At 46.7% G+C, this 144,179-nt stretch overlaps 1 protein-coding gene, 1 long non-coding RNA gene and 1 pseudogene across 10 annotated transcripts; 2 read left to right on the top strand and 1 right to left on the bottom strand.

The window, feature by feature from the left end:
- Positions 1-24,346: 24,346 nt before the first annotated feature.
- On the bottom strand, positions 24,347-111,190 carry TACC1 (transforming acidic coiled-coil containing protein 1). Of its 8 annotated transcripts, none has more exons than XM_084760293.1 (14): positions 111,135-111,190; positions 79,694-79,809; positions 55,529-56,639; positions 52,245-52,280; positions 50,871-50,931; positions 47,697-47,817; positions 43,637-43,689; positions 41,889-42,014; positions 40,482-40,558; positions 38,210-38,253; positions 35,901-36,061; positions 35,089-35,195; positions 31,077-31,197; positions 24,347-29,502 (listed from the first exon to the last, which is right to left on the bottom strand). In XM_084760293.1, the coding sequence occupies exons 1-14, from the start codon at positions 111,173-111,175 to the stop codon at positions 29,434-29,436; spliced, it is 2,244 nt and encodes a 747-aa protein (XP_084616419.1). In that variant the 5' UTR covers positions 111,176-111,190; the 3' UTR covers positions 24,347-29,433. The 8 variants fall into 8 exon arrangements, with proteins under 8 accessions (XP_084616419.1, XP_084616418.1, XP_084616416.1 ...); XM_084760292.1 differs by lacking the exon at positions 111,135-111,190 and adding an exon at positions 110,463-110,570; XM_084760290.1 differs by lacking the exon at positions 111,135-111,190 and adding an exon at positions 80,710-81,021.
- A 7,755-nt stretch (positions 111,191-118,945) lies between these two features.
- LOC311584462 (histone H3.3-like) lies at positions 118,946-119,540 on the top strand (annotated as a pseudogene). The gene has a single exon. The product of its transcript is annotated as a histone H3.3-like (transcript).
- Positions 119,541-128,118: 8,578 nt separating this feature from the next.
- Positions 128,119-135,636, top strand: LOC311585279. Its single transcript, XR_014775169.1, has 3 exons — positions 128,119-128,206; positions 134,355-134,557; positions 135,435-135,636. It is a non-coding gene; the product is annotated as an uncharacterized lncRNA (long non-coding RNA).
- The last annotated feature ends 8,543 nt before the right edge of the window (positions 135,637-144,179 follow it).

Raw genomic sequence — 144,179 nt, forward strand, 5'->3', positions numbered from 1 at the left:
CTCTTGGTCTCTGTCTCTGTGTTTGTCTCTCTGTCTTTCTGTGTGTCTCTTTCTGTGTCTGTCTCTGTCTTTTCTCTGTCTCTTTGTCGCTGTCTTTCTCTCTCTCTCCCACTTTTAAGAAAGACTAAGTCCAAATGGGCCTCCCATTCCTTCCTTCTTCATAGTTTACCCGAGATTACACAGAAAACAAGTGGCAAAGGCTGAGGGATTGAACCCGAACCATTCCTTGGCCCCTTCCCACCTCCATTCCGAAGCAAAAGTGTTGCTGCCCTAAGAATCAGCCCAGCAGCGCGTAGATAACAACCCCTGGTATCTGTGTTGAACGTGGGCTAATGACGTTTCTGAAGCAGGGATCTCAGACGCTCACACAGCCAAGTACAGCAATTCCAAGTTCCTTTCTGAAACTGCCGGGGGGGGGGGAGGGGGAGGGGGTGGGGGGACTAAAGTGTGCGTTTGTTCTTCCATCATATTTTTTCAATTCCTCACTAATCCTTGGCCTGGCGTCCTAAGATTCCCTTAAAAGGCAATGGTTTCTCTATACAGGATATGTTAAGGTTGTTTTCGTTGTATGGGTTTGTAGGTAACAGTGTGATGACCTTACATGTTTGTAGAGTTTGTAATGATCAGACAGGATAGCTCACGTTTAAAACTGTGGTTATGAATATGTAGTAAGTAGACAGGTGATGTTTTACCACGCATGTGCAACGTGTACTCATCACATCAGGGCACTTATCCCATTTCTCTATCTTTAGTTGGAAGCCCTGAGGGTCTCTTTTCCAGTTACTCATAAAATATGTAATAGGTGATTGTGAACTATAGTTTCAGAACATAATATGCGGACGCTAGAGTAAGAGGGCATGTCTGAATATACTGGAACATCCGTATGAAGTCCCTCTACAAGGACACATGTTGTGGTTAATTTAAAAGTATGGCCTAATACATGTTTATTATTAGGGTATAGCTACGATGGCAGTAATTTCTAACCCACAATTAATAATAGACACAGACACCCGATGTTCACCTGGAGCAGGGTAGATATTAACCCCCTAAACTACCTTCCATATCTCCCAGCCCCCATCCCATGCCATCTACTTCTAATAATTTCCATTTGGGCTACCTCCCATCCGTAATCCATAAATACTTGCGAATGTCTTCCATCTCCTCCATCCCCGCCAGTCTGGTCATGTGCTCTCTCCACCTTACCCATGGCGTACCTGTCCTTCCTCCTCCCAAGAGCCTCTCTGTCTATCTAGCGAGCCTCCGGACTTTGGCTCCGCCTCTTTCTCCGGCCCTGCCTAGGTATGGGGTTTCTTTATTAGTCAAACAAGGAGGCAACAGCAATACTTGGGTTGCCTGACAGTCTCCAATAAGAATCTGGGGGGTTGGCGGGAAGGGGGCAATTAATAAATACAAAGCACCAGACCATACTCCAACACACACACAAGGAGCTCACAGGAGGAAAAATATCGGGCCTACCCGTTGTCATGAAACCTAGGTATGCTTTCAAACGTTGTTATAGGTTACTCAAAATAGCTTAAAACTCATGATCCTCCTGCCTCAGCTTCCTGAGTGTTGGGTTACAGGTGTGCACAACCACTCCTGGCAAGAACCGAACTCTTGACGTTGCTATATTGTCCTATTTGAGAAAGACTTGTTTCCCCGTGTGAAATGCTATATGGACTGTGTCTTGCAGCGCCCTTCCCTGGTGAGGCTGGCCCACCTCTCTCAGGGCCTGCACAGTTTCACAAGGCCTTTCTGCTGCAACCTGGCGGGTGAGCTTGGTGCTGACTGGGCCTCCACTTGGTCTTCCTTACTTAAGACCTTCCTTCCCAAGACCCTGTGTAGCTCATGGCATACCTGCGTACCTCAGCGTGACCGCTGTGGCTCACTCCGTGCCCCCACACGGCCCTCGGTGTAACTGCCTTGGCTCACCCCAAGCCTGCACAGGGCATTCAGCGTGACTGCTACCTCCTGTGCTGAGCTCTTGCCCTCAGACAGCTTATCTTTTACCCATTGATGGATGGATTTGCAGTGCAGGGAATTGAACCTAGGTCCTCGCCCATGCTAGCTGAGTGCTCTACCATAGACTCTATTTCTAGCCCTCCCGTTACATTTCATTTTGACACAGGGTCCCCTTAGGTTACTCAGGCTGGCTCATGCTTGCTTTGTAGTAAATGAAGAGCTTTACTGTTCAGTTCACTTACTCAAGCCTTCAAATAGCTGGGCTTACAGGCATGTACTGCAACTCCTGATTGCCCCGTATATGTTATTTATTGATTGATTGATTGTTTTCAAGACAGTGTTTCTTGCCAGGTGTGGTGGCGCACGCCTTTAATCCCAGCACTCGGGAGGCAGAGGCAGGCAGATCGCTGTGAGTTCAAGGCTAGCCTGGTCTACATAGTAAAACCCTGTCTCGAAAAAATTTAAAGCAAGCAAGCAAGCAAACAAACAAGACAGTGTTTCTCTGTATAACCACCCTGGCTGCTTGGAATTCAATTTGTAGACCAGGCTGGGCTCGAACTCACGGGGATCTGCTTACCTCTCATATTTTATTTCATTAAAGAAATTCTGACAAGGATATATTGTACTTTGGGCACATTGGACCTTGCCCTGCTCAGCTCTACCCTTTTTTTGAGCTGGCCTTTCTCCTATTTAAAAAAAAAAAAAAAAGACACTTTTTGTTTCCATATGTGTATGAGTGTTTGCCAGTGTGTATGTGTGTGCACCATGTTTGGCCCAGTGCCATGGAGGCCATAAGAGCCCATCAGAGTCCTTGACGCTGCAGTGACAGGTAACTATCAGCTGATATGTAGGTTCTGGGAACTGAACCAGTGTTCTGGGAGAGCAGCAAGTGTTCTTAACCACTGAGTCATAATGTCAGCCCCCATCTTTCCTACTATTAATTCCTTTTGCTCCCCCAGCAAATTTTGCTACTACTTTTATTTAATATGCTTGATTTTATGTGACTACATAAAATCTAGGAACCATAAATGAGAGAAAACAGACACAGCCTTTTTTTTTTTTAATGCACCACCCTCTGTTTCTTTCTCTTCTTGCTCTATCTTAATTCATGTTGCTTCATCAATGCTGCTCTTTAGTTTCCTTGTCTATGTGAGCTTCAGGAGCCGGGGTGGGTACTGTCTTCCTCTGTGCTCATCTGAACACCTGCAGCAAGGCTTGCCCAGGAAAGCACTTGGCAAATATTTTCTGAGTGAACGAAGAGACACATGAATGAATTTTTTTTTTCCCAGCAAATGCTAAGAGGCTGGACTGAACCCACCTGGCTCAGGAAGGGCAAGTGGGTTCCACAAAGGAACAGCTCTAAGTTGGTGCTGAGGGCTGGTGGGCATGTCCTAGGCTGAGAACCCTGGGGTAAGAGGGCAAGGTGGATTGTACACACGGAAGGCCAGTAGTGTGGCACATACCGCAGATCTGCTACCCCAGGTTACCGGCTGGGCAGCTATAGCAAAAGCAGTCAAACCATCAACACTAGAGCCATTCTCAGCATGACCGTTTTAAAGGGCGGGAGGGCCCTTCCGCCTCACACGTCATTCATTTGCCTGCCTGTATGAACTTACCACCAACAGGGTCATTACTTAAAGATTGGCTAAATGTTCTCAAGGCATCAAACATCTGTTTATTATTTTTTAAAGATTTATTTATGTATTATTTATACATACTCTTCCCACATGTATGCCTGCATGCCAGAAGAGGGCACCAGATCACATTATAGATGGTTGTGAGCCACCATGTGGTTGCTGGGAATTGGACTCAGGACCTCTGGAAGAGCAGACAGTGCTCTTAACCTCTGAGCCATCTCTCCAGCCATCATCATCATCATCATCATCATCATCATTATTTAAAAACTTTTTTTTTCTGACACAGGGTTTCTCTGTGTACCCATGGCTGTCCTGGAACTTGTTCTGTAGACCAGGCTGACCTCAAACTTAGAGATCCATTTGCATTTGCCTCTTGAGTGCTGGGATTAGAGGTGTGTGCCACCACTGCCCAGTGCATGCTCCCTCCCTCCCTCTCTCTCTCTCTCTCTCTCTCTGTCTGTCTGTCTCTCTCTCTCTCTCTCTCTCTCTCTCTCTCTCTGTGTGTGTGTGTGTGTGTGTGTGTGTGTGTGTGTGTATGCGTGCATGTGTGTGTATAGTGTTAGACATTGAACCCGGGGCCTTATACATGCCAGTCAAGTGTGCTGCTTGAGCCCCAGACCTGGGAGAGAGAGGAGGGAATTTTACTTTCTCCCCCTCAGGTGCTCAAGGTTGGAGTGCCCAATACTCAAGGGCATGCAGGGCCTAACTGTCATTCTCACACAGCACTGGAGAGGTAGAGGCAGGTGGATCTCTGAGTTCAAGGCCAGCCTGATCTACAAAGTGAGTTCAGGACAGCCAGGGCTACACAGAGAGAGACCCTGTCTCGAAAAACAAAAACAAAACCAAAAGTCCCCAGGAGCCAGATACATGCCTTTAACCCCAGCACTAGGGAGGCAGAGGCAGGCAGATCTCTGTGAGTTTGAGGCCAGCCTGGTCTACAAAGAGAGTTCCAGGAGAGCCAAAACTACACAGAAAAACCTGTCTTGAAAAACAAAATAAAGAGCTGGGCATGATGGCACATGTCTTTAATCCCAGCACTTGGGAGGGGATTAAAGCAGAGGCAGAGGCAGGCAGATTTCTGTGCATTCAACACTGGCCTGCTCTACAAGGAGAGTCCAGGACAGTGAAGCCTACACAGAGAAACCCTGTCTCAAAAGCAAACAAACAAAAAATAAAGAACGAACAAAACAAAACAAAAAGTTCCCAGGAGGGCTGGAGAGATGGCTCAGCCATTATTAAAGGGTAGGCTCACACCAACAATATAAAAGTTTCCCAGGAGGGGCCAGAGAGATGACTCAGTAGTTAAGAGCACCAGGTGCTCTTCCAGAGTATAGGCATAAGGTTACTGTAATTCAAATGCTTATTTCTGTACCCCCTGGCTCCCCCCCCCCTTGTTTGGTTGCAATCCTTGTTCTCAGAATCTCCAGTCTCAATGTTGTATAAAATATGATCCCCAATTGTCCTCAGATGTTGTGGCCATCCTTTGTAGGTGCTGTGGCCATCCTCAGTAGGTGCTGTGGCCATCTCTGTAGATGCTGCAGCCGTCCACTGTATTGTTTTTTGTTTGTTTGTTTTTGTTTGTGTTTGTGTTTGTGTATTGTTTTTTGGATTTTCAAGACAGAGTTTCTCTGTGTAGCATTGGCTGTCCTGGGACTGTCTTTTTAGACCAGGCTGGCCTTGAACTCACAGAGATCCACCTGCCTCTGCCTCCCGAGTGCTGGGATTACAGGCATGTGCCACCACAGCCCTGCTTGCAGCCATCCACTGTAGATGATGCAGCGATAGTCAGCTGATGTTGCCATCCTCTATAGATGGGGTGTACACACCCAGTTGATGCAGCCATCCTGTATAGATGTTATATCCATCTTCAGATGCTGTGGTCATCAATAGATATTGTGGCCATCCTCTGTAGATGCTGTAGCTATCTTCCATAGCCACAGAATATTGTGGCTTTCTGTGTCGCAAGGTGAAGCATTAGCCTGGCTAATTGTGTCTCAGTTTTCCTTTCCTGGGCAATCCTGGATATCATCAGAATCCCTCAGGCTCATCAGAATTTCTCTTAGGGGAAATGAGGATATGGACTTGATGCTCAAATTTGCCTTATTTGTATGTATTTGGGAGTAAATAAGTAGTCAGGGTCTCACTATGTAGCCCAGGCTCCCCCAGAACCCTCCCTCTGCCTCTCAAATATTGGGAATGACAGACATGTGCCGTTCAGACCAGCTTAAGTCTGACTGTTCTTGCCATGAGGAATACCAACGGGCAAATACTGCAAGTCTTGGCATACATGCGTGCATGTAACTATAAATGCTTGTATCTAGAGCATCTTATTAGGAGACTAACAATTTCCAGTACTGTTTTGCTGTTATGTATATAATAACCAACAAATATATATTGGACTGTGATGTAGCTCTACAGAGAGGTCCTCCTAACAAGAGTAAAGTCTAGGGTATGATTCAGTGCATGGTAACTGATCAATTAGTCAATCAACTGCCCTAATTGTAATGATGGGTTAATTAAAAAAAAAAGTCCACCACTTAAAGCCTTACGGACACAGGATATTTTTAAATTTTTTAAGTAAAGTCAACTTACATATACATTTTTTTAATTTCAGAAAATATGATACGGCAATCAATAACAGAGTTCAAACATAAAAATACCTGACATTTGGATAAGCTATTTCGGGCAAGTGGGATGAAAGTGTAGTGCTGCTGGAAAGCGAATGATGTTACATTCGTGACTGTCAGAGAACTGCTTGCTCATGCTTGAAAAATGAATGATGGTGTCAAATTGCCCCGTGCTCAGAAGCTAATGGATACACTTGTCTTTATTCACAATCTGTAGGGCGCAACCTCTGCACACACTTAAGTTCTCCATTTCTAACAAAGATGCCAACTGAAGAAGTGCGAAGGGCCGCACACTGTGTTGGCACTGGGGCGGGGTGGGGGAGGTGGGACGCTGTACCGTTTTAATCCAGCCTCTTGACTGGCACCTCCGCTTACAACACCGGTCCCTCTCTCTGCTCTGGCCTTGGCAACCCTGAGCATTAGTGGTGGGCAGCAGTGCACCTGCGATTTGGGAAGGTTCTTAGTCTTCGTCATGAAGCCTGCCCACTCTAAGCTCCTTGGCGTTTGCAGAATCCTGGTAGTAACTTAGGCCGGAGAATCTAAAATTAAAATCCACACCTAGACACTCCCCGCTCGCTGTGGGAGTACTTCAAGACTGTGCCCTTAAATTCCAGCAGCCACTATTCGATTCAGAGCTCACTCAGCATCATGTAATCACTAGGTTTTTGTTTTGCTTTGTTTTGTTTTGTTCCAATAATTTTCTGCCATACTTCCTTGTCATTCCTGAGTACAGGGAGAGCCGCGGCACTGCTCTGTAATAATTGAAAAAGCTATAGAGCCAACTCTGCGATGTATCCTATATCAGAGTGACTTTAAGGTGGTGTGGGGGCGGGGCAGGGCGGGGCGGGCACAGGGGCGGGGACCAGTCAGGGGTTAGGAGCACAAGCTGCTCTTTTAAGAACCTGAGTTCCGTACTCACCGCCCACATTAGACAGCTCACAAGCAACCGCTGATGCCGCCCGCAGGCCTCCAAAGGCACTCACTGCCCCCACCTACATACCTACTAGCCTGACCTTATAGATGATGGCATGGTGCCAGCAGAGACACAGAACGCAGAGCAAATCTATCAGCACCTACAAGGCCTATGCTAACTGCTACTTGTTCTTTATTTCTATGTTTTTATCCTTTTGAAATGTTGTGTAAATGGAACCACAGCGCACGGGAACATCTGATAGTTTTTCCTACTTAGCATCGTTAACTGAATGTTCATTGCATATTTGTAGACAGATAACTTGCTCCTTGAAAAAAAATTAATTCAGCTGTAATATTCTGTGGTGTGCATGTGCCACCTTCTGTTGTTTCTATTATTATGAACAAAACTGCCACAAATATTCATGTGTAACCCTAAGCCTTAGCTTCTCTGTGATAATGCCCATAGTGTGACTGCTAGGTCATATGATATACATGTTTAATTGTTTTTTAAAAATAGCTCAGACCATCTTCAGACACACAATCTTTCCAGCCCCACCCCACTATCACCACACCTGGTCTCCATGTTTGTCTCCTTATTTGTTAATAGTGGAAAACAGAAAAAGGAAATTTATTCAATGCAGCTATATTGGGAAGAGGGCCAAAGAGACCCAGCCGACCCCTCACCCCTAGGAGTCTTCTGGTCCTGAATTGAGATTTTAAAAAGGAGAAAAGGGCATGGAGGTGAGAGGAGCTCTACAAGAAGACCAACAGAACCAACCAGCCAGGGCCCAGAGGGGCTCGCTGAGACTGAAGCACCAACCAAGGACCATGCACGGACTGGACCTCGGCCCCCTACACAGATGTAGCCGACGGGCAGCTCAGGCTTCATGTGGGTCCTCTAGTGAGGGGAACAGGGGCTGTCTCTGATAAGGACTCTGATGCCAGTTTTTTTTATCGCTTCCCAGGGGTGGGACTGCCTTGCCAGGCCACAGGGCAATAGGACACTCGCAGTCCTGATGTGACTTGATGAGCTGGGGTGGATGGGAAGGGGGCTCCCCTTTTCTGAGGAATATGGGAAGGGAGAGGGTAAAGGGGGGCGCGGGAGTGGGAGGGGAGAAGGGATGGGGCTTTGACCAGGATGTAAAGTGAATTTTAAAAAAGTTTAAACAAAGGGTCAAGGTGTGGCTCCGCCCACCGCTGACCTGTCATCTCTGCTGCGGCTCCGCCCACCGCCGACCGGTCTTCTGTGGGCTCTATTCTAGACCTGAATTGTGGCCTGACGATTTTTTAGATCTTTAGGTCTCTTTCTGGGAGACAAGTTTCCACTCTAGCTTGTACTTTTCCTTCTCCAGCGTAAGATTCTTGAAGAAATCCCGCGTTTCCTTGGGGTTCGTTGGTTCAGTGTCTGACAGTCTTGACTGAGAGACTGAAAAAAATATCTCTGGAATATCTACACTGCCACCAGGCCGGTTACAATTCCTTTTTTTCTTTCTTTTAATTTTTTAAAAAGACATTTCCCCCTTCCTTCCTTCCTTCCTCCCACATGTATACAGTGCTCAAGGAGGCTAGAGTATGGATGGCATCAAATTTTCTGAAACTGGAATTACAGGTAGATGTCAGGCCTCATGTGGGTTCTGGGAACCAAACCGGTCTGTGTTCTTAACCACTGAGCCATCTCTCCATACTTTCTTCCCATTTTAATATCTCAGTTTTGAGTGGGGAATTTGACTGTATCTGAAACAAAAATGATTCAAAAAAGAATGCAAGTGGAAACCACAGTTAGAATATATTTAGGGGCCGGGCATGGTGGTGCACGCCTTTAATCCCAGCACTCAGGAGGCAGAGGCAGGTGGATTGCTGTGAGTTCAAGGCCAGCCTGGTCTACAAAGGGAGTTCAGGACAGCCAAGGATACACAGAGAAACCCTGTCTCGAAAAACCAAAAAAAGAATATATTTAGGGCATAGAACACTTTTCCATAGCCTCTTGGCTCTTTGTTATTTTGGAAGGGCTGGCACAATTAACTCCATCTTGTTTAAGCCGGGATATAGACAGGAAGCATGGATTGGTCTCAAAGTTGCGATCTTTTTGCTTCAGGTTCCCAAATGCTGGAATTAGAGGCACTTGCTATTGTGCCCAGGGTGTGCCAAATTGTTTCCTACAAGTGTGTGTGGAACATTTATAGTTCCACTAACAGTGCACCCTGTATCTCTGCACTCTAACCAGCACTTGATGTGGCTGCCATTTTTCACTTTAGTCATTCTAACACATGTGACATTTCAATGTAGTACATTATTTCTAATTTAATCATTTTCCCTTACACAGAGTTGTGTTTATATCTTCTCTATAGATGCCAATAAAAGTATTTTATTAAGGTAACAAATTGCAGGTACATAATAAGAAATCAACGTACACCGTAGCACAAAACAATGTTTAAAAGAAATAAAATAAATGGTATGAGTGAATTGAGAGGTCGTCTGGGGGGGGGTGATTCTGCCACTCAGGGGAGCCCCTTTCTCACCAGAAAAACCACATGCGACTTTGAGCTGAAACAATTGCACCACCACCCACACAATCCGGCCAGTCTCCTGTCCAAGGTCGGCCCCAGGAGGTGCAGACCGCTGTCTGGAGCACATACAAGGTAGCCTTTCTCTCTCCTGTACCGCTGTCAGCAGTTCCATTTATGGGCAGAGGGATGAGCCTGATACGGTCATTGCCTCCCTCCCCCACCCCGCCTTTGCCACGCTCCCCTCCCCCACCCCGCCTTTGCCACGCTCCCCTCCCCCACCCCGCCTTTGCCACGCTCCCATCTCTGTTCAGTGATTTCTCTTTCCTCTCACTATAGCTTCCATCTGGAATGGGGAGCCCTGTAGTCTGATGACCTGGAGGCCCTTTTCTTACCTGTGCCCAGCGCTCTGGTGTCCTGTGTTATCTCTGGAAACCAGGATGATGACAAAGTCAAAGGAGGAAGGTACACGTGGCTGGGTACCTGATTCCAGTGCTCTCAGAATTGAGCCTTCGGCATCAGCATAAATCTCGTTTTCCTAGTGCTGAATTGCTGGAGGAAGGAGTTAGGTTGGTTTGGCCTTAGCTCTCCAGCCACACCACACTTGATTTTAACACAGTGTCCTGTGGAGCCATTACACAAATTATGATGAAATTGGAAGAAAAACTCCCAGTCCCTAACAATTCACCTCAGTTCCCTTAAGAATCAGAATTCAGGCTGAGATTTGGGTTTTATGTATTGTTTGCAGTGGAATTTTAATAATAATTGCTTGGTTTTTGTTTTTTTTTTTTTTAATGTGTATGCCATATTTGGGGAGTGAACTCTGGATCTCATGTGCTAGGGAAACACCCTACAATTGAACTACAGCCCCTGTCAAATTCAAGGGGCGCTTGTGTAGTGCAGCTGTATTTTGGCAAGTATTTTAAAGTTGAGAACACAGCTATTTATATGTTATTCTCATCTTAACCGCAAAGCAATTGTGAGACCTTTAATGTACGTTCATAGTAAGAATTACTTTAAACTTTCACATTTCCTGAGCATGCCTTTAATCCCAGCACTTGGGAGGCAGAGGCAGGTGGATCTCTGTGAGTTGGAGGCCAGCCTGGACAGCCAAGGCTACACAGGGAAACTCTGTTTCGAAAAACCAAACCAAACCAAAAAGAGTGCCCTGAAATTACAGCACCTATAAGAGGTGTTCCCCACGAGTTCCCTGACTACAGGCTCCCCCAAGGCCCTTGCTGTCCTGGCTGAGTGGAGGGGGGTTGCACCATCTTTCTGGGTCTTTTGCATTTGGTAGTCTGGACCAGTGACAGTGTTTTGAGGCTTAGAGCTCATGGGCTGCCTGGGGAATTTGGTCTTTCTGTGCTCAGTATATCACACACACACACACACACACACACACACACACACACACACACACATACACAGAGTGCTAGGGTGAACCCTAAAACTAGAGCCTCATATATGCTGTCAAATGTCCTATCATGGAGGTACACCCACCCTTTCTTGTCTTTGTCCTCCTCTTTTTCTTTTCTTCTCCTCTTGAGTCTGGGTCTTACCATGTGGTCCAGGCTAGCCTCAAACTCGCCATCCTCCCTTTTGAATCCCCAGAGTGCTGATACTATAGGCATGGGCCACCACCTGGCCCAACTCTGTTTTTGAAGCTACTTTTATGCTTGCAAGTTGACTTATGATATGAATTTACAATAAAAATGTCACACTGGGGGCTGGAGAGATGGCTCAGAGGTTAAGAACACATGGTCTGCTCTTCCAAAGGTCCTGAGTTCAATTCCCAGCAACCACATGGTGGCTTACAAACATCTATAATGAGATCTGATGCCCTCTTCTGGCTGGCAGGTGTACATGCAGACAGAGCACTGTATATAATAAATAAATAAATAAATTTTTTTTGGTTTTTCGAGACAGGGTTTCTCTGTGTAGACTTGGCTGTCCTGGACTCGCTTTGTAGTCCAGGCTGGCCTCGAACTCACAGCGATCCACCTGCCTCTGCCTCCTGAGTGCTGGGATTAAAGGCGTGCACCACCACGCCCAGCTATAAATAAATTTTTAAAAGCTTAAAAAAAAAAAAGCTACCCTGGGTCTCAGGAAGCTGGTCCCCTTCCCATGGAGTACCTAGCCTGCTGTTTGTGGTGGGCAATGTCTTAAACTGCTTAGGCAACAGGCTTTATTATGGCTCAAACCCACATGCCATGCTGGGTTTGGTTCCCAAGGTTGCCAGTCAAAAAAAAACTCAGGCATGTTTTGTGAGCTCTGTAGGTGACATCACTCATGAGGACTTAGTGTCTGGGAAAGCGCGAGAACTGGGGGCCTGGAGGGAGTTTCTCAAATTCCAAAGATTTGATCTCAGCATTTGGCAGAATTTGTCACTGAAGCTGCCATGAACAGAACCTTTCTGGTTAGCCCCTTACCCTCTGCACCTGGAACCCCACCGGACACAGAGAACTTCTAGGTTCTTCTATTCACATTTACAAAGATGCCTCTCCTGGGAGAAGGGCCTGGCTTCTTCCTGGAGCCAACTTAAACCCAAAGGAGCCTTTAAAAAAAAGCATTTAAGAGTTGGAAAGCATCTTGCCCCCCTTTAAAACTTGTGAGCTCATTCCTGCTGGGAACCCAGTGGCATTTCCATTCCTGTGCATGAGTTAGTTTTTCTTTAGATTGTTTTTCTATAAACATTCCCTTGCAAAATTATTCTCACATTTTAAGGAAACTTCTCACAAGGTTCCAGTCACACTGATCCCTGCCTGTTCCCTTTGCTAACATCCCCAATTGGCTGCTGCTCATCCACTTCCCCTTTTCTCAGCAACTCAACGCGAAGTGACTCTTCTGTCTGTCGGTACCCCTCACCATGCTGTGGACCGAACCCCAGCCCTTGCTCATGCTAGGCACGTCCTGTCTGTCCCAGTGAGCTGCCCAGGGCGCTATTATGCATTAAAAATATTTCCCCTAAGTTCTGAAATCCCCTGTTCTTAAGGTTACTTTCTCTATGTTACAGCCAAAGCCAAGTTTTCTAAGATGGAGGAGGCCAGTCAGAAAGGAACATCCATTCTGCAAGCAGAGGCTTAGAGTTGGACGAGAGCCTGGACCCAATGCTAATCACAGAGGTCAGGGAAACCTAATGATTGCGGAGGAGAAGGTAGGAAAATTAGTACAGTGGACCTCCAACCTCTCAACGTTATCCCCATAGCGTTTCTATTGAAAGTGATTTTTCCTACTTCACCCTCCAAATTGCCATTACTAGAGTCATGCATCAGTGTGCCCAGGGGAATTTGCTACAGAGACTTTGCATGAATTTTCTTGTGCAGACTGCTATTCAATTTTAAAATGCATCTGTGTGGCCAGGCTTGGTGGCTCACCCCTTTAATCCCAACACTTGGGGGGTAGAGGCAGGCAGTGAGTTTGAGGCCAGCCTGGTCTACAAAGAAAATCTAGTACAGCCAAGACTATACAGAGAAACCCTGTCTCAAAAACCCAAATCAAAACCACATCTGTGTGTTTGGGCTACCACAAACAGCCACTGTGGTAGGCACAGAACAACTTCAAGGGGCACCATTCATGGACCTCAATGTACCTCTCAAAATAATGATACACTTCTCACTCTATTTTCCCTCTTTGTGCCGGGTATTGGGTCCCAGGCAGATGCTCTATGTCTCAGCTACAGCTACAGCTCACTTACTTTTAAAGTTCAAAGACACCCTTAGGAGGAAGCTGGAGCGATGGCTCAGAGGTTAAGAGCACTGGCTGTTCTTCCAATGGTTCTGAGTTCAATTTCCAGCAACCACATGGTGGCTCACAACTATCTATAATGAGATCTGGTGCCCTCTTCTGGCGTGTAGGCATATATGCAGGCAAAACATTGTATACATAATAAATACATAAATATTTTTAAAAAAAGACAAAGACATCCTTAGGTTCCTTCTGTGCATTCAGAAAGTGAAAGTGAATCCATGAAAAGAGGGCTGGAGTAATTATCCTGTTGCTGCCACAGTGAATACGGGAGCTCTGCCAGCACCTGTGCTGTTAATGTCCTTCATCTATGAAATAAAAGTGTGAGGCTTGGAGACCTCGCAGGGTCAGGTCTCAGAGGCTCTGGTTTCTCAGGATCTGCCCTCCCAAGTTTTACATCCCTGAGTTTCATCTATGGGGTCTGGTCTGTCCTTGCAGGATCTGAATTCCCAGAGTCTGGTCTCTTCTCCTATGGCCTCATCTCTCAGTATGTGACCTCTCAAGTCTGTCTCCCCTGGCTCTAGTGTCTCGGGGTCTGCCATCCCCGAATCTGGAATATCAGGGTTTGTCTTTCCTGGATTTGTTCTCTCAGCATCAGGTCTCTCGGGTCTGGGACCTCAGGGTCTATCATTTGGCATTAATATTTTGTGATCAGGATAGAGATTTGTTTCTTTTATAACAAATTACAAAATAGGGGGAGTTGATTGGTTGTTTTCTTCTGTTGATAGTGTTGGCTATTTTAACATGAAGAATCAGTACCTGAGGAGCTGCAGGTGTGTTTAACCTGATTTAAACCTTGCACTGTGTCTATGTGGCTCAAAATATCAAAGTACTCTGTTAATATGTGCATTTTCCTTTTTATTATTTGGTGTGTGTTCAAGAGAGGGGAGAATGGAGAGAGAGAAGGAGAAGGGGGCCCATAAAATGTTTGTGGAGGGCAGAGGACAATTTGAGGTGGGTCCGAGGAATTTAATTCTGGTCACCAGGCTTGGCAGCAAGAGTCTTTTGCCCACTGAGCCATCTTGTTGCCAGCCCTCCCCGTCCTCTTTTTCTTTCTTTTTTAATTTTTGTTTGTTTGTTTGTTTGTTTTTTAGAGTGTCTTGTTACATAACCTTGACCTGTCTTGGACTTAAGCCTCCCAAATACTGGGATTCTAGGCATATGCTACCAAATTGGGGGGTTTGTTTTTACATATTCATCTAAAATAATTTTATGGGTGTGTGCTACATGCCTAGAATCCCAAAACAGAGGCACTGTTCATCATCATCATCACCACCACCATCATCACCACTACCATCATCATCATCATCATCATCATCACCACCACTATCATCATCAGAATCATCACCACCACCTCCACCACCACTACCATCATCATCATCATCACCACCATCATCACCATCAGTACCACCACCATCATCATCATCACCATCATCATGTGTGATGTGTGTAGACTCATGTGCTGCGGCCTAAGTGTGGTTGTCAGAGGATGACTATGGAGCTGGGTCTCTCCTACCACTTTTATGTGGGTGCCCAGGATTCCACAAGGCTTATGTGGCACATGCTGAGCTGTCTCTCTGGCCCACAGAAGTTGTTTTTAGTATGGAAAGACAGGACCGAAAACAGAGGCAGGAGGATCACAAGTTTGAGGCCAGCACACAGAATAAATATTTGAGGAACTGTAGGTATGTTTAACCCGATTTAAACATTGCATGATGCCTACATTGCCCAGAACATCAAATTTACTGTGTAAGTGACTACACAGTAAAGCCTTGCCTCAAAATAAACAAATAAATACACATATCTTAGTTTGCATTCTGATGCTGTCATAAAAATACTTACCAAAACCAACTAGCCAATTCAGGGGGCAGGGGAGGTTGATTTGCCTTATACTTTCATGTCATCCATAGCTCATCACTGACAGAAGTCAAGGCAGGAATTGAAGCAGAGACCACAGGGAAGGCTGCTTACTGGCTTGCTCTCCAGGCTCTTGGTCAGCAGCTAACTTTCTTATATCTCCCAGGACCAGCTGCCCAGGGGATGGTACCACCCATAGTGGGCTGGACCCTCCCACATAAACCATTGATCAAGAAAATGCCTCCCAGACTTGCCTATAGGCCAATCTGATGGAGGCGTTTCCTCAGCTGAAGTTCTTTTTTCCAGATTATCCTAACTTGTTGATGAAAATCTAACCAGCACAACACAAATTTGCTTAGCCCATTTTTATTTCTTTTTAATATGGCTTTATTTACTTAAAGTATACAGTGTTTTGCCTGCATGTACACCTGCACACCAGAAGAGAACACCAGATCTCATTATAGATGGTTGTGAGCCACCATATGGTTGCTGGGAATTGAACTCAGGACCTTTGGAAGAACAGGCAGTGTTCTTAACCTCTGAGCCATCTCTCCAGCCCCCCCTTTGTTTGTATGTTTTGGTGGGGTTTTTTGTTTTTGTTTTTTGGTTTTTTGGTTTTTCAAGACAGGGTTTCTCTGTGTAGCCTTGACTATCCGGGACTCGCTTTGTAGACCAGGTTAGCCTCGAACTCACAGCAATCCGCCTGCCTCTGCATCCCAAGTGCTGGGATTAAAAGCATGCACCACCACCTTAACCCATTTTTAAATAAGAATAAAAAAAATCGGGCTGGAGAGATGGCTCAGTGGTTAAGAGCACTGTCTGCTCTTTCAAAGAACCTTGGTTCAATTCCCAGCATCCACATGGCAGCTCACAACTGTCTGTAACTCCAAGACCTGACACCCTCACACCAATGCACATAAAATAAAATAAAATATTTAAAAAAATAAAAGAATAAAAAAGTCCTGCAGAGGAGGCAAATGGAAATTCTTCCATTCTCCTACAGCTTCCAGCTGGAACTGATGTAAAACAGATTAACAAAGAAAAGGCACACAGGCTTTATTTACATGTACATAAGAGCCTTCACAAGGAAAATGAAGATCCTACAACAGCAGTTCTCAACCCTTTGGGGGTCTAACAATCCTTCCACAGGGGTTGCCTATCAGATGATTCATAACAATTACAGTTATGAAGTAGCAACGAAAATAAATTTATGGTTGGGAGTCACCACAGCATGAGAAACTGAATTAGAGGGTCACAGCATTAGGAGGGTTGAGGACCACAGGACGAGGAGAAGACACTGAGAGGCAGGCATTTATATGGTAAGTGGAACAGAGGAGGAGTAAGATGAGGGAAGGGGACTCAGAAGATGCCGGCCAGCTTACAAAGGTGAGTTTGCACAGACATCTCGGCTTCAGCAACAATATTCTTTCCTCCCAGTGAGGTTCATCTCTGAGTTTCAGGAAGAAAAAGACCAGGCTGGCCTCGAACTCACAGAGATCTGCCTGCCTCTGCCTCCCAAGTGCTGGGATGAAAGGCATGTGCTGCCACGCCCAGCTTTTTAGGTTCTTTCTATGCCTGATAGCATGTGTCAATCACTTTTCATATGGAAATAAAAAATAGCATTTGCAAGTTAGGGTTATGAAAACACAGCCTACTACTTGGCCTAGAGAAAGCAACATCATGGACTAGAGCAGTGGTCCTCAACCGTCCTAATGCTGTGACCCTTTAATACAGCTCCTCGTGTTGTGGTGACCCCCAACCATATGGTTTTTTTTCTTTACTGCTACCTCATAACTGTAATTTTGCTACTGCTATGAATTGTAATGCAACTATCTGATAAGTAATCCCCCAGCCTGGTCTACAAAGCCAGTCCAGGACAGCCAAGGCTACACAGAGAAACTCTGTCTTGAAAAAACAAAACAAAACAAAAAACATTTTTTGGCGGTTTGTGGTGGCAGACATGTTTAATCCTAGCACTTAGGAGACAGAGATAGGCAGACCGCTTTGACTTCAAGGCCAATCTGATCTACATAGTTAGTTCCAAGCCAGCCATACCTTGTCTCAATTTTTTTTATTTTATATTTATGTGTCTAAGTGTTTTGGTTGCATTATGTATGTGTACTGCATATGTGCCAGGCACCCACAGAGTTCCGAAGAGGGTGTCAAATCCCCTGAAACTGGAGTTATAGATAATTATGAGCCACCTTATGGGTGCTGACAATCAACAGGTGCTTAGGCGCTGACGCCTTGTGTCGTGCCCCCCAACATGAACATGTGCGCATGGGAGGTCAGAGGACAATCCGTGGGAGGGAAATAGGTTGGCTCCTTCCATACGCATCCTTGGGATTGAACTCCGGTTGTCAGGCACAGGGTCATCTTGCAATCTAGAATCTCACTTTTAGAAATAAAACAAAAGAAGCAGGAAGAGTGACCAAAAAGATGCAGGAAGTAAAGAGTTCCACAGTAACCTGTTAGACATGTGGTCCAGTAACGGCTCCCTGGGGGTTAGCTCTTTGTCAAACCACAGGCTGGTCTGTATCTTCCGGCAGAGGTCATTTACAGATGCTATGGAAGACAGTAGAGAAAGACACTAATGTCTCCCTTTATCTGACTTCCAAGTCCCAGAATGCTCCTGGTCCATCTAACAAGGGATCGTTGTCAGTGTTCCAGTGGTGAGATGAGAGCACAGGGACAAGCTCACAGTTCCTGCTTTTGCCTGGCTTTTTACATGGGTTCCAGGAGGATAGTTTTATGTCAACTTGGTGCATGATGACCAAAGTCGCCGGACATGGTGGCACACGCCTTTAATCCACATACACACAGATTCTAAGATAGCAATTTCACACACACAGATTCGAACACATATCATTCTATACACAAATAGGTTTTAACATGTAGTTCCACATACATGTTTTTTTTTTTTTTTGAGACAGGGTTTCTCTGTTATCTTGGCTGTCCTGGACTCACTTTGTAGACTCGCTGGCCTCAAACTCACAGTAATCCCCCTGCCTCTGCCTCCCGAGTGCTGGGATTAAAGGCCTGCACCACCACCAGCTACACATGGATTCTAACATTTGTAGTTTCACACACATATAGATTCTAACATATGTAGTTTCGCACACATAGATTCTAACATAAGTAGTTTCACACACACACACACAGATTCTAACATTTGTAGTTCCACACTTATACAGATTCTAACATATATAGTTTCACACACATGTAGATTCTAATGTAGTTTTACACACGCAGATTCTAACATAAGTAGTTTCACACACACACACACACACACACACACACACACACACACAGATTCTAACATTTGTAGTTCCACACATATATAGATTCTAACATATATAGTTTCACACACACATAGATTCTAATGTAGTTTTACATACGCAGATTCTAACATAGACAGTTCCACACACATAGATTCTAACAAGTAGTTCCACTCAGAACACAAGATTCTGGAGCTAGACTAATTTCAGGTATCAAGGTGAGGAGAGGAACGGGCAGAATTGAGGGGACACCAAGCCTTAACCCCAGTTCTGCTCTGAACCCTGCCCAAGGCTGCACAGGAGCAACATGGAGAGAAGCAACAGAAAAAGACCTTCCTTCCTTTAGATGCAGATCTTCGCACACTGCTTTGTCCTTTTCTAGCTTCTACAAAGTTATTAGGCATATATATTGGGAAAGAGATTGCTTATGATACCACGCACGAATGCACGCACACACTTTGCTCTAACTGCAGCAATTCCGGTCACTAAAATGGCACAGAAGGATTCATGGTCCTTGTACCCTACCTATCAGGACAAGGTCTGAGAAAAGGAGCCTGGTTTTAGGGGTGTCAGGAAGAGAAAGACTTGTAGGTACAGAGCCAGCCCTACCAGGGCAAAAATAAGAAAGGGGGAAATGTGGGGGGGGGGGCAGGGGGCATGGAGAAGAGGGAAGCAAGGGGAGGAAGGGAAGAGGGAAGAGGCAAATACAGGAAAGGGGAGAGAGGAAAAGAAAAAAGCAAAGAGAGAAAGTCAGGACTGCTGGCTCTGGAGGCCAGCAACAAGGACAACAGTGCGGGACCTCCTCACAGCAGCACCGGCAGGAAGGGGCAGAAGGCCAGATGATCACAGACGCCTGGAGAACCCTACAGCTCCTCTCTTAAGTATAAAACGGCCCCAGGGTTAAGGCAGTCGGAGAAGTTAGTGGTTATTTCAACAGTAATCCACTGGATCCACTTTCTTGCCAGCCTCTGTTTTCTACATGTGCGATGGGTGCTGCACGGGCCTGCTCTGTCCTGAGCTTGCTTCCTCTTGGGACTCCAACTTTCAACTTTCTCACACTCTGTATTTATAGGGCCAGCTCATGACTTGGCCGTTTAGTTGTCTAACTAAGATATATGCCTGTGAAGAACGGTGTTGGCAGGAAGAGAAAAATTACTCAGATTGAGTTAAGATTTAAATAAAAGATGGCTTAATTGCTTATACGGATACTTACAGAGTTAAATTGTGCCAAGAAAGCTGTTGTGAGAATGTGGAGTTAAGGTGAACTCTTACTTCTAAGAAGGGTTTCGTTTTTAATTTCCCTGAAGTGCTGTGCATAGAACCCAGGCCTCACTCTTGCCAGTCACACACTCTCTCCTTAGCTGCACTCCAGCCCAGAGCTCGCATTCTTTCAGCCTTGAGTCAGGTTCCTCTTAGCCAAGGCCCCTGAAACAGGGCTCTGAGCCTAAACGCAGGCAGGCTGCCCTCTGCCGCCACAGGAAGGGAAGGGCTTAGTGTGTGCTGGCATAAGGGATGAAAGAATTTTGCTTTTCTTTTTTGTGGGCTTTTAAAGTATAAATGTAGGCTTAAGTTTCTCAGGCTTCCCACTTTCCCACTAAGGTCACTAAAGGTCACAATCTGGCGTCTTGAGAGTTGGTTGTGTGGTTAAGAGCACTTGCTACTCTTGCAGAAGACATGGTTGGTTCCCAGCTCCCACATGGTGACTTGTAACCATCAATAACTCCAGCTCCAGAGGATGCCCTCCTCTGCCCTCCATGGGCAGCAGGCATGCACATGGTACATACACACACACACACACACACACACACACACACACACACGCAAAACAACACAACAACAACAACAACAACAAAAAAACCCTGAACTGCAGCAACATACAAATTCACACATAATGTGTTACAAGTTGTAGACACACTTGCCCTCCCTATATACCTACACACCAAATATTCACTGCTGCTATTAAATAGGTTTTGAGCTGCATTTTTTAAAAAAACAACAGTTCTGGGGGCTGGAGAGATGACTCAGTGGTTAAGAGCACTGTTTGCTCTTCCAGAGGTCCTGAGTTCAATACCCAGGAACCACATGGTGGCTCATGACCATCTATAATGTGACCTGATGCCCTCTTCTGGCCTACAGGTGTACATGCAGGCAGAGCACTGTATAAATAATAAATAAAAAAATAAAAACAACAGTTCTGAAGCCTTTGGGAGTGCGGCTACCCTGTGGCCATCATATATGTCTGTCTTGAAGCTGATGCTACATGCGAAATATCTAGACATCTTTAGTTGAAAATTGGTTACTTTCCAGGCGTGGTGGCAGCACTTGGGAGGCAGAGGCAGGTAATCTCTGTGAGTTCAAGGCCAGACTGGTCCACAAAGTGAGTACAGGACAGCCAAGGCTACACAGAGAAACTCTGTCTTGAAAAACCATAGAGAGAGAGAGAAGAGAGAGAGAGAGAGAGAGAGAGAGAGACAGACAGACAGACAGACAGACAGACAACTGAGTGTGGTGGCTCACTCCTGTAATCCCAGCAATCAAGAGGCAATTACTGTGGGTTCGAGGCCAGCCTAGTCTACAAAGCGAGTCTAGGACAGCCAAGGCTAAACAGAGAAACCCTGTCTCAAAAAGCAAAAAAATTTTAAAAAACAGAAAGAAAGAAAATTGGTTACTTTAAGGCTTGGCATAGTGGCACACACCTTTAATTCATCACAGCATAGGCAGAGGCAGGTGGATCTCTGAGTTCAAGGCCAACCAGGTCTATAAATAAAATTCTGGGATATTCATGGCTTAAACAGAGAAAACCTGTATTTAAAAACAAAGCAAAACAAAACGAAAGAAAATTGGTTACTTTTTTAAAAAATTAACATAAAGTTTAAAAGGTGAGCAGAAGGCTCACTCTGCAGGTCCTTGCTCCCAAGCCTGAGGACTTCAGTTCGAGCCTCAGAACGCACACGGTGGAAGACTCTTCAAGGTGTCCTTTAACCTCCAAGCATGCACAATGTCATACTCCTGCCTCGTTCATGCAAAGTAGAAAAAAAATGCATAGTCCCTGTGGAATTTTAAATCTCATCCAAGACAAATGATATGCCAGCCCTTCAGCCAAATAGAAAAATCATTCTGTATCAACCATCAGAGCAGGAGGCTGTCTGGATGTTAATTTTTTCAGCAAAATATTATGCTCTGCTTGAATGCATCACACTAGCTAATTGCACCTACAGGAACCCAATTACCTGTCATTTCTAACATCTAAAACAAAAGTGCCTAATTCCATACAAAGTCTGGCAGCTGAGTATTTGTGATGCGTTTTGTCTTAACTCAATGCAAGCTGGGCATAGTGCCACACACCTTTAATCCCAGAATTTGGGAGGCAGAGCCAGGTGGACTTTTGTGAATTCGTGGCCAGCCTGGTCTATAAGAATAATAACCAAAAATAAAGAAAGAAAAATAGTGCAGCTGAGATGTGGGACATGTAGCTTTCACCCTCTCAGGGAGATGGTCAGCATCTGCTGGAGTCGTAGCAGTGTTGGTACAGCTGGGGGCATCTCTCAGGAAGATGGTCAGCATCTACTGGAGTCATAGCAGTGTTTGTACAGCTGGGGGCATCTCTCAGGAAGATGGTGAGCATCTGCTGGAGTCATAGCACTGTTGGTACAGCTGGGGGCATCTCTCAGGAAGATGGTCAGCATCTGCTGGAGTCATAGCAGTGTTGGTACAGCTGGGGGCATCTCTCAGGAAGATGGTCAGCATCTGCTGGAGTCATAGCAGTGTTGGTACAGCTGGGGGCATCTCTCAGGAAAATGGTCAGCATCTGCTGGAATCATAGCATGTTTGTACAGCTGGGGGCATCTCTCAGGAAGATGGTCAGCATCTGCTGGAGTCATAGCAGTGTTGGTACAGCTGGGGGCATCTCTCAGGAAGATGGTCAGCATCTGCTGGAGTCATAGCAGTGTTTGTACAGCTGGTTGGAATGACACTGGCTCCTTGAGAGAGAACTTAGGGAGAATATAACCCTAGCTTGTTCATCATTTGGGTACAAAGCCAAGCAAGGACCAAAGCAAAGCAGACTGGGGCTGGAGAAATGTTCACTGGCTGAGACCACTGGCTGCTCTTCCAGGGGACCTGAGTTCAATTCCCAGCACCTATACAGTGGATCATAACCACCTGTAATTCCAACCTGAGGTGATCCAACACTCCCTTCTGGCTTCCAGGAGCACCAGCCACACATATGATACACAGACATATGTGGAGACAAAATACCCTATCTTAGCCACTGTTCAATTGCTGAGGCCCCATAACCAAGACAGCTATTATAAAGGAAGGCATTTAATTGGAGGCTCGCTTACAATTTCAGAGGTTCAGCCCATTATCATAGAGGGCAGTGTGGTAGCAGGTGCTGAAGCAGGAGCTGAGAGCTTTACACTCTGATCTTCAGGCAGAGACTCTGGGCTTGGCAGGGTCTTTTGAACCTGAAAGTCCAGCTCCAGTGACACATTTTTCCAGCAAGGCCACACCTCTTAATCCTTCTAATCCCTGCAAATAGTACCACTCCCTGGTGACTAAGCATTCAAATATATGAGCTTTTGGGGGTCGCTCTAATTGAAACCACCACATATTTATAAAATAAGTTAAAAAAGAAAGTAGAGCATGGTATCTAGCTTAGACTTGGATGTGGATTTGGGATCAAAGGCCAGACTTTCTATCTTTGTGACATGGGCTAGCAATGTCACCCTTCTGAACTGTGTAAGCCAAAGGCAATATGGCCTCTCTGGCTTCCAGGTACCTGCTTTAGGACACACTTCTCAAGCAGGCTTCGTGACAACTTCAAAAGAGAAACTGGAGCCTGTAGTCCAACACACAGGAGGCAGAGGTAGAAGGGTCACAGGTTCCAGGACAGCGTCAAGATAAAGGGAGGGAAACTTGTCAACTCAAGAACCTCAGCTCCCTGCTAGTATTTTCCACCTAAGTGAAGCTATTCTGGGTGTCACTCCATAGGCCAGACCCTTTACCTCAACCTTCCACGCCAAAGCTTTCCATCAGGCAGAAGTGCCTTTGAGACAGGGTCTCTGCAGCCCTGACTGTCCTGGAACTTTGTTTGTAGACCATGTAGACAAGGGATCCACATACCCCCAACTCCCCATTGCTGGGATTAAAGGCGCAGGTCACCATGCCTGGTGGTCCTATTTTGGTTGTAAAAAAAAAAAAAAAAAAGGAATAGTCTTATCTAAGAAGGTAAATTCTCATCCTATTTTCCCAATCATGCTAAGAAAATGAGATGTGTTGTAACTTGTCCTCTGTGATCTGAACACACTGGTGAGAGGTACCACCCCCACCCCCCACCCAGGACCACCACAAGCTGCAGGGTCTCACAACAAGCAGACAAGCAAGTGGCCTGATTTCCTCAACTGTGCCTCTCTTTAAGCTTTACCCTGGCCCAACCAGAGTTTCTCCTGGTACTAATTTAGAGGGCATATGAAGCATACACAGGTTTAGCTCATCTTGGGCCCTTTAGCAAGTTGGAGAGCTGGCAGGAACTTGGCTTCCGTGGACCTGCAAACCACCAGGGTGGATTAGTCTCTGAGCGAGACTACTCAGCAAAAATTCTGTTTGCACAGACACCGTCATGGTGGTTTCTACAGCGAGGCCTGAATTCCAGTTTGTTTTGTTTTCAATTACATGCCCAATGAAATGCATGAAGCCCCAGAAAATGGGTGTAGGAGAAAGTCATGTTTTCTATTTTCAGATAGAAATATGGAACTCATAAGAGAGGTTTCCATAAATACTCAAGGATAAAACAACTGACAACCAGGAAAGCAGCACACCCCAGATTTAACAGTGGTAAACAGTTTTTATTCAGGCAATGAAACATGGAAAAAAATATATTAGTAATTATCATAATAATTTCTTTTGTGTGAGTATAACTTTTACAAATATTTACCTGACATATAAAAAGGGAAATTACTATGTGTATAAAATCTATGAGGATGATTATTTCACACAACACAGTCCTGACAACAGGAGTCAATGCAGTGTGCACCCCACCCACCCACCCAGTGAGGGGCTCTTCACACACTCCCGGGACACCGGGGGGGGGGGGGGGGGGGATGGGGGGTAGGGGAGACAGTGGAAGCAGGAGTGCAATAATAAACACTTGGCACGTTAGCACGGTGGGCATCTACTGGCAAACACAGACTCGCTAACAGCAATACTGGAAAGCCAACTGCTGCCTTAGAGAGTTAACAGAGTGCCTGCGACCTGTGAGGCCTGCAAAGGACGAAGCTGAGGCTCAGGTGTGACCTACACGCTGCCCTGTAACTGGATCAGATGAGGTTGCAGAGTTCAAATTTGCGTCCCTTTGAAAATTACGCATGAATATAGAATAAGTCACTAATGAGAAGAGGAAGCACTTTTTGTTGAGCATATTCAGATGCCACCAGAGGCAATGGGACAGGGTGGCATCCTGACGGTTGGTGCTGAAGGCTCCATACAGGGAAGGCTCAGGTCATACCTCAGCCGGCTTGGCCTCTCTGAGCAGTGAAAAGCATCACACAGACTACCTGAGGCCAGCACTGCAGCAGCATCTTCATATTAGAACTATAACCAGAATATATGTGTTTACATAAAGCTGAAACCATAGTATAGCTAAGAAAATCATTCCCCGGGAATCCTATTTGTCCAAATCTAACTGCATGCTGAAGGCACAGACAGAGGGCTGCATTTGGATGGAAACTGCTATGAGGACAATCTTCAGTCTCTGCAGCGCCAAGCGCTTGCCTGTGCTCTGTGCTCTGCTGCAGAAGAGAACCCAGGAAGAAAAGCTGCTACTACTAGTAAACGTAGCACTAGCTGTACACTTACTCTATACGTATACTCTTTACTCTCCACATGAACCCTTAAGAAGTAAATGTTTTGTTTTTTCCCCAGCACTGGGGACTTGGAACATGCTGAGCAAGTGTGTCACCAACTGAGCTACATCCCCAGCCCTAGTAAATTGTTGTTTTTAATAACTGGAATAGGGAGGCCAGTCAAACCTTTTTGGACATTAATCTCCTTGAAATAACTTTTTACTACTAAAACTTTTTGAAAGATGATTTCTTTGACCTTTGGCTTGGTGTTCTGGGATTCCCAGACTTTGTTCCTTAGTAAGTAAATGTTATCTGTTACCCTTAAAATTCTTCATAATATATACATCTTTAAGTTCCTTGCTTGAATTATTTACTCTCTCAACACCTACATTCTCTTCCCAAGAAGAAGATAAGATACCCTGAGCTCGAGCTCAGAGTCACGGGCCTACAAAGACAGCAGTGGAGCTAAGGCAACCAGGAACGGGGCTCGGAAGGTCCACACCACTTTCAACAGCATGCCCTGACCGCGGCCACAGTCCCTGGAGCCCATGACCTGCAGAGGGGCCTTTCTAGCCTGGACTATCTTTGCTGAAGGTGAGCATTTCAGTCTACAGTGGTCAGCCTAGTGAATGAGCCTTTGTGCGCAGGCAGTGCTGAGTGTGCGCAGGCAGTGCTGAGTGTGCACACGGAGAAACTGGCTGGAAAGAAAGTTAGTTGAGTTTAAACTCTTAATCGTGCATGAGAAGGATCCCCTTTCATCCCGTGCACTCTAGGCCGCCAGACCAGAGCTCCCAAGCATGTGCTTCTGCACTTCCTAATTTGGTCTGCTTCTGCAGATGCCTGAATCCCCTGAGCACCAAGTTTCAGGGCATACAAAGTTTAGGAAGGCACCAGTCTCCAAACAGTAAAAGCACCGTCTTCCAAGCCAGGGCCAACTGGTCAGCCTGTAACACTGACAGGTAAAAGCTGTCTACGCTTTGGCAACGTAGGACTAGGGAGATGGTGCCTGTCTCAGTGAGACTATCTAACATCCCCAAACCACTTTCTGAGCCACTGGCTTCCATTTCCCTTATGGTTTAAAATTTTTTGTTATTCATTTTTACAATGCTGGGGATCGACAATGCCTGATGCATGGTAGGCAAACACTACCACTGAGTCACAGCCTCAGCTCTCAAGTCCCTGCCTCTGCCTCAAGAGGGCTAGGATTATATAGGTGCGTGCCACCATGCCATGCCCCCTTTTTATTGCCTAACAAACAAGTATTTGGCCCCCATCGTGTATTGAGGAAAACTCTATTTTTACTCTCCAGAATCCTAAATGTTTTTTTTTTAGGGCTTATTTAATTAAAAGAAAGACAAATATATTTTACCTAGTATATTTTCTTAACTTGCCAGCTGTGCAAGCTACATTTTTACTCTTATTGGAGAGCATCCATAGGCTACAAGTTGTGAGTATTTCCTGGTAATGGTGCTGACTTAGAGGCCACTGGCAAATATTGCCTAAAAGGCCAGTGCACATGCTCTGTACAGCAACTTCATTTATCAGGCCCTGTTTTTCAAGGGGTCTCTTCCACCAGAGTGGCAGGGAAGGATGGTCGCCACTCCTCTCCTGTGCTCTGTAACAGCACAGGCTGCTTTGAAAGTAGACAAGCTGAAAAAGATGCCTGGGGCGGAAGATGTAGCTCCACAGGACAGCAGCACTTGCCTAGTGGGTTCAAGACCCTTGGTACCATCCCAGTACCAGGAGACACAAACTATCAGGAAATAAGGGGACCATAGATTTACAATGGAGACCACACTAAGCCATTCATACTGAAAATAAGTCAATACAAAACTAATGAATAGGGATGCCACCACAACACTGTAGCAAATGCTTTTGCGGTGTTTCTCAAAATGCACAATGAACTCCCCTTGTGGAGGAGGGCTAAGCTGACCCCAAATGGTCATATATCCCTTGGAGACACCGAACCTGACACTATGTCTACTGCTACAGCCTTCACATTAAGCCACCGTGACTGAACTCAGAGCCCAGATGATTGTCAAGCCGTCTCTCCAACCATGGATAACTTCTGTCTGTTTGGGTTTTTGTACAAAATGTTAAGACAGTAGGCCTCAGGATGCAGCCTAACCTAAGCACCAATTATAATAAATGCATATTGACAAAATGTGATTTCTAGCTTGAGAAGACATCACCTCGCGCCCCTGGAGCTAAAGGCCGCACCACATGGCAACACACTGCTAAGGAATACTGTTTTTTAAGATCTATGGAGGTTCTCCACGAGGCACAATTCACTGCTGGGGTTGGCTCATGCAACAGTTTACAAGGAGGAAAATGTATGTGTACTGAGTAGTGCGTATTTACCATGAAGATTAAGGCAAAAAAGAAAAAAAGCATTCAAACTGGACTAGGTTTGGCTATGCCTATCAATGTGAAGGAACTCACTGGCACCCACGGGAGGCAGTGTCCTCCATTAAGTACTGTATGAGCTTACGGGGCTTGTGTTCTGTGTGGACGTCTCCCTGCTGCTGCCCTCCCCAGCACCCGAGCTGTCTCTGCTTAAAATATCCCCAGCGTGCTGATTTGGGAGGTGAGTCACGTGACTTTTTACTGCCTACTTTGTTTAAAAGCCCACCTCATTTTATAAATGAGTATGAAAACATCTGTTGTTTTTAGGTCTGTGAAGTGTGCCACCAAGGGTCTTCACAGGCTTCCTCTGTCTTCTAATGAGATTAGCTAAACCTTTCCCCAAGTCCCTTCTGTGTGTGTGTTTCAAATAGACAACAAAAGTTGACTTTGCTTTCGAGTCTAACTGGCCCTCGGTGGACACGTGCATTAAATGCCGACTCTGAGGGAGACCCACGCTGCTGTTCACGCAGACATCACGTGCTACTCTCAGTGTGAGCACACGCTCCTGCTGGGTTCTAGGGGTATCCAAATACGAGGGCAACACACAGCGCAGCAAATCTTCCTTGGACGTGAAGCCCACATCCTCTGGCCTTCATCTCCTCAACCTCTCCATCCTGACTCAGGACAGTGCTGTCCTGTCCGTAAATTCTGGGTAAATGGTCTTCCTGCCCCAGCCTCCCGCTAGCTAAGATGTCACTATCATTCCACTAACTTTTTTTTTTTTTAAAGCAAGGCCTCACATAGTGCAGGCTTGGCCTCTAAGTGGCTTTGTAGTTAAGGATGACCTTGAACTTCTGAACATCTTGTGTCCACTTCTGGACTGTTGGGTTATAGACTTGCACTACAGTACCTAGTCTTTGTAGTTGTGGGGACCAAACCCTAGGGCCTTGTACACAGGAAGCACCCTATCAACAGAGCTATGTTGCCACCCCCCATGAAGTCAGAAGCTGGCTTTTAGACCTTGAGTTCTGTTTCAAAATAAGGGCCTATATTTATTTTCTAACTATGTTCCTTCCTAGAAGTTCTTATCTGAATATGCCTCAGGGAAAAGCAGCAGCATGAATAAATGGACATGTCTGAGTAAAAGTTTGTAAATAGAAAGGAAATTGGAGGCAAATGGGCAAAATTTTCTCCTCCAATACGGATACTGAAATTTAAAAGATTAACCAGGTCATAGAAATATCAAATGGGACGGATGTGGTGGTGCACAGCTGTAATGCCAGCACTCAGGGAGGCCAGCCTGGTCTACAGAGTTAGGCCAGGACAGCCAAGGCTACACAGAGAAACCCTGTCGCAGCCCCCTCCCTGAAAAAAAAAAATTATCAAATGCGTGCTAGGAAGATAACCCCATACAGTTGTCACAAGATTAGAAATGTCACAAACTTGGGGAAAGCGAAGATGACAGCAAAAATGAACTCAAGACGGAGAACCACAGCCGGACCCAGCAGCCCAGCCCAGGGCTCTGCTGTCACGTGACTCCTCCCACCAGCCAGGCTCCAGCTGCAGCAGGCGTGACAGGATGCGGGACGGGGTGGGCGGAAGCAGGCATGTGCTTTGGAGACCGTTGTTACTTTCTCTGCAAAGGAGGGATAACTTCTGGATAAGGCAAGATAGGTCACGACAGAAGCAGCCGGGCTGGGTCGGTGCAGCTCACGGGAGGAATCTCAGTCGGTCTTCCCGAGCTTTGCGATCAGCTCGTCGCAGATTTTTGTAAGTTCTTCAATTTCTTGATTCTGAAAGACGGAAGATAATGACTCTGGAGGCTGCTTTGTGTTCTGGGAGGAAAGCCAGTGGCTAGACCCTCCCTAGACATCCTAGTGGCTGTCCAAAGGCCTCCTACCCATCAAAAGGTGCGCGTGCTCCCAATGTTGCACTAAAATGGAGCTGGGGGTGGGATGGGAGAGCCATCAGCCCTCTGGAAGCCTGCCCATAAACCTTAGTTCCTAGGTTTTCTTGTTGAGTGGGTCACTGGCTAAAACGCCAAGGGCGTGGACTTCACTCAAGCCACCAGCAGCTTCAGGGACTGGGATTCCAGTGAATGAATGAGTCAAGGCCACCAGACCCAAGCGGTAAGTCAGGCTGTCGCTGAGCTAGTGCACACAGGCAACACAGCAAGTCAAACCCTGAAGAAGAAAGAGAGGAGGAGCTAAAAACTGCTGGGCAGTGAGGAAATACACCTGGTGTCTCGGAGGCTGCGCATTAAGGTCTTCTCCCATGACAGTGAGGGGTCAGTGAGAGGACCAACTCACCCAGGGTGCGTACGAGGGCAAATGTTGACGCAAATACCCTGAGGAAGTGATAAGTAGAGCTGAAAAGCAGCCGGAGATGGGGGTTAGGATCAAATACGCACTATTAAGCCCACGCACCATGAGAGGCAGGCCTCAGCCTGGAACATTGCCACGTGCCTCCATTAAAGCACTCCCACCTCGGCCTGGGCAAGAGCCCTCTGCCTTCCGAACGCAGCCGCCTCAGTAGCCTTGACACCTTGCCCCTCTGCTTCACTGACATGTGTAACCGCAAGCGGCCCATCTTGAGCTTGGTGATGTCATCTTGAGCTTGGTGACATTATCTCTGCTGTCAACGTCTCAGCATCAGTTCGGTTAGGCTGGGATTTGATTTGGGCTGACCTACCCATTATAAGATGCTCGGGAAAGCATTTCTGGCCTTTACCACCCACTCCCAGGCTTCTACAGCTCCAAGTCACAACAGCCATGTACAAATCTGCTCTGAGAGCTGATGATCTATATAGCAAGGAAAGAAAAGCCGCTTTACATATTACGAAACAGCTCACGGTGGCAACGGAAACGCAGCCTCCTTGTAGCCCTGACTAAGTGTCCAAGTGTCCAACATTTACATTTAACATCGTTAACAATGTCCAGTGCTGGACAGAGGACTCAGAGGTTAAGAGCACTGGCTGCTCACCCAGAGGTCCTGAGTTCAATTCCCAGCAACCATATGGTGGCTCTCAACCATCTGTAATGGAGTCTAAGTCCCTTTTCTGGTGTGAATGAAAACAGAGCACTCGTATACAGAATTTTTAAAAATCTTAAAAACAAAAACCAATGTCCAGGGGACATTTAACACTGTTAAAAACACACCGTTCTGCCTGTGACCCCCACCTGTGGCTGACGGCTCCCCTTACCCTGGGTTCATAATGCGATGTGTATCCCCTGAATCAGTTCATAATGGAGCTGGCTGGAGTGTCTGAGTGAAAAGGGCAGGACCACTTTCTCCCAGGTCAGGGATAACATGCTGAGCACACCAAGGCCGCAGAGGAGGACCCGCCCACGACAGACCCTGTGCATACCTTCTGCTGAAGGGCCCTTTCCAGGGACTCCACCTTCATCTGCTCTTTCCGGAGCCCAGCATGGAGAGCTGCGCTCTCAGCCTTTGCCTTTGCGCGAACCTGAGCAATCTCTTCATTGGCTCTGTGATGGTATTTTGGGTTTGTTTGCAGAAAAGATACAAAGCGCATGGTTAGTTAGCCGCTAGGAATGGACAGAGAGACAAGGATACTAACTGCTGACTTCCACAAAAACACGGATTCAAAAGGACAGCCTCTGGTCTGGGGAAAAGCAAGAATTGGTGACTTACAAAATGCAATTTAGATGAAGCTGTTAAGCACACTTCCATAGCATGTCCAGGGGGAAGAGTCAATACCCTTCAAATTTTGTATTTTGTAAGAAAATGGAATTACCTCATCTTTGTACAATCCTAATTTTTAAAGGCTCTTGTACAATGGAGGACCCGAGTACTCTGGACATGACCACATAATCCTGGAGTCATTTAACAAAATTCCTTTTCCATTTAAGTGGTATATAAAGGCCACTCTGTATCAAAGCATCCATGCCTCTAACTTATATTCTTTTTCAGATTTATTTATTATGTGTATAGTATTCTACCTGCATGTATACCTGCAGGCCAGAAGAGGGCACCAGATCTCATTACAGATGGTTGTGAGCTACCATGTAGTTGCTGAACTCATGACCTTTGGAAGGGTAGTCAGTGCTCTTAACCTCTGAGCCATCTCTCCAGTCCCTCTAACTTTCTTATTAGACTGTAGGCTAAGCATTTCCTTGCTGACAGGCTCTCATATGCAGTAATTCCAGGTTTGTTTGTTTTTTTTCCCCATTGTCAACAACTGTTGCCCTAAACACAGACTAGAGAAACCTATGTCTGTGAGTTACAGCCCTCTCAAATGATATTTGAGAGAAAACATCACTACATCCAATTGATAAAAAGATGCTAAAACCTCACCAGCAATAAGAGATATACAAATTAAAGTGATAAGCTTTTTCTGTGGCTGAGGGGAGGGAGTCAGGGTCAGGGTCTGAAGCAAAACAAAACGAAACAAACAAAAAACCCAAACCTTATTCTAAGCACTACTATTTGGCTTTCAGACTTCACTTATTCATAGAGAGAAACTGAGTGGGGACTTCCCAGTAGCTGAACAGCTTCTGTTGATAAGGAGACAGTTGTCTGAGTGCAGACGTCTCAGGGCAACTTGTAAGGAGACAGTTGTCTGAGTCCAGCCATCTCAAGGGCAACTTCTCCATCTTGCTGGCAGGGTCAACTGAGGTCATGTTCCCGGGCCCAGGAGCCTACGCCTATCTTGAATGATGGAAACTCCCTTAGTCAGCCCATTATGTCAAAATATGACTGGACAGGGCTCTAGCCCTGTCCAGGTTTCATTCTTTAAATATGCTGTACAGTGTCCCTTCAGGGTTGCAGTTCAGCTCTAGAGTCTGTTCTGTTGCCCTGACTGAGTAGCAGCAGCTTGATTTTTGTGATCTGCATTGACCTGGTGTTTGAGTTATGTTGGATATAGTCAAACCCCACAACACTATTGCTGAGCTTTCTGTGGTCAAACAGTGCAGTTTATGGTCTTGTCCTAAGAATGCAAAGAAAAACAGAATCATATGCTATGGGAAGGATGGGGGCATGGTGTGGAAATGAAGAAAAATTAAAATACATTTTAATTTATTTTTAGGTAATTCTTCACAGAAATACTCTGCAAACATCTGTTTTCAACAGGGAAAATTTGAACCAATCAAAACTTTCATCAGTAGAGAACACTACAGTGAAGCTGGGCAGTGGTGGCGCACACCTTTAATCCCAGCACTCGGAAGGCAGAGGATCTCTGTGAGTTCGAGGCCAGTACGGTATACAAAGCGAGTCCAGGACAGTCAGGGCTACACAGAGAGACTCTATCTCAAAAACAAACAAACAACAACAAAAAGAACACTACGGTGGCTGGAGAATTGGCTCAGTGGTCAAGAGCACTGGCTGCTCTGGCCTAGGACCCAGATTCCACCTTAAGCACCCACCTGGAACAGTCACCCCAGTTCCAGGGGACCCAATACCCTTTTCTGGCCTCCATAGGGATCAGGCATGCAAGTAATGCAGACATACACGCAGGCAAAACATATGCATAAAATAACAAATGAAACTTTTACAAGAGATCCTACCTTCTAATAAGGGAATTAGACTGAGCTGGGTATTTCAATGTGGAAATGGCTCTAATGTGCTATTACAAGAAAAGGGCGTAGGCTGTTTTGATTGACATCTCAAAGCAGCAACAGCAAAACATTTGGGGTAGTTTGTGAAAGCACAAAGACAATAAAAGGGCACACAAAGACCCCTGAGTGAGAGGTCAGACAAAGGTGGAGCGCAGAGACATTTTCACAGATAGGAACACAGGCCACAGAATGACAAACTCTGCTACTTGGCAGTTAGAAGCTAGGATGGAAGCTGACTGGCAGCCCGTGTCGCTTAGCCCCAGCCAGAGGATCTCCGTGAGTATCAGACAAGTCCCAGGCCGGTCAGGGGGACACATCGGGACTTCATCTTTTTAAAAAGGGGAAGGGGATAGGGCCTTCCCTGGGGTGATTTCCAAAATGTGTTGTTGAACTTCAGGACTGAAAATCTAAAGTCATAAAAGCACCAGAAGGAAAAACTAGAAAAATACTCTCTCCCCCTAAAATAGGGAAGTCTTAATCACCATGACAGGCATTCAAGGAACTGCAAACGTAATGACTCTTGCCACATTTGAGTATGTTTTTCTGAGCTGGATATGATGGCACATGCCATTAAGTTTAGCACTGGGGGGGAGGGGAGAGATGGTGGGGTGGGGTGGGGCCAAGGCAAGTTCAAGGTCAGCCTGAACTATACCAGAAGACTTCCGACTCAGAAAAATGGAAACAAAGCCTATTTCTGCACATCAGAGCACACTGCCTGCTGGGGAAAAAGCTCCACAGTGTAGCTTTCTCTAGCGCACACCTCAACCCCAGCACATTAAAGACAAAACAGCAACAACCTAAAACACACACACACACTCACTCTCTCCTTCATAAACAGGGTCAGCACACACAAAAAACTAGTAAGTTGGGAAAATGAATTACAATTCACAAAAAAATGGTGCCCTAACATATGAAACTCATTAGGTTCCAACAGCAAGGACAAAGAACAGTCACTTGTAGTAAGTAGGTGCTTTAAAAGCTGCTGATATACACTTAATCTTACTAAGTGTAAATCAATACTACGCTGAACAAAATAAATGCATGTTGCTTGCCAAACCCCACAAAAAGCTATTCACCTATTACATCTGAAGCTCACCTAAAAGCGGACCGGTTGGCGGGGCTTTAGTGAAAACAGACACTCCCGTACACTGCAGAAAGATGTGCTGCTGTATGTCTAATGAGGCCAAGTGGCAAGTATTTATGACTATTATAACCCCACCTGCCCGCTGGTCCCCAGCTCCTCACTACAGCACTTCCACACCAGGAGAAGTTTAATAACCACATGTACAGCAGGAGGGGCCGCCTAGAAGGAGACCTTCCAACAAAGACACGCCAGGGAGAAGGTCCTCACAGACACGGAAAGAGAAACGGAGCTGACTAGAATGTATGCATGAGGAGACACACAGAATCCCAAGCCTGACGTGCTAAGGGTTAAGAAGGGAGGCTGTGTGTGCACATACACATCTTTTTTTGGGGGGTAGGGGTGGGGTGTTGATACACAATTTTTTGTTTTGTTCTGTGTGTCCTGGAACTCTCTTTGTTGGTCCCCAACTCAGCGATCCGCCTGCCTCTGCCTCCCCAGTGCTGGGATTAAAGGCGCATGCCACCACGCCCGGCTCATACACACCTTTTTATAGACTTTGTGATGTTTTAACCGCGGGGATAAATGGAGTCACACATAAACAAAGTCGTAAACAGAAAGACAGAAAGCAAATGTGTGAGTGTACGGCTTTGCAGAAACAAAGGCGTCTACTTCCACCTGCAACAGAGAACAGATGCATCGCATTTATAAGCGCTCACCTGTCCAGCTTTTCCTCTGCGTGAATCTTCAGGGCCTGGTACCGCTGTTCTTCTTGCTTAACTCTGGCCAAGTAATCCTGAGCACACTTCTTCAAGGCGTCTTCATTCTAGTCCAAGGGGAAAATTCAAAACAAGAGTGTATGTCTTTCTGTTTCTCCTCCCCCACAATGTATCACAAGGTTGTTGGTTGGTCTTGGTTTTGGTTTTTTCTGTTTTCTTCTTTTTTTTTTTTTTTTCCCCAAGGAAAGCCTGCTTATTGGGATGCCCTTTTTTGTTTTGTTTTGTTTTTGGAGACAGGGTTTCTCAGTGTAGCCTTGGCGGTCCTGGACTCACTTTGCAGACCAGGCTGGCCTCGAACTCAGTGATCCACCTGCCTCTGCTTCCCAGAGTGCTGGGATTAAAGGCGAGTGCCACCACACTCGGCTAACTGGGATGCATTTAATTCATAGTTCATGGCAATTTTTTGTTTTGTTTTTGTTTTTGTTTTTCGAGACAGGGTCTCTCTGTGTAGCCTTGGCTGTCCTGGACTCGCTTAGCCTTTCGTGTACACGGCCCTGTGTCAGACCTACCAGGACTGGAATTCAGCAATACTTCTGAATGATGGTGCACAACTGAACGACCCCACTTCATTTCTTCTGTAGTGCACGACTTAGGCTTTTTTTCAGTGAACTAAGGACTCTTCAGCTTTTACTAATACCAAAAAGGAACAAGCCCAATGGCACTTGGTCCCACAGAAAAGGCCACCTGCCATTCTGACGTACGGCAAGGAACCATACCACCACCCAGAGACAAGGCCAGGATGGACACACTACCTTTTTGAATCCTTCTAGCACGCCTTTTAGGTTTTCGTATCTTCTAAAGAGATCAGAAAGAGACCTTTCCACAGAGTTGAGGTCGGCCAGCGCCTGCTCCTTCTCCATAGTCAGCTGCTGGAAACTCTTCTGTGACGTCATGCTTGTCCTCTGCTCATCTTCTGGCGTCAAGTCAAAGGGAACGATGTTAACACCAACTCGGGTGAGCCAAACAGCGTTCTTGGAAAGGGGGGCATGGCCGATGGGCCCCCACTCTCAAGAACTCATATTCTAGTAGGAGGATACACACAGTGACAAGCGATGGGGAAGCAAGCAGGGTGGGAGAGGTGGAGACACAGCTGGTGTTCACAGGCAGAGTGCTGTAGGCATAGTGTTACTGCGCACTGTGTAAAGATGACACGCTCCTTTCTGTGTCCCCCTCCCCGCATACCTGACTGCAATCCTTGTTCTGAGAATCTCCTGTCTAAACTTTGCTCCCCAATTATTCCCTGATATGTCTATAAAGAGGCTTGATAATGACTGAGCAGGGAAGAGAATAGGGTTGGACTTCCTGCCAGCAGTAGGGGAGGGGAATGGGAGGGATGTGGGGTTGAGGGAGGTGGAGGGGGGGGGGGATTCAGCCACAGGAGGGGTCCAGAAGAGATCAGCTGGAGCAGAGAAAGCCATACCAGCAAGTAGCTCCAGGATTTACAATGGGAGGAAACAAGATTAGCTTCGAGGGTTAAAAATAGATTAGTGCTGCTCAGTTCTTGTGCTGTAAAGCTTATTAAATAAATATAATAGTCCAGTCTCAATTACTTGTGTGCTAGCTGGGTTAAGAGAGGAACTACAACACATTTTTAAAACAACCACTAACAGAGAGAGTGGCTTCTCGGGAGGAGAGCCTGGAACCGATAGCCAGGGCCAAGGCTAGGCTGGGAAGGCAGCTGGTGCTGTGGATAGCGGGGAAATAAATCTTCTTTGTACCCAAACGCTACAAGGTTAGAGAAGAGTCATGAAAGAGTCTGGCAACTAAACAAGGCGTTAAAGTCAATACAGACAATCCGGTCACTGTTACCTAGGTGTACTGGGTCTGGTGGAGGGACATAAGAACTTACAATCATGGCAGTCGAAGGACTCACTAAGTGCTAGCTAGTACTTGGGATATGGAGCTAAGAACACTGAATTCAGAGCCAGCCTGGGCTACACAGAGTTCAAGGCTATCCTCCAGTGCGTCATCGATGGGTGTTAGCTTGCCTTCGTTCATTCCTGCTTGGCCACACCGTCCCACCATCACCGTGCTCTGTGTAAGCACATGCGGCCTAGTGACTACACACTGAACTCCCTGAGTCAGAATGAGTCCTCTCTCTTTTGTTTAGCATTGTATTTGGGTCAATGGTAAGAAACCTAACGCAGGAAACAAGTCACAAGGACAGAATCCCTTTGAGAAGAGACCCCAGCTGAGAGAATACTGTGTTAAATGAAACGAGCCAGATACAGTAAGACAAATACACAATCCAGATATAGTAAGACAAATACACAATGTTCTTTACCATATGTGGAAGCTAAGTGAGCTGACTCAAAACAAGCACCAGAAATTTGATCGTTTCCAAACAAACGACAGATGTGTTGTTGTTTTTTTTTTTAAAGATAGGTTTCTCTCTGTAGCCCCGGCTGGCCAGGAACTTCCTGCTAGCCTTGAACTCACAGAGATCTGCCTGCTCTGCCTCCTGAGTGTGTGTGTGTGTGTGTGTGTTGGGGGGGCGGTTGCTATGCATTTGCCTCCAAGTGTTTAAGGAAATGAGAATGCTAGCTTTAATAGCATAATCACTAGCTACTGTACACGTGTTCAAATCACCACACCACAATCTTACAATTATGGCACATCACTTGTAAAAAGCTTGAGAGGGTCTGGAGAGATGCCTGAGCAGCTCAGAGCACGCACTACTTCTGTGGAACAGCCAGGCTCAGATCCTAGGCAGCTCACAACCACCTCAGCTGACGGGCTGATGTCCTCTCGTGGTTCATAAAAACTCACACAGACACATAAATTAAAAATAAATCAATATATCTTTAAAAATAAATCAGGAAAATTAAGACTCCAGGAAGCTAGCTATCTCCTTCAGGAACGATGTGATAAAGTGGGAAGGCACCAAGAGGGATGGGCCCGTCCAGATACAGCATCTGCCAGAGCCTTGGCTTTGGGCTCCACAGATTCCAAAACTGTAAGAAACCAGTGCCTGTTGTTATGGCAACCTGAGCAGACTCTGACAGGTTGTATGGCCCATGCTCAACAAACAAACAAAAAAACAAACAACCCTTTCTCTTACCAATCATTTGGGCAATGGTCTTCTCATATTCAGCCACAATTTTCCTGAACAAGAAAATGAAGTAATTATAATTTATTATAGTTATTATAATAAAACTTGGTTTTTAAAAAAATGGAAATCAGAGAAGTGCTGTCTGAAGTTCATTAAAATATAAAACACATATATAAACTACCGCCTTCACTCTGCCTCTCTTCTTTGCTTTTTCTTCTCTGCGTAGCCTTGGCTGTCTTGGACTTGCTTGGTAGACCAGGCTGGCCTCGAACTCACAGTATTTCACCTTCCTCTGCCTCCCTGAGTGCTGGGATTAAAGGCATGTGCCACCATATCTGGCTACTTTCTTTTATATGCACAAAGTTTACTAAATTCTGGAAGATTAAATGTTCTTAGCACAAGATAAAAAGGAAGAAAAGAAAGCTGGACGTGGAAGCTCTTGCCTTTAATCCTAACACTCAGGAGGCCGAGGCAGGTGGTTCACTGTCTGGTCTACAAAGCGAGTCCAGGACAGCCAAAACTACACAGAGAGACCTTCTGAAAAAACCAAAAAAAAAAAAAAAAAAAAAAAAAGAAAGAAAAAGAAAAAGAAAAAGAAAAAAGATGAGAAAGAACTACGTCTTTGGTGCTAGAAATAGAGCTGTCTTGTAGTCTCTCTCAAGCTAAGTGGCCTTTTAGTCTTTCACTTTTTTCTATGCACCATTTAAGACAATCTTTTCAAATTCTTCCGGGCTCCCCTGTGAGATCCACTCCCACTTCAGCCTTTACCGGCCCCACCTACCTTTCTAAGTGCTATTTCCCCCTCTGGTTCAGTTACAAGTTTTAGTTCGTATACTTCCCCCCAAAAAATTCCACTTATTGAGAGATTTTAAAGATGGCGCCCTTGAGTTGGCCTTGCACTCAGTGAAGTGTTGTCATTCTGACCCTCGCCGCCCCCCCTCCCCAGGTGCTGGGCGATCTTCCCGAAGCCCTCCCTCACTAGTGTGTCCACCAAGCTGGACTCTGAGCCCAGGTTCCTTATGGTGGCTACCGCAAGCTCACTAAAGGTAGGGCTGTCCTACGCCCAGCCCTGGGCCTCCAACCAGGAAGTCCTCCAAAACCACGTAACGGGAATCTACAAATTACAGTGGTCATGTTTAATATATCCCTTCAGCACTCCAGCACTCCCTGGGGAGGCTCACACTTTCTCCTCTTTCTTGAGCTGTTCTTTAGTAAGGTAATGACTCATACATTTCTAGACTGGACAGGAAGAAGAAAAAAGATGGCCTTTAAAAAAAAAAATCTCTGAGCCAAAGGTGTAGTCTTGACTGGTCTCAAACTTGCTTTGCAGCCCAGGCTGGCCTCAAACTCTGGACAACCCTCTTGCTTCCAGAGTGCAGGGATACAGGATGGAGTCTCCTCCATCATCGTCACCATGGCTAAAAGATTTTGATTGAAAGCCCATTAATTTTGCTTCCACTAATTTCAATACCTACATCATAGAATGTTTTAGTATGTTTTTAGTACTCTTTATTCCAAATGGATATTTTTAAATAGACTTCGGTTATTCTTTCTGTGTTACAGCCCTGGCTGTCGTGGAACTCACTTTGTAGCCCAACCTGGCCTCAAACTCAAAGATCCGCCTGCCTCTCATGTGCCGGGATTAATGACGTGCACCGCCATGCCCAGCTTTATTATTCTTTTTAAAAGGCAATTGATTATATACCTTTTTATGAGTCCTATGGATTCTGATGTTTTAAATAACCCCCCCCAAAAAAAAACCTATGGTGTTTGAATAAATAACTAGTCAAAACTAACTCTGACTTTTTTTTTTGGGAGACAGAGTCTTTCTGTGTAGCCCTGGCTAGCCTAAAACTTGATATGTAGACCAGGCTGTCCTCAAACTCAGAGATCACCTGCCCCTGTCTCCGTCTCTAGACTGCTAGAGTTAAATGCGTGCACCCCCATGCCCAAACCGCACTGACATTTTTTTCTTTTCTTTTCCTTTTTTGGTTTTTTGAGACAGGGTTTCTCTGTATAGCTCTGGCTGCCCTGGACTTGCTTTGTAGAGCAGGCTGGCCTCGAACTCATAGAGAGCGGCCTGCCTCTGACTCCCAAGTGCTGGGATTAAAGGTGTATGTCACCACCACCTGGCTTGCACTGACACTTTTAGTCTCAAAGTACGGTGCAGAGAGCAAAGCCCTCACATCGTCAGCCACTGGTTTTTGTGACAAGAAAGCACTGCTGCTTTAAACCAGATGTACAAAGGCACCTGAACGCCCCGCCCCAGCACCGCCCTTACCTCATCTCCAAGACTTCTTCTCGGGTCTCTTCGTATTTTTTCTTCCATTCATTGGCTTCAATCTCCTTAGTGATTATCTAGATAATAATAAAGCTCTGTTTTACCTCATCAATCTATTGGAAACTGAAAAGTAACACATGACCAAGTTTGATACAGAAATTCAATTAACATTAGGAACACAGTGCATCTCCGTGTTTGTATATGATGTTCATAGACATCCTACTCAAGTGCTAGGATTACAGCCATGTGCCGCACATTCCTTTTCTGTAGTGATTTCTCTGAGTCAGAATAAAGGGGCTCAGGGTGCACCCCACTGTGTGATCCCTCAGTACAGGAACATCCCGCTACCCTGATCAGAAGCTGATTTCAAAGGTGAGATGCTCTCAACAACTGCAGTGGGGGATTCTCCACTCCACGTCTCAATTCTGTCTGCCCCGCACAGGGTTCGAGCGGCACCCGCGGGACCCTCCTGTCACTAGACCGTGGGGCTGGTCCCCCTTCTCCCCTCGTCACGATACCCCAGGGCCTCCCTTCTTCCTTACCTGCACAGCTTGTACTTTTGTGCTTACATGGGGAGATGGCGATTGCTCAGAGGTTAAGAGCGCTCACTGCTCTTGCAGAGGACCTGAGTTCAGTTCCCAGCACCCACACAGCAGCTTACAACTGCCTTAACTCCAGCTTCGGGGATCAGAAGTTCCCCTCAGAGTTCTATGGGTACTAGACATACGCATAAAATAAAGATAAATAAGAAAGAAAGAACGAACAGCCCTGGAGCTCCCTGGGTGCTTCAGTTGGCTAGATACAGCTCTCCTCTGATCTGTTACGTTGTCCCCTCAATCTGAGCTCTTGGGAGAAAGACAACGCCATTCTCACTGACAAGACTCTGAGTCTCCTAAACACGGCTCTCAGGTGCTGACCACTGGACTAACTGGCATCCCCAATTAGCAGTGCAGCATTGTTTCATAAAGCCTTGGGAACCCTGTAACTGAAATGCTTCTCGAGTTATACTGTGCTGCAAAAGGAAAGTTATTTATTAAAAAGCATGGGATCTTAAACATAAAAACTAAATGCAAAAAGACAGCACAGAGTGACAGAAGAGGAAGGCGGCCAACCAGTGATGGGCCATTCGTGTTTTCGAGTTGTAGCGATAGTCTGTTTGGCACAGGCGCTCTTCAGGACCACAATACAGAAAGTGGGGAGCCAAAACTCCTTGGCATGGGCACACATGGTAAAGCGGAGGGTAGAAGTAAACAAATCTTACAAATACCACAGTGCATGGCTTTGCTGAACACCAACACCAGTGCCCAAGTCTGCGGGCAGCCACAGAGGAAAGGAGGCAAGGTGAGGCGAGGCGAGGCGAGTCAACAGGGATAGGACCTTCTGCAGACAGAAAAGGCCCACTTTTACCTCTTCTCTGATCAACGTGAGCACGGCCGTCTTGTCTGCTTCACTGAGGCAGATTCCATCCAGGGGGCTCTCACCCCCACAGGCCACGGACACGGGGGCCTTTTCTGAAGAGGATTCCAGCAGACCCTGTGGGACAGGGGTTTCATTTAACATGGCCCATGTCCCGCTACTTGACCCCAAATATCCGGCAACAACTTCCTCGGCACAAAACAGATCAAGACCTTTAAAAACGTGCTTGCAGAAGCAACAGGAGAAGGGTAGCCTTAAATAAGCCATCTAGTTACGGTACATACTAAAGAAGAGGGTTCTAATCACTAACTGGGTGAGCTTATGTTGTAGGAACGGATGCCCTGGGAAAGCTTCCTTCTTACGAAAATAAAGAGCATAATTGTCAAGTGGTCAGTTACCAGAGAATCCCAGGCATAAAAGAAACATGCTTCAGGGCTGGAGAGATGGCTCAGCGGTTAAGAGCACTGACTGCTCTTCCAGAGGACCTGGGTTCAATTCCCAGCTCCCGCAAGGCAGCTCACAACTGCCTATAACTCCAAGATCTGACACCCTCACACAGGCATACATGCAGACAAAACACCAATACACATAAAATAAAAATAAGTTATAAAAAAAGAAAGAACGCCTCAATGCCTCATTTTTCTGGTATTTTCTAGAGATGTGTCCCATGCAAATAGTTTTTCAAGAACAGTGATAACCCTTCTGTTCACATACTGGCGCCTTGTATGTACCTGTTTAACCATTTTGGCAACAATTCTATTATGTATTACCAGCTTACATGCCTCAGTAGTCAGACACCGCAAATCTGTCTGATCTTTGACCTTCCCTCTCTGGCTCCGAGACTCAGATCTGCGCCTGCTCCACCATCACAGACTCTGGAGCTCTAAGCCCTATATAAGCCCTTTCTTCAAGTTGCCTTGTCTTATCTCAGCAATAGAAATGTAACTGTGACACTTGCTATGTCATCTAGGATGGTCTTGAACTTGGAGCCATCCTTACTCCGTCCTCAGCCTCCCAAGCACCAGATTATAAGGTGTAAACTATTGCCCGGCGCAGTGGCACACGCCTATAATCCCAGCACTCAGGAGCCAGAGGCAGGCAGATCGATGTGAGTTCGAGGCCAGCCTGGTCTACAAAGTAAGTCCAGGACAGACAGGGCTACACAGAGAAACCCTATCTCGAGAAAACAAACAAACAAGGTGTGAACTACTATTCCGGCTTTGATTGTAATAGCACAGTTAACTCAACATACCCAAAATGCTATCTTATTAGGGGGTCAGTCGGTATAAGAAGTTGCCAAGACATTTACTAAATAGTCCCTTTTTGTGTACCAAGTCTTCAGAGGCTGGCTGCACTTCACATTATACAAGGCATGTCACTTCAGACTAACAGTTCAACGTGTCAAATAGTCACATGGGGTTGGAAAGAACACTAGGTATAAATGGTAAGTTCTGTGGATGAAGAAACTGTATACGTTCTGTATGTGTGTGTGAGTGTGGGCATGTGTACCACACATGCACACAGAGGTCAGAGGACAACCCTGGCGTGTCTACTCTTCCCTTCACCCCTACGTGCTGCGATGGTGGTCAGGCTTGGGCAGCAAGCGCTCTTACCTGCTGAGCCACCTAGGCAGCCATACATAAGACTAACTATATTTTATTTATCAAATCAGCATGAGCTCCCACACAAAGGCGGAAAGAAACCTAAGCCGCCCCCACCCTCCAGGTCTGGGGACTTACATGCACAGCCAACTCCTCTTTCTCCGTTTTCTGGCATGTTTCCTTCTCGATGCCTAAAACACAGAGAGTCATTTTTATACTTACCCCAAGGAGTGGGTCCCTTTGTTCCTGGCGAGGGCTAGGCAACCCCAGCACAGGCCCAGAATAACTGCACACAAAGCTTCAAGACATCTATCTGGGAGGTTGTGCTGGCTAGCATCCTTTTTCTTGAACCCTGGTGTTGAAAGTGTTGGCTGGTGCAGAAAGGGTGGCAAGTCTGCCCCCTTGTGTCCACTGGAAGTTTAGCATGTGAACTGTACTGAGCCTAGCTGATTGCAGAAAGAGGAAACTACCCGTAACCCTGAAGCCCTCCAACCAAATCTGAGAACATTTACATTCTGGCTTAGAAGGACTCCTCCCCGCCATAGCTAATGTAGCAGATAAAATTCAAAAGCCTTAAATTCAAACCTGAAAAACAAGTTTGTTGTGGTCTTCATACCCTTCTGTTTCCTTGTTATCAGGCCTACTCTAGTATCAGGCCAGGGGAGAGGGGATGTGAGACGTGGAGGACTACACTGCACCATTTAAACACTATTCAGTCAATACTTAAAACACTAGTGTGAGTGTCCCAACGGTTCATTTAAATCTGTTCTACGTTTAAAGCACAACCTACTGTGAGCCCTTCCTCTCTGCAAGCTGAACGTCTCAGGCATCAGACGTAGCATAGACATTAACACAAATGGAAACTGAAATGGGGGATCAGGGAAGGGATCAAGCGGTAACTTGCTCAGAGTTCTGACCATCCGCCTGCTTCCTGGGCTCGTGGCAGGTCACGACTTTTTAAAATTTCTCTCTATATAAAGTTTCACAGAGTATGGCCAGGTGTGGTGGCGCACACCTTTAATCCCAGCACTTGGGAGGCAGAGGCAGGCGGATCGCTGTGAGTTCGAGGCCAGCCTGGTCTACAAAGTGAGCCTAGGACAGGCAAGGCTACACAGAGAAACCCTGTCTTGAAAAACCAAAAAGTTTCGCAGATTAAACTGTTATTAACAATGATTCAAATCTTTACTAGTGTTTTTTTGCCTAGACCACAATTCTAAACTTTCAGTGAACAAAGCTTAAGAGCACATGGGTGACATGGGACATTAAGAAGGATCTTTTTTCAGAGCGATGTAACAATCCTACAGTAAGTGTTAGCACACCTGCTCCTAGGTTGTTCAGCACCTGCTGCCGCCAGATGTGCGCCCTTCAGTTGCATCACAAATATAAAGCAAATATAAAGGACCAACCCACCTTATATCCCTCCCTCTCTCTGTCCATCCCTTACCCTCCCCCCCCCCACCATGTCATCTGTCTCTCTTTCTCCTGGGGTGTCCCTCCCGCCGTTTCTTTCCCTTCCCACGCCTCTCCATATCAGATCTGTTGCGTTTCTCTACTTAACTTTAATGATAAGAGCAAGAGCGCTGGACCAGGTTAGCCTCAGTTCTTGACTAGGGTGTTAAGGGATTCATAGGTACTGGTCAGTCTCCATCTACCTCAGCAGCCAAAGACAGGAGCTAGTATGAGGGTGTGGGCTCCTACTGTGACAGACCCGACCATGTAGGTGTGGTTTGGAGGAATGTGGAAGGCTCTGGAACTTTTGGACTTGGAAAGTGGCTGAACACTGTAACAGGGGCTGAACAGGCCATTCTGGTAGGAGCTTGGAAAACAATAGTGCTGGGAGTGATGTGGACTACGGAGACCTAGCTTGAGAGCTTTCAGAGGGGACACTGTCAGCAGCTGGCCTACAGACCATTCTTGTGGTAGACAGTTAGGCAAAGGACATGCCTGGCTTTGCGCTTGTTGTGAAAATCTGCCTGAGGCGAAACTGAAATATTGGGGGCTAGTTTCACTGGCAGAGATTTCAGGCCAGTCTAATATTGATTGTGCTGTATGGTTATTAGCGATCCCTCCGCTGATCGATGATAAAAAGAGAAAGTAAGGCAAACTATTTAACATTATAGTTAGGGGAGAAAAATAACACCAGTTAATTTAATGCTGGAGCCATGGCTTGTGCTAAAAGTAAAAATGGAATAGAGCCCCTTTTACAGCATGCCTCCATTTCCTAGTGAGACCCTAGCTAGCTTAATCCTGGAACTTGTGAAAAGAAAAAACCTGAGGTGTTATCTGTCCCTGGAAGGCATCAATAAATCAAAGCTTATACTGATGCAGTTCAAGGAGGGGGCCCGTGTCATTCCAAGGCCAGCAGCACAATTAGGCAGCAACAGCCACGTGGTTTTGGCTTTAGAGTTATGAAGGGCGCGAGAGTAAAGAAAGGGGTGTGGAATCTTCCTCTGAGGTTAAGGAAAGCCTCTGAGGGCAGCTGTGCGGCCCTGAGCGGCCACTGCGTGAAGCTGGGAAAGTAAGGCCTGGACTATGTTCAAGACCTCAAGATGCTGAAGATGCCTGAGGCATGGGACATCTGCTAAGGAGAGCTGCAGATGGGGAGTGGAGCCACCCAGGAGAAGGGAAGAGGCGTCAAAGCCCTAGGGCACCACACACAGAGCTGCAGGACCAGAGTGTGCCATTTCCTCATTGAGTCCCTCCCTGCCTCTCTTCTGGAATGGTACTGTATATTCTGTGCACTGGGTGTTGGAAGTATGTAACTTGCATTTTGATTTTACAAGAGTTACGATTAAGAGATTCCCTGGAGTCTCAGAAGAGACTTTGGACTTTTAAGGAGTCTTGAGACTGAATGACCATGGGGACTTTTGAAGTTGAACTGAATGTATTTTTGCATCATGATATGGCCACAAGCCTATGGCGCCCAGGGAGTGAGAGGCCAGTAAGAATGGCTCCACAGGCTCAAATATTTAAACACTTGGTTCCCAGTTGATGGTGCTGTTTGTTTGGGAAGGGCTAGGAGGGGTGGCCTTGTTGGAGGAGGCGTCTAGGTGGATTCCCAGCTTCACCGAGGTTTCAAAGCCCAGCCTTTCCCAGCCGGTGCCCTCTCTTCCTGCCTTGTGGTGCTTGTCCCAGAATATAAACCCTCAGCAATTTTCCAGCGCCAAGCCTGCCTTCTCGCTGCCATGCTCCCCACCATGATGGTCCTGGACTCTAACCCTAGAACCCCGAGCCCCCAAATTAAATGCTTGCTTTTTTAAGTTGTCTTGGTTGTGGTGTTTTGTCATGGCAAAGGAAAAGGAGTTAAGACCCTAGGCATGGTGGCATGCGCCTGGAATCCCAGCACGGGGGAAGTAGAGGCTGGAGGGTTACGACACATTTGAGGCCAGCTAGGGCTGTAGAGCTGTCTCAAACAACATCAAAAGTAATAAATCAGGAACAAAACAAAAAACAAAACAAAACAAAAAAATCAAGACCAAACCCTATACTTTCCTGTTTACTGGCCTTCACTTTAGAGTTCTTAAACTTTGTAACACTTATTTTTATATTGGCATGATTACATACATCTACAAACATCTACAAAAGAATTGGAGATAGAGCTTGGTGACAGAGTGCTTGTCTGGCATGCACAGAGCCCTGGATTCAAATCCCAGTACTGCAGAGACAGAAACAACCAAACAAAAAGAACCTTATATAAAATAAATATTGCAAATCAGGACAAAAATGCTTTCCTGGGCTGGTCAGGTGGCCTGATCAATGTACTTAACAATGATGCTCCTCTGAAGGATAGTGAAACGCAGACTGCCAGAGAGCAGTGCTGTAACTACCATGTTCTAGTGTCTGGAAGGTAAGCAACGAGCCTAACAATCCCAAAAGGCCACGTGTGGGACACGTTTACAGGCCACCGTACTAAGATTGACCTTACTGATGCAAAACAATAGAGAAATTCAATCAGCATCTCCCAGACGCCCTCTGCAGTTCTCCCCAGTCTGTGCCTAGCACTGTGGTAAGCACTTGTGCACCTCTTGCAGCGAAGAAGGAAGTACAGATCTGCACCCCAAATGTCCCTCAGGTGACATCCTTGGGCCTTCCAGCATGCCTATGTTTCTGTACCTGCTCCTGAGGAGGAAAACTCGTGGATTACGGTAGACACGGGAACATGGGGACACTCGGTCCTCCAGGTCTTCCCCTGGCTCACCTTTCACCTCTGCCCCAGCTGATTTCTGATCACGTGATGTGGACGCCAGTTTTTCCTCATCAGTAGCGTGGCCGTCCCTATTAGGGATGTCAGAGACCTGCGAGATCACGGGGCCTTCATCCTGGGAAATGCAAGGGAGAGAAGATCGTGTCCTTCAGAGGGGCAGCCACTGGCTGAGACCACACGATGCTATCTTGGGGTTTGCCACAGAGAAAGTTGTGCAAACACGAAATGCTGTTGTTTCTAGAGCTTGTTTCTGTGGTTTGGGACTGAAATCTTAAAAGTTGAGCTTTTCTAATCTAAACATGAAAGTAAATCAAGAGCAATGAGATGAGCGTTTCTGGTTTGTCTTGGGCATACTCTTCCTTTGTTCAAGCACACTCACCTCATTGCATGGCATAAAGGTTGTTGTTGGTTTGTTTGTTTGTTTTTGTCTTGGGGGTTTTTTGTTTGTTTTGTTTTGAGACAGGGTTTCTCTGTGTAGCCTTGGCTGTCCTGGACTCACTTTGTAGAACAGGCTGGCCTCGAACCCACAGAGATCTGCCTGCCTCTGCCTCCCCAAGTGCTGACATTATAGTTGTGTGCCGCCGCCTGTCCCATTTGATATTTTTATGATCTTTTAAATTTCAGTATCAGCAGATGTATTGGAGGAGACAGTTTGGCCCATTTACCTCCAAATTCCCTTCTATTTACCAACTTTTTACTCAAAGATGTGCATTTATACATGCTGCTGCTTTTCCCTTAGGCATATTCAGATGAGAACCTCTAGGGAGGAACATAGTTAGAAAATAAATTGTAGGCCCTTATTTTGAAACAGAACTCAGGGTCTAAAAGCCAGCTTCTGACTTCGTGGGGCAGGGGTGGGGGTGGCAACATAACCCTGTGGCCTCAATCTACCTGCCTCTGCTTTCCACAGTACTGGGATTACAGGCATTCGCCACTGTGCCTCACTCAGCATAAAGTTCTTTTTTGGGGGGGGGGGGGAGACAGGGTTTCTCTGTGTAGCCTTGGCTGTCCTGGACTCACTTTGTAGACTAGGCTGGCCTCGAACTCACAGCGATCCGCCTGCCCCTGCCTCCTGAGTGCTGGGATTAAAGGCGTGCGCCACCACGCCCAGCTCTCAGCATAAAGTTCTTACATCTAAAAATTGTCAGAGCATTTTAAATAATGACCAATGATCTTTCTGGGACCATATTCAGATACTCCTAAGTGACTATCATTAATAACTGGCATATTGTAAACACTGAGCTTGCTTAATGTCGCTTAGTTACTCTATTGATTTGATAGCCTGGGGCCCACTTTAAAGCTACACACACGTTCTTTAATGTCATAAATTTACAGTATTTTCTCCCTCTGAATCCAGAGGTGAATAACATCCAAATACTTTTTGCGCATGCAGAAATCCTCAAGAACAGATAAACTACTGTTTTAAAAAAAGAAGTTATCAGCTGGCTCTCAACTGTTCAGCTGGGCTGGCTAACCAGCACGCCCCAGGGATGCTCCCACCCCCTACCTCTCCAGCACGCCCCAGGGATGCTCCCTCCCCCTACCTCCCCAGCTCGCCCCAGGGATGCATCTGCACCTACCTCCCTGTCCCTAGGATTGCAGGCATCATTGCTGCTTCTTGTTTTTTCTCTTAGGTGCTGGGGACTGAACTCAGGCCCTCATGCCTGCATAGCAAGCAGGTCACCAACTGAGCCCCAACACTAAAAGTTTTTTTTTTAAGGTTTATTATTTATATAGTGTTCTGCTTGCTTGCATGCCTGCACAAAAGAAGGAGGCACCAGATCGTATTATAGATGGTTGTGAGCCACCATGTGGTTGCTGGAAATTGAACTCAGGACCTTTGGAAGAACAACCAGGGCTCACTCTTAACATCTGAGCCATCAGTGCGCCCAGCTGTTTTTTGTTTTGTTTTTTTTGGGGGGGGGTCTCGGTTTATGCTTTGGTGAAATTGAGGAAAGATTTTTCCCCATATATTTGTAACAGTTAAAAAAATAATTGTAATTGCCAACTCCCCCAGCTCCTTTTAAAGCGTCTGCATTACATCAAGTCATTGGCACAAACTGCACAAGGTGAAGCTGACTTAGCCACATTCTATTAACCCACACTCTGTGCTTCTATAATCAGCTGGAATAAAGTCCAAATATATATATATATATGAAGGCTACATTAGTCAGAACTGTGTGCTCTGGTTTTAGGGGTTTTATATGTTTCTTAATCACTCCATATATTCATGTATGTATATCATGGAATGAAATAGGAGTCACTGTCAATTTAATTCCTGGGTTCCATCTTTATACTTAGCACAGGTAGGAAGCACTCAGGGCCACACTAAGCTCTACCACTGACAAGGCAGGGTAGAAGGAAGCCTGGCCGCACCACACATGCCTTTCTACTCTCAACACTTTCCCATCTAGCTTTAGACTTATTTTCAGCTCCTCCACTTTGTTGAAGGCAACAAACTGGAAAGCCGTCTAAGCTTTAGACCAAAGATAAAAGTAAGCTATGCAGTTATCAGAGTCAGCTACCGCCGCAGAGCTGCACTGACACTTCACGCCATCTATGCTGAGCTGCAGAGCTGCACACCGGGCCGATACACTAGAATAAGGTTGTTCTTCTCTCAGCTGCAGAAAAGGTCATTGTGTCTTTTTTTTTTCTTTTTAATGATCTACTTGTTTTTTTAAGTGTTATGTATTTATTATTTATACAGTATTTGGACTGCATTTGAGTCAGCAGGCCAGAAGAGGGCACCAGACCTCATTATAGATGGATGAGCCACCATGTGGTTGCTGGGAATTGAACTCAGGACCTTTGGAAGAACATCCAGTGCTCTCAACCTCTGAGCCATCTCTCCAGCCCTATTTATTTTTATTTTACGTACACTGGTGTTTTGCCTGCATGTATGCCTGTGTGAGGGTGTCCCAGCACTGGAACTGGAGTTACAGACAGTGTGGACTGACATGTGGACGCTGAGAATTGAACTTGGTTCCTCTGGAAGGAAGAGCAGCCAGTGCTCTTAACCACTCAACTGTGTCTTCAGGCCCGGACTTGTCTTTTCCTTTGGGGTCTTCCTGGATGCGTTTAGAACACTTAGTATCTAATAACTAGTTTCCTTATTTACTGAGACACCCCCAAGGGACAAGCCAATTCTGGCTACCGGGACAGGCTTACCTGAGAGCCTGCATCCAAATCCAGAGATTGTGTTTCGTATTTCTTCACCTTGCAGCCACTCCTAGAAATGAGAGGAACAAACAAGCCAGTTTGGAATCCCAGTGACAACTCTCCGGGTATGAGACAAAGCAGAACACAGGGTGTGGGACAGAAGCCAAAGCGCATAGCACCACACGGTCGTACACTTGCATGGTTGAGCTGCGGAGACAAAGCAGACCCTAGAGACTCAGCAGCGGGCTCATTCTCCTGCAAGGCCACCTCATTTGGTTCTAGGGATCGCCACGGACCAAACTCCGAGCCCCACGTGTTTAACCATACAGCACAAGAACAGAAACAAACAAACAAACAAACCAAAACCCCCAAAAAATACCTCTAAGAAGAGCCTCAGCAGCTAGAGGGGTTGGTTACACCCTTTACTCGATTGGTTTTGACGGTCATCAGAAAAATTACCACGCTAGACCAGATTCTTTGAAAATTCTTTATTGCACTAAAAGCTACAGGAATCTCAAAGACAGCTCCAGTCTAGACCTGGGTGCTTACAGAAAGGAACATGGCCAAGAGAACGGATCAAAGAAAAAAAGTAAACAAATTGTTACCATTCTTTACTAGTAAAGTGAGAGGGGGAAAAAAAAAAAAAGGACCATGTACTCTGCAAGGAATGCCCAGAACTCAGGAAAACTCGGCCATCTGATATTTTCAGACTAGTCCATAATCTGTGATCACAAGATTATTATAGCTTCTCATGTGTTTTAATGAACTTAACGTATTCAGGAAAAAACACACCACTCTAACCAACAAAAGAAAAAAAAAGATTTTCCAATTTGTTTTCCTATCATGGAAAAAAAAAAAAAAAGGAAAACAAAGTCTACAGATTACCAGAGTGTACAGGGTCACTAATTCATGGTCTTCTTTCTCTAATGTTCTAAGAGTCACCAAACTTAAGTTTACTTAGTAAAATGTATTACCTGCCCTAAGACATCAGCCTCATCCTACACAAAAAATAAATAAATAAATAAATAAATAAATAAATAATCTAATTATTCACAACATTAAATAGCAGAAAAGTCCATCAGATCACCGCTGTATGACTGAGGCGAAGCCAGCTTTTAGTTCAAAGTGCCACATGACACATGCTAAGTAAGACAGGGGTGCGCACGCTTTTTGCACCAGAGGTGGAAAAAGCAATCTCCACTCCTCTAGCTACAGATAATTGCAAGGCTGAGCTGACTAAGATGTGGCAAATAAAACGCAAAAAATTATCAGAAGGCCAAAATAATGAGAAGGCCAAACAGAAGCCGACATGCAGAGGAGAGACTCTGGGGCAGAGGTGCGGGGAGACCGCCAGGGTCAAACAGAGCCTTCAACAGTACTTACAACAGAAAACAGAGAAATTTCACTTGCTCAGTAGTCCTGATGCATCATCAAAATTAGAGACAGAAAAGAAACACACAGATGGGAAAGAATTATGTGAAAACTACAACGTTCATCTTTTGGCTGGCTAATGTAAAAGTTGCATACTTCTTAGATATTGTGTGAGATACAAGTTAAAAATATTATATTAAAGCCAGGCAGAGAGGTGCACACCCGCAAGTCCAGCACTTGGCAGGCAGAACTCTGGGAGTTCATGGCTAACCTGACCTACAAAGGCAGTTCTGGGCTAGCCAAGGCTACCCAGTGAGACTTAGTCTCAAAACAAACAAACAAAATGCCAAAACTCAAAATATTAAAAAGTCATATTCAGGAAAGTTAGCCCTGGCAAATGAATGGTAACAAGATCTTTAATGACGCAGAGATTGATACAAATACTAAGAAATGCTTTATGTCCAAATTTATAGGAGAAAAGTACACCCGCCCCCGAGCCTGAAATTGTACAGCACACAGAAACAACGCGTCACTCCTGAGCCCACTCACACTACACGTCCAATACCAGGTCAAAGGCAACGCCTGAACAAAGACAGCGGAAGAGACACCTGGCTGACTCCACACTTAGAGAGGGAAACACGGATCAATAAGCCTGTCAGTCAGCACTTGGCTGGCTGAGGCAGGAGGATTAAAAGGTGAAGGAAGCCTGGATTTCACAGAGCGAGACTGCTTCAAAAGAGGGTAAAATGACTGCATGCCATCTACAGTCTTTGGTCTGCAAAAGCCAAACCATATTCTACTGTCTCTATCTCAATGCGTCTTTTTAACGTTGCAAAAAACTATCCACTGTGTCTGTTAACCGCACGATGCGTCAGTCTTTTCAATAGCAAAGGGTCTCTTTGCTCCAAAGCCTACCACTGCACAAGAGCTCCAGGGTTCTTTGCTTTCAAGAAGGAAAAAAAAAGGTTGATCAGGTGCAATAATTTTAATAAAACATGTGTGATTTATTAGATCGGTAGGAAACGCTACCAGGTGAGAATGGCAGGGCTCAGGAGTGGGCAGGTTTCTCCTTCCTGAGCCCAGATCTGACCTTACAGAGAAGCACCAGCTTCACGCCTTCAGACTGCAGCTGGGAAGGAGGCCCGCAAGGGACTAAGGCTTCGGTGGCCTTCTAGCAGGCCAGGAAGAGCCCAGGACGCACCCCAAGCCCTGTCCAGATACAGCTCCCGAGCCACACAAGTCAAGAGAGGACTCCACTGACCATCAGCAATGCTGTTCAAAGCCCACTTAATTACTCATGTGCTCTGGAGAGCAGGTTCGAAACTCCTCTCACTTGATCCCGTTAAACCTCCCGGTGACACTCTGGAGAACTGGTTCCTATACGGCTTAACTTTCTTGGTCTTGAATTATTTCTACTCTTTAAACCCCTGGACATTTTTCTTTCCATATAATTCATAATCTGGTGGGTTGTTTGTTTTGGTTTTTTGTTGTTGTTTTAAAGTATTTTTTATTTATTTAATTTATGTGTGTTGGTGTGAGGGTGTCAGATCTTGGAGTTACAGACAGTTGTGAGCTCCCGTGTGGGTGCTGGAAATTGAACCCGGGTCCTTTGGAAGAGCAGGCAGTGCCCTTAACCACTGAGCCATCTCTCCAGCCCCCAATCTCATGGTTTTAAGACAAAGTCATGTTGGAGAGCCGGCTCAGTGGTTCAGAGCACTGGCTGCTTTGCCAGAGGATCCAGGTTTGGTTCCCAGCGCCCACCCACGTGGAGACTTACAATGGTCTATAACTCCAGTGTCCAGGGACTCCGATGCCTTCTTCTAACTCTGCAGGCACCCGGCATCAAAGTGGCACACAGGCTTACATAGAAGGCGTCAGCTTTTGACCCTCCTGCCTCAGGCAGCTGAGTGCTGACTGACAGGCATATTGCACTGTGCTTGACTCTCTGTAAGTTTCTTAGTAATGCCTGTGGTGGAGGCAGCCGGGTGCCTTTTCCATTGCATTAAAAACACCCATACTAAGCTGGGTGTGGTGGCACGTGCCTGTAATCCCAGCACTCAGGAGGTAGAGGCAGGCGGATCTCTGTGCATTCGAGGCCAGCCTGGTCTACAGAGTGAGTCCACAACAGGCAGGGCTACACTACGAAACCCTGTCTCAAAAAAACAAAAACAAACTCCACCCATATTTCCCTAGGCAATCTATCGACAACCACAAATACCCTTCCTTAGCATCTTATCCTGTGTCACTGGCCCCTTGCATCTAGTTCTTAACAAGATATCACAGGATTATAAACAGGTAGACTATCTTTTATTCAACTCGAGTTTCCTGATAATGTAATCCTGAATCCAAATTTAAAATCTGGCGTGGGGGGGGGGGGAGGCTGGAGAGATAGCTCAGTGGTTAAGAGCGCCACCTGCTCTTCTACAGGTCCTGAGTTCAATTCCCAGCAACCACATGGTGGCTGACAGCCACATGTGATCCGATGCCCACTTCTACAGATAAAGCACTCATATGCAATAAATCAAATAAATAAATCTTTAAAACCGGATGTGGAATATGGCCTTAGGGATGACTCTGGGAACTCCCAAACTAAACAAAAGTTCATCTGAGTTTCCCTGGAGAAGCGAGAGGTAGAAGGAACACACAACAGATTTACCCAGAATTCACTGGCTACTTAGAATTCTCCCAAGTCTCATCACAGAAATTTGCTAACAAACTAGAAACTGGCAAGGAAACAAGAATTTGCATCACTACCACCAACAGGAAGCCCAACTTTCTGTATCTAGGAGTGCTCAGGGTCATTCAGCCTATCAGTGACTCTACTGTGAGAGTGCTCGGGGTCATCTCCGACATCACTGCTGACCCTACTGTGAGAGTGCTCAGGGTGACATCACTGGTCCTATGCAGGTAATCTTGGGGTGTGAAGACAGTACCTAGCACCATCTTGGGATATGAAGATGGTACCTAGCACTGACACTTCAATTCTGCATAAGGCGTGGTTCCTGATGAGATTCTAAAACCTCAAATCTTTGCTTGATTTGTTTAAACTTTTTTTTTTTTTTTAAAGTATCCAGGGTAGGGAGAGATGACCTAAATAAGTCAAGGATTCAGAAGTAAGACCGAAATCACCCAAAGGAACTTCTGATGCTTCGAGATGCACAGAAGGTTGAGGCAGGCGAGCAAAGGCTACAGAAGAGAGAGCCCACTGTACCGCGAACATCTGTGAGAGCAAGTCACAGACACCAAACTCCCAGAGAACACTCCAGAACACGCGCCCAGCACCCGCCGTCACTCACGTTATTAAACGCGACTTTGCCTTCTTGGGTGAGTCTAAGAATTCATTAGCATGATTACCAGTGGTAGAACACAAGGTGCTGCTTGTCAGCGCTGAGGTTGGCTTAAAAGCATCCATGCATTCGTCAAACGTATCTGGGTCAAAATGGTAGGAGCCTTTGGAGGAGAGGGGTGGAGAGTTCTGCAGAATAGGGCAGCTCCCGGGGGAATTAAAGTTGGGGTGACCCCATTTACTCAGATCTAGCTTAGGACATGTTTGGGGGAGAGAGGCCTCTTGAGCTGCTGAGTCTGCATGCTGCTCAACACCTACTGGCTTACTGGCGCCATCTTTTCGTGTGTTGGGTGCCATGCTGTTACTAGGTTTCCTGCCAGGCTGCCTTGGAAGGGCATTCCTGGCCTCTACGTTTTCCCCGTCTTCTGTAAAATCATCCTCAAGTTTGAGAGGCAAAGAGGTCCTGGACCCCTTCTGCAGCTCAACCTCCGAGTCACTGGTGTCATTGATGAGACCGTCAACGGCTTCTGTAAGGCTAAGGGCAGATTTCTGGGCCCTGGCACCTCTCGGCACACTGGGAAGCGTGTTCTTATCCAATTGCTCAGTAATCGACTGGGAGGAAGCCTTAGGGAGAGGTGAACACTCCAAGACCATTTCGGTTTCAGAGGCATCGGCCCCGGCTGTCGTCTTCCTCAGGGAGACAGGTTTGGGCCTTCTTAGCTTGCTTCTGCTGGCCACCGACTCTGGACAGGGGCCTCCAGTCTTCAGACCAGCTTCTGTGACAGCCCCCAGCGTAACCCCCATGGGTCCTTCCATCACTGGCTTGTCCTGACTGGCTTCTGGTGTGGTAGAAGCCTTGCCTGAGAGCACAGGCACACAGCCATGGGCTGCTTTTGTTCCAAGAGCCACTGGGTCATCTGGGGAACTCCTGGTTTCTATTGAAAATGGCCTCACTACTGAGATCTTGCTCGCATCACGCTCGGCTTCTCCTGGGGCATCCTTGGCTGAGTGAGAATCAGTGGTCCTCTGTGGCCCTTTGTCTTCAGAAGATCTAGAACATGTATCAGATGTGCATTTCCCAATTACTTCTGCTACCAACTGTTCATCGGCGTCTTGTGATTCTAAGAAAAAAAGAAGAAAACTCTATTAAATAAAGAATTCTTTCTACCATTACTGCGTAACTTTACCTCAAAAGGCTGCAACAGCTTTCTTTCCACTCTTAGTTTAGCCGTAATGACAGTTTCACCTCAGAAGGCTCTATGCTCTAACATGCTTTCCCCTTGCTATGCCAGCAACACAGTATTAAGCAAACATACTGTAAGTTAGTGCTCTGCTGCACCGTGTCCTGTGTATGCAAGCCCCTGTGGGATCCACACACTGCACCTCAGCTCAGAGCCTGCCGAGAAACACCAAACTGGTTCCCAGGCCACACATCAGAGCGTTTCAGTTAGAACTGAATCCAGGAGAGTTAAGGTCATAGAGTTTGCCTGCTCTTGGGATCCTTTTCCTACTAGGCTGCCTCGCTCAGCCCTGACACGAGGGTTTGTGCCTGGGTTTTTTGTTGGTTTTTTGAGACAGGATTTCTCTGTGTAGCCTTGGCTGTCCCGGACTCACTTTGTAGACGAGGCTGGCCTCAAACTCACAGACATCCGCCTGCCTCTGCCTCCCGAGTGCTGGGATTAAAGGCGTGCACCACCACTACTCGGCTTGTGCCAGGTTTAATTGCATCTCCTTAATGCCAAGGTGTCCCCGGAAGGCCTGCTCTTTTCTGAAGGGACATGGAAGAGTGGATCTGGGGGAGAGAGGAGGTGGGAGAGCGGGAGGACTGGGAGGAGTGGGGGGGTGCGGGGGGAGAGACAGCGGTCAGGACATGTTGTATGAGAGACTAATAATAATGAACAAAGTCATAGTTTTTCCCTATTCTACAGGCAAAAGTTGAGTGAACTGTTACAAAAATAAAAAATAAGATAAGTCTCACCATGGCCAGATCATGATCTACTTTTCTATAGACATAATAACTAGAAAAAGCAAGTAAAAGGGAAAACTGAAAAAAAAACAAATCAGTATGGCTTTTAAAAGGTAGATGTAGTGGCTAGGCGGTGGTGGTACACACCTTTAATCCCAGCAATGGGGAGGCAGAGGCAGGTGGATCTCTGAGTTGGAGGCAGAGACAGAGGAGCATGAATTGCAGGCCAGCCTGGGCTGCACAATGAGGTTCTGTCTCAAAACACAAATACAGAGATTGCTTGAAAAACAAATATCCTTTAATTGACTAAGACACAAACCATTAAGAAACTCATTTTCCCCCTTATAACATGCAGCTCTAGGCTAGGGCAATAATCTCTCAATCCTTGTAAACAAAATAATTTCTTAATTTTGGTTGTAAGAGAAAATATGCAACTTTACTAGAAAGATGTAAGTGGGGGAAACATCAGTAAAGCACAAACTAAGTGCTTTCCTGACTTCAACCAGAAATGACAGTTTATCAAGAGAAACGAAGTAAGCTAGTTTCTCTCAACTCATGAGCTTTAAGAAACTCAAAGATGACCTTCTGACAGATACTATGTCCTAATCCTAACGGGGACCCACAAGCATCGCATCACTGTTTCTTAAAGTGCACACACATGTTGCGTGATGCTCACTATGGCGCTCTGACTGGCTTCCCCCAGCACTGATCCCCCTGCCTAGCCTCCCCAGTGCTAGGATTACAGCCACACCCTGCTCTGCCTCACTCCTTCTGACTGATCACATAGGGACTTCTCAACTGTACTCCAGAGAGGCTTCAAACAGTCTGCTAACTATGTGTCTGGCTGTCAATACTATATAACCACTTTTGATACTAGTTTTCAAACAGTTACTTTGTTTCAACAGAATCCTGGTAAAAACACTCAGTGTGGCCAAATTCTGCTGAGCGCTCATCAGGGACAGAGGAAGGAAGTTTACTGGACTGCTTGCTGTCTTACAGCCTTAAGCTTTTTTTCCATAAACTTTATTATTAAAAAAAAAACTTGCAAATAAAGACATCACACCTCCAGATTAATTAGACCCTAAGTCTATGCACCTCAGTGAACTTCTGTACAGTTACAGCAACCATTCAGAATTGGAAGCTGTGGGGGCTCATGACATTTTGGGGGTTTGTTTGTTTTTGGGCTTTTTGGTTTTTTTTTTTAGATGTATTTGTTATGTATATAATGTTCTGCCTGCATTAGGCCTGCAGGCCAGAAGAGGGCACCAGATCTCATTATAGATGGCTGTGAGCCACCATATGGTTGCTGGGAATTGACAGTGCCCTTAACCACTGAGCCATCTTTCCAGCCCCCCCCCCACACACACACACACTTTTTTTTCTTTTTCTTTTTCTTTTGGATTTTCAAGACAGGGTTTTTCTGTGTAATAGCCTTAGCTGTCCTGGACTCGCTTCGTAGACCAGGCTGGCCTTGAACTCACAGTGATCTGCCTGCCTCTGCCTCCCCAAGTACTGGGATGATAGGTGTGCGCCATGGCACCTGGCTTGAAATTTTTAGCAATTCAACTTTACAACACGTTTCCCCCTGATCCTTTCAGGCCTCTGAGTGAGTGGTCCTTCCAGTGAGGCAGACGGATGCTGAGTGCGTAATTACTAAATAAATGGCAAGAGCAAAAAAAAAAAGGCTGGGTGAGAGAGGGGCGGCGTCCTGCAGAGTCCTGCAAGCCTTGTCAAGTAAAGACCTTAACACACAGTCAAGTTATATTTTAAATAGCGGACCCAGCTGAGGGGTGGAAATGTACCTGAAGAGGCTGCAATGAACAAAGCTGACACTTATCCTCAAACTCAATGAGAGTGCTGCTAATTAACAGGATGAAATGTCATGCAACATTTGGGAGAAAATAAGGGGGTCAGATTGGTGAGGCTTGGTGATGGGCCGGATTTGGATTGAGGTAGAAGGTATCAAAGGCGATTCCTATGTGTTAGCTTCTGAAACTAAAGGAAAGTGATGCTTTGCCAAATTACAATGAGAGAGGGTGGCCCTCTGGAGCCGCTGAGTTTTGCCTAAGCAGGTTGAGAGCTGTTTGGGGAGTCTGAGGAAGAAATGCTGAATGGACTAAAAATGCAAGGGTTAATGGGCTGGAATGCTAATTGAAGCTATTGCTATAGATGTAATTATCCTAAGACATACATACACACCACACACACACACACACACACACACACACTGACTACTACAATCACAAGTGATTGCCATCCCACACTTTATCTTGAGTCTTAACATATTTTAAATCCAAATTGTTAAAACAAAGTCAAATTTTTAAAAGTTTACCTAAGAAGGTTAATCCAATTTAAACCTAAACACTTTTCAACTACAGCAGTGCTATTATAGATAAAGGCATCCTTGATGCACAGGAAAATGACCTCTAGACTTTATCTTAAGAATCCCTGAGCAAAGCTCGGCGTGGTGGTGCACACCTTATATCCTAGCACTTGGGAGGCAGAGGCAGGCGGCTCACTGTGAGTTCGAGGCCAGCCTGGTCTACAAAGCCTAGGTCTACAAAGTCTAAGACAGCCAAGGCTACACAGAGAAACACTGTCTTGAACCCGCCCCCCCAAAAAAGAATACCTGAGCAGCAAATAAGATAAAAGGGATGTGGGGAGAGTGTGGCACAAGACGCTCAGTGCACTTAGCATGCATGGCTGAGGACACAGACGCGCTCCTGGGTATGTCCCAGAAGGTGATCAAAACAATTTTAATGATTTATTTCTTTTCTTATTTTACGTGCACTGGTGTTTTGCTTGCATGTATGTCTGTGTGAGGGTGTCAGATCCTCTGGAACTGGAGTTGCAGATGGCTGTGAGCTGCCATGTGTGTGCTGGGAATTGAACCCAGGTCCTCTGCAAGAGTACCCAGTGCTCTTCACCACTGGTGATCAGTTGGGCTGTAGTTCATCCAAAGTACACTTAATTATAACTCACAAGACCCTGGGTTCAATCTCCAGCATGAAGAATGGAAGAAAAGGAAATGGGGGGAAAAAAAAGAAGAAGAAGAAGAAGCCATTTTGTTGTTGCTCTCTGTTGTATAATTGTAAAGCTGCTTTGCCTGCCATTCTCCCGTCCTTGCTTTGACTTATTCGCCTCCAGTTCCTGTTAGAGGGTGCCTGGTCCTAACACCGCAGTCCTCCAAGTAAGTTTCTTTGCAGGCCAAAAGGCACAGAAAAGGAGGCAGGAGATGAGCAACCTCTCCCCCAGTGGCCTGTGACTCCCACAGTCGTCAGCTTCTAAAGTTCTTCTTTGTTACCCAAGCGCCTTCGCCATCAACCCCACATCTCAGAAGCCACCTAACTAGCCTTTTGCTTTTCCCCTCATCTCCTTGCTCATCCTACAGGGTGGAACCGGACATGAAACATGAAAATGGACCAAGGAGCTTTGTGGGACAAAGATGACCCCACATGCTACTTTCTACTGTCAGCCATGGTCATGTTGGTTAAGAACTGGAAACTTTAGGCAGAGTTTAGCTATCATAGGAGATGCACCATAAAAGCTGTGGTGCTGCTGCCATTGGGGAAAGGAATAAAAGCAATGCACACTCACCCAGCGTCAACCTCCAGCCTGCAGACAGCTAAAGGGACCCTGTCAGGGAACATCCACCCTGGTCATTTCTTGGCCACCTCAGGGAAGGTGCCAAGTAAACAGACTTGCCCACTCCTTTAATGAGGCACTGTGGACCCCACTTCCCGATTATGTCTCAGCACCAGCTGAAAGTCCTACCTGGGTAGTGAGAGTATCAGTTTTCAATTAAGCCAGCTTGAGACGATATATGAATTATAAAAATAAAACAAGCATTTAAAAATTACCAGCCGGAGTTGGTGGTGCACACCTTTAAAGGCATCCTGGTCTACAGAGTGAGTTCCAAGACAGCCAGGGCTGCACTGAGAAACCCAGACTCAGGGAAAAAAATTATCCTCTCAGCTTGAAAAGGAGAGTTTAGTAAAGTTTTATTTACACTTATACCACCCAGTAGCAGCCGCCCAGTACACCTACCCTAGAACAGAAACGTAAGCCCCAACACCACATCAGTGTCAGGAATGAATGAGGCATCCACCACTCACGTCAGAGCTTTAGCCTTGTTTCCCCCCCACACACACACACCCTCCACCCCCAAAGCACCATTACGTAACAGCTAAACTACCTCACGTGCCTTCCCACTCAGAAACCCTGCATTCCCTGCTGAGTGCAGAAGGCTCCTTTCTCCAGAGCCAGGGGCTTGGGGAACTCAGATCGGGAGGTAAATCAAAGCGAGCACAGAGAAAACCCAAAACCACACCGCTTGGCAAACCTGCCACGGCTGCCGCTAACAAAATGCCTTCAAGCTGAAGTGTGACCTCCCCAACCCACCACCCCCGCTTCTCGGGTTTGATGCTCAGTCAACATAAAGAGGATTATGGAAGAGTTCTTCCCTCCCTCCTTAAAATATGGAGAAAAGGGAGAGCATGGAACGCGAGAATATTGAGGACGGTGCTAAGTAAGGTGATATTCTAGACTGCAGGATAACCATATTCTGGGCTAAAATACAAAATTATAAAAGCCTTTTTGAAACATTATTTTTTTTAAAAAAAAAGCAGATGCCATCACAAAACATTGGTTTTTCTTTCATTTTAAAAAATGCATTATGAGGCTGGGCGTGATGGCGCACACCTTTAATCCCAGCACTCTGCAGGCAGAGGCAGGTGGATCTCTGTGAGTTTAAGGCCAGCCTAGTTTACAGAGTGAGTCCAGGACAGCCAAGGCTACACAGAGAAACCCTGTCTCAAAAAAAAAAAATGCAATATATATGTGTGTGTGTGTGTGTGTGTGTGTGTGTGTGTGTGTGTGTGCGCGCGCGCGCGCGCGCGCGCGCAGGGTGTGTGTATGTGGGTTACACACCGCATGTGGCAATCTGAGGACAACTCTATGGGATAAACTTCCTCCTTCCGCTTTCATACAGATTGCAGGGACTGGACTTAGGTCAGTAGCTCACGAGGCAAACTCCTTTACCTGCTGAACCTGTTTCTGTTTTGTTTTTAATTACTCTGGGGAAGGGGGCATGCGCACTACAGCCTGCATGTGTAATCAGAAGACAATCGCAGGGAGTCAGCTCTCTCCTTCCGTGGTCCTAGGGACTAACTCGGGTTGTCAGGCTTGACAGGAAAAGCCTTGACCCCTGAGCCATGGCTCCTGATTTGGTTCTGGAGCAAGCCTGGAAGGCCTCCAGTCTGTGGAGCCCCTCCTGCCTCGCTCAGCCTTGCACTGCTGAACTAGAGCTACTACCAGTCGCCATATTGACCTCACAAAGGATTTTTTGTAACTCAGAGAAATGCTTAAATATTAAATACAGAGAGCCGGGCATGGTGGCGCACCCCTTTAATCCTAGCACTCGGGAGGCAGAGGCGAGTGGATCACTGTGAGTTCGAGGCTAGCCTGGTCTACAAAGTGAGTCCAGGACAGCCAAGACTACACAGAGAGACCCTGTCTCGGAAAAAAAAAAAATTAAACGCAGAGGACTTACTGGGTTAGTTGCTTTCATAGGCATAACCTCAGCTGAGAAGATGGGGGGCTGGGTGGGAAGGTGGCTCAGCAGCTCAAGTGTGCATCACATAAGCACAAGCAGCTGTGTTCAGATCACCAGGCCCAAGGGAAACCCAGGGTCAGATGGGACTCCTGTAACCCCGTTCTCCTCTGTAGAGAGGGAAGGGACCTGGTGGCCCCCTGAGGTTCCCTGTGAGGCAGCTCAGCTGAACCAATGCGCTTTAGGTTCAGTCAGAGGCCTTGTCTCAAAAGATAAAGTGAAAAGAGAACCAGGGGAAAAAAGGCACCCACGTCAGCCTCCACACACAAATGCACACACCCACACTAACAAGCACACATTTCCCAAATAAAGAAACACACATACATATATTAAAAAAAAAAAAAAAAAAAAAAAAAAAAAGGAAGGGCAAGAAGTCGGAAAAGAGCACACATGTGCACTAGCACTCCGGGCCTGTCTTTATCACAAGTGCACTTGAGCCCGGAACTGAGCTTTGCTGGGAAATGCTGCCTGGGGCTCAGATCTGCAGTTGTGCGCACTCTGCTGCCTCCTCTCCTTAGGCTACGACAGATAAATGACCTTTTTCTGCTGTTTCTAAATATGTACTATGACTCTGAGAAACCGAACCTTCTGTACCTCGGGTGTACACACTGGCTCTGAGTGACCTTAGCATCCACAAGCAATATCTCAAATCCAGTGGCTATCGGATGGAGCGGGCACCACAGCTGTCACACGCAGCCTTGCCGAGAAGTCAGGAAGGTTCAGTGTTGCTCGCTCCCTGTACCTACTCTCCCCTCACATTATCTACCAGAGTCAGTGCTGAGGAGTTATCACACTTGAAAGGATTTCAGGAACCCTAAAATTTGTAACCAAGCCAGGCTCAGGGGAGCCACAAGACCAGCATCTTGGGAACAGGACTGTGTCAGTTAGCCAACGCTGGCAGACCAGAGCAGCGCTGCAGAGAAGGCCTCACAGCCTATAAGCTACTGGTTGCACTCGGGTACGTGGAGAAAAGCAAACTCTCCAGTCACAGCAACAGCAAAAAGGCGCTATTTCCACGTGACAGAAAAAGCTTCATGACTGTCAACGCAGAGTCATCCTCAAAAGGAAAACCTGGCAAGTTCTCAGATGCTACAGATCTCCCATGCACAAGTCATTCAGAAGAAAAACAAAAAACAAAAAAAACAAGGTTACTGTTTACTTCTCACTACCAGTGGTCTGAATACAGGCCAGCAATTAAAAACCCAATACAGAGCTCAGCATAGTGGCAGCGACCCATAGTTACAGCACTTAGATGCCAACAGCAAGAGGATCACAAATCTGAAGCCAGATGAGCTACAAGCTGAGACCCCCGTCTCAAAAACAAAAACAAAACCAGAACACACAAGCAACTACACACGCACACACAACTGTCAAAGCAGTTAATGACATGGTAAGAGATCTTCTATTTGCTGTTGAAGAAAACAATTTCTATAGAAAGGGGAGGCCACTGCTTTGTGTTTTCCTCTAAAAACACTGAGCTACTCTCAGGTCTTTTATTGTAAAATGATTTCTATACATTAAACCCTAGAGAAGCATAAAAGTGTTCCCCAGTGTTACACAGCTGCTGTTGTGGTCTGAAGGTGAGGTGTCCCCCGCAGGCTCATAGGTTCAAACGCTTGGCTCCCAGCTGCTGCTGCTGCTGCTGTGGATGGCTGGAAAGCCCTGTGGAGGTGAAGCCTGCTGAAGGAAGTGGCTGGGCATATAAAATCCCCTTATTCATTCTCTCTCTCTCTCTGTGTATGTGTGTGTGTGTCCTTCTGTCTGTCTGTCTTTCTTTCTCTCCCTGTATGTCTCTATCTCTGTGTGTCTCTCTCTCTCTCTCTCTCTCTCTCTCTCTCTCTCTCTCTCTCTCTCTCTCTCTCTCTCTCTCTCTCGGCTTCCTGGGGTACAGTGAGAACAACTACAGCCCTTCTTGCCACCCCCCAACTATTTCCCCCCAGGAAAATAAACCCTTCCTCCTTAAGTTGCGTTTGTCAGCGCTTCTCACAGCAACAATAAAGACCTAACACACCTGCCCTCCTCTTATCCTCCAAAGCTCCTAGTTGCCCCCTGACATCGCTGGAGGTACATAGCCCTATAGGGATGACATCTTCTTCATGTAGATAGCTATGATAAAGCCGAACCTGTAAGTGAGGCACACTAAGTAAAGAACATCAGTAAACTAGTCATGATACGTTGTATGTCCCAAAACTGTGAAGTTAATAAACTACAGAACAACATATTCAGGAAAATTACACCTGTACTAAACATACAGACTTGTCTTGAAATTATCCCCTTTGCAGAAACAACTACTGACACTGCATTTACACTGTATTAGGTGTCACAGTAATCAAGAGGTGGTTTTCAATCGCTTTTACATGGAAATCACAGCCCCTGCTGGGCTGCTGAGCTTCCTAAAGCACCCACTTCTTTTTCAGAAAAACAGACTCTTTTCAGAATAACCAACTTCCTTTTTCAGCTGCCCTTCCCGTCCAGCAACAACAAAGACACATCTAGAAGTATTACATAGAATAAAGCTCAGCACCACTGCACTTCGTGGGCTCCAAGCCTGGGACCCTGGCCACTTTAAACACTGAGCCATCATCCGTCAGGCTGGAGGTGACGGTCTTTTCTATCACTTGCCTACAGCTCACCAGAATCAGCCCACAGAGCAAAAACAAAAGCAGAGAAGGAAGCTGGGCGGGTGGGCGTCGGTCCCTTAGGAGCTGTGGCCTCCAAGACTGAACAGACATTCAGGGACTGGACCAAACAGCATTTCAGAGACAAAGGAACTTGCAGCCCCTCCATACAGTAGGTCAGAGACTGAAAGAACCTCCTAGTGAGGCGCTGACCCCCAGGGTACAGGCAATGGGCAAAGATGACCTCAAGAACAGCGCCGAGACAACGGGGCAGCCATGTGCGAAAGAGTGGAAAGAATGACGCTGGACCACTTAGCTAAACACACAAAAGATAACTCAAAATGGATGACAGAGCTAAACGGATGTGCCAAAGCACAAAACCATCCAAAGAAAACACAAGGAAAGCTGGTAGGGTGGCTCCCACAGGGAACCCCAGCACTTTTGAGACAGAGGCAGGGGGGGCCAGTTCAGAGTGAATTTTCAAAATGAGTGTGATCTATAAGGAGACTGTCTCAAAATAAAACAAAAAATGTACACACATACGCACGTGCACATACACCACACACACACACACACATACACACCACACACAGATAGCTAGGTGTAGTAGATATCATGCACTCACAATTCCAGCAAGGTGGGAGGTTGAAACAAGCGGAGGTCGAGTGTTCCAGAGGACAACCAGGACTGTAAAAAAAACGAGACTTCATCTCAAAAAGCCAATGGGGGGGGGGGGGGAGCGAGGCAGAGAGAAAGAAAGGGAGGCAAAGGCTGGTGTTGAAAAACAAAGATAAAGAAAAGAATAGGGAACAAATATGAATGAACATTTCCCTACAGAACTTACAGCAATATTCAAACACTACAGAAGTACACTGCGATGTGTTGGAGGTTGGTATGATATGCTTTGATGTTAATCACTGCTTCCGGTCTCTCTGCCCCAAGGCTGCTATGTAAGCTTGCCTCGGGACCTTCCTGTTTGACCAAAAGGCCATCACACCTGGGCAGGGCAAATGGGATAGGCGTGGCTAAGGCTCCTAGGCTTTGGGAGACAGAGAGAATCTTGGGAAGGGGGGGTGGGGGAGAGCAGGAAGGAGGGGCGGACTCCTTGCTTTAGGTGAAGGAGAAGGCTCATGGCTGGCATGGATGGGGATTTGGCCGCATGAAGATAATTAGCAAGTCTGTGTCTTGGTTGATAAACATTATTAGGCCATACTGCTAAAATAACTGCAACTGAGCTGAGCTGAGCGTGGTGGCGCACACCTTTAATTCCAGCACTCTGGAGGCAGAGGCAGGCAGATCTCTCTGAGTTCAAGGCCAGCCTGGGCTACATAGTAAGACCCTGTCTACAAACAAGCAAATCTACCTGGTAACACTAAAGACAAATGGTGCAGCCACTTTTAAAATTGGTCTGGCAGTTCTTCAAAATTTAAGCCACAGAGTAGCACATGACCCAGCAATAATTCTACTTCTTGATATGCATCCAGAAAAATGAAATAGAACACAAACACACACACACACACACACACACACACACACACACACACACACGCAGCATTCTCCATAACAGCCCTCCAAACGGAAATAACCTACACTTCACTTAGCTGACGAATGGGTAAATTAAGTATGGTACATCACACAATGGAATATTATGCAGTGATAAAAAGGGAGTGGAGTGTTGGTTTTTGCTATGACAATTGCTGAGCTTTGAAAGCAGTGTGCAGGGGCCAGAGGGAGTGTTCTCAACGGTTAAGAAGACTCAGCTATCACTCCAGTTCTGACCTCCAAGTGCATAAGGCATGCACATGGTGCACATATGTACATGCAAATGCTCATACACATTAAATAAAAATAAACCTTAAAAAAAAATCAGTATGATAAAAGAACAGACTGTCAACAAAAGACCCCAAGATGCATGGGTTCCGCTACAGGAAATGCCCAGAATAAACAAATCTACTAAGACAAAAAAATAGATCATTAATTGCCTAGAACCACAAGACAGGGTGGAGAGCTATGGTGTGTGACTGTAAGTAGATATAATGGATACAGAAAGGGTAGGTACAGGGTTCTTCCAAAGGTGGAAAAAAATTCTTAAAAATTAGGTTGGGGTCATAGCTACAAAGATCACTTTGCAAGGCATAGTAGTGCACACCCAAGACGCTGGGTTCAAGGCCAACCCAAGCTACATGAAGAGACTCTATTCAAAATAAAATCTTAAGGGCTAGGGCTACAGCTTGTAATAGGATGATGGCTAGCATATACACGGTTTAACTTAATCACTCGTTTAATCCCATCACTCAGGAGACAGCAACAGAATGAGGCAGATCTCTATGAGTTCAAGGCCAACCTGTCTAAATACTGAGTTCCAGGCCAGCTGAGGCTGTCTGCTGAAAGCTTGTCTCAGAAACAAGAACAAAAATCTAATAAAAAAGAAACCATTTAAAAAAAACCAAAACCATCTTATTGCACACACCTTTAAAAGTGTACATGTGTGTGCACACGGTCAGCTGTGTATGTTTGCAGACACTAGAGGACAGCTGGGGTTATCACCCTCAGGAATGTCATCTGCCTCCTTTAAGATGGTCTCATGGACCTGGAGCTCGCCAGCAGGTCAGGCTGACCATAGAGGGGTCCTCCTGTCTGCACCCCGTGCCTGACTCACATGTCACTATGCCCACACGTGGTCTGGGGATCAACCTCAGATCCTCACCCTGATGAGGCAAGTGCTTTGCTGACGGAGCCGAGCTGTACTCCGAGCACACACAGAACCACTGAAGGAAAACAAAATGGTTTGGGGCTGCACACAGATTCATGGTTCAGAAAGTGTTCTCTCTCTCGTGTGTCACTTGCAGCAGCGACCCACACTTGAGGTGGCAGATCGCACCACCACTTTTGGATTGCAACTCTTTCTTGAGGAAGCCCACATGTGCTAGATAAGCTCTATTTGCAGAGAAGTGAAAAAAAAATGACGTCATTCCTTCCTTCTACGACAGGAATAACCACACATCCGAAACAGACTAGAATCATGGCAGCTGCCAAGCTCCAGACTTTTTTTGGAGGTTTGGGTTTGGGGTTTTTTTGGGGGGGCGGGGGAGAGAGAGGGGAGATTGGGCTTTATTTTGCTTTCTGCTGATGGGGGGGTCTCGCTACTCAGCCCACACTAGCCTTAAACTCATGATCCTCCGGCCTCTGCCTTTGCCTAACTTGGGTATGATTTTTTCATTCTATCTTTTAAAGCTGAGTTGGAATTCAACAAAGGCGTGACAGCATACTTTAGAGACGAGGGTTGAGAGAGAGTGCTGCGAAATTTAAGGCGCTCTCTACAGGCAGGGCATGGCGTGGCCTTCTCCTCATGCTGAGGTTTCTGAAAAGGTAAACAGATTGCAAACACCAAGACTTAGGAGGAGAGCTGCTGGGGAGAGAAGGCCACACCAGTGTGGGTGACAGTCTAGAGGGGAAAGTCACTTTCATTCTGAATTCCCACTTGGCTTCTCCGTGCCCTCACTCAGGCAGTCCTGGCCTTTGGTACTAACACTTCTGGAGAAGCCAAGCCGTGTGGCTCACACATATAAACCCAGCACTCAGGGGCTGGGCGAGGAAAGACTGCAGGAGTTGAAGCCAGCCTAGGCTACAGTGTAAGATCCTTTCTTTAAAACAAACAAACCAAAACCTCTGAGAAGCTGTGTGTTTGCTGCTGTTGTGGTAAAATAGCATGGAAGGAAGTCAAGGCAGAACCCAGGGCAGGAACAGAGACAGCACGGGCCACGGAGAAACGCCACTTACAGGTTTGCTCTCCATGGCTTGCTCAGCCTGCTTTTCTTTCTTTCTTTCTTTCTTTCTTTCTTTCTTTCTTTCTTTTTTTTTTTTTTTTTTTTTTTTTTTTTGGTTTTTCGAGACAGGGTCTCTCCGTGTTAGCCTTGGCTGACCTGGACTTTGTAGACCAGGCTGGCCTCGAACTCACAGCGATCCGCCTGCCTTTGCCTCCCAAGTGCTGGGATTAAAGGCGTGCACCACCACGTCCAGCCTCAGCCTGCTTTTCTAAAACAACACAGAGCTACCTGCCCAGGGGTGGTGACCCCCAACAGGGAGCTGGGTCCCTTGCACCATCAACTGTTGGTCAAGGCACTTGCCAGGCTTATTTATGTACGGGTTGGCCTGGCGGGGCCTTCTCTCAGCTGCTGTCCTCTCTTCCTAGATAACTGGCTTGTGTCAAGCTGACGGCAAACCTAACACAGAAGCCAAGGCCAAGAGGTCTGGGAAACGAGCCAACTAACTTCTCTGCAGACTGCGTTCCACGGGGCCCTCCTCACTCCCTGATCCGCCTTATCCCACCCATCTGAGAAGCCAGTGCACCAACACAGTTGCTGTTCAGCAAGCACCCAGTGCGTGCTGCTTTGTCTTCTTCAGATGGAGAAAGGGGGTGGGGGTATAGTTACACAGTACACAGTGAGGTAGCTGGGCTCAGGACTACCATTTGGTCTTCATTTGAGGCCCTTTCCTCCTGCAGACTCCTCAGGGCCCCACTCCGCACCAGCCTGGTACCTGCTTTCCACGCCCTTGTGGAAATCAAAGGTGTCAGGAGAACACTAGCTCGGGCAGGCAGCACCCCTTTCTGCTCAAGCAGTCTAACCTGAGGAGAATGGTAATGAGACACACATTAGCATTTCTGACAAGTGTCCAAACTTGGATTTTTTTTTTAACTTCTAACTTCATGTCTGAGTTTCTAATGCCTCTGATTTCCCTAAATTTGTAATATATTCTATGTATATTCTCTTTTTTAAAAAAATTTTAGGGGGCTGGAGAAATGGCTCAGAGGTTAAGAACATTGCTCTTAACCTGAGGTCCTGAGTTCAATTCCCAGCAACCTTATGGTGGCTCACAGCCATCTGTAATGTGATCTGATGCCCTCTTCTGGTGTGCATTATCATATACATTAATTATTTATGTATTTACCATTGATATAGTATTCGGCCTACATGTGCCTACACACCACAAGAGGGCACAAGATCTCATTATAGAAGAACAGCCAGTGCTCTTAACCTCTGCGCCGTCTCTCCAGCCCCATTTTATGCTATTTCAATGGGGGGGGGGGGCACCGAAGAGAATAGGCGTAGTAGGGGTAGGATTCAGAGGAAGACTGCTCAGTATGCTCAGCACTTGGGAGGCAGAGGCAGGCAGATCGCTGTGAGTTCGAGGCCAGCCTGGTCTACAAAGCGAGTCCAGGACAGCCCTGGACTAAACAGACAAACCCTGTGGGGGAGGGGGAGGCTGGGGGAGAGGTCCAAACCCTTCTCTGCAGGCCATCCTCTAAGAAACAGAGGAAGAGGGCTAGCCAGGAAGTGCCTGCCTATCAGTAAACCAAGGCCTTCCCCAGAGAAGCAATGACTATGCTTTTTCCTCTCAACAACAAGATGCCCATTGGTTCTGTAACCATCTGGATCCACATTTCTGAGGAACACATGTCAAGGGGAGCAGAAATCCTCTACCCCAGACAGAAATCAGAAAGCCCTCAACACAAGGCTACAGCCACCCCGGCAGGGAGAGCAAAGGCAGGAAGACGCATGCTAACAGATGGGGCTGCGACACAGTGGAACTTCAATCCGCTGCTGACAAACAGCCAGAGTATGCAATCTCTTCAGAAATAATTACTGGAGAATTCAAAATACCAACTGCTTCTTTCATAAAGCAGCAACCACCCACACAGCGGGAAAAGCTGAGGCTAGTGATAAAGAAAAAGGAATGCTTAGCCAGAGGAGACCCCAGTGAGCACGCGAGCCGCCTCCCTAGCAGGACGGCCATCCTGGACCCAGCAACGCTAAGGGAAAGAGGCTGAGAGAAGTTGGCGGGTCCGGAAATGACCCTTTGGCATAGTAAGAACTTTGTGGGGACCAGCTCCAGCGGGGAGTCCCAGTGAGTCTTCAGCTCCTGGCATTCACACCACTGGGCTAACCTGTGTCACCACAAGAGTACTGGGGAAGGGACGGTGTGACTTCTGAGGCTACTGACTTGCTTGCTAGTGGCCCAGTCAGTGTGATATGGAGGAGAAGCCAGATGCCTACTGTGAGGACACTAGAGCAATGCTGTGCGGGGAGGGCCGGGACAGCCTGAGCCCCATTCCATCAGCAAGCAGTGACTACTGAGAAAATGGGTGTGCCAGACAGATTAAAAGACTCTTGACCTTCAGGTCACATCTCCCAAGGGCTCCGTTCTCACAAGCTGCTCTACTTTCAAAAAAAAAAAAAAACAAAACTGTTTCAAGCTAAGTTTTGAAATAATTTGAAATAATCACGCTGCTTTGGGGGCTGGGGACATGGCTCCAGGAAAAGCACCCGTCTGCCTCAGGTGAGACCTTGGCGCAATCCCAAGCTCTACTACAAAAACAAAAACCAAACAACCCTTCCCTCTCTACCTAAAAATAAATGTGCTGAGTCCCAGGAGGCTGCACGCAGCTCCAAAGAACCCGTTCTACTCACACAAGAGGCAGGGAGAGAAGAGATGGGACCCTTCCTTCTTCATCCTCGCTGAAGAGCTGAGACTAATTATGGAGCCCTGCTTGAATTGCCCTGGAACTCCTTATATAGAATGTAGATCAGGCTAGCCTTGAACTCAGATCCCCCTGCCTCTGCCTCCCAGTGAGAGTGGGACTAAAGGCATGCTCCACCACAGGGGAGTGCAACTGCACCCAAAGATGACTTTTGCTTCTGTCAGTCTGTATCTAAAATGGTGCAGCCTACTTCTCCTATTCAGAGCCGCAAATGACACTGTATATGTCGGCCACTGTGCATGGATGCCAAGTTCACATGTGTGCTGACTTTTTAGCTGTCAACTTAGGAGGATGCCTTCCCAGCACACACCCTGTTCTGGCAACATTTTAAGGCCTTTCATTTCCTCTTAGCCTTCTCAAACAGTGAACAAGGGATTCACAAATTCCCTGCAGAGGAAAAGCTGTGAAACACATTTCTCAGAGCTCTGGATTGGCAGTCCCCCCTTCCCCACCCTGTTGTGCTGGAGACTGAACTCGGTTGGGGTCTAGAGTTATGTATCTCAGGATGGACTCAAACGTGTACTGATCCTACTGCCTCAGTGCCTGAATGCTAGACTATTAGTGGACTTTCCTGCCCCCACCCCACCCCCGTGTGTGTGTGTGTGTGTGTGTGTGTGCGCGCGCACGGTGGGACAGACAGTGAGGTATGTTGTTACCAGGTGGGTTCCAGAGATCCATCAAGTCATGGGCCTTGATGGCAAGTACTCTACCCACTGAGCCATCTTGCCCTTGATGGCCCACATTTTCCATCTTAAAAGGCTGAAGTTAATGCCAAGGTACACTAGTAGCCGTCAAGCTTATGGCCCTGACGTCTCAGTTTTTCAAACAAATCACATGTATCCTATCTCAGGATCACTCTTATAATGGGTATGCTATAAACATGCAAAGACACTCAATAAACAACCACAGTCAGAACAGAACGCCGAGGTTAGGGGAGCATCCTGGAGTGGGAGCTAGGAAGCATGTGTCACTCTTCCCGGTGATGCTACTGGACCAGTTCTTGCGGCACACACCTTGAACCACAGCATGTTGAAGGCTAAGGCACGAGGACCAGGAGTTAGCAGACAGCCTGGGCTCCAAGGAGACAAAGCAGCCTCAGAAACGAAAGGAAGGGGTGAAGGGGGTCGGACAGCTAGGGACAGAGCTGTCAGGGTACCTGCCTGGCCAGCAGAGACACCAGGCACACCTGCCCTTGGGCAGCAGCAGAAAACTGCTGTTCTCAGAGACCCCCTTATGAGTCTGCCAGCAAGAACAAACTCTAAGAATGTCCAGACTACCCTGGTGCTTACAAAGGCGAAGCTGAGATCCTGAACTCAAAAGCAGCAAGGCCTTTTCTACAGCCAACCGTTATCACAGTCCCACGCATAGTTAGCATCGCCGGTTATCAATGCCCCAGGGGGACAGCTGTCTGTGGGATAAGCCATGGCCTCCCAGCACTGCTCTAGATTTTGGAGATTATGAGAAAACAGTTCTACCCCAAGGCTGCCTACAGACAGAGCTGCTGCTGCTGCGGAGCTGTTTTGGTTTTTTGTCTTTTGAGACAGGGCCTCACTATGCAGCTCTGGCTGGCCTGGAACTCACTGTGTAGACCAGGCTGGCCACAAACTCACAGTGATCTGCCCACTTCTGCTTCCTGATTGCTGGGATTAAAGGCATGGGCTACCACTCCCAGGTTGGTTTTTGGGTTTCTAGAAAGGATTTTATATAATCCAGTCTGGTCTTAAATTTATGGTGTCGCCATGACCCTGATGAACTCCGGAGGTTCTTGCCCCTCCCCAGTGCTGGGATTGTTAATTCACCACTGAGCCTGATTCAAACTTTATGCCCATCAACCCAGTCATTTTGGCATGGCCAGAGTGACTGTCACTTTACGTGGCTTTAGACCACACCCATTGTTCCATGGAGTATTTAGAAATGTCCCCAACCCTGTAGAGAGAAAAATGCCTCTGCCACCAACAATTATCAGAGTAAATGAACAGCTCTAGTTGGTGCTCAGGGAAGGGAGAAGGGAGGCTCAGGAAAGAGCTTAATCCTTACTTTTTACGAAAGCCATGGTGGCGCATGACTTTAATCCCAGCACTCGGGAGGTAGAGGCTGGCTGATCTCTGTGAGTTCGAGGCCAGCATGGTCTACAAAGTGAGTCCAGGACAGCCAAGGCTACACAGAGAAACCCTGTCTCGAAAAACCAAAAAAAAAAAAGAAAGAAAAAGAAAAAAAGCCTTGGCTTAGCTACATCTAAAAAGGGATTTGAACGTTACTAAAACCTCTGAGCAGGCATAGCTCCTCTACCTCTGTTCTTTATCAAATACTGTTGGCCTGAGTTCTGAGAAAATAGTTTTGTTAACACAAAACTGTCTTGGGCGGAGCACCATATAGAATAGAACTTTTTCCTCCATAGCCCATCACATTGAGACAAACCAACAACAGTGGAAAACAGTGAACTGCAGCTTGCTGCTTGGGCTTAAGCTTTAAATATCTTGAGCTAGAATCACATTAAAAACTAAAAACTGTAAAAGAGCCAATCATACCTCAAAATAAAAAACTTCTTGGCCTTTTGGCTAAGATCAAGTGTCACACCCCAAAATAAAAGCATTCACCTGGGGCATGGTAGAAAGAGGCACAAATATTTAACTGTTAGGCTATTTTCGAGAAATATTTCCAGCTAGTTTGAGATTATTACATAATCAGAAGCCAATGTTTTTCTGTGTCTTTAAATAAAAGTCACAACGCTTCTTAGCCTTTTGGCCAAGATCAAGTGTAAAAAAAAAAAATCACAACCTGATATTCAATCTTAAGAGGGCTCATTACTCCAGTTGGTAGTGGCAGCGCATGCCTTTAATCTCAGGACTTGGGAGGCAGAGGCAGGTGGATCGCTGTGAGTTCCATGCCATCCTGGTCTACAAAGTGAGTCCAGGACAGCCACAGCTACACAGAGAAAGCCTGTCTCAGAAAAACAAAAACAAAAACAAGAGGGCTCATTACAAAATGTCTAAGTCCAAATCAAAAGCAAAACACAATTCTCTCTAGGTTTAAAGGATTAGGAAGCAGGTGATGGAACAGGAATGTGGCACCAGCCCACACGTGTACTTGAGGGTAGCACTACACCAGCAAAAGCCTCTACCATTACAAGTCCAGTGAAGGCGGCCCCACCCAGTTGTGCGTGCTGTCTAACCATGTTTTGGAACCACAGAAAGTCAAAAATAAATTAACGATTTTGGGAGAAAAGGGAAACATCCACTTCAAGAAATTAAAACTTGACCATGAACTGACTTGAGAACATTTGCTCAGTGACACTATCGTCAGCCAGACCCTGGCTTTAGTTGTATTTGTTAGACTACTTGGTATGAGTGACAGTCCACACACTGGGCTAACTCCACCAGGTCCTTTCAAGGGCAGAGAGTGATTTTACAATATGGGGGGTTTATAATATGTAGGACTGTGCATCACCACATAACATGCAGGCCTGTCCACGGTCCTCCCCTTTCAGTGACACTCTGTGCAGCCATGACCTCCCCCACACAATTTTCCTGATCCAAAACTCTCTAAGAAGAAAACATTTACACAGAATGAAAGACTGTGAGAGCCTCTGGAGCAAGAAGGACAGAACAATTGAGTATCTGTGGATGGGGCTGGGAGGTCGGGGGGCCTGGGCCAACCCAGGCCTCTATTCATCTAGCAAAGAATCTAGCAGATGAATTCGCCTAGCAGTCTGACAGGATGACGAGGAAAGGCTGCCCACGCTGAGGGCAATTCAAAGAGGCTTTCAGACAGCTAGTTAACATACGTCTTACAGGCTTTATTTAAATTTGATGAGAAGGCCCACAAAATAGTTCTTTCAAGAGTCTAGACCTCCCTCCCGAGCTGCCACTCTGGAGAGAAGAAAGGAAGCTATGGAGGACAAACAGCATCTTCATGACAGGAAGAACTGCGTAACTGCCTTCCACGCCACCTCTGCAGTGTGTCAGTCCATGATAAGAAGCAGTCCTTGCCGGGCGTGGTGGCGCACCCCTTTAATCCCAGCACTCGGGAGGCAGAGGCAGGTGAATCGGGTGGATCAGGCGGATCAGGCGGATGGATCGCTGTGAGTTCGAGGCCAGCCTGGTCTACAAGGGGAGTCTAAGATAGCCAAGGCTATACAGAGAAACCTTGTCTCGAAAAGCAAAAACAAAAAAAGCAGTCCTTGAGCTGGTGACGGAACCAGCAGTGTGCTCACGGCATGGAGATCTCAGTTTCTAGTAAAAACAAACAAACAAAACCTGCAAAGAAGCTAATGATTTCGTCAGGGGAGTGGGGAGCTAAAGGGATAGGAGGTGGTAGAGGGGGAGTGGGGGGAGGGGTGGCACACGCCTTTAATCCCAGAACTTGGGAGGCAGAGGCAGGCGGATCTCGGTGAGTTCAAGGCCAGCCTAATCTAAAGAGTGAGTTACAGGACAGCCACGGCTACACAGAGCCTGTCTCAAAAAGACAAAAACAAACAAACAAAAAGCTGATGATTTACAGTAAATCTAGCTCTTCTACAGAGTCCAATGACTCAACTTTCCCAGGCAGCCTGTGAAGAACTAAGCACTAAGCTTCAGGGCCACGTGGATCTGCAAGGTCAAAGCTTGGTCTACACAGCAAGTTCCAGGCTAGCCGAGGCCCTGACTCAGTAAGTCGGAGCTTTGTCAGAATGTCTGGAATTGATTGTGTCCCCAAGAAGATAGTTAAAAGTTATAGTTTACCAGAAATGTGCCCTTACTTGGAAACAGTACCTTCCGAGGTGTAATGAAGTTAAAATGAGGTCACATTAGATTCCGGTGAGGATTAAACTGAATGACTGGTGTCCCCACAGCACGGCCGGAGGAAGACAGACTTACAGGGAGAACCCACCTCGTGCTAAGGCAAGAGTTAGGCTGCGGCAAGCCAAACGCCAAGGACGGATGGTGAACCGCAGAGTCAGACAAGGGGTCTAGCACTGCATCTTGTTCAGAGCCCGCTGGCCCCCCAACCCCACCCCCCGCAGCTGCACTCTGTCCCGCTCAGAAAGCCAGATCGTCACTGTGATGCCACTTGGCCTTCCTCTCACCTTGCTGACTTCAGCTATTACCGCCAGCCGCCTAGTCATTCCACTTGGCCGGCACCGGCCGCCTGTGCCCGCTCCTCCACAATGCACACACACCCTAGGGGCTCACCGCTTCCAGGATGCCTCTCTGCAAACACCATCCCCTTTCAGCAATCTGTTCAGTTACCCCTTCTACCATGCTCCCCTAAACTAACCTCCAAGCCATGCCATGCCCCGCTCCCCACACTGCTCTCCACAGTTCCTAACAGAACTCAACAAATATTTTGCTTTTAACCACTGAATCACAGCACCCCTATTTACTGAAGGAACAAATGAAGTCCTACTAGGACAAGTGAAATTGTATTCAAAACTATGTGACAAGAAACCAAGCACGGTGCTACAGGCCTGCCATTCCAAGAGCTGGAGGAAGTGGGATCAGTTCCCAGGTTATATTCCAATACTTGGTGAGTTCAAGGCCACCCTGTGCTATCTAAGAGCCAGTCTTTAATTTTTTTTTTTTTTTTTTAAGTCAAGGATAAGGCCCGGTGGGACAGACGATCCACTCATATCAACTTGGTGAGTAGCAACTGCAGACCTATCGTGGACGAGGTCAACCTTGTCAGCCAGGTTCTTAAGCATAGTTAGTGAGATGTTCAACGTGTCGGAGGGCTCCTTTATGGCCTGGGACTGAGACTGAATTGTAGAGGAAAGCACCCTGAGAGACATCGTAATGCCTTCTAGTTGTGACAGGGTTTCAATTGCTCCACCGAGCTTAAGACCTGATGAGTTGAGGCTGGAGAGATGGCTCAGTGGTTAAGAGTGCCGCCTGCTCTTCCAGAGGTCCTGAGTTCAGTTCCCAGCAACCACATGGTGGCTCACAACCATCTATAATGTGATCTGATACCCTCTTCTGCAGATAAAGCACTCATATGCAATAAATAAAATAAATAAATCTTTAAAAAAAAAAAAAGAACTGATGAGTTAAGCTTTGCGACGTCAATCTGGAGCTGTAAAATGGCCTTGTCATCAACGTGGTCAGCGTTTCGAAGATGCTTCCTTTCCTGTCTCCAGCTCCGGATTCCGTAGCCCTGCTCCTCGGATTCAGTAGCCCTGCTCCTCGTGGTGACAGGCCTTCAACAACCTCCTCCACTGACACTGTCATGATCTGGTCTGGGAGTCTCCTCAGCGGAGACCTTGACCTTGGCTGGGCCCTCTTTGGTTTGGGAGCCTTGTCCCGATTCATGGTTTTTATTAAGATTGGTTCCAAGAGCCAGTCTTTTAAAAGAAGAAAGAAAGAAAGAAAGAGAGAGAGAGAGAGAGAGAGAGAGGTAGCACACTCCTTTAATTCCAGCGCTCAGGAGGCAGAAGGAGAATCACTGTGAGTTCAAGGCCAGCCTGGTGTAAAAAGTCCTGGACAGCCAAGGTGATCACAGAGAGACCCTGTCTGAAAAACCAAAAAAAGAAAAAGGAAAAAGAAAAAGTGTCCAAAAAAGATTTTCACTGGCTGGGCAGTGGTGGTGCACAGCATCTCTGGTGACAGAGGCAGGTGGATCTCTGAGGTCAAGGCCAGCCTAGTCTACAGAGTGGGTTCCAGGACAGCCAAGGCTAGAGGAACCCTGTCTCAAAACAAAACCAGGCAGGCATGGTGGTACACGTGTTTGATCCCAGCACTCAGAGGGCCAGCCTGTCTACAAAGTAAGTCCAGGAGAGGCTCCACAGAGAAACCCTGTCTCAACAACAACAACAACAAAACAAAAACAGAAACAAACAAACAAAAAAGGCAAAAAGAGTTCCACTAATTTAGTGGCCCGGAAGCATTTCGAATAAAAGGGCAGACACGGGATGGGTTTGGGCGGAGACAGTGGAGTATGTATGTGTACCAAATTTTCTTGGTTAGACTGAAGGGCTCCCCACCAGTCTTTCTGGGGAGGAAAAGGCAAGCAATTTTGAGACTGCTTAAGATTCCTAACTCAAAAATCAACTCTTACCTATAATTTTGTGTCTAGCCACACCCTTGTGGAAAACAACTAGTGTCTGAAATCTGTGGGGCCAAATCTAAACATAACTCTACCAGTCATTGGTACACACGTTTCTTTACTTGTTCAGGGTGGAGAAGGAATTCTAACAGGGACGGATGAAAATGTCTCATACTTGAAACGCACTGTCTCCGGTCAAAGAAGAAAGCAAGCTCTAGGTCACCAAATGATCGAAATATTCACCTTACAAAACAATGCAAAGAGCCTTCCAAATCAGCAAGGTCTTTTAAGACATCTCTTCCGGAGCAAGGAGACAGATCAACCTCTCCTAAGTGGTCCTCAAGGCGCAGGCGCACAAAACTTTTCTAATGCCCCCCCCCCACCCCACCCCCACCCGCTTTTAAAGTTAAAAGTTTTGTTACCTGGGGTTTTGGCCTCGGGTTCTGCCAATCCTAGTGACGAATCACAAGACTCCTTGAGAGGCGAACTGATTGGAGTTTCAGCTTCCGGGGTCTCAAAATTACCTTCAGAATCCGAGCTGCCAAGGGGGAAAAATGAGGCATTACCACAGTCAACGGTTATTTCCAACTGCCTTTAAAATGTACTCGCCCACAAGGGTGCAAGTCCAGCGCCTCTAACTCTACAACCAGCCAATCCTCAACCCGGCCTGAGAGAGGCTGCAGCAGTTTTTCAGCGATGCTCAGCATCCTAGCTCCCCGAAATCTCTTCCGTCCTCTGGAGCTTCTCACCAGGACCACTTTTTTATTTTTTTTAAGGTCTTCTTTGCATTTCATACGGGGAGGGGGAAGGGGGCGCTTCCTAGCAATACCTCTTTTCCAGAGGCTTAAAAATTAATGCAGCACCACCCCCAAACTAAGCCAAATTCTAGCCATGCCTTTTTCCTTGGTAGGCCTCTACCTATCTGAAAGTCACTCGAGGCTGAAAATGCCATCACCTGCCTTTCACAATCACACGTGTGACAGCTCAGCAGAGACCACCATTTCTCACCAGCTGCCAGGGGCCTGTCATCACGCGATCCTCTTTTACCAAGGCTATATTTTAGAACACTGCGGGGCCAATGGCGGGGCAGCGATTTCCTGCCCACGAGGGAAAAGCTACAAATCCCACCTGGCCTCATCAACTGACACTACCCGGTGTGGCTGTGTCGGAGCCGGGGTGTCGACGCTTAGAGAAAGCGACTCAGGCAAACCGGGATGCGGAGACTGGGGATTCCGAGATGGGTTCAGAAAGCTCACAGCAAAGACAGGGGACGAAAGCACACGGGCGGACAGAACACCCCGAACTTTCGGGTGCACAGCGGGGACCCAGCTGCTGGCAGGACGCAGCAGAGTCGGCAACACGGTTTGCGCGCACACAGCATGACCGCGGTGGGAGGATGGCGCGCGCCTGCATCTCGGCTGGGATGCGGTGTACTTGCCTGAAACTCAGGGATTTGGTCTCGGCTTGCGAGTCCTCTTCCTCCTCGGGGTCGCCCTCGGGACCTCCGGCTTCGTCTTCTCCCGCGCCTGAGCCTCGCACTGCGGACCACGTCCACTTGGCCCACTGCACGGGCGACAGGATCTGCCAGGGACTGAACGCCATGAGAGCCGCTGCCGCCCCGGAGGTGGGGAACGGCGGCCTCTTCCTTCAAAATGGAGGGGCCGTGACAGGCGCCGGCAACGTCGCCGGCGACCCGCGGATGTGGCTCAACGAGCGCCGTCGGGCCGGGCGCAGCGCTTCCTCCCACGGCCCGCAGTGCCGCTCGCCCCCGCTCCTCCGGGCCGCCGCGCCACTGCTCGCCCCCGTGCGCGCCCCCGCCAGCCAGCCCGCCTCTCTCCCCCAAAACCCCTGCTCTGTGCGACTCGGCTCTGGGGTCCGCTTCCGCCTGAAGCCGCCCCGGCCGCCGCGGAGCCGCGCCCCTGGAGCCGCCCCCTCGGACCGAACTACTGGCGCGGCGCGCGGGGGCGGCCGCCTGGAAGCGCGCTCCCCCCGCCGCGCTGGTCGCGCCCGGCCTTGGGTAGGGGCTGCGCGACCGCGCTCGCCCTCCCCGCGGGACTCGCGCCGTCAGCTCGCCGCGCGCCCCCGGCGTCCATTTCCGAGCCTGTGCGCGCCGCTGCTCCTTTCCTCTTCCCCTTTTATCTGTTCTTCCTGCCGCTAGGACTTAATGGCGTGCCTGACGCTGGACCGCACAGAAGTTAATGCCCTCATTTGACAGGGGAAAAAAAAAAAGCCAAAAAACCCTCAGAACCTCTGTAGAGTGTTGCACCGGCTCCCTGACACTGGTCATCTCCATCCCTGTTACTTCCAGGATTTGGATTGAAGATGCCTTGCCTGCACCAAACCACACTCCAGAGTGGCCCCGCCTGACATAGAGGATGCAAAATTGCCCCCTGACAAGACAGCCCGAGCAGTTTCCCACTGTACTCTTTTCATAACTTTAAGTTTTCTTCAGATCATTTCTAGGTCTTTTGGCTTCTGATGTCGTTTGCTGCTTCGGGACAAAGCCAGCAGGCCTGGTGACACCGGAGTTCAGAATAAAAATCTTTTTATCCTTGAAGGCAAAGAGAATTTTTTTTTTCCCCCTTCATCTTTGAGGAAGTCCCAGGGCCTCTCCCAGAGAACCCTCCAAGGCCGAGCTTGAGACTCTTGGTTGTCAATAATCGGTTTCTTGTGCAACTGCAATTTCTCAGAGTCTCGGAGATTCTGTGATGCGGCTACAAAGTCCCACCGAGAGTGTGCCTCCAAAATTCGGGACAAGGTCATGATGAAACTTGTAGGACACTGATGATCTCCTGTGAAAGGAACTGGCACCGTGTGTCCTGCAGATGAATCACAAATGTCTTACACTCTCCATAACAAAGAAAAGGCTTGGCAGGTGTTCTACCATAACAATGAAAAAAGGCAGGACGTCGCCTAAGTCTTTTGCTGCTTCTTGCAGCACTATCAGGAGTGTAAAACTTTAAAATCCTGGCGCACGCCTTTAATCCCAGCACTCGGGAGGCAGAGGCAGGTGGATTGCTGTGAGTTCAAGGCCAGCCTAGTCTACAAAGTGAGTCCAGGACAGCCAAGGCTACACAGAGAGACCCTGTCTCAAAAAACCAAAAAAAAAAAAAAAAAAAAAAAAAAAAGACTTTAAAATCCGCAGGCAGAAGTCATCTTGTTTTAGGTCTGAAACAAATATGCCAACACCATCCAAGTAGGGTTTTATGATCAAGTAAATCTTCAGGATTGCTGGATATGACACAAGTGTAGTATGACCTGAAAACAGTACCCATGTACCTGGCCTTGAAGGTTCCTCCTCCTCAGTGGTGCTAGACTCTTGACCCACCCCACCCCACACACACACCCCTCCACCCCTCCTAGTCCCTGTATTCCCCAACTCCTTAGAACCACAGCTTCAGACTGGCTTTCACCCAGGGTTTTCTCGCTCTGCTTTCCTCTGCCTGGCTGATCCTGTTTCCCTAGCCACCATCAGTGGAGACCCAGATCTAACCTTGGTCATAAATGCCCAAGAACACCGAGGGGATCATAAAACCCCAACTTCACACTGGGGACGCACCTCAGAGGGAACGGCTTGTCTAGCGTGGCCAGGGCCCTGAATTCCGTTCCTAGGCCGGAGCAAGGGCAGGAGGGTAAGGGTACAGTGATGTCTAGACAGCTGTGTGTGTATGAACAATATCCTGGAGGGTGTCGAAGGGTAAACTTGGCAAGTTGTATCTAACTTAAGCCGACTACTGCTCTTACTTCTAGAACGATCTCTTTTTGCCTGAAGAACTTTCTATGATTCTGCAATACACTTTTTTTTCCCCATCTGACCCAACCCCAAGTCCTGTCACCCACACCCACCCCACCAAGACCCCTGGCATCGGGTAGCCAGACTTCTCTCATCACCCAGCTCAATGGCCTAGTGTGGAGAAGGGTCTCTCTACACTTTCAACCCTGAATACTCACAGAGGACACTACTGTGGCACTTAGTCCCAAAAGTGACATCAGGACAATAGGCATGCACCAAGACTGTCTCAGGATATAAGGTCACCTTACCCTTAGCACAGCATATGCAACATTACTTTTTATTTTCTTGTATGCCTCCTACCTCAGACCATAAAATTCCAAAAGCCAGAGACCATGTCATATTTATAATATACTTTCTACTTCTCCAGAGACTTTGGACAAGAGCGCACACTCAATAGATGCTCAATAAATTCTAAAAATGAGCATATGCGTTTCCATTTGTCTTTCCAAGTTTAGCTAAGCTCCTGGGGAAGCCACGTCTTGAAGGAGCAAAGAACAGAACCAGCTCCAGGGGTGGCTTAGAGTGACGAAGCATGACTCAGCTCAGTAGCGGCTAGAGAGAAGAGACGCAGATGCCCAAGTCTCTAAAACACCCATCTTGTACAAGTCTTGAGCTTAGAATAAATAGCAACAAATTATCTCGTTCCATAGCCCTCACTGACTGTGTTACAGAAGCTGAGTAAGGTCTGATGTGTCTATTCCCCTATAATTCTGCAAACGGCAGACTATGACGTTGCTATCATGCTTGGCTTCGCCGAGCAGAATGTCTTGCAAATACACAGCTGAGTAGCCAACTGAAACCTATTTCTTTTGGGAATGACATTAAGCTGAGAAAGGGCCTTTATTCCTCTCCACTGTTGCCTGCCCTTCCCAGAGGCTACGGATCAAAATAACATGAAAATCTAAAATATAACTCCCTGGGGCTGGAGATGTAGCTCTGTGGTAGAACAGGGACTTAAGCGTGAATGGGGTTTGGGGTTCAAGTCCCACGAAGAAAAATAAATAACAGCTCTGAAGCGCTCCATAAAGGGGGCCAGGCCAAAGATGTGCTTTGCTACAGAAAGGTCTGTAAAATGGGTCTCTTTGGTAAAAGTTTAAATAAATGGAGAATGTGAGTTCAAGGCCAGGCCTAGTCTACAGAGTGAGTCCCAGGACAGCCAAGGCCACACAGAGAAACCCTGTCTCAAAAAAAAAAATGAAAATTAAAATAAAATAATAAATGCAGAGGCGGCTCAGTGGTCGAAAGCACTAGTTGCTGTTGCACAGGATACAGGTTCGGTTCCCACCACATAAAAGGCAATTCACAAACATCCTAGTTCTAGAATATTTGCCACCCTCTTCTGGCATACAGGGGCACCGGGCATGCACTTGTGGTATATATACATACACACATATATGCGGGCAAAGCACACATACACATAAGTAAATACATCTGAAAATAAACTGAGTAAACAAATTCTGACTGCCTAAGACTCTGCTGCCCCAAATTCTTTGAGGCTCCACTAAGTCCCTGCGTGCCTCCACCTTGAGTTTTGGTCTTTGTTCTCCTAGAATCTAGTTTTATCAGGAATCCTGCAGGTTCAGTTTAGTGAGAATCCCCGCCCCCCCCCCCTCGTTCTCTCATACCCAGCCTGCCTTCAGCAAGAATCTTGTCAAGTAGGTTTAGCCAGAAACATCCTAGGCCCCACAACTTCCTCTTTGCAACTTTTCAGTCCCTGACAACACCCCCACCCCGACTCCCATCCCCCACCCCACAGATCCCTGCCTATAAAAATACTCACTTGTGTATTTGAAGTTAAACCAGATCTCTTTCTACTTCTACAAAATCCTAGCAGAGCCATCCCTCCTCCTCCTCCTCCTCCTCCTCCTCCTCCTCCTCCTCCTCCTTCGGTTTCTGTTTTGGTTTGGTTTGGCTTGGTTTGGGTTTGTTTTTTTGAGATAGTTTCTCTATGTAACAGCCCTGGCTATCCTGGAACTCACTTTGTACACCAGGCTAGCCTCAAAGAGATCCTCCTTGAACTCAGAGAGATCCTCCTGCCTCTGCCAGCATTTGCCACCAGGCCCAGCTCAGAGTCATGCCTTCTCAAAGTCTTCCTTCTCTAACAAGAGCGCTGGCAGATCTTCCTTTAAGAAGCAAACCGTTATTTAGTAGCACAGGCACTGTGAGACGGTCTGTGAGGACGGGGTCGGAGAAGAGAAGCAGGTAAGGCCAGGCCTCACTGTGATGAATTTCTGCACATACATAGCTTATCAAAGGGCAGAGGTAGGAGCTCCAGCAGGCTCTGTTCTTGTTCCCCATCTTCCATGCAAACCCCCAAATCTAGGGTTTTATAAGAAATCTTTCAATGTCATGGCTGTTATCCTCGGGTAAGCTGTTGAAATCGTCAGCACCCGAAGGACCAATCAAAGCCACATGTGCACCTTCTTGGCCTGAACAGGCAAAGAGGAGTATTCTTGCTTTGAAGCAAGAAAGTCCTGACTCCATTTAGAAAGAACGTAGATCATTCTGGCAGCAACTTAGAGGCTAGGGCTAAAGGAGTCAAGACGGGAAGACACAAGAAACTGTGCGTTCTCTGCCCCGAAGCTGCCTACCGAAGATAATAGCTTCTCTCGCAGAAGCAAGATTCAAATCAGCATTCACTTAGTTCTTTCACTCCACTTGTTCTGGAAGTTATCAGAGCGGAAATAACCCCAGCGCTCTGTGAACACTATCACAGTGGAAGGAACAGAAAGGCCAGGCTGCTTTAAAAAAACAACAACAACAACAACAACTGAAACCAATGTCTGGCCACACCTGGACGTCAGAAGGCATTTGCTTGAGATGATGTGAATATGAAAGAGGCAAGGAAGCTGGGCATGGCGGACCACGCCTTTAATCCCAGCCCTGGGGAGGCAGAGGCAGGAGGATCTTTGTGAGTTCGAGGCCAGCATGGTCTACAGAGAGAGTTCCTGGACAGCTAGAGCTGTTACAGAGAAACCCTGTCTTGAAAAAGAAAAAAAGAAAGAGGCAAGGAGAGAGGGCAGGACCAGAGCAGCACTCAGGAATCCCAAGCCACTGCCTGTTTTCCCTCTCTCTTTTTTGAGACTGGCCTACAACTTGCTATGTAGACCAGGCTGGCGTTGGACTCACAGAACTCTTCCTGTCACGAGCTAGAAAGATGGCTCAGCAGGTTAAGTGTCCACTGGCACAGGCATGAACACCTGAGCTCAGATCCCCAACACCCAGGCACAGAAAGCTAGATATGGCAGTGCGGGTCTGTAACCCTTGGGGCTATCGACAAGCGAATCCCTAGAGTCCATTGAGCAGCCAGCCCAGCCCAGCCAAATCCATGAGCTCCAGATGCTGTTAGAGACCCTGTCTCAAAAAGGAAAGGAAAGAATGATGGAAGAAGATATTTCACCTGGTCCTCCGGCTTCAACACAGATATGCAAGCAGGTCCAGGTGCATCGACACACACCTGCACACACCCACAGGAACATAAGCCAGAGAGCGAGATTATCATACAGGTCGTAGTTCTAGTGCTGTCATGGAACACAACGACCAAAGCAACCTGGGGAGGAGAGGGTTTATGTGGCTCACACTTCCACATCACTGGTCATCATCAAAGGAAGTCAGGACAGGAACTCAGACAGGGCAGGAACCTGGAGGCAGGAGTTGATGCAGAGGCCATGGAGGGGCGCTGCTTACTGGCTTGTTCCTTGTGGCTTGCTCAGCCTGCTTTCTCATAGAACCCAGGACCACCAGCCCAAGGTTGGAACCACTGGCAATGGTCTGGGATTTTCCTCATCAGCCACTAATTAAGAAAATGCCGGGCCACTGAGATGGCTCAGTGGTTAAGAGCACTGCCTGTTCTTCCAAAGGCCCTGAGTTCAATTCCCAGCAATCACAAGGTGGCTCACAACAATCTATAATGTGATCTGATGCCCTCTTCTGGTATGCAGTTGTATATGCAGGCAGAACATTGTATACAAAACAATAAATAAATCTTAAAAAGAAAAGAAAAGAAAAGAAAGAAAGAAAGAAAGAAAGAAAGAAAGAAAATGTCTTACAGGCTTGCCTACAGCCAGGTCTTATGAAGGCTTTTTTCTTTTTTCTTTTTTCTTTTTTTTTAATTTATTTATTCTGGATACTGTATTTTTCCACTAGATCTCATTACAGATGAGCCACCATGTGGTTGCTGGGAGTTGAACTCAGGACCTTTAGAACAATAGCCAGTACACTTAATCTCTGAGCCATCTCTCCAACCCCTGAGAAGGTATTTTTTACATTGAGGTTCAATTCTCCTCTCTGATGACTCTATCTTATGTCAAGTTGACAGAAAACTAGCCAGGACATAACATTATGCAAAAATAAGCAGATCTTTATTCTTTTGTTTTTTTTCCCCCAAGACAGGGTTTCTCTGTGTAGCCTTGGCTGTCCTAGACTTGCTTTGTAGACCAGACTGGCCTCGAACTCACTGCAGTGCGTCTGCCTCTGCCTCCTGAGTGCTGGGATTAAAGGCGTGCGCCACCACCGCCCGGTGATCTTTATTCTTTAAATCAGCAGAAAGCTCAGAAAAGGATCTCGTAAGATGTAAGCATTTATTATATGATAAAGAATTTACAACATAGAAAAGAATGGTTGCTTAATAGATGCATGGAGAATATTGGTTAGCAATGGAAAAGATCAGTATAAACTCCTACCTCAGAGTATATGTCACAAGAAATTCCAGATGGATTCGATGGCTAAATAATAAAAAATCAAGCCATGGGGATAAAGCAGTCTAGAAGCAACAGAATCTGTCAGCGCTCTGTAGGAAGGGTGCCAGTGCAACTTAGAAGCAATTAATAAAACCCGCACACAAATCAAATCCCAGATTTATTGGGCTACATATGGAAAGTGTGGTTTGTAAATGTGTGTCTTCAAACTAAAAGGCAAACAACAGGCTGGGCAAAACAAAGGCTACTTGTTGTTACCTTTAAAAAAACTGTGAAGCCGGGGCTGGAGAGATGGCTCAGTGGTTAAGAGCACTGACTACTCTTCCAGAGATCATGAGTTCAATTCCCAGCAACCACATGGTGGCTCACAACCATCTATAATGTGATCTGATGCCCTCTTCTGGCCTGCAGGGGTACATGCAGGCAGAGCTCTGTATACGTAATAAATAAATAAAATCTTTTTTAAAAAACTGTGAAGCCAGACACGGTGGCGCACACCTTCAAGTCCAGCACTTGGGAGGCAGAGGCAGGCAGCTCTCTGTGAGTTCGAGGCCAGCCTGGCCTGCAAAGTGAGTCCAGGACAGCCAAGGCTACACAGAGAAACCCTGTCTCGAGACAATGGGACAAAAAGTCATGGAGAACTTGAGCAGAGTAGCAAGACTGAGCTCCTGAGTGCCTGGCTGCCTTTGTCCCCACCCACTTGTCCCTATACAATGGCTGCCTGGAGAGAGAGGAAGACAGATCTTTAGGAGGTCAATCCACTGTCTTCTCAGATGTGGGCTTACTGAATGAAGTACGGTTTTTATTTTATTTTACTTTTTGCCTTTTCAAGAGAGGGTTTCTCTGTGTAACAACCATAAAGTACAATTTTAAACAAGACATTTCTGGGGCTGGAGATGGTTCAGTGATTAAGAGCACTTGTTGCTCTGTTCTTAAAGATTTACTTGCTTATGTATATAAGTGTTCTATTTTGTATGCCTGCATGACAGAAGAGAGCATCAGACAGAAGAGGGCATCAGATCCCATCATAGATGCTTGGGAGCCAACATGTGGGTGCTGGGATTTGAACTCAGGACCTCTGGAAGAGCAGCCAGTGTTCTTAACCACTGAACCCCACACTTCTTGCTCTTATACAGGCTCTGGACTTAGGTCCCAGCACTCACATGGCAGCTCACAGCCATCTGTAACTCCAGTCCCTAGGGGATCTGGCACATTCTTCTGGTCTTCATGGGCCATGCAGGCGTGCACACACATACACACACACACACACACACACACACACACACACACACACAAGTCAAGTCCCACCTCTGCTCACTGGCATCTCTGCAAGTGAAAAGGAACAAGGAGCTCCAGTATTCCAGTTGCACTTAAGCGCTATTATAGCTTTTGTAAAAGAAGAGAAAGTAAGGACAGAGAGACAAATTAAACTGGCTGCACTTTCAATCCCCAGAGCAGGATCTTCAAAAGAACCTGAAGTTAAATATATATATTTGCATCAGTCTCTCTCCTCCTTATCTGCACATGTGGCCAAGCTCCAATCCAGGAATAGTATGTTAGGCTGATTAAACTTTAATTGTCAGCCCAAGCCATATGAGTTCCTACGGTATCCCAGCACTTGGAAGGCTGAGGCAGGAGGATTCCCATGAACTTGAGGTCCGCCTAGGTTCCACAGTGAATTCAAGACAGCCTGGGCTACGGTGGAAAACCTCACAAATAAACACTAATAAGTTACATTTTCCAGCTGGCCGTGGTGGCCCATGCCTTCAATCCCAGCAGGCGGATCTCTGTGAGTTCGACGCCAGCCTGGTTTACAAAGAGAGTTCCGGGACAGCCAGGGCTATTACACAAAGAAACCCTGTCTAAAAAAACTAAAAACCCAAAACAAAACAAAACAAAAAAGAGTTTTATTTTCCAGTTTGGAAGAAGATGTATCTCAGCAGTAGAGCATATGCCTAGCATACTTGAGGTTTAGCACTGTGAAGAAAGAAGGAGGAAGCCAGGCGTGATGGCGCACGCCTTCAATCCCAGCACTCGGGAGGCAGAGGCGGGCGGATCGCTGTGAGTTCGAGGCCAGCCTGGTCTACAAAGTGAGTCCAGGACAGCCAAGGCTACACAGAGAAACCCTGTCTCGAAAAACCAAAAAAAAAAAAAAAAAGAAAGAAAGAAAGAAGGAGGAGGAAGAGGAAGAGGGGGGAGGAGGGAGAGGGGGAGGGGAGGAGACAGCTTGGTTGGCATGCTGGGACAGCAAGAATGGGAGTGGGCATCACAAAGCCCACCAGCCATGGTGCACTCACGCCTCTGGTGCCCCGTGGGGCCGATGGAAGAGGCAGCCTGGGATGGGCTGATACGGTCAACTCCCTGGTGATCAAATTGTGAACCCTCATTCCAAGGAGGTGTTTGCCTCATGACCCAAGATGCCATGCAAGAGATTCCCCTCGGGCACTCCTACTAATGGAAAGGATAGTCCTCAAGGACAGGAACTCAAGCCAGGATGTAAGAGATGCGCTTTGCGGAAGGGTGGAGTGGACAGGGACAGAGAAGGGTCCGTCTTCACATGCTCTCCGTAAGCGCTTTCTCTTTCAGTAGCCAGCTCCATTGCTGGCTTCTTTTGAGAGAGCAAAGCAAAGAGAAAGCTGGTGGTGTGGGCCTGTAATTTCAACACCAACAAGAAGGGTAAGTGATAGCTCATCAGAGGCCAGCATGGGCTTCATAGCAAGACTGTTTAAATGAACTGAAATAAAGGAAAATGAGAAAGCACCCCTGAGCACTGGGCCAGGACCCCCACCAGGGACTTAGAAAAAGGTCTACAACAGTGAGGTTTGTAAAGAAGTTTGAGATATTTTGGCTTCACAGTAAATTCAACTTGTCTTGTTAAAAGAGAGAGAGAGAGAGAGAGAGAGAGAGAGAGAGAGAGAGAGAGAGAGATACTTGTGGCTCCTGAGTGGGCCAGCTGGCTTCAACTCAGTAAGTGAAAATATTGATTTATTGAGGGAGGGGGATCACGCTGACCTCCTCCATCTTCTCAGAGGAAATGAAAAAAATGTTAGCTGCTGGGAACGAGATAAAACTGTCAAAAGATATCTCCTCCACAGACTGCGAAACGCAAATCCTGGCTCCCTCCCTTCTGTGCCAACTGTAAACACACACATGCAATTTTAATTATTATGACAAAAGGGGAAAAAACTCAAGAATGTTCCTTCAGCATGCCTCCCTTGTGCGTGCTTTTACTTTGCATTTGTAGAAGGCCACCATGCCTCAGCCGCCACATTCATAACTCCTATACAGCTAGGCACGGATTTCCGCAGCAGCTGAGCAGGGCCCATGACTCAGCTCTGACTAGTGGGAAGATGCCTTTGTGCTGGCTAGTTTAGGTTCTGGTCAACTTGACCTAAGGGGAGAGAGAGTCAGCTAGAGAAACGTCAAGTGAGAATCTCCTCCATCAGACTGGCCTGTAGACAAATCTTTGAGGCATCTTCTTGTTTGATGACAAATGTGGCAGGTAGTCCTGGGTTGTATACAAAAGCAGACTGAGCAAGCCCCAGGAAGCAGCATTCCTCTGGGCTTCTGCTGTTGTCCTGCCTCCCACTTTTTCTGCTTCCCACTTTTTTGCTGCCCTGATAGACCTGTAAGCCATCTGGTTTATTTAAACCTTTTCCTCTCCACATTAATTCTGGTGAGCCTTTTATCACAGCAACCGAAACCTAATGCATACCCATTTACTCCTAGCACTCAGGAGGCAGAGGCAGGTGTATCTCTGAGTTCCAGGCCAGCCTGTACCAGAAAAACTCTGTCTCAAAGGGGGGGTGGGGGGGGAGCAGAGAGAGAGAGAGAGACAGAGACAGAGACAGAAACAAAGACTCTCTCTGGCTGCCTTCTGCAGATGGTGACTGACCTCCGTTGTGTGGGTAACTATTGTACTTAGGAGAGAGAGAAGGTAACTAAGAGGACAGGTAAAGAGAGTAGCCAGGCCAACTCCCAGAAGCAGAACAACTCATAGCCCTTGGCAACTGTTCTGTGAGAGACACTTCTGAATCCCACCAGCACAGCCCCGCCCCCACCAGCACAGCCCCGCCCTCAAGAGCACAGCTCCCTCTGAGGCACACCAATGTCTAAGCTCCCAATATGGAGTCCTCAGTCATGAGACAAATGGGCCACCTGGATCCTGATCATCACCCAAACAAGACCGAGATGCACCTATGTCTCTTTTGCATAAGGGAGAGCTCCTGGAAGGAAGCTGTGTCTTCAGAGACTCCTTGACCGACCCAGCAAAGACTGATGGTCTAATTAGAATTTTACTATGCAGAGATTGGGATGTTGCAGGTCTGGGAGCTAACTGCCTTATCTTGGGTTAAATTCCTTGCCCACCTCTCCGTCAGAACTAAAATCTCGCGACAAGTAGATAAAAGACTTTCTGGAATCTATGAATTTAGCAGACCCACCTTTAGCTTCCATCAACCCAACAGCTAAGAATATCGCCGGGGGTGGTGGCACATGCCTTTAATCCCAGCACTCAGGGATGGGGTGGGGTGGGGGGAGGGCAGAGGCAGGTGGATCGCTGTGAGTTCAAGGCCAGCCTGGTCTACAAAGAAGAGTCCAGGACAACCAAGGCTACACAGAGAAACCCTGTCTCAGAGGAAGGAAAAAAAGAAAAAGAAAAAGAAAAGAAAGAAAGAAAAAAAAAAAGCTAAGAATATCATCAGATAGCATCTTGGACCTATAGACATTTCCCCCACCTCGCTGTACACGCCTCTCTGATATGCTCGCCAGGGTGGGACCATGGGAATTTGAGGTAACCTAAATCCATGTCCCCTGGCCATGGTCACACATATATGCTCCAGAATAAACCATATCTTTTTTTCCCTTGAGGTGACAGGAGTCAATTTTAGGTCCCATCGAATGCCAAGACGTATGGATACAGTGGATCTGGGTCCTGATGATCAATATTACTGTCTCCGGGGAGATGCCCTTGAAACAAAATGGCTTTATAAGTCTAAAAAATAATAAATATGAGCATTTGCTCAATTCTACAGGTAAAAGAAAAACTAACCCACATTCTCTAAATTAATCACTGCACTGGTTGGTTTTAACACTGGCTCATGTTAGTGACAATTTCCAGCATTCAGCATAGAAAACATTTTGTTCTTTTTTGTGGTGCTGAGGACTGGACAGTCGAGCATGCCAGGAAGCAGGCCCTCCAACCTCCCGGCCAAGGCCCCACATTTTGTTTTGCTTTTTTTCCAAGACAGACTTTTTCTGTGTGGCCCTCGCTGTCCTGGAACTCACTTTGTAGACCAGGCTGGCCTCAAACTCAGAGATCTGCCTGCTTCTGCCTCCCAAGTGCTGGGATTAAAAGCATGGGCCATCACCACCGCTACCACCACCCACCTGGAAAAAAAAAACTTTTCTATACGCATTTTTTTTCTTTCTTTCTTTTTTTTGTCTTGTTTTGTTTTTTTGTTTTTGTTTTTTGTTTTGTTTTTTGAGACAGGGTTTCTCTGTGTGTATCTCTGGCTATCCTGGACTCCCTTTGTAGACCAGGCTGGCCTCGAACTCACAGGGATCCACCTGCCTCTGCCTCCCGAGTGCTGGGATTAAAGGCGTGCGCCACCATGCACAGCTTTGTTTTGTTTTTATTTGCTTGTTTGTTTGTTTGGTTAGTTTGGTTTGGTTTGGTTTTATTTGGTTTGGTATTTTTAAGACAGGGTTTGTCTCTGGAGCCTTGGCTGTCCTGGAGTCGCTTTTTAGACTGGGCTGGCCTTGAACTCCCAGCGATCCGCCTGCCTCTGCCTCCTGAGTGCTGGGATTAAAGGTGTGCACCACCACGCCTGGCTACACAAATAATGTTCTTATTCCAAAAGTTAATGGTCTCCCCTGCCCCGCAGTGCAGGAAAGCAAACCCAGGACCTTGCACACACTACCTAAGCACTCTTAGCTACATTCCCAGCCCTTGGTCTTTTTGAGACTATGTAGCTCAGGCTAGTTTCAAGTTCAGAGTCTTCCTGACACTATCTCCTGAGTGCTGGGATTATGGGCATGCACCACTACATGGGGCTCAAAAGTATTTTTAAATACCTTAATTGGCTAAGTCAAAATATATACACATGTACATTCATTCGTTCATTTCACAGATTTTACAAATGACGGAACTCTGACAACCTATGCTACATACTGCTGACAGAAACAGACCCCACTTCTATAAGAAAATAAGCACCAATGTAACGTATGAGTTGTATATGAAATGCAATAAATTGACGTTAGCAGCATTTCTCACACAGAACAAATGTGCCCCAAGATGCTGAGTGAAAAAGGGGAGTCCCTGCACTCACGCAGGCTCAGCCAGTCAGCACAAGTCATGGCCCAACTGAGCCTCACTCTCCTTCAAAGGCCCGTGTGTGGGGAAGGTTTGGCCACCAGCCTGTGGCACTACTGAGGGGTGACCTTTAGGGGGTCCTGTCAGAACCTTTAGGTGAGCCTAAGGAGGAAGAACCTGGGATATTGGAGGATGCACTGCAGGGGATGATGGCACCTTGGTCCCTTCTTGTTTCTCTTGCTTCCCAGTTGCCCTGAGGTGAACAGGCCACCATCACCAGGTATTCTGCCAGGATGCCACAGTGGAGCTAACATGGACCACAACTTCTGAAGCCATGAGCCAAATAACCAACTTTCCTCCTTAAAGTCTTAATCCAGCCAGTCAAGAATAAGACCGCTACTGCAAGATAAAGCCAATTTTTAAAGAAAACTTTAATTAAATTCTGCCCAGGTAGATGGGCTCTGGCCTGGTCCATCTCTGGGATCCCAGAAAATGGCTACAAGTCACATTGTTCGGGGCCTTAAAAAGGCAAAACCCACAATTTACCCCATTTTCCATCAAGTCGAATGAGGGGCAAGCAAACAGTCTGATATATTTTTCTGTCCACATACCCCTCACATGTGATCAAGCACAAACAAAGGACAAACAAGAACTTTTTTTTTTAACTGTCTTAACTGTAAACAGAACTCTTAACCTATAACGTGTATTTTTTCCCCTGTTTTTGTTTCACAAAAGTTGTTTTCTGACTGAGGCAGGAGGATTGTCACAAGTTCAAGAGTAGCTTGGGCTACATAGTGAGTTTCAGGAAAACCTGGGCTACAAAAATGAGACTCTGTCTCAAAAAAACAAAACAAAACAAAACAACAACAACAAGTGTTTTTCTGAGGTATTTTGTCTCAGCTGACCAGCACACACATAGCAAGGATCACTGTCTTCACAAAAATGAAAAATGTCAAATCTAGGGACATGCAAATAAAGGAAAGAAAGGAATGGAACATCTTTGCTGTTGATAAACAGTCACTCTAAAGTGACAGTGACACAATTGGATCTGCTCTTATCTTTTCCAAAATACTTTTTTTGTTTTTCGTTTTTTGTTTTTCGAGACAGGGTCTCTCTGTGTTAGCCTTGGCTGTCCTGGACTCACTTTGTAGACCAGGCTGGCCTCGAACTCACAGCGATCCGCCCGCCTCTGCCTCCCGAGTGCTGGGATTAAAGGCGTGAGCCACCACGCCCGGCTCAAAATACTTTTTTATATCTGTAATCAGCTTATCTGTAGTTTTTTCTTGTTATTGTTTGTTTGTTTTGTTTTTCTGAGACAGGGATTCTCTGTGTTCCCTTCCTTGGCTGTCTTGGGTTCCATTTGTAGATCAGGCCGGTCTGGAACTCACAGTGATGCACCTGCCTCTGTCTCCTGAGTGATGGGATTAAAGGTGTGTGCCACCACACTTGTAGTTCCTTTTTTTTGGGGGGGGGGGGTGTTTCGAGACAGGGTCTCTCTGTGTTAGCCATGGCTGTCCTGGACTCGCTTTGTAGACCAGGCTGGCCTCGAACTCACAGCGATCCGCCTGCCTCTGCCTCCGGAGTGCTGGGATTAAAGGCATGCGCCACCACGCCTGCCCTTTTTTTTTTTTTTAATTGTAATCTTCACTTCCCAACAGAAGTCAGCTGGCCACAGGGTCACATCCCATCCACCTGACAATATTGATGCTGAAATGAATAAACAAGAGTTTAAAAACCCTCCTCTTATATACAAGCATGTGTTTATGTGGCAGGAGAGATGGTACAGACACACGTACATGCACATACATGCAAGTGTGCACACACACAAACTTTTACATGTAGGATTTAAATATTCATAGTGTCTCCAGCAAGGCAGTAACTACTGTCCACCCCTTCTGTTTTCATAGTGTTCTGCTTCCCAGACAAGGAAGAGGGGACCAGGATGACGTATGTGCTTCCCAGCAGAGCCAAGCAGTTTCCCCTCTGCTGTGTGAACACACCCGTTGTGTGCTCAACTCGCTCCTCATGGCGGCAGGATGCCTTTATGGATTCTGTTATAAGTGAAACCCTGCCGAACAAATTTATGCAAATATATCTTTTTACATATACATCTTTTTTTATATATATATACACATGTGATTTCTTAGCACACGCTGCTAAAAGTGGGACTGGAGTATCATGTCACACAGATTTTACATTTAATACACTTAGTCAACTGCCCTTGAGAAAGGTTGTACTGCAGCCTGGTCTACAAAGCAAGTCCAGGACAGCCAAGCCTACACAGAGAAAGCCTGTCTCATGAAAACCACCCCCAAAAAAGAAAGAGAAAAGTTGTGCTGAACAGAGGCAGGTTTTTTGTTGTTGTTGTTGTTGTTGTTTTGTTTTTGTTTTTTTTTAAGCACTGAGCCTGGTGGTGGTGGCGGCACACACCTTTAATCCCAGAGGCAGGCGTATGGCTGTGAGTTCGAGGCCAGCTTGGTCTACAAGGTGAGTCCAGGACAGGACAAGGTGACACAGAAACCCTGTCTTGAAAAACCAAATAAATACATAAATAAAAGAATTGCCACGGTCACAGTGTCTCTTCACAGCAACAGGCCATTAACTAAGTGTCTTATCATAGCAACAGAAAAGCAACTAAGACGCAGCACAGTGATTAAATTCCTCTCCTGTCTTTCGACATTACTTTTTCCATCCCTGGACAACTGTCTGGACTCTCTGAAGAGAGGTGCGGTATGGCCAGGGACTCCAGTAACAAACGAATCCACATCTTTAGATGACACTGCATTAGACCGTCTTGTCCCTGGACTTTAGCCAGACCCAAGTTCCATTAATCTTTTAAATCTTTGCTAATGTGTGGAGATGACTTGCCTCTATCAGTGCTTTTATTTGAATACAATTATTTATAAAGCCGAGTGGTCCTGATGCATTTGTTGAACCAGCTTATCTTCCCTTCTTCCCTCCGTCGCTCTGTCTTCTCTGTCATCCCTCTCCCACTGGTCTACTATTTCCTCTTTTGGAAGATGGAGGGTTTGACTCCTTTGCCTTAAATTTGTAGTACTAAAAAGTGATTGCTGGATCACCAGCCCCCAGGACATTAGAAATGCACGGCACTCTAGAGTAGAAAGCCTGGGGTGACCCCCACCATCTGCACTATGGCAGGCCCACGAGAATGATGTCCACTTATTCAGAGGCATCTCTCCCCCCCCCCTTTCTCTCTCTCTCTCCCTCCTTTCCTCCTTCCTTTTCGTGTATAGTTTGAAGCCTTGGGCAAAGAAATGTTTCCATTGGGTGGTGGCTGTGCACGCCTTTAATCCCAGCACTTGGGAGGCAGAGGCAGGCGAATCAATGTGAGTTCGAGGCCAGCCTGGTCTACAAAGAGAGTCCAGGAGAGCCAAGGCCACACAGAGAAACACTGTTTCGAAAACAGACAAACAAACAAACAAATAAATAAAACGAGTTCTCTGTTGGGTGGTGGTGGTGCAAGCTTTTAATACCAGCACTTGGCAGAGGCAGAGGCAGGTGGATCTCTGTGAGTTCAAGGCCAGCCTGGTCTACAAAGCAAGTCCAAGACAGTCAAGTCAAAACCCTGTTTTGGGGAGAAAAGAAAGAAAGAAAGAAAGAAAGAAAGAGAAAATGAGTACCTCATGTTTTCTCTAGGTAACTGCAAAATAACACTTTCTAATTTTTAAAAATATTTTCAGCATACAAAGAAATAGCTTTCACTGTGCCATTTTCATATATGATATCATGTATTTCACTCTAATTTACACCCCAGCTCTCCTCTTTCTGCACCCAACAGTCTCCTTCCAGCCTTCATGACACATGCTCCATTACCCTCTTTCTACTCACGCCCCCCCCCCTGTTGTTTTGAGACAGTGTCTCATTATGTATCCCTATAGCCCTGGCTGGCCTGGAACTTGCAGCCATCCTCCTGCCTCTGCCTCTTGAGTGCCAGGACTACAGGAATGCACCACTACGCCCAGTTTCCCTTTTTATTTTCATATATACACATCAGAGAAGATGATACTTGTCCTGAGTCTAGCTTATGTCATTTAACACAGTAACAGTCACGTTTCCTGCAGATGCCGCCATTTCGTTCTTATTTGCAGATGAGTAAAGTCCTATTGTGCATATAGACAAAGTATAATTATTTTCACCCATTTTTCTGTGGATAGACAGGCTGGCTCTATTTCTTAGCTACTGTGACTAGTACAACAGCTAATATAGGTGTGCAAGCATCTCTGTAGTATGATGACTTAGCTCCTTCAAGTATATACCCAACAGCCAGTTGTATAGCAGTTCTGTTTTCTTTTTCTTGAGGACTGACTGATTTCCGCAGTGGCTGCACACGCCACCTCACCACCAGCAATGACACTTGTTGTCTTGGTGATGGCCATCCTGATTTCAATGAGATGGACTCTCAACGTAGTTCAACTTGTTCCTCTCTGAAAGCTAAGGATGCCGAACAGCTTTTCAAAATATTGATTGGCCGTTTACATTTCTTCCTTTGAGAGCTGCCTTCAGTTCATTGGCTTTTTACTGACTAGAGATCTGGGGGTTGTATTTGATCTGAGTGAGGGCTCTTCATAGACTCTATACATTAATCTCCTATCCGACTTGTAACTCTAAGAGGTTTTTCTTGACTATGCAGCCTGCTGCATGATTTCTTCGCTTTGTAGAAGCCTTTACATCCAGGTGTCCCGTTTGCCAATTCCTGGGATCATTTCCCGTGGGACTGGAGTCTCCTTTTCAGGAAGTCCTTGCTTAGGCCTCTATCCTGAAGAGTTTTGACTATGTTTTCCTCTAGAGGTGTTTGAAGGCTTTTGACACATTCTTGGATTTAATTGTTGTTTAGAGTGAGAGCTATGGATCGACTTTCGTTCTTCCACATGTGGCCGTCATTCTTCCAGCACCATCTGTACAGCTGACAGCATCCAAATCAGAGCCGAAAGCTTTTGTCACGCCAAGTTCAAGAGTTTGGGTTTGGGCCATGGGGAGGTGGCTCAGCGGTTAAGAGCACTGACTGCTCTTCCAGAGGTCCTGAGTTCAATTCCCAGGAACCACATGGTGGCTGACAATCATCTATAATGAGATCTGATGCCCTCTTCTGGCCTGCAGGGGTACAAGCAGGCAGAGCACTGTGTACATAATAAATGTTAAAAAAAAAAAAAAAGAGTTTGGGTCTGACCTGGTGTTTATAGACTGCACATCACTGACTACCTCCTCTTGTCCGTCCACACTGGTCTATCTCCTCAGTAAAACCGTTAAGTCCTCAGCACCACCATCACCCTGAAGGCTCAAGCAGACAGGCTACAGCTATGACAGTCATCTCTGATTTTGTCCTCACAACACAATTTCTCTCCACCCACAATCCACACTTGCTCTGGAACTCCAAGGCTTACGCCCTGGGTCCAGCTCCAACTCTAGTGCAGTGTGTGAGAGTGACTCAGACCTGATGCAAATTTCCTTCTCACCCCTATCTCTTTGTTCCCTTGGCCCCCAAACAATATTTGACCCAGCAAGCATGCAGGACTCCAATCTACCCAACCGTTGCCATTGACGACCTTCCCACATTTCAACTGCTTAGTAGATCAAATCCAGGGCAGGATTCCAGAACAAAGTCAGCATCTCCAGTGTGGGAGATGTGCTAAACAGCACCCGCCTGCACCCTCAGTGGAGAAATGGCCTCATGGAGGAGACAGGGTACCCTGCAGAGATCCCAAGGAAGGAGCTGTGTCTTTGGAGCCTTTTTTTTTTTTAAGATTTACTTATTTATTTATTTATTATTCTGCATATAGTACTCTGCCTGCATGTACACCCACAGGCCAGAAGAGGGCATCAGATCACATTTTAGATGGTTGTGAGCCACCATGTGGTTGCTGGGAACTGAACTCAGGACCTCTGAGCAGTCAGTGCCCTTAACTGCTGAGTCATCTCTCCAGCCCCATCTTTGGAGCCTTATATGTACAAACCTGACCCTGCGCTGATTTAGTCAGCAAAGTGAGTTGTTTTTGTTGTTGTTGTTGTTGTTGTTTTTCATTAGTCCCTAGCTCTGAACTTATTTAATCCCATTATTTCAGATGCTAGGCTAAATCTCTAATAATAACCACCGGTGGAGACATCTTCCAGGTTAGTGGTGCCAGGAATACATGCACAGATGGTGTGAACCATTCCTCAGCCTCATCCCGCGGCTCCTGGGACATCTATGTGCCTCACTGACTTCCAGAATTCACTCCTCCCGGCCGATACAAGGACCAAACGTGAAGAATCCTCCTAATTCTTCCTTTTTTTCCTTTGGTTTTTCGAGACAGGGTTTCTTTGTGTAGCCTTGGCTGTCCTACACTCACTTTGTAGACCAGGCTGGCCTTGAACTCACAGCGATCCACCTGCCTCTGCCTCCCAAGTGCTGAGATTAAAGGCGTGCGCCACCACACCCGGCTCAATCCTTCCTTCTTTGCTGGAGTTTTTCTCTGCTTCCATTAAAGTTCTGTTTTTTGTCCCCCAGGCAAGATACTCAGAATCTTTTCATCATCTGCACTCACGCCTCAATTAAGGTCAACCATTCAAAACCTCCCATCAAGTGGCTTTTGGGGTTGGACCGGGCACCCCGAGGGAGCTGATTGTTCTGAAGCTGACGTGGGAAGCAGGCATTCAGACAGAGGAGTGCAAAGGACTGATTTCTGTATAACTCAAGGCTCCGAAAGTGGAGGAACCTCAACTATGTCCAAAAAAGGAAGCAACATGACTCAGCTTCCTCAGGGGGCTTGCCGCTGTGTGAGGGGGAGCAGAGTAGCTGAGGGGGAGGAGGAGGGAGCAGCGAGGGAAAATCCGGTGGCAGCAACAATGCAGGCAGTGAAATCCTTACCCCGGCAACAACCTTCAGAAGACAGGGAAGCGGGACTTCAAAAAAAATCCCTCTCTAATGGAAAAGGACCTGAGAAATCGTGGCCGGGATACTGTCATCTAGAGTATTTATACAGAAACAAGACAGCTCCAGTGGGGCTCTGCGGTCTGACAGGCCAAGGCACAGCTTTCTGATATCTCTATGTGTGAAATTGTCTTTTTCACACATAGAGATATAAATCTTTTTGGAAGATTTATAGGAAAGTCGGGGAGGGCAGTACAGGGCATGTGTGGGCATGTGTACACACACACACACACACACACACACACACACCTTCCCTTTTACATAGTATTATAGAATCACAGCTACACAACATACCTTAAACTCCCTACAAATAATTCCACGTACATTTCATGTATATACACCACAATTATACCCAGCCACACCTACACACGCCTCCCCCATACAGTCACATAGATATGCATGCCATAAAGTTACCCACACTCCAAACTCACACATGCATAAACATCCCCACACAAGCCACTCCCCAAGACCCCAAGTACCCCTCACCCACTCACACGCATACCATGGGCACCCCTCAAGCACACTGGTCCTGATAGAGGAGGACGGACTCAAAGTAGGCAATTATCAAAGGCAAGAAAACATTTACTTAAAAGAAAAATAAAATAAAATAAAAACATAAAACTAGGGGCTGGAGAGATGGCTCAGAGGTTAAGAGCCCTGGCTGCTCTTCCAGAGGTCCTGAGTTCAATTCCCAGCAATCACATGGTGGCTCACGACCATCTGTAATGAGATCTGGTGCCCTCTTCTGACATGCAGGCAGAACACTGCATACATAATAAATAATTAAAAATCAAAACCAAAAACTATAAACTAAGACAAAAGAAAAACATAAGGATAAACTAAAAATGTATTTTTAAAATGGTTGGAAGAAGAGCCAGGTGTGGAAGCTCATGCCTTTAATCCCAGCACTTGGGAGGCAGAGGCAGGTGGATCATTGTGAGTTCGAGGCCAGTCTGGTCTACAAAGTGAGTCCAGGACAGCCAAGGCTACACAGAGAAATCCTGTCTCAAAAAACAAAAACAAAAATAAAACAAAACAAAACAAAAATCCAAAAAAAAGGGTGGAAGGGACAGCCAATTGGATTTGATTTGTAGACTAGGCTGGCCTTGACCTCACAAAGATCTACCTGCCTCTGCCTCCCAGAATGCTGTGATTAAAAGCATGGGCCACCACACTCAGTTCTGATAAATGTAATTTTAAAAGAGAATATCTTTGAACTTGCATTTCTTTTCTTTTCTTTTCTTTTTTTTTTTTTTTTTTTTGGTTTTTTGAGACAGGGTTTCTTTGTGTAGCCTTGGCTGTCCTGGACTCCCTTTGTAGACGAGGCTGGCTTCGAACTCACAGCGATCCACCACCACCACCCAGCTCTTTTTTCTTTTCTTAAGTGTTTCAAGATAGGGTTTCTCTGTGTAGCTTTGGCTGTCCTGGACTCTCTTTTAGACCAGGTTGGTCTCAAACTCACAGCAGCTGGCCTGCCTTTGCCTCCCAAGTGCTGGGATTACAGGCATGTGCCACCATGCCTGGCTTAAACTTGCATTTCTATAAATACAAAAACAAAAAACAAACAAACAAACAAAAGGCTCTATGGTTCCCCTCTGCATCTAATAAAGGTGTTTACACTGCATTTTGGACAGTGAATGCATGGATACCAATTAACAACTCATGAAGAACAAATTCTAATTCCCAGAAATGACAAAACAAACAACTTTCTGAACCTTGAGGTTTGAGGCTAAACAAACAAGGAAGGGAACAAGCCACCAAAAACTTCAGCTCTGCCACACACAAAGCCAAAAGCAGAGGCTAAGCTTCCCTGACCGGGAATCGAACCCGGGCCGCGGCGGTGAGAGCGCCGAATCCTAACCACTAGACCACCAGGGAGCGCCTGTTGTCAGTGTTTATTCTACGCACCAACGTAGACAGCCGACTAGTCGGCTCATCTCAGGCCAACCTATCGGGAAAACTAAGTGTACGGTAGCTGGCTCCCCCTCGTGGCAACACTGGAAAACAACACCTACCTTCTCTGGCAAGAGGTAGGGAGTAGAGAAATGAGGGACCCCTCGGGTCTTACAGACGGCAGATAAACTCACTCAGTCTCTCTTCCCTGTCACTGCTATATGTTCCCAAAATTTGGGCACATTTCTTAGTTCTAATCTTGTCCTCAAGAGAACACGCCAGCTTCCATTTCAAATATTAACTTGTAAATGTGGCCCCTGATAATTAGGACTCGACTTGTGCTCGCTTGTGTTCTGGCTCTGTACTAAGTTTGAATGCTAAAAGGTCAGTGGGCTACAGGCTTGGCCAACAAGAAGACATCCCTAGAAAGTGCCTGAATCTTTATTGGTGGGTTTGGTGGGAAGTTGTGGAAAGACGTTCGAGGGGATTTGTAAGTCTTGGCTTTTTCCTCTTCTGCTCTGCTACACACTGGCACCAGGATGCGATGCCCCTTTACCCGCCCAAAGCTATGCGCCAGCACCCCCCAGAACTGTGAGAATAAACTTTTCACTTAATAAATTGATTATCTCAAGTATTTTTTCATTAGAGACAGAGGCTAACATACACAGATTTGCATACATGAAGTACCACAACTTGAGAGGAAAAAAATTAGTGCTTGTTTTAGGGATGGTGTGTTGCTGGGGATCCAGTCTGAAGGCTGTGAGTAAACTATTGTTCTTTTCAGATATGGTCTCTCTCCCTTCCCCCTCCTCCAGCCCGCCCGCGCGCATGCGTGTCCCTCGATGGCCTGGAATTTGCTATGTAAACCAGATTGGCCTCAAACTTATATCCACCTGCCTCTGGGTCCTGGGTTCTGGGATTAAAGGCATCACAACCAGCTTAAGTAAACTCTCAAGTTTTATCAAAAGTCCCAGCACTTGGGAAGCAGAGGCAAGTAGATCTCTGTGAGTTTGAGGCCAGCCCGGTCTACATATTAAGTTCCAGAACAGCCAGGACTATGTAGCCAGACTCTGTCTCCAAAACAAAACAAAAACAAAAACAAAAACAAATTCAAACAAAAGAGCCGTCTGTGGTCAAGCAGATAAAATATACTTAAAAAGACAATCCCAATCATCCCACTTTCCTATCTTGCCCAAACTTACCTCACTTGGTTATCTCAAACCTCTATTTAAGAACAGTTTTGACGTAGTCATAGAAACATAACGTTTTGCACTTGTTAGAAAAGCAAGATGCACAGACCAAAAAAAAATTTTTTTTGTTTTGTTCTTGTTTTTTAACAAAGAAAGCCACAAGAGGCACTCTTTCTGCTCTGTGTGTAAATGTAATCCAATATGGTATTTATCTATAAACCAAGTTGGACAATGTTTTATCACACATTTCCTTTCCTGACACTACATTAGCACTACATAGCCCTAAACTTATATCATCTTAGGAGGCACACAGAACCTGGTTAATGAGCCCCGACTACAAACATCTGGCTCAACCAGATTCTCTACACCTGAATCCCAGCTTCCCATCTATGACTCTATGGCCTAGTTTGTGAATTTTTCCAAGCCTTAGTTTTTTGGTTTTTGGTTTTTTTTTTTTTTTTTGGTTTTTTGAGACAGGGTCTCTCTGTGTAGCCTTGGCTGTCCTGGACTCACTTTGTAGACAAGGCTGGCCTTGAACTCACAGCGATCCACCAGCCTCTGCCTCCCAAGTTCCCAAGTGCTGGGATTAAAGGCGTGCGCCACCACGCCCGGCAAGCCTTAGTTTCTTTATGTGTAAAATAAAGACAATTCTATCTGCTTCGCAGGTCTACAAGAAGATCACATCAGATAATATCTCTGTCTCTCCTGTTATATGTCATGTATGTCATTTTTATGTTGAAATGTCTATAAGAATACTATCAGAGTATCAAGAAAATTTTTTGTTTTTCTTTTTGGTTTTTTGAGACAAGATTTCTTTGTGTAGCCCTGGCTGTCCTGGACTCACTTTGTAGACCAGGCTGGCCTCGAACTCACAGAGAGCCGCCTGCCTGAGGCTCCCGAATGCTGAGATTAAAGGCGTGCACCACCACCACTCAGCCTGTATCAAGACTTTTTTAATCCAAATAAGTCTTCAGAGCTATTGCTGTACATGACGGTGCCTTTGGCAAGCCCTGAGAGCTCTCACCCTGACTGGCGCCATTAGAATTTTCTAGAAATGTGAAGTAGAAGATGGATGCATGAGTTTTCTCAGAAACAGAACTATCCTGCAGTAAGAAAGCAGACTCAGCCTGGAGGTGGTGACGCATACCTTTAATCCCAGCACTAAAGAGGCAGAGGCAGGTGGATCTCTAAGTGAGAGGTCAGCCTGGTCTGCAGAGTGAGTTCCAAGACAGCCAGGGCCACATAGAGAAACTGTCTTAAAACCTCCTCCCTAAAAACAAACAAACAAACATAGACAAAACTCAATGTTTTTTTTTTTTCTGAAACACTCTGCTGTTAACTGGCAAAGCACATGTTTGCATTTAAGCCCTGCTATGAAGTAGAACGTCGTGGGGGTGATGGGCTGTCTGATTGAGTCGTGAGCATGTCCAAGATCCAGGACAAGTAAAGCCACTCCTGCACCCATGGACTAGTGCGCCTGTTACCAGAGCTGGTTCACTATCACCTATCTCCCGCATGCACTCCTGTGCCACTTGATGTCAGCTTTCCTGTGCACGCTGGGACTCTGCAGAGTACCTAAGAAGGACGTGACCAGGCACAGCTTGATCCTGAACTTTCCACTCTTTAGAACTGTGAGCTGAGCCGGGTGTGGTGGTGCACGCCTTTATTCCCAGCACTAGGGAGGCAGAGGCAGGCGGATCGCTGTGAGTTCGAGGCCAGCCTGGTCTACAAAGTGAGTCCAGGACAGCCAAGGCTACATAGAGAAACCCTGTCTCAAAAAAAACCAAAAAAAAAAAAAAAAAAAGAACTGTGAGCTGAGTAAACCTTTTCCCTGTGCAAATTAACCAGCCACAAATACTGGGTTAAGGCAACAGGAAACAGACTGAGATGACTCCCAGGTCTTAGAAAGCTAAATGTAAATTTCTTCACCTACCATTGTTATTGATAGCATCTGCAGCAGATCTAGCATAAGACTAATCAAGGAGAAACTGTACCATACATAAGCCCAAAACACATCTAACAACCACATTCAAGGTGTCCTTACCAGCAAGACTTCTGAGAAATAAACGCCACATGTGGTACTCCCACAGGGAGAAGTCTCCAACATTACCAAGTCTTCCTGTGCAAAAGAGCAGAAGATGACAGGAGAGCATAGCGACTTCTTGTCTGCCTTTCCTGGTGGGAGCCTGCTAGCACCTTGTGTCCAAACACTAAAGGCTACTGTGTGAAAAAGCCTCGGATGAGAAGGCACGTGGGAGGGCAGAGAGCACCAGAAGATCCGCTGTTGCTGCTTTGCAGAGGGAGTGACATCTTTATGATGGATTAGGTTGGCGTAATGTGCACAAGGAAGGCCTCAGGTCCTCTCCCGTCCTCAATGTCACCTCCTCCGTTCTCACCCCTAGCCTTCAACAAACAGTACAGAGGAGCATGCGGACCATATATAGATTTAGAAAGGCTTTCCTAGGTGTGTGTAAATTCCCACACAATATAACGTTCACAGTGCTTAGCCATAAGAGAGCAGCTGACTGAAGAAAAACACACACACACACACAAAACAAAATAAAAATTAAGAGGTTGCTGAAGTGGTACAGCTCAGTTGAGAGATTTCCTGAGTGGCAAACATTAGGCTCTGGGTTCAAACCCCAGCACTGTGCACATCTGTAATCCCAGCACTGGTGAGCCTGGGGCGGGCATTTCCCAAAGTCCTAAAGCAGGCAGGGAAGGAGTGTAACAGGAATTCCTCAATGAGGTCTGCCTGACCCTGCAGCTGTGCTCTCTCAATCCTCAAAACCCCGTGGAAGGAAGGAAGGAAGGAAGGAAGGAAGGAAGGACGGAAGGAAGGAAGGAATTCCTCTAGCTTTTTGTTTGTTTTTATTTTTAAAGTTTTAAGGGTTTCTTTGTATCCCTGGCTGTCCTGGAACTAGCTCTGTAGACCAGGCTGGCCTCAAAACCAGAGATCTGGGCTGGAGAGATGGCTCAGAGGTTAGGAGCACCGCCTGCTCTTCCAATGGTCCTGAGTTCAATTCCTAGCAACCACATGGTGGCTCACAACTGTAATGTGATCTGATGTGCTCTTCTAGTGTGCAGGTGTATATGGAGGCAGAACACTGTATAAGAATAATAAATAAATCAATAAAAAAAACTTAAAAAAAAACAAACAAACCAGAGATCTGCCTGTGCCTGCTTCTGCCTCACAAGTGCTAGGATAAAAGTGTGCACCTGCTTGCACATCTGTGCACTCACTATGTGCATGCCTGATGCTTTTAGAAAGCCAAAGATGGCATCAGTTCTCAGCCTGGAGTTACAGTTATGGACAACAGTGTGTGGGGACCCTGGGAACCACGCCTGGAGTATTATCAGTTAATCAGTGCTCTTAACCACTGAACCATCTCTTCAGTCTCTAGCCTTTTACCCAAGCCAGCTGTCTGTTCCCTTGGGCTCAGAGAAGGCTGGCGGCTAAACTTTTAAATACTGATGAATTTGACCTTAAACCAGACGTTTGTTTCCATGGACTTCTATGCTTCCTTGCGTTTCTCAGCAGAGTTCCTGTAAAAAGCTTTATTTGGCTCCTTTTAACATATGGGTAAAGTCTTCTGAAATACAAACTATGAACATTCTCAAAGACAATTTCTCCCTCAAAAGAAAATGCCCCTGAGTGCATTAGTCATGTGACTTTCATGTAATTTTTTTTTTTTAAGCAACAATAGACTTCAAAAATGCCACCATCTAAGGAGGGACTTCCTTGAGATCAACGTTATCCGGGCAGCCACACGTCCGACAGGAAGCCTGCAAGGAACGATGTGAACACTGAGTCCTCGCTCTCTTGGAGACCCTGGAGAGACTTGTGTCATGTGTTGCTACTCAGAAGCACTTGGGTAACAAGAACAGCTTTTGGTTTTGCAGATCCAGAATCTCATCTTTCTAAAGATTTTGTTGTTTTTGTCTGTTCCCGCCCCCACTCCCCCAGACAGGGTTTTGTGTGTGTGTGTGTGTGTGTGTCTGTGTGTGTGTGTGTCTGTGTGTCTGTGTGTGTGTGTGTAACCCTGGCTGCCCTGGAACTCTGTAGACCAGGCTGGGCTCGAACTCACAGACATCTGCTCACCTGTTTCTCAAGTGCTGGGACTAAAGGTTTGAGCTACTGAGCCCAGCTTTCTGTTTTCTTCTTCTTCTTCTCCTTCTTCTTCTTCTTCTTCTTCTTCTTCTTCTTCTTCTTCTTCTTCTTCTTCTTCTTCTTCTTCTTCTTTTTAGTTTTTTGAGACAGGATTTCTCTGTGTTATCTTGGCAGTTCTCAGCTCGCTTTGTAGACCGGGCTGGCCTCAAACTCACAGTGATGCACCTGCCTCTGCCTCCCAAGTGCTGGGATTACAGGCGTGCTTCTGAATTGAAGTGAAGAGAGGCTGTACTCCTAAGTAAAGGCCAAGGACAGCCCATCCCCCTATAGGCTGATTTTAGGCAAGCTTTGCCAAACACAGAAGGTACATGAAGGACCTCCAGGGGAGGAGGAGGAGGAGGGCGTCGTGGAGAGAACACCTGAGACACAGACAATTTAACAACTAATGACTTAAGGACCAGCAGCTGAACCCACGTGCGCCTTCATTACTCCGAGAGCTGCCTCTGAATAGTTTTACTGTTTCCATTCAAACTATGCAGTAGACCTGGCTGCAGCTCGCCAAGGTCATTCAGCCTTCATCCTCGGCTGGCAGAATAAACTGTATGCTCACAGACAGAATAGTTCACAGTGATGATTCACACAATCTCCTATCAACCTCAGAACAGCCTATGAAGTGTAAAAAAGTTCCCCAGTGGTCAAGAAGCAGGCCCCAGAATGAGAGAGAGGCAGAGCTATTTCCGACGTCACACATCTCTCCTACTTATTTTATGTATATGAGTGTTTTGCCGGCATGTTTTATATATACCACATTCGTGCCTGGTGGCCAAAGAAGTCAGAAGATGTCAGATCCCTGGAGTGATGGATGGTTCTGAGCCACCATGTAGGTGTTGGGAATTGAACGCAGGTCTGCTGCGAGAGCAAGGAGTGCTCCTGACCGCTGAACTATCTCTGCAGCCTCCTATGTTTGTCTTTTCTTTCTCTCTTTTTTTTTTGGGGGGGGGGTTGTATGTTTGTTAGTTTGTTTTGTTTTGTTTTGTTTTCTTGAGACAGAGTTTCTCTGCATAGCTTTTGCTGTCCTGAAACTCCATCTGTAGAGCAGGCTCACCTTGAACTCAGAGATCCTCCTGCCTCTGTAAAAGTGTGTGCCACCAGACCCAGCAGAGATTAGATTATGAATTTAAACTTAATAAAGTTTAATAAGTAATTATTAATTTTTTAAACAAATCTTACACACTCAGTGGTCTCAGTTATCCTTTCTCTTTTGGTTTTTCGAGACAGGGTCTCTCTGTGTAACTGCTCTGGCTGTTCTGGGACTTGCTCTGTAGTCCAGACTGGCCTCGCATTCACAGAGATCCACCTGCCTCTGCCTCCCAAGTGCTGGGATTAAAGGCGTGCGCCACCACCGCCCAGCCTTCAGTTATCCTTTTTATTAACAAATTGCTCCAACTACCTTTAGATTTGTAATCATATGTAAATATTAGGAGTTACGGAGCAAGTGACATATGGTAAAGAAAGTTATCTGTTACCAAGCTTGATGACCTGAGTTCCACTCCCAGAATTCTCTCTGAGGAAAGAGAGCTGGCCTCCACTTGTGGGCCCTGACACTAAATAAAAAATAATAAAGTTTTTAAAATAGTAGGAAGTAAAAATAATGTATTTGGATTCTGGGAGGCTGTTTTGCATTGAAAAGATGATTTTTTTTTTAAAGGAAAGAAAAAAGGAAGAAAAAGCCTTACCATGTGCCACAGTATCTATCTCTCTGAAATTAGGGTTGAAGTTTTCTGGAAATGAGGAGCCATCTCCAGCCCGCGCTTGCATGAACACTCACACACAGACACACACACACACACACACACACACACACACACACACACACACACACACACACACACACACACACACAGAGTTTGAACTGTTCGACCAGTTTCTCAAGTCTTTATCAGCGCGCGCCCCTTCTCCCCAACGCACCGCCAACTTTCACCACGTCCCGCACCAAGTTTCCTGCTGCCTCCTAACAGTACTTGGTGTCCCCAGCTGTCGCTGTCCCGAAACAAAGCACTTACTGCAGCTACAATGCTGCCCTTCTCTGAGGTCATCGCAAAACTCAGCGCAAACAAGAGGGAATTCTTGAGAGAGCCACAGCGCTACATTCCCATGCCTGGACCCCGCAGGCCCGGGCGGCGAGCACCCCCCCCCCCCCGCCCCAACCCTGTCCCGCGCCGGTCCCCTTCCCGAGTCCCCTGGCCCACGCCCTGCGCTGACTCACGGGGCGTCCGCTGCTGTCGGGGGCGTCTCCCACGCGAGCCCAGGGCCGCGACCCTGGGAGTGCGAGCCACCCATCACGGCCAGCCCACGGGTGACCTCGGCGGGAGGCGGCGGGAGGAAGGGCCAGAAGCGGGGCGGGGCCGCAGCCACCTCCCGCCCGCCCACCCGCCCGGGCTGCGACCGGAGCTTGGGGAACCCTACTTCTGCCACCACGCTCATCCTAACTCTCTGGGTGACCCTTTCTGAGTCTTGCTTTCTTCATCTGTAAAATAAGGGAGTACGTTCATCGCTAAATGGGCACTTTGCCTCTACTGACCAAAGAGTGAAACCTTTCCCAAATCATAAGAGAGTAGAAGACACCCCTTTAAATCTCAGCACTTGGGAGGCAGAGTCAGGTGGATCTCTATGAGTTCGAGGCCAGTCTGATCTACATAGTGAGATCCAGGACAGCCAAAGCTATAGAGAGAGACTCTGTCTCAAAAACAAAAAAACAAACAAACAAACAACAACAACAAAACAAAACTGAAAGAGGAGAAAATGTCTGAGATCCCATCCACCTTCCCCTCAGATTTGTTTTCAGACGCGCTCCGGCACACATACACACATACACACATATCCCCCCCACCCGTCGTTCCCCCCACCCCACCCCCAGCAAGCTGCGATGGCTTTTTACCTGGCACACTGGAAAGCCTTTTTCTGCTCATGCCTGTTCATCTTCCCATCCTAATTCAATCAAATTCCATCACATCATTCTGAATCCTGACAACATACCCTTTTTGTGTTTCCCCTCCCTAGGGCGCAAGTTCCACGAAGGCAGCAGCGGGTGAACTGCTTAGTTTCTTGTGGCACCTGCTGGCCGAGAATGATCTCGAATTCTTAATCATTGTGCTCCACTTCCCATGCTGTAAAAAAAATTCAGATTCGTCACAGGTTGTCTGGAGCAGCGGCGAGGGGGCTGAGGCACCCTGACCAAGCAGGCACTACCCTGAACCGAGCCAAGGCGTGGGATTCTGCTCCAGAGTCTGGGAAAGTCTGTAGTCGCAGCGAGGCCTTCCAAGGGAAATAGGAGGGGCAGGGCAGGCAGAGGGCAGGAACCAGAAACTTTCCTTCTCTGGATAGATAAGATGGGCCGTGGGACGTTCTGCTTCTGTTAGTGCAGAAACGCACAGGGAAATGGTTTGAAAGGAAAAGACGGGCCTGAGAGTATAGCGCAGTATCAGAACACTTGAGTATATTTAAAACCATCTTTGATCCTCAGCACGGAAGAAGGAGGATAAATAAATAAATAAATAAATAAATAAATAAATAAATAAATAAATGGCTAGCACATAAGGAATCTGCTGTGTGGCAGAGTCATTGAGACAGCTGGAGGGAGATGACAAAATAAAAAGTGAAATACTGAGACCCACACAACCTCTCACGTGGGTGTTGGGTGTCCACAAGGTTGCCTTGTTTGTTTGGCTTCCTGGGAAGTTATAAAAATGGTTGTGGGTAGCTGGGTCTCCAGAGTCACGGGAGTGGCTGATGGTGAGGGGGATATCTTGTCCTTGGGAAGGAAACTGATTAGAGCACTTCAGGAAGCGTGCCCAAGACAGATGGAGCTCCCTGGATGCGCCTCTGGCCCCAGGACAGACTGTGTTCTCCTAGATGTAGAACTGAGACCGGTTTTGTTGTGTTTTTTTTTTCGGGGGAGGGGGTTGTTATTGTTGTTGTTGTTTGTTTATTTTATTTTATTTATTTTTCGTTTTTGTTTTTGTTTTTGTTTTGAGACAAGATTTCTCTGTGTAACAGCCCTGGCTGTCCTGGAATTCCCTCTGTAGACCAGGCTGGCCTCTAACTCACAGATATCCACCTGCCTTTGCCTCCCAAGTGAGGGATTAAAGGCGTGCCACACCACATCTGAAAGTGTGAACTTTCAGATCATACACACTGTGAGGTTATTTGCAACTTCTCTGTTTAATGTGACTTTGTTGAAAATCCTTTCCTTTTTGTGTTTCAGTTTTAAAAAATAGTACTAAAAAACAATCAGTGTAGGTACTGCTTTTTTTTTGTTTTGGTTTGTTTATTTATTTATTTATTTATTTTGGTTTTTTTCGAGACAGAGTTTCTCTGTGTTAGCCTTGGCTGTCCTGGACTCACTTTGTAGACCTGGCTGGCCCCGAACTCACAGCAATCCACCTGCCTCTGCCTCCCAAGTGCTAGGATTAAAGGAGTGTGCCACCACGCCTGGCTTGGTACTACTTTTTAACTCTGTTTTATTTGGAGTTCCTTAAGCCTTTACCTCCCTTCCTACCCCCCAACCCTATGTAGGAGAGAAAGAAGGTTAGAAGGGAAAAAGGAAGTAGATCTTTTACACTGAGTTCCAGCTGGTTAGGGTTGTCCGATTCTTTGGGAAAATACCAATCTCAGCCACCAGGAGATCTAGCAGTTCCCCCAACGGCAAACACAGAAGGACAAACAAGCAGCCTTCTTCCCCTACCATCTGTCTCCTCAAAACCCCTGCCTTCTCTCTCTCTCTCTCTCTCTCTCTCTCTCTCTCTCTCTCTCTCTCTCTCTCTCCCAGAGTCCTCAGAATTCTGCTAACTCCAGCTGGCAGTGACCATGCCCCCCACCCCAGGCAGTTATTAGCCGTAAACTGAAAGCATCTCCATATCCCACATTTGGGATTAAAACAAAAGCCTATTTACATAACATAACTGAGTTTTTTGTTTTTCGAGACAGGGTTTCTCTGTGTAGCCTTGGCTATCCTAGATTCGCTTTGTAGACCAGGCTGGCCCGGAACTCACAGTGATCCTCCTGCCTCTGCCACCCGAGTGCTGGGATTATAGGCATGCGCCACCACGCCCGGCTATAACAATTTTTAAAGAAACCAAACCTTCCACTACATACACATCAGCGTCCCCAATACAGACACAGCGTGTGGGTGCAACTCCATCTCTCTGACAACAGTTTACATTCAACATGATACCACTCTCCAGAAATTACATCAAGTGAGTTTCAGATTTCAGAATTAGTCACCTGGAGGAGTACATGGTGATCTCAGAGATGCACTGTTTCACCCAGTTTGGATATCATTTCCATGTTGATTAAAAAAATTTTTTCCCAGCACTCGGGAGGCAGAGGCAGACGGATCACTGTGAGTTTGAGGCCAGCCTAGTCTACAAAGCGAGTCTAGGACAGCCAAGGCTAACACAGAGAGACCCTGTCTCAAAAAACCAAAAATAAATAAATAAATAAAAGAAAATAAAAAATTTTTACAGCTGGGTGGTGGTGGTGCATGCCTTTAATCCCAGCACTCGGGAGGCAGAGGCAGGTGGATCGCTGTGAGTTCGAGGCCAGCCTGGTCAAAGCGAGTCCAGGACAACCAAAGCTACACAGAGAAACCCTGTGTAGCTTGAAAACAAAACAAAACAAAAATAATAATAGTGATAATAATGATAATAATAATAATAATAATAATAATAATGATGATGATGATGATAAAATTACAATTTTATTATTTTATTTTATGGGTATGAATATTTTGCTTATGTGTATGTCTGTGTATCATATTCAATGCCTGGTGTCCGAGGAGGCCAGAAGAGGGCATCAGATGCTTGGAACTAATGTTACAGGTTACTATGAGCTGCCATGCGGGTCTTGGGTCCTCTAGAAGGACAGCCAGGGCTCTGAACCAGGTCTCTAGCCCCTTACATATTAACTTATACAGGATAAAAACTGCTTCATATTTTTAGAGACACAAGCAGTGTGAGTGTTCCAAAACTGTTGACCTCTTTCAAAATAGTTTGTCAGGGCTGGAGAGATGGTTCAGTGGTTAACAGCACCACCGTTCTTCCAGAGGACCTGGGTTCAAATCCTAGCACCTACACGGCAGCTCACAACTATCTGTCACCCTCACACAGACATACATGCAGACAAAACACCAATGCACATGAAATGAAAATAAATAAATAAATTGCCATTTAAGTCACTTGTTCCTTTCATATGAGATTTGACATAAGCTTCGCAACTGTATTAAGCTGTTAATTAGTCCAAGAACTGACACTGGCAAACACTGAGGCTCCCAATGCAGAAACATAGTACATGACGGTCCATTCATCTTGTCTGCCTTCTTTAATGTCCTGTCAAGCTGTTGTGCTTGACAATTTTCAGCCTATGGTTTTTTTTTCTTTTTCAATTTTATTATTTATGAGTATGTGTGCATGTCTCTGTGTGTATGTATGCAAATGTGCATGTAAGTGCCCATGGAGGCCAGAAGAAGGTCCTGGATCCTCTGGAACTGGAGTTCTGGGTGTTTGTGAGCCCCCTAACATGAGTGCTGGAAGCCACACTCTGGTCCTTTGGAAGAGCAGCACGCCTCTTAACCACCAAGCCTTTTCCAGCCCCAACCTACAGGTCTTGCACATCATTTGTAAGATTTATCCTAAGTATTTCATCTGTTAGAGATGGAGTTATTTTTATCATTTTAGATTCTAAATGATAGTTGCTAGTAAGATATAATTCTTTTTTTTTTTTCTGTATTGTATTCTGCAGCCTTGCCAGCATCACTTACCTTAGTCAGTAGGATGAAAATAGGAGTGTCAAGTCCAATTTCCTGGATGTATCACGATAAACATGGGGAAATGAATAAATCCTGGTTTCTCTCCCCCCCCCCCTTTTTTCCCTGCTGGTTAGAACGGAATCACTGCATGCAAGCATCCATGTTTAATCTCAAGGTAGAAGCAGGTGCTGAAGGAAAGTAACCATGAAGCCCCTAGCTTGCCCACGAACAGATTTCCTTTATGTGCCAAGGGGAATAAGAAATAGGTATTATTTAGCCATTGCTGTTTTGCATTTCTGTAAGGTTTGGACAAGTCACTCAGGACTCCAGTCACTCATTTGGGGAGAAGAATTTCATTATTATACAGTCAAAACTCTAGGAGCTGGGGGGCTGGAGAGTTGGCTTAGTGGTTAAGAGCATTGTCTGCTCTTCCAAAGGTCCCGGGTTCAATTCCTAGCACCCACATGGCAGCTCACAACTGTCTGTAACTCCAAGATCTGACACCCGCACACCAATGCACATAAATTAAAATTAAATAAAAATATTTTTAAAAAAAACCTCTAGGAGCTGGAGTAACCATTGCTTAACAGCCAGGAACCACTCCACACTGCTCTCCTTAGGGGGCTTTGGACATTGGCATGACACTTCGGCTCCAGCTGAGACTGTCTACAAGCCTCCTGAGCCATGAGCGTTGCCGGCAGCTTCCCCACAAGCCTGTGTTTTGACTGTTTGCTCCCCACCCAGTGGCTATCTTGTGAGAGCCTAGACTGTGGAACTAGAAGGTGGGCTTAGCTGAAAGAAGCTGGCTGGGCACAGGTTCTTGGGACTTACGCTCGCCCATTTCCCCTCCGTCTCTCAGTGTCCTCCCTGACGCAATGTTAACTGCTTTGTCCCCACCATGACGAGCTAAACTTCTGAAACTCTGAGTCTTTCCCATCTCCCAGCCCCCAAGACAGGGTTTCTGTGTAGCCTTGGTTGGCCTGGACTCAAATGCACAGAGATCTATCTGCTTCTGCGTCCTGAGTGTTGAAATTATAGGCATGTGCCACCGCACCCAGCAAAACTCTGAGTCTTGAGTTGTTAACACCAAGTATTTTGCTCACAGTGACAATGAAAGTAACACTACTGAAAGGTTAGTGACTAGGACGGAAAGATAGCTCAGCGGTTAAGAGCACTGTCTGCTCTTCCAAGGATCCTGAGTTCAATTCCCAGCAACCACAGGGTGGCTCACAACCATCTTTGAGATCTGTTGCCCTCTTCTGGCAGAACACTGTACACACAATAAATAGATAAATCTTTAAAAGAAAGAAAGAAGCAGGGTATGGTGGTGCACACCCTTAATCCTAGCACTCTGGAGGCAGAGGCAGGTGGATCACTGTAAGTTTGGGGCCAGCCTGGACTACAACGTGAGTCTAGGATAGCCAAGGCTACACAGAGAAACCCTGCCTTGAAAAAAAAAGTTTACAAAGTCTTGAGACTGGAGAGATGGCTCAGAGATTAAGAGCACTGACTGCTCTTCCATAGGCCCTGAGTTCAGTTCCCAGCAACTACAACCATCTATAATGAGATTTGGTGCCCTCTCCTGGTGTGCAGGTGTACATGCAGGCAGGATACTATATACATAATAAATACATTTTTAAAAAGAAAGGAAGAAAGAAAGAAATGTTAATGACTTAAAAGCCTCAGGTGAGCTGAGACTCTCAGACAGGAAAGGTGTATTGACTGATAGCACCCTTGGGAGCCCTCTGATGAGGCGATCCACATACCAAACCTGCCAGCATCTATGCTTCCAGTCCCCACTGGGACTGACCTGCAGACGGACTCTTCCATTCCTCAAAATTTCCCTTTTCCATCCTATAAAACCCCAAACCCCCACACCACATGCGCACAGTCTCACTGGCGGGACAGACTGGGGCTTCCACTGTTCTGATTGGGGATGCCTGCCTTGATTTCCTTTCCACGTGCCCTCCATCAGTCCCTAGCTGACAACTATGCCCTGTGCTAAACCACATCTCCCTGAAGGGCGCTTCCATCTCCTCTTCCTCAAGACTACCCCTAGTCAGCCATTGCTGTAGGGTGGCTCATGGGTCCCTCCCAGCCCCATTTTGGACTAGAGAGTATCTTGGCTAATGCACAGAACACATACGGAGGTAGCTCGGCCTGTGGTGATTGCACTGGAGCTACCAGCATAGCCTAATAGAAAAAGGGAAAGTCACAGGCCCTGGGTTGGACTCCAGCTAATGAACCGCTCCCATCTTAGGCTTGAAAGCCATATAGTAAAGACAAACTGGGTTTATTCCTGTTTATGATTAAATCTGTTTCTCAAGGATTGGGGTACGCCTCACCTGTGGCCTTAACTACGAATGGCTCTGTACTGCCTGTTCTAGGAGATGGCGACAAAAAAATTGTTATGACCGCCTTGCAAACCTACCATGGTTTCGGAAGGTTGTTATGACTACTTTGCTATGACCATTGCCTTAGTTAGGGTTCTGCTGCTGTGAGGAGACACTATGACCACGGCAACTCTTACAAATAGAAGCGTTTCACTGGTGTTGGCTTAGGGGTCCAGAGGTTCAGTCTATTATCATCATGCAGGCCGACATGGTGCTAGAGAGGAAGAGGAGAGTTCTACATCTGGATCCGAAGGCAGCAGAAAGGGAACTGTGCCACACTGTGCACAGCTTGAGCATAGGATATCTCAAAGCCCGCCCCCACAGTGACACACTTCCTCCAAGAAGGCCACACCTCCCGATAGTGCCACTTCCTATGGGTCAAACATTCAAACACATTAGATGAAGTCTACAGGGCCATTCCTGTTCAAGCCACCACAACCACATTATTATGATGCTTCTGTAACCTATTTTTGCCTCCAACATCCCTCCCCCCCATTTGGATACCCCCTACCCCTGAGCTACGAAAATTCTTATCTTGCACATGTCCAACGCTGACCCCTTGAACCTTGCCTTAGGGGGAGACAGTCAGTACACACGAATAGAAAACCTTGCTCTACTTAATTTGGCCATGATGATTTGGGTCAGTGGTCCTTCTCTTCCCACCTTTGGGATTAACACCAGCCACCACTGCTTCTTGCTCTTCCCCCAGCTGCAAGAGATCTTGGCAGATGCTGGAGCATGGGAAGGGGAAGATATTCCTGGCAGTGGTGGTGCATGATGTTAATCCCAGCAATTGGGAGGCAGAGGCAGGAGGATCTCTGTGAGCTGGAGGCCAGCCTGGTCATTCCAGGACAGCCAGAGCTGTTACACAGAGAAACTATGTCTTAAAAAAGAAAACAAAACAAAAACCGGGCAGTAGTGGCACACATGTTTAATTCCAGGGCTGAGGGCATTTGTACCTTCTACTGGTCTAAGAAGTCTGTAAGCTACCCATGTTTTCAAATTTTCAAAAATGGTGAGTTTCCCCTTTCCTCCAATGGTTGCTTTGCAGCCAATTTCAATTTGTGAGCCTCCTCCCTCACCCTTGATATACATTAAAAACAACAACAACAACAAACTAACCTTCAGACTCCCTCAGCCACAGTCCCGCACAACACAGCCCCCACACCACCCCAGTCAAACTCTGAGGCAGTATGCCTGCAACGTCATAAGGAGAATTCAAAAACCAACGAGACGTTACCCTGCTCTCTAACGCTGGCCTTCACTGGGGTCCTCAAGTTTAGATAAACTCTATACTTGGAGATATAAACTTTCTACCTGTTTCTACTAAGGGGATACTTTGATGTATATTAAAACTTGTTTTGTGTTCTTTGATTTGTTGTTGTTGTTGTTGTTAGTGTTCATAATTATTTTCACGTAATTATTTTATGTCATTTTGCCTGCTAGCGAACTGTTATATGTGAGCATGGTAATTGTTTTCATATAACATTTTTAAAAAATGTATTATGTCCTAAAAAATCTAAATACCTAAAAAAAAAAAAAATTTAACGCCAGCACCCCCTCTCACTTATCGAGTTGCAGCCGAGGGAGAAGGGGGATAAGTAAGCAGGTGCCCTTACCATGGCTCGTACAAAGCAGACTGCCCACAAATCCACCAGTGGTAAAGCACCCAGGAAACAACTGGCTACAAAAGCCGCTCACAAGAGTGCGCCCTCTACTGGAGGGGCGAAGAAACCTCATCATTACAGGCCTGGTACTGTGGTACTCTGTGAAATCAGACGCTCCTCTTCCAGCGTCTGGTGTGAGAAATGTGCTCAGGACTTCAGAACAGACCTGCGCTTCCAGAGTGCAGCTATTGGTGCTTTGCAGGAGGCAAGTGAGGCCTATGTGGTTGGCCTTTTTGAAGATACCAACCTGTGTGCCATGCCACGCCAAACGTGTAACAATTATGCCGAAAGATACCCAACTAGCACAGGGTATATGTGGAGAACGTGCTTAATAGTCCACTATGAGGGGAAACATTTCATTCTCAAAATAATTTTCCTCTTCTTCCTCCTGTTATCAGTAGTTCTGAATGCTAGATATTTTTTCCATAGGGTCAAAAGGTACCTAAGTATATGACAGCGAGTGGAAAAATAGGGGACAGAAATCAAATATTGGCAGTTTTCCCATTTTCATTTGTGTGTTAATTTTTAATATAAATGCAAGATGTAAAGCATTAACGCAAGCAAAATGTTTCAGGGAACACACTTCAACAGTTCAACTTTATAACAATTATAAATAAACCTGTTAAAAATTTCTGGACAGTGCCAGCATTTGGATTTAAAAAAAATAAGTACATTTCTTATTGACGCCAACTCAATGGTGTTTGTAGCATTTTTATCATACGGTAGATTCCATCCACTCATTATACTTTTCTGAGTTGTGCTACACGTAAGTATGTTGTCTGTCTTCTGTGCTGTTCCTGTAAGTTTGTATTAAAATACATTAAACTATATAAAAATCTAAATATCAAAATCAGTGTCTACTTTGTTTATATATTGAGCACTACCCTTGGGATATGCCTAATTTTGAGAGGTGTGTTTGTGGGCTGGAGAGATGGCTCACACTGGCTGCTTTTCTAGGGGCCCTGTGTTCAATTCCCAGTGACCACACGGTGGCTCATCACCATCTATAATGAGATCTGGCGCCCTCTTCTGGCATGCAGGCACACATGCAGGCATAACACTATACGTAAGAAAGAAATCTTTTTTTAACTTAAAACTGAAAAAAAAAAAAGTCATTTTAAAATTCATTTAAAGCCGGGCATGGTGGCAGACGCCTTTAATTCCAGCACTCGGGAGGCAGAGGCAGGTGGATTGCTGTGAGTTCGAGGCTAGCCTGGTCTACAAAGCGAATCTAGCACAGCCAAGGCTACACAGAGAAACCCTGTCTTGAAAAAAAAAAATCCATTTAATAGGGGCTGGAGAGATGGCTCAGCAGTTAAGAGCACTGGCTGCTCTTCCAGAGGCCCTGAGTTCAATTCCCAGCTACCACATGGTGACTTACCACAATTTAGAATTTGGTAAGATGCCCTCTTCTGGCCTGCAAGTGTACACACACACAGATAGAGTGCCTCATATACATTAAATAAATAAATACATACATCTTAACAAAATAAAATCCATTTAACTGCTTAAGACATACATAGACATTTTAAAATTTGCAGATAATCCTAATATATTTAATTGTTAATTATTTTCCATAATATTTTTGGGATAATAACTTACCCTGTTTTGCTTGTATTTGTGGCTGTTTTATATTTAAGAGTCAGTGTACATGTTTTCCCTGTTGGGAAATGGGAGAGATGCACAGTAGTAAGAACACGTTTTGCAGAGGACCTGGGTTTGAGTTCCCAGCACCCATGTGATGTAGATCTAACCTAAAACTGTGCTTCAGAGGAATCCAATGTCTCTGGCTTCCTTAGGCACCTGCGCATGCACGCGCGCGCGCACACACACACACACACACACACACACACACGATTTTTAAAAATAAAATAAAAATCTTTAAGACAGTAAACAAAATATAGTTGTTTTATTGAAGAAAAAGGTATTTCCAGGATTTTATAAACAAAAAGAGATATACATTCACACATATACATATATATATGTATGTATATATACATAATATGTTTTTTAAAAGGAAGTTTAAGGAAAGTATGCCAGGAGTGGTGGCACATGCCTTTTATCCCAGCACTTGGGAGGCACAGGCAGCTACACAGAGAAACCCTGTCTCAAAACAGAACAAACAAACAAACAAACAAACAAAACAACCCCAAAACAGGAAAAGGGAAATGCTTTTGGATGAGAAAGAATTTATGTGGTAAAATAAAATTTTGTCAGAAAGGATTGTCCCAAACTGGCAATAGACTGAGGATAAAGCCAGAAGGTCCAGCCTACCAGAGGAGCCGTTGATAGTCAGTAGCTTCTGGAGGAGAGAGTGCACTTCTGACAGGATGACCACACTCCAGTACAAGGCCCCATGCCAAGGAGTATATGGTCCCAAGTTAGACTCCGGGGGTGATTTACACACCTTTCACTTTCACTAGAAAATAAAACTTTTATGCACGTGTGCTCGAGGACTCGTGCGACTCTAGCAGCTGAGAGTTGAGGCAGGAGGAAGTTTGGGGACAGCCCTGGGGTGGGATGTTTTGGGGCACAGATGAGAGAGAACTTTCCATTGACACTGTGCTGAAGGGGAGGAGTTACCCCTGGCAACGCGCCCTTGGATTTGGTCTCAGCTTACTCTGAAAATTAAACACAAGCAAGAGGGCTGTGCTTTTTCTGTCCCGGAAGTTGGGGGTGGGGCCGGCTCTCGGGCTTGCCTGCAACAAGCTTTTCAGTGGAGTTTCCGGGCAAACGCCTTTGCTTAAGGCCAATTCTACAAGTTCCCCACCAGCGGTTCTCTGTGGGTCCGAAGTTTTGTAAGGCCAAATTCTGCCCTCCCTTCCCCCAAAAGTCTTTGTTCCCCATTTTAAGATAATGTAAATGTCACCTATGAGTGACAGTTCCCAAGAGAGGACGAGCGCTGGAGACCTAGGGCCCTTCTCTCCTTGCACGGAGACAGCCTGCTGCCCACACTCAGCTTTCCTGTGTCAGGGAAAAGAATGGAAGCAATTTGTAACGCCTCCTTTAAGTTCTGTTTCCGGGGCTTGTCAACTCTGCACCCACATGTGTCAGGCACAGTGCACCCTTGTGTGAGTTATTGGGGTTGTTTTCCTAAGCGGGGCCCCTTTCTTCACCCGCAGCCTGTTTTCAGAGACTACTTCTGCCTGTAACTCAACCACACAGGCACGGGATGTTAGTTCGTAGGCCTAGGGAAACTGCAGATCTAGCTTGCAATCCCGCCAACTTGGCCTGAGGGAGGGAGTGGAAGGTTCGTTACTAAGACTTGATTTCTACTCAGGAACAACAGTTCTGACCCTGTCATCTCACTGGAAAATAACAGAGCAGACAGCAAACCCAGGAAGTGTTCAAGGACCCAGAGGTCCTGGGTTCAAGAGAGCTCTTTGTCTTGTGAGCTTTTGGGTTTAAAATCAGTGTTTGAGGCAGTTAAATAAAAATAGCGTTGTGGCGGGGGGGGGGGGGGGCATGCTTTTGTTTCTCTGACAGGATTAACAAGTTGGAAAATGCTTCTTTGGAAACACATGCAACTCTTCAAAGGGAATCTCTAAAGAGCAACAGAGTTTAAGATGGTCTTGGAGGTCAGGGGCCTTAATGCTTTAGCTTAGGACATTGGGGAGAGAGAGAGAGAGAGAGAGAGAGAGAGAGAGAGAGAGAGAGAGAGAGAGAGAGAGAGAGAGAGAGCTGCCAAGTTTTTTTTTTAAATTTATTTATTTTATGTGCATTGATGTTTTGCCTGCATGTATGTCTCTGTGAGGATGTCAGATCTTGGAGTTCTAGACAGTTGTGAGGTGCCTTGTGGGTGCTGGGAATTGAACTTGGAGCCTCTGAAAGAGCAGAGAGCAGAGCCATCTCTCCAGCCTGAGCTGTCAGCTTATAAGAAAGAAGAAAACAAAGCGAAACGGATGGTGCAGCCAGTTAGATGAGAGAGCAGGAGAGCAGGTGGGGAAGGGAGGGGTTGGGGTAAACACACAGGTGCATTCTTTCTCTAATAAGCGAAGCCTTGGTACATGTTGGTCAGGATTCTGGAAAGTGAAACTCTCCGGGCTGAGAGATTATTAAGGTATTGACCAGGGTTTCGGAGAACAGAAAACAATGTGGAAAGTGAATGGGGGCCCTGTCGTTGCCCTAAGCCTGTGAGGCGGGGAGAACAGGAGTGGAGAGGCTGTGGTGGTTTGAATAGGAATGGCCTCTACAGGCTCAGATACTTGAATGCTTGGGCATCAGGGAGTGGCACTACTTGAGAAGGATCAGGAGGTGTGGCCTTCCTTGCTGAAGTGGGTGTGGCCTTGCTGGAGTGGGTGTGGCCTTGTTGGGGTGGGTGTGGCCTTGTTGGAGTAGGTGTGGCCTTGTTGAAGGAAGTGTGACTCTGGGGGTGGGGTCTGAGGTTTCAAAAGCCCAGACCAGGCCCAGTGTCTCTCTTGCTGCTGCCTGCAGACCTCGATATAGAATTCTTAGCTCCGTCTCCGGTACCATGTCTGCCTATGTGCCGCCATGATGCCCACCATGATGATAACGAGCTAAGCCTCTGAAACTGTAAGCCAGTCCCAGTTAAATGCTCTCTCTTACAAGAGTTGCCACGGCCATGGTGTCTCTTCACAGCAATAGTAACTATAACTGAAACAGAGGTCCAGCCTGACTCAGCTGTCAGTCATAGGACATGACCATCCCACGGCATCCCAGCAGGAGGAGAGCCCGGAAAGTATGTCCCCTCTGCCACCCTTCCCTCTCTCTCTGACTTCCTACAGGGACCTTCCATCTGCTAAGTCTGAGCCGATAGCAGATACAGGCAGCCACGGAGCACAGCATCCTGAGTTCAGAGCACAGTGGAGGAGGCTAGGCAGTTGGGGAGAGGGGACGATGGGAACAGATTGAAGGGACGTAGTATTTCTCAAGATGGTTCTCACGGACACAGAAGGGCTGAGACCTTGATTGAGGGTCTTAAGCAGTTAATTTCGTGTCCAGGTCTCCTGCTCAGTTCCCAGTTCTCATCAGACGTGGAGAATTATTTTTTTCTGAGACAGGGTTTCCCTGTGTAACAGCTCTAGCTGTCCTGGAACTCTCTCCGTAGACCAGGCTGGCTTCAAACTCACCGAGATCCTCCTGCCTCTGCCTCCCAAGTGCTGGGATGAAAGGCGTGCACCACTACCACCCGGCAGACGTGGAGAGTTTAAAGTAGCTTTTCAGACCCATTTCAGCTCTAGTGTGTGGGATCCCAGAAGCGACTAGAGGCTCTTCCAGACTGGGCTGCTGTGAGCCCTGAGAGTGGATGGCTGCTTGCTTGGTAAATACACCGAGGCCTTTCTTCCTTACATGTGTAGCACCTACAGTAGCATGGGCAGTGGTGGCTGGCTCTTGAGCCATTCAGGGGGTGAGCAGTCTGTGCCCATGTGAGGTCTGCAGGCTCTGGAGAGCTCGTTCTCAGAGCCCAGGAAACTGAATAAGACAATCTGGTAGAGTAAAACTCATCTGGCAGGCAGCTGGGTGGGCAGGCAGGTAGGTAGGCAACCAGCATGCTCACTTGTTTCTCAGTCTTCTTTTGCCTGAGAGGACCTCAGCAGCTGGCCACAGCTGGCGCGGTCCTCAGGCTGCTGGACAGGTGGCTGGCAAGCCCGGCCAGCCAAGCTAAGGGTCAGCTGCCAGCAATTATGGAGCTGGTAATGATTAGCCAAAAAGTCCAGCTACGGAAAATTCCACCGGCCCTATGCTGACAAGAAACATACCGAATCCTCCGTTCCTGCCTTGCCACACTCTCTTCTGTTCCGGTCTTTCAACTGCTTCTGTGCTCCTGTTTCTTTTCTTTTCTTTTGTGTGGTGGTGGTGGGGGTCAGGGGGTGGCGGGTGGGGTGTGTGTTTCAAGACAGGGTCTCTCTGTGTAGCCTTGGCTGTCCTGGACTCTCTTTGTAGACCAGGCTGGCCTCGAACTCACAGCGATCCGCCTGCCTCTGCCTCCAGAATGCTGGGATTAAAGGCGTGCGCCACCACACTGGGCTCTGCTCCTGTTTCTTTGAGGCCTCCAAGACTAGAGGGCAAGGCTAAGGAAGAAAGTCTCTTTCTTGGTATTTGCATGGCTGAAGATGAAGAAATATAAAGGTGTGCCCCTCAGTACCCACCTCCACACGTCTCGGGTAGTAGACTGGAACAAACAAGAGATTTCCTCGCTTCTTCCCCCTCACTGTCAGTCATTAATCTAGGACTCCTCCAGTGACTGAGTAGTCCCAAATGTGCACTTCTTTATCTTCTGTCTATGGAGGGGACAGGAAAGCCAAAGGGACCTATAGTCCCAAATCCTTAAAAATTTACCCCAGGCTGGAGAGATAGCTCAGTGGTTAAGAGCACTGACTGCGCCTCCAAGGGCCCAGGTTTGGTTCCCAGGACCCACATGGCAGCTAGAACCACCCTATAACTCCTGTTCCGGGGGATCCAACTCTCTTAATTGTAACGCACAGATATACATTCAGGCAAATCGCCCATACATATAAAAATAAACAAAAAAAGTTTAACAACAACAACAAGAAAATAAAGTGATTAAAACAAACAAACAAACAAACAAACAAACAAACAAACCCTCTTCCAAGCCAGGAGTGGATGGTTAAAGGTAGATGCATGCCTTTAATCCCAGCAGTTGGGAGGCAGAGGCTGACGGATCTCTGTGAGTTCGAGGCCAGCCTGGTCTACAGAGTGAATCCAGGATAGCCAGGGCTACACAATGCATAGGGCAGGGCTCATCTTGGGCCTTCTTCACTTTGTCACACAGTGTATTAGCTATTTTTCTGTTGCTGTGATAAAACACTACCACCAAGGCAGAGAGAGAGGGAGAGGGAGAGGGAGAGGGAGAGAGAGAGAGAGAGAGAGAGAGAGAGAGAGAGAGAGAGAGAGAGAGATATCAATCTGCCATTTTGTAGATAAATATTTGCCAGTGTGGCACAGTGCTGGACCCTGCAATCTTAGCACTCCAAAGATACAGGATCACAAATTCAAAACACAGTCCTAACTCCTCCTATGTTAGGGCACACTTCCTTCCACAGAACACTCTGTCTTAGCCCTGTGACCTGTTCAGCCCAGCATTTCTCAAAGTCCTCCTTTTCAAAAACACAAAAGAGCCACCACTACCACAGCTTCCTCCTTACCTCTGTCAGACAGGCTTTCAAGAGCAGTCAAGGCCTTGAGGCGCAGACTCAACAGCATGGGGCTCCAATTCCGCAAACAGGCTGAGTGCTCTTGAGCCCTTTCTTCTTAGATCCCTCACCGCCAGAGGCAGCATTTGCCTCTCAGGGGTTTGATGAGGCCTATATGAACTGACTTGTGTGACCTCTACTCTGTAGGCACTTTGAGAGCAGTCACTTGCAGTCCAGGCAAAGCACCATGTGCCCCTGGTCAATAGTTTTGTAAACGGTTAAAACTTCCTTTCAATGGAGAACTTTTCCTTTAAGCCAGAAAAAGACACAGCTTCTTCAAAGGAGGAGGTTACTGGGCACCAGATGCCTCGGCCTCCAAGTTGAATTCCTCCCCAAAGCAATTTTTTATGAAGAACAGCATCCTCGTCCTTGCATCAATAACAGAGGTCACACATGCACGAGGTGGGAAGCCTGCTCTGGAGCTTGATCTAAATTGCTAAGCTCTAGTCACACTCTGCTGCCAAGCGCACACTCACAGCCCCCAACAGCAGGTACTGACCCTAGCAAGGCATTTCTACAGAACTCAGCCTTCTGCGCTGGGAGTAATGGCCGGACCCCTGCATAGCAACCCTACATAGTAATAACGCTGCTGCACCGGGCAAGAGCATATTTGCATTTTTTCACCTGCTCTGTAGTAAAATGATGTTTTACAATCAACACCACTCACACACTTCTATGAGGCAGGGCTGTTACTAGCCGAGGTTAGAGGAGGGACAGATAGAGTTAATCATCAGAGTCAGCGACTGCTTGGAGCCCAGGTTCAAATCCCCGCCTTCCTAGTTTCTGAACTCAGCTGTATGAACGTGAGAGGAGGGTGGCTCGCATGCCTCCTCTGTCATTCACCAGCCGCCAGCCTGATTGTCATCTATAAAATGGCAATGATGGTGACGGTGTCTGCCACGTTTCGGCTATTATCTCCTGGCATATGGCAGATCCCAAGCAAGAGTCAGCTGGTACTTCCTGAAACCCAATTGCTGGTTCTGACTGTTTAGTTCAGTTCCCCGCCTAGTTCAGTTAGCCGGTCAGAGAACAAGGCAAGGTGTTATGTGGCTAAAAGCGGGGGTGGGGGTGGGGTGGGGGAATGTGTGATAAAGGGTGAAACCCCATAGGACTCCAGAGAAGGGCATTTTTGAAAGGCTCAGTTACATTAACTCCCTACCTTCCTCAGCTTTGGGAGAAAGCGGCCTGAGTTTGCCAGACCAGTTTAGTCGTCAGCAGCTACGGGCCGAGGTTAGGTGTATAGATAGCCACAGCTGAGTCACTACCAAGGCAAGGATACACAGAGGCGTCTGATTGAACCCTAGATGCTTCAGACACAGACACAGCACTGGAAATATGTGATACCTGAAGGGCCAACCATCTGACCCAGAACTCGGGCTAAGGGGTGGGGGTTGGGGGTTGTAGGGTGGGGGGGTGGGGAGGTGGGGGGTGGTGGGGAGAAATGAGTATCTTCAGACCAGAAACACACAAGGTCCCAGCCCTGGGGGAGCAGCCAGGCCATGCTTCATCAGGGCCCTTTCAAGCCAGTCACTCCTCTGAATCTACTCTTTGCCAAGTCAGGTAGCTCCTGGGGGGGAAGGGGGGAGGCAACCAGAGGAGAGAGCCTCAGTTTACCCAACTTATTTCCTAGCGTTTGACCATTAACACTTTCCACTCGAACAGCATTTTAAAAACGTTGTCACCTTTCCCCTGGTCATCTTCCAGCCAGCCGAGGGACCCAGTGACGCACCCATCAGTGCACCGGGGAGGTTCCTACCTGTCCGCAGTGGCCCCGCTTCGCCCCACCTGCTGCTGCGAGGCTTGGCTGGCAGGGTCTTTCTTCTCCACCAGCACTTGGGGCACAGGGAAAAGGATGTTTTGTAACTTTTGGCTGGAACTTCCAAAGGGCGAGCAGGAAATGTCCTCTGGGACACGGAGCTCAAGGAGTAATCGCTGGTTTTCCTGGAAGCTACTTGCAACAACCCCGGCTGGTATTTAAATCTCTCTCCCTCTCCCCTGCTTCGCCCTCCCTCCCCTGCCCTCCCTCCCTGTCCTCTGTCCCTCTCTACTCATATACTGAGAACTTTTTCCTCTGGGTAAACTTGGCTCCAAAATGCTCTCCTTCTGAGAGACTTTCTCATGTTACAAAATTTAGTTTAAAAGAAAGAAAGGAAGGAAGGAAGGAAGAAAGAAAAGAAGTCTGGTCTACAAAGCGAGTCCAGGACAGTCAAGGCTACACAGAGAAACCTTGTCTCGAAAAACCAAAAAGGAAAAAAAAAAGAAAAGAAAAGAAATCCAGAGCTCTGCCCCCCATCATCCCCACCCCGCCGCGCCAGCCGCCCCGAACTTTGTACTGGAAACTTTTTGTTTTGTTTTGTTTTTTGATAGAATTTTTTTTTTCTTTCGACCCTTTGGATTCCAAGAAAATGCACGCCCACATCCTTTTTACTGGTCTCTCTCTTTTTTTTTTTTTTTTGTGGAAAAACAACAACAGCTGGTAGAGAACAGCCCTTTAACTGTGGGCGCCCAGCTGAGCCTTCTCTGATTGGGGCGACCACCCTGTAGCCTGCGTGGAGTGCAGTAAGAGATGGGGTGCTTGAGGAGGGTCCTTAGGGACAGAACTGGTTATCTTTCCCAACTCCCATTCCAGCGATGGGACCAGGGGTGCACGGGCTGGAGCGCCCATCAGAAGAGTCCCTTGTTCGTAACCCTTAGCCTTTCTGGGAATACTCACATGCTGCCACGAACTGGGAACCTTTAGAATACTCGACGCTGTCACAGTGCTGACTGGGGATGTGTTTACAGTCAGGAAATGGGTTATCTTGTCTGTCCAGTGGCTTAGCAGAAAGCAGGTAATAAACTAATGGTGTAAGCAAGACTATAAAAAGAGGTATTTTTGACAATTCATCAGGTTAGCGGTTTTCTTTCTTTTAAATATTTATGCACATTGGTGTTTTGCCTGCATGTATGTCTGTGTGAGGGTGTCAGGTACCCTGGAATTGGGGTTACAGACAGCTGTGAGCTGCCATGTTGGTGCTAGGAACGCAGATTCTCTGGAAGAGCAGCTGGTGCTCTTAACCACCGAGCCATCTCTCCAACCCTAGAGATTGCCTTTAGGAGAAAGTTTTATTTAGATGTATTTTAACTGATACATAAGGCCATAAGAATTGTAATATGTGGCAATGAAATTCAGCCCCCATTACTGAAAGTATTTAACTAGGAGCTGGAGAGATGGCTCAGTAGTGAAGAGCACTGGCTGCTTCTACAGAGGGAGGACTCTGGTTTGGCTCCCAGCACCCACATGGTGGCTCACAACTGCCTGAAACTCAAGTTCTAGAGGATATGATGCCCTCTTCTGGCCTATGGGGGCACTGCACACACACAGTGCACAGACACATATGCAGGCAAAAACGTCCATACAAAAATAAATAACAATAAATAAGTCTTTGAAAAATTAAGCAATCAGGAGGCTGGGCATAGGGGCACATGCCTCTAACCCCAGGATTAAAGGCGGATCACTGCAAGTTCAAGGCCAGCCTGGTCTACAAAGAGTGTTCCAGGACAGTCAAGGCTACACAGAGAAACTCTGTCTTGAAAAACAACAGCGGGCGTGGTGGCACACGCCTTTAATTCCAGCACTTGGGAGGCAGAGGCAGGTGGATTGCTGTGAGTTTGAGGCCAGCCTGGTCTATAGAGTGAGTCCAGGATTCCTGCATAGCTACGGCTACACAGAGAAACCCTGTCTTGAAAAAAACCAAAGTTTTAAAAAATGAGAGAGAGAGAGAGAGAGAGAGAGAGAGAGAGAGAGAGAGAGAGAGGAGAAAAACAAGAACAACAACAAAAAAAAAGAAAAAAGAAGGAAGAAAAAAAAGAAGAAAGGAGAAATTAAGTAATTAGGTACCATTCTATATTCTAATATATTGAACCATAGCACTGAAATAAACATAAAGCACACTCATTTTATTTTTTTCTCAAATAATCTCAGAAGCCACACTCTGAGAAGCAGTAGACAGAGACTATCAGGTATCTAAACACAAGACAGGCCAAGGTTTAGAAGACGGCTTCTGGGTGTAGCTCTGTAGGGCAGGAGATTGGCCCGACCACGACCCAGAGTCCAATCCCAGGACACACACACTACATACCTTAAAGGATGGCTTCTGCCCCAATTTAAGGACAAAGTTCTAATTCTGTTGACTTAAAAATATGCAGCTCTTGGGACTCGGGGAACGGATCAGAAGTTAAGAGTATTGGCTGCTATTCCAGAGGACCCAGGTTCAATTCCCAGCATCCACATGGCAGCTCACAGCTGTCTGTAATACTAGTTCTGGGGACCTGACATCCAACACCTTCACACAGACACACATGAAGGCAAAAAACCAATGCATTTTTTCTTTTTCTTTCTTTTCTTTTCTTTTCTTTCTTTCTTCCTTTTTTGTTTGTTTGTTTGTTTTGTTTTGTTTTGTTGGGACAAAAATTCTCTGTGTAGCCATGGCTATCCTGAACTCACTTTGTAGACTAGGCTGGCAAATATTTTTTTAATTGAATAAAAAAATTATGCAGCTCACTGGGCAGAGAATTTAGTGTTAGGGTTTGGGGCTATGGCAAGCCAGATTAGTGCAGTGGCATTTCCTGTTCCCACCCTAACAGCAAGAATTACTAGACTGGCCACTTCTGTTTGTTAAACTAGGTGTAAGTGAGTGAGTGTGTGTGTGTGTGTGTGTGTGTGTGTGTGTGTGTATGTGTGTGTATAACCCTGCATGTGACTCTGTAGATCAGAAGTTGGTTGACCAGGTGTCCTCGAATTCTCTCCATCTTACTTTGGGGACAGGGCCTCTCAGTGAGTATTACTGATTCTGCTAAGCTGGCTGGCCAACAACTCCTGGGCATCCTCCTGTCTCTACATCCCCAGTGCTGGGATTACAGGCAACTACATGCAAGTGTGCAGGCGAATTTCACACACACACACACACACACACACACACACACACACACACACACCACACTTAAGAAAAACTAAAGTTTGAAAAAAGAAAACAGCCCATCCTGAGGAGGACGGAGGGTACAGGAAGGAATCCTTGTACGATACTCACAGGATTGTATACTGGTGCAGACACTATAGAAATTCAAACTACAGCGTGATTCAACTTTGTCATTTCTGGGTATATACTCAAAGGAATTTGAGTTAGTACACCCCAGAGATACTTCAGCGTTGTCTATTGCTGCGTTATTCACAATAGGCAAGATATGGAACAGCTTAAGTGACTAAAAGAGATGAATCGATAAAAAAAATATGTGATATGTATGTATGTGTATATTTATACATACATACATGCATACATACATATGTACACTAGAACTTTATTCAATGATAAAAGAAAAAGAATGAAATTACATCATTTCTTGTGCCAGGTCTGTCTGAAAATGTCTCCAAGGACACAGGAGGCTGACGTAGGAAGATGGGGAGTTTGAGGCTAGCCTGGGCTATATGGAAAGATCCTGTCTCGAAGGAACAAATAAACCAACCATAAACCACTTTATACCTGAAAAAAGGACCATGTCTGTTTATCCCGTGACTCACCCTGACTTCTAATGTGTAGTTTTCAAGTGTAGTTTCTTATTTTCTTAGCTGGTTCATTTTGCAGTTTATTCTGAGAAACTCAAGACATTGTCTGAGAAAACGAAAGAGTCACAGGAGACGCATGGAAGGGAGCAGCTCCCAGAATGACTCTTCTGTGGGAGTGTGTTCACATTCTCTGAGGAGCTTCCCCGCAGGCGGAATGAGCTCCCTACACTACTTCTTTCTGCTATTAAAAGATGCACCCAAGCCTGGTGTGGTGGTGCACACACCCCTAGCACTCAGGAAGCTGAGGCAGCAGGATCAAAGGTCAAGGCCAGCCTGGGCTACTGAGAAAGTTCCAGACCTGCCTAGGCAACCTGAGAACCCATCTCAAAACAAGTAAATAAATCACATTTTCAAGGGATTTTTAAAAGTAAAATCGGAGCTGGAGAAATGGCTCAGAGGTGAAGAGCACTGACTGATCTTCCAGAGGTCCTGAGGTCAATTCCCAGCAACCACATGGTGGCTCACAACCATCTATAATGTGATCTGATGCCCTCTTTCTGGCCTGCAGGTAGAGAACTGTATACATATTAATAAATAAATAAATCTTTAAAAAAGAAAGTAAATTCACAGAGACTCAGAACCCTGACAACAATCCCCCTGTTATATTTGTGTTTAGGGAAGGGGTACATTTTTGTTGACTTAAGTACATTAAAATTCACCCTAATTTCTCACCATTTAGACTCGAGCAAACCCTTACTTTATTCCAGGATCCTTGCAAGGTTTAGGAGCTAAGTCTGGTAGAGGAGCCAGCTCAGTTTAGTAGGCAGGTCAGGACTTTACGTCAGCATATGCAGGTGAAATAGAGCAGGCAGGGTGAGTAGACTATGGTGTTCCGGGCCAGTCAGGGAAGTGGGGACTCTGTGGTGTGCAGGGGAAGTGGCAAACCATTTCAAGAAAAAGCATGTGTCTTGGAAGACTTAAATTTATTTACTAGTGCAAATGTGTTTATGCCATATGTGTGCATGCCTGTGGTATGTGTGCATGCCTGTGGTATGTGTGCATGCCTGTGGTATGTGTGCATGCCTGTGGTGAGACCAGAAGAGGGCATCAGATCCCCTGGAGTTGGGTGTTGGAAACCAAACTCCTGACCTCTGGAAGGGAGTGTCAACTGTTCTTAACCTCTGAGTCATCTCTCCATCTAGAAATCAAATAATGGGCAGGGCCTGTGACACACACCTTTAATCCCAGCACAGGGAGGCAGAGGCAGGTGAGTCTAGGACAGCCACAGCTACACAGAGAAACCCTGTCTCAAAAAACAAACAAAAACAACAACAAAAGAAATAAATCAAATAACAGGGCCAGTGAGAGAGAGCTCAGAGGAGAAAGATGTTAGGTGCCAAATCTGAGTTCAATCCCAGGAGCCTACGTAGTGCTCAGGACCCACATGGTGCGGGACACTGTTCTCTGACCTCCACACATGCAGCACCGCTAAGACTTCAAGCACTATATGAAACATGAGAGGTGGGAGCGGACACCGATGTCTCATTCTTGACTTTTAGAGATAATGATGCTGTCTCCACTCAACACAATGTCGGCCATAGCTCTATATCTATATCTGTATCTATATCTATATCTATATATCTATCTATCTAAATCCTGTATGATTTTGAGGTGTGTAACATCTCTTCCCAACATATTCAGAACTTTTACCCTGAAGGCATGTTGAGCTTTGTCAAATGCTTTTCCAGCACTGACTGAAATGACTATGTGGTGCCTGACCTTAAGTTTCTACACGTGGTGAATTATGTTTACTGGTTTACATAGGTTGGATCAACCTTACTTTTCTGGGATGAATCCTACTTAGTCAAGATGCCTAATCTAATGTGTTCCCGAATTCAGTTTGCAAGTATCTTGCTGAGGAATTTTGCTGCTATGTTTATCAAACAAATTGGCCTATAGTTTTTGTTTGTTTGTCTGTTGTGTCTTTGCCTACTTTGTGTATCGGGATAAGGCAGGCTTCATAGAGTGAATTCAATAGGGTTCCTTCGCTTTCTAGTTTGAGGAAGAGGCTGGGAGGAATTGGCCTCAGGTATGATAAGATTAAGCCGTGAAAGCCAGGAGGTGGTGGCACATGTCTTTAATCCCAGCACTTAGGAGGCAGAGGCAGGCAGATCTCTGTGAGTTCGAGGCCAGCCTGGTTTACAGAGTGAGTCCAGACAGCCAAGGCTACACAGAGAAACCCTGTCTCGAAAAACCAAAACACCAAATAAAGTAAAATAAATAAAAAGACTAAGCCGTGAGTCTGATGAGTCTGGGCTTTTCTTTGAGGAGAGGCTTTTCAGTGCAGACCCTAACTTGTTGCTTAGAATTAATCTGTTTAAGTTCTGTCGTCTGGGTTTCATTTTAGTGAATGAGACATATTTAGAAATTCTACTTATCCAGCTTTTCGGGGCATAGGTTTTCATGGTACCCTCTAATGATGCCCTTTGATCTCTGATTTTGTTATTTGTGTCTTCTCCATCCCTCTTCCCCCCCCCCCCCCCCCCCCCCCCCCCCCCCGCCCTCTCTTTGGTCAGCTTGGCTCCCTGGGAAATGATGAAACAGGCAGGCACTTTGTAGTCTCCGGTCAGAGGTTTCACTGTTGACGTTTTCCTTGCTGAGACTGCTATTCACATCTCGAAGTACAGACTGTATAGGACTAAGCGACTGCACCCTGAGCCCTGAAATGTTTGTACAGAAAAAGAAGACATTTCAGCGACCCTTCTGAACACTCTGCCAGGTCAGTGCAGGCTTGTCCTTGGTAGGCTGATGATGTAATTCTCAAAGTGTCCAGAAGATGGCAGCATTGCTGCTTCAGAAGAACCTTCACACTTTAATTTTGTTTGTTTGTTTGTTTTGTTTGTTGTTTTGCTTTGCCTTTTTGTTTTGTTTTGGTTTTTGTTTTTGCCCCTGAGGACCTCTTCAGTAGACCACATCTTCTACATCAGGTACCAGGCATGTAGGCTATAACTATACAGTAGAGGCATGGGCTGTAAGGATCTGACACAGCCATGTGATAACCCGTGCATTTTGGACCCATCATCTACAGGGTCCAAAAACAAAGACACCACAAGTCCGGATGTCCTGATTCTGCTAGGTTTAGTGGAGCAAATCTGTAATCTCGGCATTTGGAAAGCAAAGACAGGAGGATCTAGAATTGAAGGCCAGACTTGTGTATACATAACCAATTTAAGACCACCTTGAGCTACTCAAGACCTGTAAAACACACACACACACACACACACACACACACACACACACACACACCCCTGCACGTATGTGGGGGTTGGGGGATTGGAAACACTCCTTGACTCAGTAGGGCAGTTGGGCCAGCCCTGCTCTATCCAAGTTCCACAAGCGTCCCCTGAGTGCCAATAGCCCTACCTGGCAAGGCAAAAAGACGCTGTTTGTTTGACCACAGGCTGCTCTCCTACTCCAGAGGCGGGTCAGCATTACAAAAAGCATATTTATTGTATATTATTTATCTTCTCAGATTCTGAAGATTCAGAACTCTGAAGCACATTTAGCCTCTGGGTAAGAGTGCTTGTTTTGACACGATGTGACCGGGCTTTGGGGGGTCTTGTTCTTGGCAGTCATGCAATTCTCAATGTGTCCAGAAGATGGCGCCACTATCTGAAGGGCTACACACAACGCGAGGGCCTCCAGGGCCCTTGGCTCTGTGGTCTTCAATCCACGCTAACCAAAGTTGAAGAAAAGGCCCGGAAGGACACAAAGCGGAATCCCCATCGACACATTCGCATCGCGACACCCATGTGCCCGTCTATCACAATGGTTCCTAACCTCCCTAAGGCTGTGGCCCTCTACTATAACTCCTCATGTTGTGGTGACCCCAACCATAAAACTATTTTTGTTGCTACTTCATGACTATAATTTTGCTACTGTTATGGATCACAATATAAATATCTGATATGCAGGATGTCTGATATGCCACACCTGTGGAATAGTCATTTGGGGAGCAGACACGGTGTGTGTGTGTGTGTGTGTGTGTGTGTGTGTGTGTGTGTGTGTGCATACACATTGGAGGTGCATACCAGGTGAGGCAAAGTAAGGATCCGGGAAAGACTGTGGAAGGCCTTGCTGAAGGGAAGTAGGACGTCTGGCTCTTAGGCAGCCTGCGGAGCTCCTTCCCACCCGTCCCTGAGGTTCTAGAAACGACCATTGTCTCATTCTGGCAGAGACAGCCCTTGGCCCTGCCCACCTCAGCCTCCTGGCTCCCTACCCACCCACACCACAGTCATAACCATGGTCTTGGGACTCTTCAAATGTTCCAGATCCTGCCTCTTGCCACTTCTGTCTGTGCACACACTGTTCCTGGAATCGTCCTTGCCTCTGGCTTCCTTCTGGCCGGTTGACTTCCTGTGAGTCCATCTCTCTAGCCCAGGGCTGGTTATGTCTTCTCTCCCCGTGACTTTTCTGTCAGTGTTGAATCATGTCAGATGGCCCCGTGAGCTCACAGCAAGGAGCCTGCTTAGAATTGTCACGTCAGTTTCTCCACCACCCCCTACACACCGCGGGATCCCTGGCACATTCTGAGACACCACCCTTTACAGCCTTAAAGCTACACAAGCCGCAGCAAGGTTCTCAGCAGATGTTGGTGGGTTGGACGGGTAGAGAGCGGGCCAATATTATTATACTCAGGAAAGAGCTCTGAGCTCCGAGAGGCTCGGTAAGACTCTACCCGTGAGGGAACGACCTAAGTCTCCAAACCGCCGAGGGAGGACTTTAAACCCACTCACTGCCACGTTCCCATCCGTCTGACCTGTTATGTTACCCTGGGCCAGAGGCTGTACTTCTGGGAAGCACACTTGAAATCCCAGCCTAGGGGACAGCTCATGTGTGTCACCAGCCAGCTGTGTGGCCATCCAATGTCACAAACGAACTCTAAACCCCCACTTCGTTAGGACAACAAAGAAGTGGAGCTGCTGAACCCTCAAGGTCCTTTTTCTTTCTTTCTTTCTTCTTCTTCTTCTTCTTCTTCTTCTTCTTCTTCTTCTTCTTCTTCTTCTTCTTCAACAGTGCTGGGGATGCAATTTAGGGCCTCCAGTGTGTTCAGTATACACTCCACCACAGAGCTACAGCAGCAGCAGCGCTGGGGACTACTTGTTCGGATATCATGTGCCTTTGAGTACACAGAGCTATGAGTTTACACAGACTTGCTCATTCAGACCCAAGGCCTGCACGGAGGCACGGACTGAGTGAGTAATGGCATAATGACACTAGCAGTGTGATTTGGCAGCTGGCAGTTGGTCAGAGAAAACATGGCTACTGACTGATTCCTTTTCAGTCTGTGGGAAGTCGGAGTGGAAGAGCTGGGCCTGAGGCTCAGCTGGGAAAGAAGCCCTGAGTTTGGTTCCTAGCACTGAGTGTGTGGTGATGCACGCCTGTACTTCCAGCTCGGAAGGGAAGGGTGTGTGTGTGTGTGTGTGTGTGAAGATTCATTTTGAAAGTTCAGATCCTAGCTGGGCGTGGTGACACACACCTTTAATCTTAGCGCTTGGGAGGCAGAGGCGGGTGGATCGTTGTGAGTTTGAGGCCAGCCTGGTCTACAAAGCAAGTCCAGGATAGTCAAGGCTACACAGAGAAACCCTGTCACAAACAAACAAACAAACAAACAAACAACAAACAAACAAAAAACCACACACACACACACACACACACACACACACACACACACACACACAAAAGAAAAAACAGGGGGAAAAAACCCGTTCAATTTCTTAGAGTCCCTATTGTGTCACCCCATGGCTTGGGATTTCAAGGCTAAAAAGGGGCTCAGCAGAGAACCCTGTAGCAACAGTTGACTGACTGACTGATGGAACTTGGGCTACAAGCCCCAGTGAGACCTGCCGATTTGATACAGCCATGCACGAGCAGGAACTATAGGAAAATGGCCCCTGCCCCTTCATTTCTCCCCTGACCGTCAGCAGCAGCTCACACACGTGTCCCACACAGAAGTTCACAGATCTATCCGTCTCGTATCTATGGGTTCCATATATACACGGATCCAAACACAGACTGATAGGAAAGTCCATTTTTCCATCTCTTACCGACCACGTGCAGCAGCCTGTGGGCCGTGGCTCCCTAAGCACTGCAGGGGAACAATTAGACTGAGCGTTTGCACTGTATTAGGGATCTTAAGTGGAGATGATTTGAAGCGCATGGGGGGAGAGGCTAAATGCAACCCTGGCGTGCGCGGCTGCAGTTGGGCGCCCTGGGGGAGTCCTGGAAACAATGCCATCCATGCTGGGCATGGCTGCAAACTCTACCACACAAAGCAACATCACAGAAACCAGTCTCTCCTGTCCTCGTCACAACGCTCTGTCCACCTACGGTAAAAACCCTGTCAACCTTCCCTCAGACGCAGTTCCCAATCTGCGCATGTCTCATCGCCGATCCGCGCAGGTCTCTTCACCGCTCTGTGCGCGTCTCGTCTACTGACGAAACTCAAAGGAAACTCACAGCACCAGTGAGTTTCATCAGTGGCAAAGGCAGAGGCTCCTAACGGGCCCCATCTCTGCCGTGTTCTCCTCCTCCACGCAGCAGACACAACAGCACACCTTCTGTAGCTTAAGCCCCGATGACTTCCCAGCGTTAGCGTGCGATCCTTCAAGCATCCCATGGTGGCATGCCTTGCCCGTTTCCTCCAGTCTCTCCCGTCAAACGCACCCAGTACCTTGTGTCTTCAAATATATCATTGCTTTTCTCTGACCTTTACCTCACACGGGGGACCTTGGCCAGTGCTACAAATTGTTCATGTATACCATGTCTCCATGAGCTCAAGCAAGCAAACAAACAAAAAAAGTCCTCACTAAAAACCGTTACATAAAATATGTCCTCTGTTCCTACCGTGACAAATCCTTCCTAATGACAAAACTGAAAAGTCTGTGCTGAACGTATGTTAGCAAAATGGAACAACTGAATTCAATTATTACTGTGCATGCCTGAGTGGTCTGGGTTTTTTGTTAGTGAAACTTGAGTAAATAATAAAATGGAGGCGTGCAGTATTTATAACAGAGTAGATAAGTTCATTGTATGGAGGTAACTTTCATTTAAGGGAGATTACTAACATGGTCACCATCCAATAATTTATGTTCTACTAAGGTGAGTCATAAAGAAGTTTTTAAAAAAGAATTTCTTTTAAAACATTTTAAAATTAATTAATTAATTAATTAATTAATTTATTGAAACATGGGTTCTCTGTGTAGCCTTGGCTGTTCTGGACTCACTTTGTAGACCAGGCTGCCTCCTGAGTGCTGGGTTTAAAAGGCATATGTGCCACCACGCCTGGCTCAAGAAGTTTTTTGTTTTTTTGTTTTTTAAATGTTATCTCAACATGTATAAAATTTAAGTATCTTATCACTCAAAACACAACAACCATAAATTAGAAGTTAAAAAGGATTTTTATATATGCTTTCAGAAAAAGTTACTTTACTCACGTGTTCAAAATTAGAATTACATAAACGCACATTCAAATGAGTGGTACAAAAACTTTCAATACTTGTTTAAAGCAATTATTTTAAAAACTTTTATCCGGGCGTGGTGGTGCACGCCTTTAATCCCAGGGAGGCAGAGGCAGATCGCTGTGAGTTCGAGGCCAGCTTGGTCTACAAAGCAAGTCCAGGACAGCCAAGGCTATACAGAGAGACCCTGTCTCGAAAAACCAAACCAAAACTTTTAAAAATCAACTAATGATATGGAATAGTCGTTTTATTATTTGGGGGGGAGGGAGTTTGTTGTTTTTGCTAGGAACTGAACGTGGGCCTCAGCCATGCTAAACCCGTTCTATACTAGGCTACCTTAAATAGCCTCAGTTTTAGTGTTCTTTCCTCATCTGCCTGTTAAGGTTAAGAACTGGCGGCACATCTCTCGCATCTTGCAGTTAACAAACTGTTTAATGTCAACATTACAAAGCGCTCCTCACTCTGTGTGTTCAGGCTGCCCACACTTCCGTTAGTCCTTGAGCGAGTGCACTGGGCACAGAGAGGAGGACGTTCAGAAGTCCACGGCACGGTCGGTCCTCTGTTCAGCCCACTGCGCAGATGTTATCTGCGGAGCCCCGAGCACATTCATTTGTTCATCCTCTTACCCAAGCGCTTCAGCCACGTGACCCTGTTTTTTGCCTCCACTTTGGCAAACCACAACCCACAACAGTGACGCATGCGGATGAGGTGGTGGAGAAGCATCCGCCAGAGGTCTGCGCATGAGGAGTAAACAGGGATGCTTGCGAGCCTCCAAATCCCCGGGCCCCAGGGTGTGGCCTCTATCTATAGCCTTGGCCAAAAGTAACTCTGCTCAACAGGGTCACACTTTTCTTCTTCTCACTCAGGACTACTTTGCGACAAGAACTTGCTTGTCTATCCTGAACACCTCAAGGGGGTGCCCATCTCCCGCACCTCCTGTCGCTTTCTATGATGCTCAAAGCCGTTAACCTTACTTGAAATTATATCTTGTTTGGGGTTTGTTTTGAAACAGAGTCTCAAACTAGGGGTCCTCCTGACTCCTCCCTCTAGGTCTGGGACCGCAGGCAGGAGCAAATGTACAAGACGGCAAAAGTGACGTTGTAACACTATGTGCTGTCTCCCACCTCCTTTACTCACTGTGCGTTCTTCATAGGGTGTTAGGAACCATTTGGCAATGATCAGACACTTGTGACTGTAAAATTTCAGGGCCGCAGCTGACCCATGCTTTTGTGCTTGCTCACTGCCTACTCCCCCCGAGAGGTCCTGAGAAGCGCTGATGCGGAGGTGGCTCATTACTCACCGGGAGCCAGTGGACCAGCTGGAACTGAAAACCAGACTCTTAAAGGAAAGCTTGGGTTTTTTTCCCCTAGCCGCACTGGGGTGCAGGAGAAGCCCAGAGGACCTAGGGATCGACTTAGTTCTCCGGCCTGCCGGGCAGGCGCGCATTTCTTCCTCAAGAGGGCGCCGGCTGCCTGCATCTGGGTAATTGGGTCTTGGATCTGCCAGGACACGAATGGCACCACCCGCCCCCGCCCCCGCGCTCTCTACGACCCTTCCCGCGCCCCAGAAGCACCCGGGCCATTCCAACCACACCAGGATCGCGATACTGTTTCCTTGGACCCTAGAAGTTCCGTGGTTCTGGAAAGTCAGGAACCCTTTGCTTAGCTTCTTTCAGGAAGCTGGAGTGTAGAGCTGAGGAGATGCTCTTTCCGGCCTCCGCACCGTGGGCGGCTTGGGAACAGAGGGGTGTGGAGAGGATGCTGTCCCTCACACTGCAGCCTCGCCCTTCACCCCGACAAAGGTGTACCAGGACTCACCCCCTCTCCAGCGCTAGGGTGGCTGGGGGACCAGCACCCCAAATAGCTTTCAGGGAGAGAGACCCCTGGAGCCTCCTCAACTTCGGAAGCCAAGCCAGGAGGGCACTTCTGAGCACATCCCGGACCCAAGACAGAATTCGTGCATGTTCTGCACAGGACCTCCCGATTTCTGTCCCTGTAAACTTTTCTTCGCTATTTTTTTTAAATTTATTTAATCATCTCCAAATGGCAATCGTTTGTGAATTAACTGGTGTTTATCCTCCTGGCTATGAACTCTAAACAAATGCAGGAGATTTTTGCCTCCCTTTTATTGTTGTTTTTTTCTTTTGTTCTCCCCCCCCCCCCCCCCCGTCTTTAGCCAGACAGGCTTACTAACTGGCAGACAGCACGTAGAACACAGAGTGGCAGCCACCGCACCCCATCCCCACCCCATCCCTGCCCCACCCCCAGGCATCCTTTCCCAGAGGTCGGGAGCCACGGCTTCTTTTGTTTTCTTAGCAGGCTCCAGTTTTATTTCTTGGCTATCCTTGAATGAAGAAAATCTTTAAAAAAAAACATTGTGTATCTGCTTGGCTTTGTGTAGGGAGGAACAGTAAACAGGAAGTCTAGGGCAAATAAATCAATAAATATAAATAAATAAAAGTGACCATGACTTAACCCCCACTGCCCAGGCACCTTGGGGGAAAGTTGGACTGCCGTTAATCAGGTCAAGGCAGAGCTGCAGGGAGGTCTGCGGGCAGCCAGAGAGGAGAGTGGGTGCCAAAGATCTGCCAAAGGAGGAAGAGCAATGTGACCCACAGGCCTGCGCGAAAACCATCACAGCCGAGCTGAAAAGAGCACATGACAACCTTTTACATTGTCCTAGAGTGGGCTCAGAAGCCTCCCTGGGAGCAGAGGGCTCAGTTGCCTGGCGTTCTAGCCCTACACTTGGCTGCTCCTCTTGTGTTCAGGGCTGTCACATCCAGAGAGATTCACAGTGTGGCACCGAGACTCCCACTAGGTCCTCCATACCAGCGTCTGAGAAACTTTATATCCTTAGCAGCCAGCCAGCGCCAGGGCCCTGGCTCAGCGTGGCTCCTCCGGAAAAGGAATTCAACAGCGTGGGTTGAGACCCTGTTCCATCCTACCCAGGAGCCTTTGCTGGAGCCAGCAGCATAGGAAACTAAGGGGACAGGCAGGGTCTTGGGGGTGCAGCTCAATGAGAGACTCTGGTCCTGGGTTCCGCCCCCAGTACAAGATGTAAAGAGGGAAGGAGGGAGAAAATAAAAACCGTGAGGAAATGTACAGCGATTCTTTGATGTCTTAGGGAGAAGATAAAGGGCATGTATCCAAGAAAGGGGTCGAGTAGAGTCTCATTTCACAAAGAAACTCCATTTGGGTAGGAGTTTTCTTTTCTTTCTTTCTTTCTTTCTTTTAACTTTAATTTTTTTAGTTTTTGGTTTTTTTGAGACAGGGTTTCTCTGTGTAATAGCCTTGGATATCCTGGAACTTTCTATGTAGGCCAGGCTGTCCTTGACCTCACAGGATCTGCCTGCCTCTGCCTCCCCAGTGCTGGGACTAAAGGCTTGTGCCACCATGCCTGTCTGGGCAGGAATTTTCAACAAACAAAAAGGATGCAGGAAGATAGTGAGATAGTTATCAACCCTGAAGGACAGAGAAAGACATTTTAAGGACCCTTTGTAAGGCTATCTGGGAGTGCAGCACGTAGAACTGTGAATCCAAGTCACTCCCTCTCTGAGCCTGATTCCTCTGGGCGGTGTGATTTTGTCACTGGTCAGACTGTCAAGCAAACACAGAAATGGCTGGGTAATGTTTACCCAGCAAAAGTTCTCAACTTAGCACAATGGCATCATTTTCAGGAAGGCGTGGGAGAGGGCCCTGGTGTTCCCTCAGGGTGTAAAGCAACAGTGGAATGTCACAGCTCTGACCCGACCTGCCAGCCCCTTAGCGGGAGAGGCTGCAGAAGCAACAGTTTCCACCAGGTGGCGCGCTTGTGACCAACGCAGAGAGTTAGGTGTTGAGGCAACTGGCCTAAGACTTCTATTTAAGCCAAGACCCACCTTCTAGAAGCACTCTTGCTGTCTGTACTTTGGGTTTCCATAATAGCGCAACTTGCAGGAAGGAATCATTGCTCTTTTCCAGTTGCAGAAGCGCTGCTGAGCGGACACAGGCATCTTTAACCCAGCCCCTGGGTAGTGTCTGAATCTCCCACAAGCCACCCCAGGAATCCAGAAATCAGACACAAGCTTTAGACAGTGTGGTGCACACATGGTGCTGAGGTGGAAGACCGTCCCAGGCAAGCTCCTTGTCTTCCTAGCGGAGCCAGCCCATTGACCTGGATGGTTGTGGCCCCTCATTGGGAACTCAGGCCATTTATCTAGGCTGCAACTGACACAGTATATCACGTGGGGTTGTCCCTTCTGTGTAGCTACACTGCTGTAGCCTAACTCACAAGGTGAGGCAGAGGCGAAATCACAACAGAGGGCACAAAACCATCCTGGCCCCTGAGAGCTCAAGGCGGAGCATTTGTACAAAGTTATGGCATTTGGTTTGATAGTGTCGCATATCACTGTGTGACTTCTGAGTGTGTTTGGTGCTGGGGACTCAACCTACAGCCTTATTTATTCTAAGCACAGGTTCTAACCCTGAGCTGCACGCACTGCTTATGCCTTTTCATCTTCTATCACCTACTAGACCATAAACTCTTTCTGAGTAGGAACTGTAACACACACACACACACACAAACACACACACAAACACACACACACATACACACACACATACACACACACACACAAACATACACACACACACATACACACACACACATACACACACACATACACACACATACACACACACATACACACACATACACACACATACACACACACATACACACACACACACATACACACACATACACACACACATACACACACACATACACACACACATACACACACATACACACATACACACACACACACACACAGACACACACACACACTCATTATCTTGTTACTGAACGCTGCCATAAGGATGATTACGTAGAAGTGACTAT

The sequence above is a fragment of the Acomys minous genome (genome assembly GCF_964271855.1).
Source record: "Acomys minous genome assembly, chromosome: 15".
NCBI lineage: Eukaryota > Metazoa > Chordata > Mammalia > Rodentia > Muridae > Acomys > Acomys minous.

What these genes read in the sequence shown, in the direction of transcription:
- TACC1 (XM_084760290.1), bottom strand. Translation starts at nt 80,873, where the DNA reads ATGGCGTTCAGTCCCTGGCAGATCCTGTCGCCCGTGCAGTGGGCCAAG. An exon ending in GCAAAGTCGCGTTTAATAAC is followed by an intron (nt 52,281 to 55,528) that starts GTGAGTGACGGC and finishes ATGATGCATCAG; the next exon opens with GACTACTGAGCAAGTGAAAT. An exon ending in GACCATTGCCCAAATGATTG is followed by an intron (nt 36,062 to 38,209) that starts GTAAGAGAAAGG and finishes ACTTGACGCCAG; the next exon opens with AAGATGAGCAGAGGACAAGC.